Source organism: Octopus bimaculoides, chromosome 6 (genome assembly GCF_046866305.1).
Source record: "Octopus bimaculoides isolate indiv1 chromosome 6, ASM4686630v1, whole genome shotgun sequence".
NCBI lineage: Eukaryota > Metazoa > Mollusca > Cephalopoda > Octopoda > Octopodidae > Octopus > Octopus bimaculoides.
Window position 1 is genome coordinate 11,492,514 of NC_142933.1, and position 114,994 is coordinate 11,607,507.

At 38.7% G+C, this 114,994-nt stretch overlaps 2 protein-coding genes and 1 long non-coding RNA gene across 4 annotated transcripts; 2 read left to right on the forward strand and 1 right to left on the reverse strand.

Moving 5' to 3' along the window:
* The first annotated feature begins 23,219 nt into the window (after positions 1-23,219).
* Positions 23,220-68,421, forward strand: LOC106871983 (translation factor GUF1, mitochondrial). 2 transcript variants are annotated; one of them, XM_089353444.1, is made up of 18 exons: positions 23,220-23,352; positions 43,325-43,379; positions 43,999-44,104; positions 45,509-45,657; positions 47,988-48,068; positions 49,136-49,297; positions 49,601-49,665; positions 51,057-51,169; positions 52,309-52,399; positions 53,894-54,023; positions 55,213-55,322; positions 57,086-57,213; positions 58,410-58,480; positions 60,203-60,304; positions 62,116-62,249; positions 63,980-64,025; positions 65,008-65,220; positions 66,623-68,421. In XM_089353444.1, the coding sequence occupies exons 1-18, from the start codon at positions 23,327-23,329 to the stop codon at positions 66,746-66,748; spliced, it is 1,908 nt and encodes a 635-aa protein (XP_089209570.1). In that variant the 5' UTR covers positions 23,220-23,326; the 3' UTR covers positions 66,749-68,421. The 2 variants fall into 2 exon arrangements, with proteins under 2 accessions (XP_089209570.1, XP_014774261.1); XM_014918775.3 differs by lacking the exon at positions 23,220-23,352 and adding an exon at positions 25,211-25,311.
* A 2,176-nt stretch (positions 68,422-70,597) lies between these two features.
* On the reverse strand, positions 70,598-73,200 carry LOC149134944 (uncharacterized). The gene is made up of 2 exons (XR_016242167.1): positions 71,730-73,200; positions 70,598-71,546 (listed from the first exon to the last, which is right to left on the reverse strand). It is a non-coding gene; the product is annotated as an uncharacterized LOC149134944 (long non-coding RNA).
* LOC106871987 (putative arginine--tRNA ligase, mitochondrial) lies at positions 71,172-106,462 on the forward strand. Its single transcript, XM_052969021.2, has 19 exons — positions 71,172-71,305; positions 75,509-75,618; positions 77,332-77,443; positions 78,838-78,918; positions 81,551-81,657; positions 82,290-82,429; positions 83,901-83,977; positions 88,285-88,396; positions 91,007-91,080; positions 92,787-92,893; positions 94,742-94,840; positions 97,310-97,370; positions 97,704-97,780; positions 98,557-98,690; positions 99,162-99,339; positions 100,588-100,683; positions 102,291-102,365; positions 102,800-102,863; positions 104,833-106,462. The coding sequence occupies exons 1-19, from the start codon at positions 71,270-71,272 to the stop codon at positions 104,917-104,919; spliced, it is 1,827 nt and encodes a 608-aa protein (XP_052824981.1). The 5' UTR covers positions 71,172-71,269; the 3' UTR covers positions 104,920-106,462.
* The last annotated feature ends 8,532 nt before the right edge of the window (positions 106,463-114,994 follow it).

Below are 114,994 nucleotides of genomic sequence, written 5' to 3' on the forward strand. Positions count from 1 at the left end.
ACTAAGGTAACACCTCTTATTTTTTAGCACCTTCCGGAGTATTCGAGTGGTTCCAAGCAATGCTATTTTCTGCAAGTGCTGCACCCTTATTGCAGCCCCTATTTATTCCACGTACTTCTCGAGATTTTTGCTCACTGTTCCCATGCTAAAATAGCTTTCAGATGGACCCCATCGAAGGGGAAAAGAAAGCGAGTTAAATTCAAAATGACGTTGCATAGAACATTCTTAACCGACATGTGAGAGGTCAAGGAGAGGGCACCGTTGCTGAAAGAAATGGTTTCCATGCTTCAAGGAGAGGAAATTCAACCTCACTGACTCTCTGCGTTCTGGCCGACCTGTTCAGTTTAATAACAATCGATTGAATGAGCTCATCTACGAGGTCCGTACCAGTCCAGTTGAGTATTAACCCATCAGATGGAATACCTTCACGATACCGTCGCCTGTCGTCTTCAGTCAATGGTTATGGTCCAAATGACTCGACGGCCGATATGGCGTGCTTCTTCAAACACGACAAATCGCTCGCCCATGTCGCTAACTTGACCAAAATGCTATTCAAGATCTCGGTTGGAAATTCTAATGCATTTTTCCAATATAACACCTTCAGATTATTACATTTTCAATCGTTTTCTCACAGTCTGCAAGGCGTTTCGTTCAACACCAATGTGGAGCTGAAAACTTGGTTCGATAAAGTATTGGTGTTAAGATTCAGCGATTTCTATAGTCAAGGCATTGACAAATTAATGGAATCGTCACTGCCATCAATTAGCAACATTACTGATGTTGCTAGTGGTTGTGATGGTTGGAATGAAGGTGTTCGGTTGTTGGTAGTTGTAACCTTAACTGAAAGCAAAATGGAAAAGGTATATTATTTTTCTACTTGACAATTGATCGTCATATGTTTGAAACGACGTAAAATTTCTGCAAGTTTCAAATCTGATAAACAAAAGTTGTGAGAAGAAGAATAGTGCAAATAAAAGGGATCTTTTTTAAAACGGGGGCCACATTTTTCACTAACGAAACACTTTGAAACTTGGAACACTGGTAGAATGTGTCATATAAAACATCTTTTTCTCTTAGTCTTCTTAAAAAAAAAAGAAATCCATAAATTATTCCATGTTAAAGTTGTCGTATTTCTGTAATTTCAACCAATCACTGACGTCCATTCAGCCGATATACATTAAGTGCCGACTACATAAACAAACGATTCTGAAACAATTAACCCTAACCCTAACCCTAGGGTTAGGGTTAGGGTTAAGGTTAAAGCAAATAAAACGAAGGTATGGAGATTAAATACGCTTTACATCGCTTAATCAGCCAAAGGAGTAAATGTAAACAACTGAATACTTGTCAGTGATTGGTTGAAATTATCGAAATAAGACAATTTTTTACATGAAATAAATTCGAATACAAAAATATTTTTCTGTTCTATAACACAAAATAGATAAGTATACGAAGTTTGAAAGTCTTTCCGTACCAAAAACACTACGTAAAACATTAATGAAAAATGTGACCCCCATTTTAAAATAGATCCAATAAAAGTCCATAAAGCACTGCAATAACATTTTTCGTGTTAATTCAAATAATTCTGGAAAGAAACGAAATAATTTATCTGATGACCTAATATAATATATTGGCTAGCTTGAAGACAAAAACCGGTTTCTTTTTTTTGTTTTGTTTCGTTCACATTCTGTAGATATTTACATTATTTTCTTTTTATATTTTACTAGATATTTTTGTAATCCTACAAAAGTAATAATGTAATGCGTCTGTAATATTCCCTCTCTGCTTTTTTTTCTTTCATTTGTCTATACCGTAATCTGACTAATTCATTTATTCTAAGTATTTATAACTCTTTATTTATGTTCAGTCTAATCCCCTTATCTCTGTTTCTTTATTAAACAGGAGAGAGTAATGACAAGATAGTTGTGACACATTTTTTTTCCTAAGCCGAACTTCGTGTGAATTCCTTTAGTAAATCTCTGAGTTCTAACACTATCTTTTCTTTATCGTTTGCATCGTACATCTTCAGGTCATCCATATACAAAAGATGGCTGATTATACTTTCATAGTATTTAAATCCGAGCCAGAGTGACTGTTGATTGAAGGTGTTAACAGGAAGCAGACTAGCAATGGAGACAAAGAATTCTCTTGGAATATCTATTGAGGGTATGTTTTATGTACCTGTCATTAAGAGAACAACTTTAGTTAAAAGCATATTAATTGGAACTAATGAAAAATAAAGAGGGTAGTACTCTCTAAGATGGCTGATAGGGAAAATCCAGAAAAAGTCAAAGGAAAAATTTCACAAAACCTTTCAGGAAAAAAAGTACCCTTAAAAGTTAGGATGGATGATTGATTTAATGGATATTTTTTTATTCGTTGTTTTATTTAAGATACAACATAAAACGTGCTATTTTTTCTTTTCGTTTTTTGTCACCTGTATTGCCGTTATATAAATTGTTTTATCATTTTGTTACAAGTCATGTTTTATCAGTTACTGACATAAAATATTTGGTTCATTCACACTTTAAACAATTATTTATTGTGTTTAAATGAAATATAAGCATTTTCCCATGATTCTTTTGTTTCGTAAGCAGAACTGTAACTTACTTTGAGATTTTTTTTTTTTTTTTTGGTAACTCTAAGATTCTAAGGCTAGTCACCGACTTTCCATGGCGTATAAGTGACCAAGATAACAACGTTCCCACTGAACGAGACTCCGGTCCGTTGCAGGGTTCGAAACCAACAATTTTGAGGGGAGGAGACAAGACGATTACATCGCCCCCTGTAGCTTGACTGCTGCTTTATTTTATCGACCCTTCAAAGGATGAAATACAAAGTTGACTTCGACACGATTTGAGCTCAGAACGTACAAAACCACAAGAAACGCCGCTAAGTATTTTGTTCGACACCTTATCATCCTGTTTACCGATGATAAAGACCACTCACAGATCCTATTTCAACAAATTAGTAATACAGATACTGTACAACCTTGTATACGAAGCTACTGAATACGCAATACAAATGACTTGAGTAGAAGATATAATCACATATTAATTGTAATTGTAGACAGGTGTTTCACCTCCTTAATGTTTCATTTATTAAAATCTTTCGACAGACTGCTTAAACTTGACTTGTATACAAATAGTCCACTATACAGGATCCGCGTATCTTTCAGCACGCAATCTAGAATTAGAGCCCTTGCCAATCGTGTGCAACGAACAAAAACAATTAATTTCGCATCTTACTATCTGCAACTCTTGATACTTCAAAATCGTCTGGAAACATGACAAAATGAAAGATACGTTTTGTCATAGAATATAAAACAATGACATGAACATCATGTGTATATGTATGTCTATATATATATATATATATATATATATATATATACATGCACATATATATATATATATCATATATTATATATCATACAATATATATAATTTAATATATTATATGTTACATATCTATGTGTGTGTGTGTGTGTGTGTGTGTGTGTGTGTGTGTGTGTGTGTGTGTGTGTGTGTGTGTGTGTGTGCTCGTGCGCGCGCATGTGTGATCAGTCATCATATTCTGTGAATGAATTTTTCATTCTGTTTTTGATCGCGTTTGTTTTTTAATCTTTGGGAAATAAACAAAAACATATCAAAATTAATGAATCCGCATACACTATAGCTTTCCCGGCGATAATTAGCTATTTCTGAGATATATTTTCGTCGTCCTCCATAAACAAAACCAGGAAAACAACATCATAATTATATCTTTCAGATAAAATTTGGATGTTTGTGTTTTGGTTGTTTAAACGTCAACATCTAGTTTGTTAATGAATGTTCGTTAGTCGAAAAAAATGTCTCACAAAGCCTTCTGTATCAGGCTGGGATAATCTTCGAATGTCATTTCGATCCCTGCTCGAAACCATTTCATTTCAATTATATTTGTCAATGTTCTTGAAAAATGTACAATAGGTACAACACCCTGATTTCCTTTCTATAAAGTAGCAAGAAGTATTCTTTCTCTTAGTAAGAAGTCTCCTTTCTATAAAGTAGAGAGACGTTGAAAACAAAACCGATATCGGTGATGAACACGTTAGAATAGAGAAAATCTTTTGGTGTATCAATACTGAAACCAAGGGTTTGACGGCGAGTTGGTACAATCGTTAGCACACCGGGCAAAATACTAGCGGTATTTCGTCTGTCTTTACGTTCTGAGTTCAAATTCCGCCGAAATCGACTTTGCCTTTAAGAATAGATAAAACGGGTATCAGATCTAAGTTGTAGTTTTTTTTTATACCTTTTCCTTGAGGTCTCAGATATGAACAAGTAGTATAAGTTATACAAAATATTTACAAGTGAAGACCATGTTCATTTTCAGTGGAATCCAAGTCATAGTGGCTCAATGTCTACTTGCCGTGGCTTGTCTCATGGTTGTGCATCTCTCCAAGCTGAGATTAAGAGCTGAGGATGTCACGTCTTGCTCGCTGTGAGCCGCGGTGAAAAATAGAGAGAAACAAGTCCCAGAATTAGAAAGTTAGGATGCTGTTCAAAACGGGGGCACCAGTATTTTCTTAACGAAACACTTTGAAACTTGGGACACTGGTAGAATGCGTCATATAAAATATCTTTTTCTCTTAGTCTTCTTAACAAAAAAAAACCTACATCGCAAGTTATTTCATGTTAAAGTTGTCGTATTTCTGTAATTTCAACCAATGACTGACGTCCATTCAGCCGGATATTATTAAGTGCTGACTATGTAAACAAACGATGGCTGAAGCATATTGGCAGTAGAGTTAGGGTTAGGGTTAGGGTTAGGGTTGGGCAGTAGCTAATAAACCTTTCATACAGTTCAGGCAGATGTTAACGAAATAAACACGCGTGAAAGAAAATGAAAAAAGCAAATGTTGTACAGATACAGTTCAGGCAGATGTTAACGAAATTATAAATGGAGATTAAATACGCTTTACACTGCTTAAACTTCCAAAGGAGCAAGTGTAAACAGCTGAATACTTGTCAGTGATTGGTTGAAATTATCGAAATAAGACAATTTTTTACATGAAATAAATTCGAATACAAATTTTTTTTTCTGTTCTATAACACAAAATAGATAAGTATACGAAGTTTTAAAGTCTTTCGGTACCCAAAACACTACATAAAACATTAATGAAAACTGGTGCCCCCGTTTTGAACAAGATCCGAAAGTTACACGCTACTCCGCCTAGCGGCGAGCTATTGAGACAGCTACCGTCAGGGTAGGTTACTGTACCTACAACAGAGACGGTTGCTGGCCGAGATCAGAGCTGTCTCCTTGAAGGTCCGTTGCAGGGTCCAAGGCCAGCAAGTATGAGAAGAAGGAACAAATCCCTCGACTATCGCGGGTGTTCAGTTCCAACGCCTCCACCCTGCGATAGGGACGGGGGTCGAACCCAGTGCTCAGCTGCTACTTTGCTACTTATTTTATCGACTCCGATAAGATAAGGCTGAAAGGTAAAGTCGACCTCAGTGGAATTTGAACTCAGAACATAAAGACGGCCGAAATACCACTAAGCATTTTGCCTGGATTATTAACAATTCTGCTAGCTCGCCATATTAAAAGAAAGATTTAGTCTTGGGATGTGATAGAGATATTTGTTGACCGATTGTGATCGTATGGAATCGTGGTGCCTAATGTTTATAATGTTCATGAGCTGACAATGATTAATGATGTAAAAGTGGTTCTTTGATGTGTGCAATAGTTAAACATGGTTGAAGTTGACGTTAAATCAGCATCCTCCCACATGGTGGTTGCAAATAGGCGTATATATGCAGGTGTTTGTTACATAAGAATGATAAATACAAACGAAAGGCAATCGAAAAGTAAAGGGTGGTTATCTGTATATGAACATGTTTGGTTACATGTAATAGCAAATTGTTGTTTTAGAGTAGATACTCTAATAGACATACTTAAGCACTGAGTTACAACGTGTTAGTGAAATAACAACCCAAGAGCGGTTTATTAGTAAACATCCAGAGTTCGCAGTCTTATTGGTACCAGATTGGTTTATACTCTACGCTTATATTTGCTGTGTCTTCTAGAGAAACAGTGTGTTCTTATTTTCTTGCTTGATTAACAAACTCGCTTTAAAACCCTGTCGTTTCAAGTTCAATTGAGCTGCAACGTGCCATGCGCAAAACCTCTGTATCTGGTATGAAACATTCCCACTTGACTCCTAAGACACGTCTGAGTCACTTTTGACGAAATCTCTCCAGCATTTGTATGTAACGCTTGTAAGTGGTCCATGTCTCACTTGAATAAAGAAGTGCAGACAATACACACGCTTTATAAACGCTGATTTTTGTATGCAGGGAAATACCTCTATCCTCCCATACACGCATTTCGAGCTTTCCAAATGCAACACTTCCCTTCCCTATTCGATAGTAAATCTCTGCATCACGACTACCATCTTTTGACAGTGTCCTTCCTGGGTAAACAAAGGTGTCAATAACTTCTAACCTTGTTCCATTCACAAACAAATATTGTTATGTGTGTATATATATATATATATATATATATATATATATATATATATATATATATATATATATATATATCCTGTCTAATTACCTCTGTCCAGCCAGCCGCCATGACTGACGCTTGCTCCAAAAGTTTTTTTTTTAATTCTCTTGTGTTTCCTTTCTGTTGAAGAGCGTAGGCTCGAAACGTAAAAGACTTTCTCACCTTGCCGAGCGTTAAACCAATACACCTGCTCGTTGTTTATACACCTGTCTTCGTCTTTTGTTTTTCTGTAAATTTCAACTACATATATATATATAGTTGTTGTAAAAGAAACTTCACTTTTGACTGAAATAAAAGTACATTTTAGTGTTAAGTATAAGGCACGTGAATTTCAAATTCTTGAGGTGGGGGAAATGCCAAAACAAGAAAGATAATTATATTTTTGAAAATAATGTAAAGTGATATGTAGGAAAAGAAAAATTTTGCTAATGAAATTTAAATGAATTCCAGTGATATTACTGCTAGTCACCCCTTCCGTTTCCTGTTTCACCTCCTAGGAATCATTATCATCATCAGTTATCCGTAGGGAGCATACCTAGTAGTGTATATATATATATATATATATATATATATATAGCAATTTTTGAAGAATGCGTATTAATCTAATTATGTCAAGGTAAACAATATTTGAATTATTTTATTTACATTGTTTATGTGTGTGCGCGTGCGCAAGCGTTCTGCACGTGTGTGCATGCGTATTCTTTTTCCCTTTTATTTGTTTCAGGCATTTGACTGCGGCCATGCTGGAGCACCGCCTTTAGTTGAACACATCGATCCCGGGATTTATTCTTTGCAAGCCTGGTACTTAGTCTATCGTTCTCTTTTGCCGAACCGCTAAGTTACTGGGGCGTAAACACACCAACATCGGTTACTGGTGGGTCTATTCTTTGACATACCGGTCCTCACACAGCACGAGTTTGTAATTAAGATAATTCTAATTTTCGAACAAGGACAGCAATTTAGAGGAGAGGGAAAGTAAACCGATTACATCGGCCCCAGTACTTGACTTATCGATCCCGAAAGGGCGAAAAGGTAAGCTTGACCTTGGCGGAATTTGCACCCAGAACGGAAAGAAACAGAACGAAGACCAGTAAACATTTAGTCCGAGATATTAATTTTACCAGTTCACCGTCTTCAGTAATTAAGATAATAATTAAGATAACGACTGGTCCTTCTCACTGTATCTGTAACTTTTAATTAAAATGTTTAGATTCACGACATCATCTACGTTAGTTAGCGCCCACGATACTACTTGTAAGATCATTCATTTTCTTATACCATAAGCTTCTTTTAACATATTTTGCTATTCTTCATAGAAGCAAATAAAAATTCTAGATTGTGTTGCAGAATTCGCATTTCTCAACAATCTTATTGATCTTATCTTCGCTTAATCTTGTATTTAGGTGCAGATGAGTTGAAATTTATAAGAATCCGTACGAGTTAATCTTACAGTAATATTACTTAAGATTATGCATCAGCGGATTAGTGTTGGCGGATGCTGGCATTTTTTCAGCGTGCTTAATATAAGGAAAAGTGCACGCTGAAATTACGCGTAGAACATTAAAACAATGTTTGTTAAATGCAATGTGTGTCAATATAGATAATTGTAATAATGTGATTTATCAAAGGGTCGACTTCAGTGCAAATCTATTTTAAATTAACATAATTTATGTTAGATGGTCAACAGCACCTCTCTCTCTCTCTCTCTCTCTCTCTCTCTCTCTCTCTCTCTCTCTCTCTCTCTCTCTCACTCTCTCTTTCTCTCTCTCGCTCTCGCTCCCTCGCTATCTAGCATTAAGAAAAAGCAGTTCTTAACTAGTTTGTTTAATCTGATCTTGCTGTTGAGTTCAGCCTGAGCATAGTTTTACTCAAAAGTGTCCAACCGTGACCGTCCTGTTTTCTCACGCTCATTGTGTATCTAGGGTTACCTTAAACAATATGTTGCTCTGCTTCTGGGACTACAAGGTGGACATTTTTAAAGTCATTTACTTCTTATTTCTAACAAGTCAAGCAGCTGTACGGGCAATTTCATTGGCTCAAAATAAATGCATGCGTATATAAATGCGCATGTACATGTATATATGAGTGTATATATGTATGTATGTACGCATGTATGTATGTCGCTTAATGTCGGACGAATGAGGAGTGCTCAATATATCTTGTACAGGGTGTCTTTTTTTATTAATACTAAAGCTGAAAGTGTTAGTTTCACGATTCATGTTTCACGAAACTACAATCGTCAGGTGAAAATGATAACACTCGGTTATTGGTGGTGTATATATACCCGTTGAAGTAAGTGAGTGGCCAGGTTCTTTATGCCAAAAGAACAAACATAAGTAATGCCAATACCGAGTCTTATCAGATTTGCATGAATCTCGCATCTTCACTTTTAATTAAACATGATACATATATATACATATGTGCAACAATATGTGTGTGTGTGTTATTTCTTTACTACCCACAAGGGGCTATACACAGAGGGGACAAACAAGGACAGACAAACGGATTAAATCGATTATATCGACCCCAGTGCGTAACTGGTACTTGTTTAATCGACCCCGAAAGGATGAAAGGCAAAGTCGACCTCGGCGGAATTTGAACTCAGAACGTAGCGGGCAGACGAAATACCGCTAAGCATTTCGCCCAGTGTGTGTGTGTGTGTGTGTGTGTGTGTGTATTCCTCTTTTCATTTCCTTTTCCATTTTCTGCTTTCAGATCGAGAGCTGCAGGGCCACCGCGGGTTGCTTTGCTACACTTTCAGTAAACCTCCTCTGACGAGTGGCATTTGGTGAACGAGGGAGTTTGATGTTGCTGCCTTCATCTGCGCTTCTTGCCGCGAGGAAGGTTCATCCGGAGCTCTTAACAGGAGGATATCCAGTTTTGACGCCTACATCCAACCTTTGTATATATATATCTCTCAGTCTTTGTCAGAGGTTATTGAAGAGCTGTGGCTCCTTGAATCCCAAGCTGTGAACAGTATATGGTCAGTAGGGTAAAGATAATCTGTGAGTTGTTATGCAGGCCTCGTTGGACCAAAATACTTTAGGTTGCACAATCGCCGGCCGAGCAACCTTCGATACTCAGTCTATTTAAAGAGCGCCGCAGCGTGCATAGAAACCACAGACGCGATACTCGGTGAAGCCCGACCGCGCATGCAATAACCTAATACGCAGGCATTGCAGACATTTTGCATGAGACGTGTGATCACTTATGGTCTTCCTCGGTCATGAGCAGACAGCCACCATGTTCGCATGTTTGTATGTATGTATGTATGTATGTATGTATGTATGTGGTGGAGGCGCAACAGCCCAGTGGTTAGGGCAGCGGATTCGCGGTCATAGGATCGCGGTTTCGATTCCAAGACCGGGCGTTGTGGGTGTTTATTGGGCGAAAGCACCTAAAGCTCCGCGAGGCTCTGGCAGGGGATGGTGGTGAACCCTGCTGTATTCTTTCACCACAACTTTCTCTCACTCTTACTTCCTGTTTCTGTTGTGCCTGTAATTCAAAGAGTCAGCCTTGTCACACTGTGTCACGCTGAATATCCCCGAGAACTACGTCAAGGGTACACGTGTCTGTAGAGTGCTCAACCACTTGCACGTTAATTTCACGAGCAGGCTGTTCCGTTGATCGGATCAACCGGAACCCTCGACGTCGCAAGCGACGGAGTGCCAACAACATGTATGTATGTATGTATGTATGTATGTATAGGGAGAATTCACGAAAAAACAATAGACGAAGACAGGTGGTGTAAACAACAAATGAATGTATTAGTATAACGCTCGGGAATTGAAAAAGTCTTTAACGTTTCGAGCCTACGTTCTTCAACAGAAAGGAACACAGAAATAAACAAGGAGAGAAACAAAGAGAGAGAAAAAATATGTGTAGTGATCAGTGATCTATCATGGCGAATGCCGGACAGAAGGGTCACACAGGAGAGTTAAGAAGAAGGGGAGATAACAAAGTAGTAGTGATCCCAAAACGAAGGTGTGTGAGAGAATGCTGGTGATCTTAACGTATGCATGTGTGTATGTAGGTGTGAAGGCGTGAAAATGTGGGGATGGGAATTGGTCAGTGCTGGTGTGTGCGCGATGGTGTGTTGTGATGTGATGTGTTGTGGGATATGGTGTAGCATGGTGTGATGTGATGGCGTTGGGAGGTGGGGAAAGTATGGGTGGGGTGTGAGTTAGGCTGAGGGTGGGGGTAGAGGTAGGGGTATGTAGGTAGGCAGAGGTTGGGGGTAAGTGGGGTGTGTGGGTAGGTAGAGGGTGGGGTATGTATGTATGTGTAACAGAGTAAGAGGATAGACAAACAACATTTAGGCATCTATCACATTCCTGCTTTTAAAGTTGCGTTTAAAGCAGCTGCATGGGCAGAAATCCGATCGAAGCACTATTTGTGTGTCGCCGTCATCTTACGTCATCAGATATCATATTAATCGCTAGAATTAGAATATTCAGTTATACTGGATAAAGAAAGGATTTGAAAAGCATTTTAATGGTGTTCTGTTCAATTAGAATCGTAATTGAAGCTACGGAAATAACAATTATATTTAATTGGAGTAAATTTATACCTGACCATTAAAATACGTTATTAGAAATCAGTGTTTTTTATAATTAAGTCAATCGTTGTCCGACTCGATCATACGTTCAACAAAATGACATGCGTTATGCTTAATCTCTTTACGGTCCGAGATCAAGAAGTTGGCTCAGCCTTTCATATCTCCGAGGTTGTTGTTGTGTAACACCAGATTAGCTCTGGCTGAACGGATTTAATCCTTCCGACATTGATAAAATACCAATCAAGTATTGTGATCGATGTAATCGATTGGCTCTCTCCCCACGAAATTATATGGCTTTACACCTACGTTATAAATCAACATTATTATCGATATGAAAGCGGTGAGCTGGCAAAATTGTTAATACACCGGGCGAAATGCTTAGCGGCATTTCGTCCGTCTTCACGTTGAGTTCAAATTCCGCTGGGGTCAACTTTGTCTTTTATCCTTTCGGGGTCGATAAAATATGTACTAGTTGTGCTCCGGGTTCGATATAATCGATTAGTACCCTCCATTAAATTACTGGCTTTGTGCCAAAACTTAAAACCAATAATATTATCGATGTTTTTATTTAACACCATATCAGTTCAAATGGAGAAGATCTAAACTAGAAATATTACATTTCTAAGTCTCTCAGAGAGATTTATACAGTAGCAAGCACGATAAAGTGATGGTATATTGTCAACTTAATGTGACAGTCCCATGAAAGGGAAGAATGCTACTGCTATTTAGCCCCAGGAAACACATTTTGTATGTATGTATATATGTAATCATATATATATATATATATATATATATATATATATATATATATATATATAAGTATATATATATGTATATATATATATATAAGTATATATATATGTATATATATATATATATATATATATATATATATATATATGTATATATATATATATATATATATGTATATATATATATATATATATGTATATATATATATATATATATATATATATATATATATATATATATATATATATATATACAGGAAAATAAAAAAAATAATAATAAGGCAGAATGCTAAAATGAAAGCATATTTTAATATAAATGTGTATAAGAGGAATTAAAAAGGTTTTATAACCGGCTTTCATTGCATGGCAAATTTTCAAGAAGAGGGAGAATGAAAATGTTTATTACAAAAATATAAAAAGTAATATATAAAAAAATAAATATCCCAATACATTATATTGTCTTTGAGCTTTTAAAGTTCAATGGTAATCCATTAATCCATGTAGATAATTGTTAGAAAGATTAGGATGCATGGAATTAAGAGTAGTGTTGTGTTTAAAAAAAGGGGCTGAAAGTTTGTGTTAAACAGGAAGTGTGGTGTTAAAACAGGGCATGAGAGGCGTGAAGCGGAGACCCCTACTGAGGAGTAAAAGCTCGCCAGCGGACAGGGGGAGGTGGATGGTATAGTGTCAACAGTGCGTGGGAGCAGACAGACAGACAGACAGACAGACAGACAGATAGATAGATAGATAGATAGATAGATAGATAGATAGATAGATAGATAGATAGATAGATAGATAGATTTTAACAACCGGATGCATAGAACACAAGGCCTCAAAAATTATTTTCGAATTTATACAATTAAGAAATAAATTGTTTTCTCCTTCCCGTGGTTATATCTAAAATTGCCTAACAGCTTTGCCGTGATTTTAAATAATGAATTTTAACAATTACCTTATTACAATACACTTTGTATATATGGCCGAAAAAGAGTAATGAATGAGAAAGTGTGCGTATACATATGCGTGAATGTACGCGTGTGTGAGTAAGTGAGAGCAACAATTAGTGTAACACAGAAAGAGAATGAGACAGAAATGAAAAATAAATGAAATTTAAATAATGAAAGAGAAATTAAAGAAACCCTAAAGAGAGGAAGAGATAGCTTAGCGTCTTAAACTGGCATCGTTTCTGTATCATTCAGTACTAACACCCTCCTCTACTAACACTCGTAATTTGCTATCAACTACCAGCTTTTCTACATCTCTTTTTCCTGAATTTCCCGGTTTTACCTCAAGGAGACCTCAGACTCCGTGACTTTTTCTTCAAGCATCGTTCTACAAAGATGTTGGATAAATGCAAATTTTAGAACGTAATCGTTGGGAAATGTCAATTAGATTTAAGACAAACATCGACACTTATATGTATGTATGTGCGAAGGGTTGCGTGTGTGTGTGTGAGAGCAGGCTAGGTGTGAAGGCGCGTGGTTAGTCTACAACTGTAAGGTTGTGATTTCGATTCCTGGCGGCGCAGTGTGTCCTTGAGCAAGTCACTTTATTTTACGTTACTCCAGTCCAGTCATCTGACGAAAATGAGTTGTACCTGCAATTCAAAGGGTCGGCTTTGTCTCGTTCTTTGTCACGATGAATCTCTCTGAGAACTACGTTAAGAGTATGCGTGTCTGTGGAGTACTCAACCACTTGCACGTTAATTTCACGAGCTGGCTGTTCCATTGATCGGATCATCTGGAACACCAGACGTCATAACCGACGTAGTGCCAATTACAGGAAGATGTGTGTAAATGTCTAAAATGTATTGCAAAGGAGAGACTAATTAAACTTCGATGCAGGGACGAGACGAATGTAAACATGCGCTTTCAAGTCTCTTGAAACGCATCCCGTTCTTCCAATAGAGAGTCAAAATAGCATTGTTGGTGGTATTTTCATCCTTTTTGGAAAGCTGTTTCCCACCATCAATTCTTCTAGTGACGGAAGCTTAATTTCAAGCTTACTCGGTGATAAAATGGATTTTGATTTAAAGAATTTTTTCTGGTGTAAAAAGAAAACACCAGAAGTTATTAATTTCAGTAAATCGCCTAAAAATATCATCATTCACAAAGCCAAGTGATTCAAAAGGTCAGTGATCGATCGAAGATCTGTTCCATCATTTGTCATCTGTCCTGATCTGTCCTGCTGTTTCCATTAAATATCAATATAATACATATTGTAAATTCTTGCAAATCCAACACCAGAGAATATTTTGATTAAATCCATTTCTTTAGTTTTTGCTTTTTTGCTTTTTTAGTTTTTTTTTTTTTTTCTGGCGCAAGCATGGCCAAGTGGTAAGACGTTTGATTCTCAACCATATAGTTTCGGATTCAGTTCTGCTGCGTGATACCTCAGGCAAGTGTCTTCTGTTATGACTTCTAGTCAGCCAAAGCGTTCTGATTGGATTTGGTAGACAGAAACTGAAAGAAGCCTCTCGCTCTTTTATTCTCTTTTACTTGTTTCAGTCATTTGACTGTGGCCATGCTGGAGCACCGCCTTTAATCGAGCAAATCGACCCCCAGGACATATTCTTTGTAAGCCTAGTACTTATTCTATCGGTCCCTTTTGCCGAACCTTGTCTCTGATGACGGAATACCCAGTTTATGGTGATGCTAACCAATCACTTAGAATATCCCAGAAACATCTCTTAGACATCCAATAATTAATTAATTAACTAACTAATTAGTTAGTTAATTGCCTAAAGATCACCTTACTCTAATTAAATACTCTAAATGACTTGAGATACTTGTCTTGCTTTGTTTTGTTGTCCTTTTTCCTCTAATGTATATATATATATATATATACATTAGAGGAAAAAGGACAGTCTGTTAAAGTCTGTCATACCGGCCATGACGAAGGGAAATAGCCCTGAAACTCGAGTCGCCTTTATATATATATATTTATATTTATATATTTATATATTTGATCCTTTATATTGAACACTCAATATTTCATCTACATTCAATACTTTCTTTCATGGTGCCATCCATTTTTATTTTATTTTATTTTATATTGTATATCATATTATATATTGTATATTCCATATTCTATACCCCACATTAGTTCTGCAGGAATATAAATAAAACATAAAAAACAGACAGTGTTGGAACTCTTTTAAGCAAAATAATATATTCCTCTATACACAATCATACAAAAAAATTCACCTTTTTTGTATTTATTTTTACTCGCATATATATATATATATATATATATATATATATATATATATATATATATATATATACAAATTTAAATATAGGCGAATGTACGGATCGGTGCGCTTACGCGAACCTATAGACTCCTCTACTCCCTTACTTTTACCCCCTCCCCTTACTTAGCGGTCTATTATCTCATTTGTCTTAATGACGGTCAACCACACAGTAATTTCTCTTTGTTTAAGGGTCATTTTTCACAGGAACTTTCAATGGCCGGATAACTGAAGAGATGTTGGTGTGGGCTCCCACCCCGGCATCCGAAACTCGGAGTTTTATCATGGCTACCGAATAAGTGTCACATATTTTTACATATATATATATATATATATATATATATATATATATATATATATATATATATATATATATATATATATATATTAAGTATGAGGAAAAGAAAAAATATAAGCGTAGACGATCTTTTTAATACGAAGTTGGTACAAATGCAATAAAGGTTCTACAAGCTGTCTCCAAGTCCAATTAATTCCAAAACAAAACAAAAGGAAAATAAACCTTTTGAAATCAAAATTAAGCTTTTCTTCAGGAATTCTTTATTGGAATGAATGGGTTCGACCAACAAAAATATAAAGACCTTTAATAGCCCAGAAAGGAACAAACAACTAAATTATGAAAGAAGGAAATTACCTGAACGCCAGATCAATCAAAACCAGGTTTAAAAAAACAGAAATGTGTGTGTGCGTGTGTGTGTGTGTGTGTGTGTGTGTGTGTGTGTGTGTGTATGTGTGTGTGTATTCTGCTTTTTTCTGTTTGTTTGTTTTTTTCTACTAAGTCTGGAATACTAAGAAGGATACCACGTTACTCCTATGGAGAGCTTTCGTTCTTAGTCGTCTGGATTACTGCTCCCAGCTATGGTCCCCACAGAGCGTTAAACTGGTCGCGAAACTGGAGGTAGTCCAGCACCACTACACAAAAAAGATTGACTCAGTGAAACAGATGAACGACTGGGAAAGGGTAAAAGAAGTGAAGTTCCACTTCCTAGAGGGAAGAAGTGAAAGATATGCGATGATATACATATGGAAGATCCTGGAAGGTCTAGCTCCCAACTTTGGAATTGATAGCTATACCAACCACTGAACTGGATGGGATTGCATAATACCAAAGATCCCGTCTTCTCCATCTCGAATAAGGACCCAGTACTGCAACAGCTTGAGTTTTAAGGGCCCACAACTACTCAACATTCTGCCAAACAGCTTCAGAGATTTCCGAGTTGTAGATGTGGATGTCTTCAAAGAGCATCTGGATATATTTTTAATTGAGAAAACCAGATGAACCCACATCACGGCAGGAGGCACAAAGAAGAGCAGCTGCATCTAACTCGTTACTTCACCAGAAACAGCACAGAAAAAAAAAAACCCAAACACACTGCAACGCGGTCCTCCAGCTTGGCCTCAGCCCCTGGCTGAAACCAAATCAAAGATACAAGATAAAGCAAGCAGTTGTTCATGAGCGGAGGAGGAGGATTCACTGTACAGCTTCAATACATGTTTACATATATTTACAAACTACCATTAGCCGTAATGTAAGTCCTACATGCCGCCCACGTGACAAGCTTCAAATACATTCACGCGCGTTAACTTCTTTTGAGCCATAGTATTACACTGAAGGCAGCCCCAACCCTGGCTGGTTGGCATTACTACTACAACTATCCATTCATTCATTCATCAAATATTCTCCCATGCATTTTATTCATTTTTCAATTACATTATTGTTTCATTCTTTTATCTATTTATATATCCATTCATCTATTCATTTTATTGGATTGACCATTCATCCGTTTATCCTATTCTATTTCGTCCGTCCTTGCTCATTCGATTGTATATATATATATATGTGTAAACTAATATAGGAACATATGCAGAATATGTGTGGGTGTATACGCGCAAACACACTGGCATATGTCTATGTGTGAGCGTGTGCATGTATGTATATATGTATGTATGTATTATGCATGTATGCGTGAGTGTGCGCGGGCGTGGGAAAGCGAGTCTATGTGAGTACATGCACACATGAAGATACACTTACACGCACAAACCAGGGATTAATATATAAATATATACATATAGATAGATAGATAGATAGATAGGTAGATAGATACATGGGTAGGTAGGTAGGTAGGTAGGTAGGTAGACATAGATAGATAGATAGATAGATAGATAGATAGATAGATAGATAGATAGATAGACAACACACAAAGGAACTCGGAAAGAATGAAACGAACAAATATACAGACTTATTCCCCTCGAATTTACCTCACTTCGAAAATTACTACGTTACTAAAGTCATGTCACTAAATACCTCGGCAAACATACAATGTCTGCCATATTGTCTCTAACCAGAGTAAAAGTTAGTTTCTTTGGAACTTATATACTGGGGGTAAATATACATTCTGGATCGTGCTATGATTATATGAGCACAGCAACGAAATATTGCGTTCAGGAAGGTACCTGGATTGTGTGAAATATTTTGAATGATTCGCCTCTCGATCAATCATAGCTTGCAACGTACCATTCAGGTATGGTCCAAACTGTTCCTGTAATTTCCAATTGGTTTTGTACGGCGTTCCTTCCTACTAATTGCTATACATATATAGCTGGCTAATGTTGTAACTTTGCGCCTCTGTTGGATTCTAAAAGAGGACCTCTGGTTATGTAATCTGGCCTTAAAGGAGCTCCGTGTTACCTCAACATTTTCCCGTGTGCGTGTCCCTCCGCTCTCGTTGCTACTACTGAACAACACTACTTCTCCTTCAGCGAACAAGGCCTCATTGTTGCATTGACCGTTCACTGGGTACTCACTACTACCCCTACATGAACCTTCTGATTTTGCACGGTACTTTGGAGTATTCACACACATTTTTGGGCGCTAAGGTGCACAACTAAAAAAGTCTCTTACTTATGTTTATTGAATAATATCCTACACCTATGGGATTGTGTAAAATACTTATCCATTAATCTAAGGAAAGCCCATCCCGCTGTGGACATATTCCGAAAAAACCTGATTCACCTGATTCACAAAATCTGATAAAAAATACCTGACTGACAAAAAAGAAACGCTTCTTTTATTCACTTTGGTTGCGTAATCTCCGATGATTATAATGTAATCTGTTCATAAGGTGTTTTTTTTTTTAATGTACATTATTATTAATGAATACATACAACTACGTTCTGATTTCAAATTCTGCCAAGGTCGACTTTGCCTTTCATCGTTTAGGCGTCGATAAATTAAGTACCAGTAACACACTTGGGTCGATGTGATCGACTAGTTCCCTCCCCCAAAATTTCAGGCCTTGTGCTTATAGTAGAAAGGATCATTAACGAATACGTGTAGGATGACGTATCTAAATTTATGAGTCGACCCTATAGTTCTTATGACTAACAGACTTACTCACACATAAATGCATGTATATATACATATATGTTTACATACATGTGCATACATATATGTGTGTATGTGTGCGCACACGTGTGTGTATATTGGCTGTGTGGTAAGTCGCTTGCTTACCAACCACATGTTTCCGGGTTCAGTCCCACTGTCTGGTACCTTGAGCAAGTGTCTTCTTTTATAGCCTCAGGCCGACCAAAGCCTTGTGAGTGGATTTGGTAGACGGCAACTGAAAGAAGCCCGTCGTGTATATGTATGTATACGTATGTGTGTATGTTTGTGTATCTGTGTTTGCCCCCCCCCCCAACATCGCTTGACAACCGATGCTGGTGTGTTTACGTCCCCGTAACTTGGCGGTTCGGCTAGGGAGACCGATTGAACAGGTGCTGGGCTTACAAAGAATAAGTCCTGGGGTCGATTTGCTCGACAAAAGGCGGTGCTCCAGCATGGCCACAGTCAAATGACTGAAACAAGTAAAAGAATATAAGAGTATATATTCAGAGAGAGACAGACAGAGAGAGATACAAATAAAATTATTTATTTACGAACGCAGAGACGCCGTTGAAATAGCAAGAACATCGGGTAAACTGCCCTTACAAAGCGCGAAAATTTGTCAATATATACATATATATATATATATAATATACAAGAATAAGGGCAGGGAATCGTCAATTAGTAATAGAATTAATAATTAACAATTTTGCCAAGTAGTTCAGTATGAAAAAACCTTTATCGGTAAAACCATTTATCATCATAAATATACAGGGATTAGCTTGAGTTGCTTCTCCAACATACTGAAAATTTAGAAATAGCAGTCAAAGAACTACTGATTCCAAACTACAAATTTTTTCTCTAAACAGATGGCGGGCTGAAGAGTCGGAATAGAGTAATTTCATACTCTTAACCGTGAAACGTCGTATCCAACTAACTAAAGGCAGGTTTGTTTTTGCTTTTCCCTTCGGTTTTTTGTTCTATGTGTGCCATAGATATCGCCATCCGTTTAGAGAAAAAATTTATAGTTTGGAATCAGTAGTTCTTTGACTGCTATTTCTAAATTTTCAGTATGTTGGAGAAGCAACTCAAGCTAATCCCTGTATATTATATATATATATATATATATATATATATATATATATATATATATATATATATATATATATATATATATATATATATATATTACAGGTTCTCAGTTTCTCGGCATACATTCTACCATTGTCGAATATGTGAACATAAACTCTCCTAACTCCTACCCTCGTTTTGAATTGCTACACTGCACTCTACTTCACTTTTTAGTACTTTTTGGTTATTTCACCCCCATTAAAAATTGCCATAAGAATTGGGTTATCTCCCCTCTAAAGTATTGAGTTTATGTGGCGACAAGAGATTGAATTAAAAGGATTAGATCCTTTTGATTCCATACCTCAACAAATTGTTGACTTTTGGCCTCTTCAATAGGAATAATATTTGTTATAAAAATGTTATTAGATTCAATGTTTAATTGTTTCAGTTTCGTGTTTGTTAATTTTTTCAGTTGTGTATGATTTGTTATAAATATATTATCAGATTCAATAAGATGTTTACTCTTTTCGCTTTTCATATTTATTAATATTTTCATTTTTTTTAATTATTGAGGGTTAAACAATTTTTTCAGTAGGGGAGAGAACCCAATTTTTTAATGGGGTGAGACAACCAAAATGCACCCCTTTTTTCTTCCCAATATATTTTTACTGGGTGGGAGGTGAGCTGGCAAGGTCGTTTAGCGTGTCGGACTAAATGTTTAGCTGCAAATGGTATCCGTAAATAATATTAACATTAGCATGCTTTTCAAACGACAATAACCGAATAACCACAAACGTGTGCGCGCATGCGTGTCTGTATGTGTATTCAACTGGTTCAAAGCCACGGACGTGCTCCAGAAGCCAAAGAAAAGAAAAGTTTCTTTTACTGGCTACATTAATTTAGTAAATTGAACTTTCAGTTGACCGAACAGCTGAATGGTCACCGTCGAAACGGACGAAGAGTCTATCATATAATAATATAAATAATATAAATAATATATTTATATTATCATATGATTGAACGCCACGCAACCTCTTCCAAGGGTTTATCATAACTGTATTTATATATATATATATATGTATGAACCCTTGTAGCTAATAAAAGAAAGCTGTCTTTTCTGATATTATTAATGCTGGCCGAGACCTGTCCTCTGCTTTCATCACAATCTTCATTGTTTATGCCAGGGTACCGAATTCGGCTGGCAAGGCCATTCTCTATATCAGCAAGTAACAGTCTAATATATGAAGGCTGGATTGAAGCACAAACTTGATCGTGCGGCTCGAATAAGGACAATTATTCGTAAAAATCTTATTCGTTTTATAGGCCAAAGTAAATGGATAAAGTGTTTAACATACATTTTGATAACTTTATAAACAATAAAGGAAATAAATTGAGTTATTAGCAAAGTTTGTGTGCAGAGATATTTGGGGGAAAAAACTCATTCAGATCATATGCTCACATACTTATTAAATACTTAAGTGGGAGAAAGAAAATGGAAATTGTCCAAATGAATGCATTCAGTTTGTAACGAACAGCTACCAACTTTCTTGGTTTATGGAAAGTTTATGCGAATAAGCTGACCTCTTGATCTTTCTCTAGACATTCATCGGTCAAAGCTGATTAGAGAGGAGAAATCCAATCCTTTGTTTTCGCTTGACCTAATTCAATTACGAAGAATATAAATTCGTGAAGCCAAATAGCTTTCTTTCTCTTTGGGTCGACCCGTCTCTTCGGTCACTCAGCGTCTAGTCGAAGAACACAACTGTCTCAATATCCTGAGCAACGCGCAAGAGTAGATTTGTTATCCTTTCTCTCTACCTACATTCCTTTTATCTAGAACGAGAGCAATGTGTATGTTGTTGTCACAGATCACGTATGTGTGGTTGTGTGTGTTTTTACGTATCTGTTACGAAAAATAGGTAAAGAATACTGAGAGGAAAGTTTAATCTATGACTTTGTATATATCACTTTCTCTTTCTCTCTCTCTCTCTCTTTCTCCCTCCCTCTTTTACTCTTACTCCCTACATTTTTATGTTGAGCGCGTGTGTAAGAATGGAAGAAATATAAAAGTTGCTTGAAACAACAGCCAAATCTTCCTTAGATCACACAAAGTAAACGGAATTTAAAAACTCTAATCACTGCACTGGAAAGTTCACATCGAGAAAATTCCATTGATGTAAAAAAATTTACGAAAGAGTGGAAAATGTGGATTTCTATAAACTTTTAAAAAGGCTTCACACAGACACACAACTTCAGCTTTATATATTAAGATGGACAGATCTACAAATAACTTTTGTGTACACAAACAATTATAAAAAAAGTTATTTTCTGTATTGTAACGTCATAACAATCCTAATAAATGGCCATTTTGATAAGCAATTAATATTGTTCTTCTTAATTTATTTCTCTGGTGCATTTTGACATTAAACTTAGTCGTTACAACTGGTAACTCCGTCGTTAATAGTTTGTAGCAGGAATAACGACAGAGTTCCAGACACCAGCTCACTGTCTGGGAACTGAACTTGAAATCATCGTATTCAGTTGTGGAGGTGATTACTTATAAACACAAAAAAACAGGATTTTGGCAACGCACAACTGCAGAGATGCACCTTCAGCCGCCACCGACTTTGTTTCTTCAGAACTTTCTGAAAAATAGATATTTAATAATTAAATTTTCTACAAATACCTTTTCGGTGGTGTAAATTGGTATTATATCGGAATTTCACGTGCAAAAATAAATTGGATTAGGGACGGATATTTCATGCATCTTGACTTTGTTTCCTCACAAATAGGCCTATAGTACATCCAACTGTCATACCAACAAATTCAATTCTGATGGGTTTTTTTGTTTCGTTTTTTTTTTTTTTCCTTGATATCGATATCATTGGAAATTTTCATTTTATTAAAAAAATTATTCACTTAACTTCGTTTGGAGATTTAGATTGCAAGATTCTTTATGTGAATTCGTGTGTTGAAGCATATTTTGTTGTGTCTGGGAAGAGATAGTCACTCACCTATAAAATTTCCATTCATTTACTTATTTATTTTTCCTAAAATTTTCACTGGCGTCTTGCAATCTTTTCAGTAGTCGTTGACTCTGTCCGTGATCCGAGCTGCGTTCTTTTTGTTTGTTTGTGCGCATGTGTGGAGGGTCGGTGTGTTCGCGCACACACATGTATGTATGTATGTATGTATGTATGCTTGTAAGTGTGTTTATGCGTGTGTGTGTGTGTGTGTGCACGTATGTATATATGTATGTGTGTACATTTGTATGTATGTATTCTGCATATTCATGTGTTTGTGTGTGTGTGTTTGCTTGTGTATGTGTATATGTGTGTGTCCTTGTGTGAAGTGATGTGTGTATGTATATGGTCACGTGATTCATTTGCGTTTGTATGTGTGCTTGTCTGTTCATATAACTTATATACCTAACCGTCTGTATGTCTTCCTGTTTACATTCATATCCATTAACTTACATACATATGTATATAAATATACGTATGCGTATACATATACACATATATACACATACACACATGCATCTACGTAACAGCCCACTAACTATTCTACCTGTATATGCATATAAAGTGTGGGAATGGGGGTATTATTACCTACTACCTATATTTCCTATTTAGTATTGAGGATGTTTTATTTATGAAGATGCACTCTTGTATTTGTCTGAGTGTTGAGTCCTTCGGGCGCTTGGATAAAGTGCAGATGTCAAGTTGACCCAGATTGCCTCCATGTTGGTCCTTAGCATGTTGGTAGAGTAAGGAGGACTGTTTTCTTTTTTATCATATTGTCTCAAATGTTCATTTAGTCTTTCCACAATTCTCCTAGATGTCTCAACAATGTATGTCATTTTCTTGTCTTTACAAGCACCTTCTATGCACCTTATGTTGTAGACTACGTTTCTAGTTCTACAGTTAATGCCAGGGTTAATCCTACATACCATGCAGTTATCATTGGTGCATTTGGTATTTTAAAAGGGATACGTCCTACATAGTTGTGATCTGATGGAGTTCCTTGGCTTTTCAACGATCTTAATGTTGAGTTTGGTCTCCTTCGGAGCTTTCTTAAATCTACGGGCTAGTTCTCCATGGGCTGTGGCCTCTACAGACATCATTCCTAGATATTTGTCGGTTTTGTCACAAGCTCTTTGTATTTTATTCCAACCTTTCTCAGTGGATTTGGTTGATGGAAACTGAAAGAAGCCCTTCATATTAATGTATGTGTGAGAGTGTATGAGAGAGAGAGAAAGAGAGAGTGTGTGTGTGTCTAACACTATGTGACAACCACTGTTGGTTTATTTACGTCTCAGTGACTTACCGGTTCAGTAAAAAGATACAGACGCAGGAGTGGCTGTGTGGTAAGTAGTTTGCTTACCAACCACATGGTTCCGGGTTCAGTCCCACTGCGTGGCACCTTGAGCAAGTGTCTTCTACTATAGGCTCAGGCCGACCAAAGCTTTGTGAGTGGATTTGGTAGACGAAAACTGAAAGAAGCCCGTCGTATGTATGTATATATATATGCGTGTTTGTGTGTCTGTGTTTGTCCCCCCCCCCAACATCGCTTGACAACCGATGGCGGTGTGTTTACGTCCCCGTAACTTAGCGATTCGGCAAAAGGGCCGATAGAATAAGTACTATTAGGCATACAAAGAATAAGTCCTGGGGTCGATTTGCTCGACTAAAGGCAGTGCTCCAGCATGGCCGCAGTCAAATGACTGAAACAAGTAAAAGAGTATAGAATAACTCCCAGACTTAAAAAAAAATACTGGGGTCGATTTGTACGACTAAACCTTTTAAAGCAGTGCCCCAGCATGGACGCAATCCGATGACTGAAACAAGTAAAAGTGTTAAGATAAAAACAAAAGAAACAAAACTCCAGGTGTGTAGAATATCCACCCCCTAACTGACACCCCGCCGCTTTTTTTTTTTTCCTTTTGTCATACCTATTCCGACATAACTGTAATTTACACCATCTGAAAAATATTTATGGAAGTTTTCATTTTAAAATATCCATTTTTCAGAATATTATTAGAAAACAAAATCAGAGTAGATAACCGCGCCGGACAAAATGTTTAGCGGCATTTCATCCGACTTTACATTCTGAGTTCAAATTTCGCCGGGGTCACCTTTGCCTTTCATCCTTTCGGGGTCGATGTAATCAACCTACCTCTCCTCTGAAATTGTTGACCTTGGTTTTATTGTTTAACTTTCGGTCAGCAAAGCAAATCTATAACAAAAAAAGAATTCCAGGCATTTTGTTTCTCGGGTTATATTACAGATTATGCTGTTTGTTGTTTTAAGATGCTTAAACGTGATATGAAGAATATTTGGCTGCTCTTTCTAGCAAGTAATGCTACTTTATAATGGCTCTCCTTCTGCCGGGACAGGAGAGAAATGCAGAAGCGAATCAATCGAAAAGAAAGATAATCTCAAAAGAACGTACATAAGAAAGAGAACAGATATCATAGAACTAAACTGGAGGAAATATCTATCAACTAGCTTTGTAGTATAATATAATACTATTTCGTAAAATAACATCCTTCCATTTTTCTGTATTCTTCCTTTACGAAACTGACATGGACTTTTACAACTAGGAAACACTTCCCGTGTGTCACCGCTTAAAGCTCCGGTTGATCAAAATACAAAATGAATTTATGTAAACATGTTACGAAAACTCAGAAATTAAATTTTAAGAAATTGCTCAGTTTATTGAACCGGTAAGTTTACATTTTGTAATAAATTTCCGATCACCTCGTTTATAATTGTTTAGCTCCGTGTCAACCTTGACCGGGCTAACCTTGGTTCAAAGTTCTTCGAGTAAGACGAGAAGGTACAACGTGATGGACATGTGGTTATTTTTTCTAGCAGCTCATGTAACCAGGTAGAGGATCGGTCGATGACTTTTTGACTGTATAAACTGAATACACACTCTTACAAGTAGATTGGGGTTGATTATACATGCGACACTCTGGACTGGTCGTTTTTGATTGAATTTGGATATTTTTTTTTTTTATCTTTTACTTGTTTCAATCATTAGACTGCGGCCATGCTGGAGCACCGCCTTGAAGAACTTTTAGTCGAATGAATCGAACCCAGTGCATATTTTTTTAAAGCCTGATACTTATTTCATCGGTCCCTTTTTGCCGAACCGCTACGTTACGGGCACATGAACACACCAAGACCGGTTGTCAAGTGGTGCGAGAGGAGGGGGTGGGGACAAGCACAGGCACAAAGATACACACAGATGTACATACAGGTATACGTACAAACGACCTGCTTCTTTCAGTTTCCGTCTACCAAATCCACTCAAGGCTTTCGTCTGCTCGAGGCTCTGATAGGGCTGAGCCTGGAACCAAATGGTAGTGATGCAAGCTTTTTTACCACACTGCCACACCTGCGCCCATATATATATATATATATATATATATATATATATATATAATCAAATTAAAACATAGGGTCAAAATCAGATATTAATATCGATTTCTCTCTGATTCTTTATATATATATATATATATATATATATATGTGTGTGTGTGTGTGTGTATATATATCATCATCATCGTTTAACGTCCTCTTTCCATGCTAGCATGGGTTGGACGATTTGACTGAGGACTGGTGAAACCGGATGGCAACACCAGGCTCCAATCTAATTTAGCAGAGTTTCTACAGCTGGATGCCCTTCCTAATGCCAACCACTCAGAGAGTGTAGTGGGTGCTTTTACGTGTCACCCGCACGAAAACGGCCACGCTCGAAATGGTGTCTTTTATGTGCCACCCGCACAAGAGCCAGTCCAAGGGCACTGGCAACGATCTCACTTGGCTTGCCGGGTCTTCTCACACACAGCACATTTCCAAAGGTCTCGGTCAGTAGTCATCGCCTCGGTGAGGCCCAATGTTCGAAGGTCTTGCCTCACCACCTCAGCCCAGGTCTTCCTGGGCCTACCTCTTCCACGGGTTCCCTCAACTGTTAGGGAGTGGCACTTTTTCACGCAGCTATCCTCATTCATTCTCACCACATGTCCAAACCAGCGCAATTGTCTCTCTTGCACACCACAACTGATGCTTCTTATGTTCAGCTTTTCTCTCAAGATACTTACACTCTGACGGATATGCACATTGACATTACACATCCAGCGGAGCATACTGGCTTCATTCCTTGCGAGCTTACGCATGTCCTCAGCAGTCACAGCCCATGTTTCACTGCCATCTAGCATGGCTGTTCGTACACATGCGTCATACAGTCTGCCTTTTACCCTGAGTGAGAGTCCCTTTGTCGCCAGCAGAAGAGGTAAGAGCTCTCTAAACTTTGCCCAGGCTATTCTTATTCTAGCAGCTACACTTTCAGCGCACCCACTCACACTACTAACTTGGTCACCCAGATAGCGGAAGCTATCGACTACCTCTAGTTTTTCTCCCTGGAATGAGATAGAAGTTGTTTCCTGTTTGTTTACAGTGTTTATTGCACCTGAACATCTGCCACATACAAAAACTAACTTCGTAGTTAATCTGCCTTTGATATTGCTGCACCTCTTATGTGTCCATAGCTTGCACCGGGTACATCTTATAGAGTTACTACCTACTCCTTTTCTACATACTGAGCAGGGCCATCTACCTGAAGGGGTTTGTGTTTTATCTACCTTCCTACTTATTAGGATTTTGATGTATATATATATATATATATATATATATATATATATACAGAGAGAGAGAGAGAGAGATCCAATGATAGGGGTGTAGGAAGAAAGAGAGCTTCAAGAAATCCGTATATATATGTGTGTGTGAGTGGTTGCGTGGTAAGAAGCTTGCTAATCAACCACATGGTTCTGGGTTCAGTCCTACAGCATGACACCTTGGGCAAATTTCTTCTACTGTAACCCTGAGAGTGGCTTTGCTAGACAGAAACTGAAGGAAGCTTGTTATATATATATATATATATATATATATATATATATATATATATATATATATATATATATATATTTGTGCGTGTGTGTCTGTCTGTCTGTCTCCCCACCATCTGGCGTTAGTTTGTTTACATCCTCATAACTTAACTGTTTGGCCAGAGAATAAGCACCAATCTTTAAAAATTAACACTGGGGGGTCAATTTATTCAACTAGAATTTCTTCAAGGTGGTGGCCCAGGATGGCTGCAATCTAATGACTGTAACAGATAAAAGATAAAAGACATATGTGTGCGTGTGTTTCTAAATATATGTGTGTGTAATATATATATATATATATATATATATATTTGTTTGTATGTGTGTGTATATATATCATCATCATCGTTTAATGTGCGTGGAGCCTGGTGTGAGCCTGCTGGCATGGGTTGGACGGTTTGACTGGGGACTGGCAAGCCAGGAGGCCACACCAGGCACCAATCTGATCTGGCAGTGTTTCTACAGCTGGATGCCCTTCCTAACGCCAACCACTCCGAGAGTGTAGAGGGTGCTTTTACCTGCCACTGGCACGAGGGCCAGTCAGGCGGTACTGGCAACGGCCACGCTCAAAATGGTGTTTTTTATGTGCCACCTGCACAAAAGCCAGTCCAGCAACATTGGCAACGACCTCACTTGAATGGTTTTCTAACATGCCACCGGCACAAGTGCCAGCAAGGTAACGCTGGTCGTATTAGAATTATTGTATCTGATGGGGTTTTAGTTTTGTCTTGCAAGTTACTTGGTGATCTTGCTGGTGTCTTGAAAAATGCACTCTGGACACGGTTGGCGTTAGGAAGTGCATCTAGTCATAGAAACCATGCCAAAAACGACAGAAGAACTTTGCATAGCCCTGTGGCTTGCCAGCTCCAATCAAACAATCCAACCCATGCCAGCATGGAAAAAATGATGATGATGACAGGTTTGAATATAAGATCTTCTTCAATTTCAGGCAAGGAATATTAAAACAAAAAAAAGAAATGTTTGCAGTTGACATTTAGAGTTATTTGAAATTCAAACATACAAGTACTGTCAAAAATTATAGATTGATAGTGGTGTCACAGTGTCACATTCATAATATATTATACGATGTTGTCATCATCAAAATTTTAATGACATACTGTTTGTATGTTTGTTTAATTCTAATTTTTCTTATAGCAATTTTTCCTTTATTAATTCTTGTCCTTCCAAGATGGACAGACAGCAGGTGAAAAAGATGCTAGAGACAAAGAAAGGCAGACAGACAAAGAGTCAGTTATACACACCATGTTTCTTATACTTAGATATTTATTGATTTTCCTTTCTGTAAAAGATAAAATTTTCAATATAACTATTTTTTTTTTTTTAATTTGAGAAATTATTGTTCATCTCTTGGCAATACAAATTTTATTTATAACCTTTTTAAAGTTCTAATTAAAAAATTAACTTTCTTTTCTTGGACAGCAGACTTTTTTATTTGTAATATATTTTTCTAATAGAAAAATTAATTTTCATTTCTGTAAGCATACATTTTTGTAACTGTAATCTCATTTACCTGGGGTTTTTTTTTTCACTTCTGTAAAATACAAAATGTTTCATTATAAACTTTTTTTTATTTTTAATATAAAATAATGATAATTTGTATTTCTGAAAAATACAAATTTCATTATAGAGTTATTTTTTATTTTAACTTTCAATTAGAAAAAAAAAATAAAACAGAAACAATTTCACTTTTTATAAAAAATAAAATTTTCGTTCTCTTTTTAATCTATTAATTTTTTTCCTCAGCCATAGGCATGACTATGTAGTAAGTAGCTTGCTTCCCAACTACATAGTTCCAGGTTCAGTCCCACTGTGTGGCACCTTCGGTAAGTGTCTTCTACTACAGCCTCGGCCACATGAGTGGATTTGGTAGACAGAAACTGGAAGAAGCCTGTCAGATGTGTGTGTGTGTGTGTGTGTGCATGTCTTTGTGTCTGTGAATGTCCCCCAACACTGCTTGTCAACCAGTGTCGGTATATTTACATCCCTGTAACTTAGTGGTTTGGCAAGATCAACAGAATGAGTACCAGGCTTAAAAAGAAACAAAAAGTCCTGGGTTCAATTCTTTCGATTAAAAATTTTTTGAGGCGGTGCCCCAGCATGGCCACAGTCAAATGACTCACACAAGTAAAAGATAAGGATGATTCAGCCTGTCATTTGCATGTTTCCCTTCTCTTCTACTCACCTCATATCTTGAGGTCCACCCACCTACGCATATTGTTCCCTGCCCCACCCCTTCTCTTCTACTCACCTCAAAAATATGTTTTGCTGTACTTTTGTAAGAAATACTCAATATTTGTCTGAAGAAAGGTGGCAGACTGGCAGAATCGTTAACAAGCTGGACAAAATGCTTAGCGGAATTTCATATGTTCTTAAATTCTGAGTTCAAATTCCACTGAGGTCGACTTTGCCTTTCATCCTTTCAGGGTCGATAAAATAAAGGACCATTTGAGTAATGTTGTCGATGCAATCAACTTACCTCTGCCCCAAAATTGCATCTATTTAGCATCAAAGGATGCTAAATATGAAAAGCAACTATTCATATTTAGATGCTTTTATTAAATTCATCCAATTGTTAACACATGAAGTACGACGGGCCACAATTGTGGCTGTCAGGCACAGGTCGACAGGCCATGATCATGGCCCAGATAGATGCATTTACTTTATGGGCGTTTGTTGGGGTCTAATGTTACTCAAATGCTCCAATACCCCCCAGAATGCAAGAGGACTAATAGTTCATCTAATGACTTTTCAGATGATGTAAAACTTACCACCATTATGTACTAAGAAGATGTTTGTTTTTTATGTGTGCATGGTAGTCTCATTTTCAGAAAATGTACTTGGCAGTCTATACTATCTAAGTGCAAATCCCAGTGCTTTATGGATTAAGCATAAATAAATCTTGGAATTAAATGGTTTTAATTTACTGCCAGGTGACTTTTAGCCAACCCTGTATATATATGTATATATATACATATATATATATATATATATATATATATATATATATATATATATATATATATAAAAGATAAAACTTACTTGGAAGAGGATGCGTGGCATTCAATCATATAGTAATATAAATATAATATATATACATATACATATATATGCATATATACATACATATATGTACATACTCACATCTGTACGTATATATATATTATTTAAAAGAATTCCAACTCTGTCTGTTTTTTATGTTTTATTTATATTCTTATAAAATTAATGTGGGATATAGAATATGAAATATATAATATAAATAGTAAAATGAAATGAAGTATCGAATGTCTTATTGAATATATGAAATATTGAGTATTAAATATATATAAGGACTAGTATACTTTCTTGCTTTATAGCAGTCATCAAGGTCCGTCTGACAATATATATATATGCATGTGTGGGCACAGGACATCACGAAACATGTACAAAAAATAAAAATGTACAACCGGTATTTTTCAGTTTTCCTCAACCAAATCCACTCACAAGCCTTTAGTTTGCCTAGTTCTATAGAAAAATAACATATTACCCAAAGTGTCTCACAGTGTGATTGAAGCTGAGACCACATTGTTGAGAAGCAAGGTTCTTAACCAATCACCCATGTACATGTGTGATTAGTTAAAGAGATGTCAACTTGTAAGGGAATAGTGACCAATCATTTTCCTTTCTATAGAATTCCATTTCTCTCTCCTTCAGTTAATGCACTTCTCTTTTGCTGCTCTGAATATCACAAACCCTACAGTACTATTTCATTTGTCTTTTATTCATTCAATGAGTGTGTTTTCCTTCCTGTGTTTACAGTACTTCAACCTGACAGCACAACTGTCTCAGGTGTAAACACCATGTTTTTGACAATGAAGATTGCTCTCAATCAATGGTGTATTGAATTTGCCATGATTTTTATAATGTCTCTTCCTCCTTGGCCTTCTTTCATAGAAATGTGACAAATTCTAAAATACAGTTGACTTAGGCACCGGTGAGGCTATGTGGTAAGGTGCTTGCTTCCCAACCACATGGTTCTGGGTTCAATACCACTGCATGGCACCTTGAGCAAGTGTCTTCTACTATAGCTTCTGGCTGACCAAGGGCCTGTGAGTGGATTTGGTAGACAGAAACTGAAAGAAACCCATCATGTATATACACATATATATATATATATATATATATATATATATATAATACAAATAATATATGAGTATATGCATATATACGTACATGTATGTACATACCTACATCTACATGTATATATAGATGCATATCTGGGTACAGGACGTTGCAAAAAAACGTGGACACAATGATAAACAGAGTACAGAAAACACAGAGGCCACATAGAGAACATTTCCTTCATCAGCTGCCACCATTCTAAAGCAAGTGTCTTCTACTATAGCATCGGGCTGACCAAAGCCTTGTGAGTGGATTTGGTAGATGGAAACTGAAAAGAAGTCCATTGTATGTATATAGGATTCCAATTGATCCAATGAATGGAACACCCTGCTTGTGAAATTAATTTGCAAGTGGCTGAACACTCCACAGGCGTGTATCCTTAACATAGTTCTCAGGGAGACTCTGCGTGACACAGAGTGTGACGAGTTTGGCCCTTTTGAAATACAAGTAGGACTCATTTTTGCTTGTTGAGTAGACTGATGATCATGAAGATGATGATGATAATGGTGATGATGGTAAAAATGATGATGATGATGATGATGATACACACATGCACATACATGCATCATCATAACCATCATCATCATTTAATGTCCATCTTGATACTTTGTTCTACCCTTTTCAAATGCCACCCTGCTTGGGCCAATCTCTGATTCTTAGATACAAAACCACCTCTATTAAGGAATTCATATTTAATTTAAAACCAGCCAACATAATTTTGTGTCAAAACCTTTTCTTAAGTTATGTTTCTGAGTTGCAACCTAAATATACCAATTATTTAAAAACTTTAAAATGATCTTAATTAAAACTGTCCATCACAATTTCATATCAATTTGTGTTCCAAACACCAGCTTTATAATGTCAGAGTTATTTTATTAAATCCTTCATTGTTTCCACTATTAATCGAAACAAAAGCAGTGGAATTTCAATTGAAATACAATAACAAAAGGATTCGATTCGGGAATAAATGCCTTCAGATTCTTCACTAATTTGAAAATTAATTATAATTACTTTAGGTATTCTTTTATTCTTTTACCTGTTTCAGTCATTTGACTGCAGCCATGCTGGAGCACCACCTTTAATCGAACAGATCGATTCCCAGGACTTATTCTTTGTATCAGTCTCGTTTGCCGAACCGCTATGTTACGAGGACATAAACATATCAACATCGGTTGTCAAGCGATGTTGTGGGGACAAACACAAACACACAAACATATATATATATATATATATATATATATATATATATATATATATATATATATACACACGATGAGCTTCTTTCCATTTCCGTCTACCAAATCCACTTAAAAGGCTTTGGTCGGCCCGAGTCTATAGTAGAAGACGCTTGCCCAAAGTGCCACATAGTGGAACTGAACCTGGAACCATGTGGTTGGTAAGCAAGCTACTTACGACACCTGTGCCTATATATATATATATATATATATATATATATATATATATATATATATATATATATATATATATATATATATATATGTATGTATGTATATACACACACACACACACACACAATGGACTTCTTTCAATTTCTGTCTACCAAACCCACTCACGAGGCTTTGGTAGGCCTGAAGATATTGTAGAAGACACTTGCCCAAGGTGTCACACAGTGGGACTATAAGTTTGAATTGTTTCCAAAGGAATTTTTGACCATTCTTCAGCTAAAACACTCTCCACTTCTTGTAGTGATGATGGTGGAGGATATCGACTCTTTACTTGTTTTTCTAAAATGCACCATAAATCATCATCATCCTCGTTTAACGGCCGCTTTCCATGCTAGCATGGGTTGGACGATTTGACTGAGGACTGGTGAAACCAGATGGCTACACCAGGCTCCAATCTGATTTGGCAGAGTTTCTACAGCTGGATGCCCTTCCTAACGCCAACCACTCAGAGAGTGTAGTGGGTGCTTTTACGTGCCACTGGCATGAAGGCCAGTCAGGAGGTACTGGCAATGGCCACGCTTGAAATGGTGTATTTTACGTGCCACCTGCACAAAAGCCAGTCCAGTGGCACTGGCAATGACATCGCTTGAATGTCTTTTCACATGCCACTGGCACAAGTGCCAGGAAGGCGACGTTGGTAACGGTCATGCTCAAATGGTGCTATTTACGTTCCACCGGCACGAAAGCCAGACAGCTGGTGCTCTGGCAACGATCACACTTGGACGGTGCTCTTAGTGATTTACTGGTACTGGTGCCATCACGATTTCACTTTCGCTTGCCCCAACAGGTCTTCGCAAGCCGAGTTTAGTGTTCAATGAAGACGTTGGCATGGGTGCCAGTTCGATAATATTGAGATCTGGGGACTGTGGTGGCCAGATAAGATGTTCAACTTCACTATAATGTTCCACCTGCCATTCAGTAACAACTTGTTTTCATAAGTTCTGATTTAAAATCTTCCACCAAACCTTAGTCACAATTTATGTTCCTAACACTAGCTTAAATGATAACCAAGTTATTTTACTAAATTTTTTGTTATATTTAAAATTAAATGAAAGAAACACAGAGCATCTCAAAAGAAATAACAAAAGAGTTAAGATTTTAATAATGGGATTGTTCATTTTGAGAATGACATTGTAGGGTAGGCACAAGAGGCCAGATCTAGCTGGTTAGAACATAAAACAGGTAGGATATTTTGGCCAGGTATGATTACTTCAAACACTAAAGGGTTAAGCAATAAATTCTAATTTCCATTTTTTTTCTCTTTCTTTCTCTCCTGGGTGGGGCTTAGATTTATAGAGAATTAAACATGAAAGCTGTGACATCCATTCTTTTCCCAAGACATTATTGATACAAGCAAAATTGTTTCAATCTGAAATCTAGCATTCACTCTCGTAGACTTAATTCAGCGAGAAAGAACTAGCCAATGAAATGCAATGCCAGATACCAATTTTCTTTAATAATACCTATAACTAACCAAAAATGACAGCTTGATTTTTCTTTTTCTTTTTTTTTCTTTTATTATTATTATTATTATTATTATTATTATTATTATTATTATTATTATTATTATTATCATTATTATCATTATTATCATTATTATTATTATTATTATTATTATTATCATTATTATTATTATCATTATTATTATTATTATTATTATTGTTATTGTTAGTAGTAGTAGTAGTAGTAGTAGTAGTAGTAGTAGTAGTAGTAGTAGTAGTAGTATCTCTTCTTCTCAATCAAGTTGAAAATTAAGCTGCATGTGATTAATCTCTCTTCAGAATTTAAACAATAAACTAGCTGTGTTCAATCATCATTATGGTATTCCTTTCCTTCCCTCGTTTGTTTTTTGGGGTTTTTTTTGTAATTTATTGTTGATGTCTTTGTTTGTTTTTTGTTACCATTATTTTTATTTATCATTATCTTTGTTTGTGCTTTTTCTTATCATTACTGTTATCGTCATCATCATCATCATTATCATTGTCGTTGTTGTTGTTGTTGTTGTTATTATTGAGCTTCCATCTAACAAAACAAGTGGACTACATTTACAAAAAAAAAAAGAAATAAGAAAAGAAAAAAAAAAAAACCACCAAGAAAGAAATACAGAAACAGTTGATAATCCTTATTGAAAAATCTCTTGTGGCAGATTTGTTTGTAACACCGAGCAGCAACATTGCTCTCATTCTGGGCCAGACCAACAACTTTTCTTTTTTTGTTTATTTTGGTTTTTATTTTGCCTGTTAAAGCTACAACAGAAGGGTCTGTGGAAGCGAAACAAAACTGTTATTGATTCTTCCTCTCAGCTAAATAACTTCAGTCTACACTGGTAGAACGTTTGAGTGTGTATACATACATGTGTATAGATATGTACATAAGCATATATATATATATATATATATGTTGGCACTCCATCGCTTACGACGTCGAGGGTTCCAGTTCATCCGATCAACGGAACAGCCTCAGTGAAATCGTCCAACCCATGCTAGCATGGAAAGCGGACGTTAAACGATGATGATGATGATGATGATGTGTGTGTGGAGGCGCAATGGCCCAGTAGTTAGGGCAGCGGACTCGCGGTCATAGGATCGCAGTTTCGATTCCCAGACCTGGCGTTGTGAGTGTTTATTGAGCGAAAACACCCAAAGCTCCACGAGGCTCCGGCAGGGGATGGTGGCGAACCCTGCTGTACTCTTTCACCACAACTTTCTCTCACTCTTACTTCCTGTTTCTGTTGTGCCTGTATTTCAAAGGGCCAGCCTTGTCACACTGTCACGCTGAATATCCCCGAGAACTACGTTAAGGGTACACGTGTCTGTGGAGTGCTCAGCCACTTGCACGTTAATTTCAGGAGCAGGCTGTTCTGTTGATCGGATGAACTGGAACCCTCGACGTCATAAGCGATGGAGTGCCAACATATATATATATATATATATATATATATACATATCTTCTTCTTTGCTCCCTTTTAAAGCCTATCCAGGATCATGGGCCCGGTTTCCCGGTTTCTATGGTGTATGTGTTCCCCCAGCTGGACGGGACGCCAGTCCATCGCAGCATTACTCAAGAAACAGGAAGAAAGAGTGAGAGAAAGTTGGGGGCGAAAGAGTACAATGGGGGTTGCCACCCTGCCTGCCGGAGCTTAGTGGAGCTTTAGGTGTTTTCAGGGAATCGAAATCACGATCCTCCGACCGCAAGTTGTTTGCCCTAACCAATGGGCCATTGCACCTCCACATATATGCATATACGTATATATATATATATATATATATATATATATATATATATATATATATATATATATATATATATATATATATATATATATATGTGTGTATATATATATATATATATATATATATGGTTGGCGTTAGGAAGGGCATCCAGCTGTAGAAATTCTGCCAAATTTAGATTGGAGCTTGTTGTTGCCATCCGGTTTCACCAGTCCTCAGTCAAGTCGTCCAACCCATGCTAGCATGGAAAGCGGACGTTAAACGATGATGATGATGATATATATATATATATATATATATATATATATATATATATATATATATATATGTATATATATATATGTGTGTGTTCATATATATATGTATGTAAAAGTATTGAGGTCAATTCATTCAACTGAAGAAAACAGATGCTTCAAGGTAGTTCCCCAGGATGGTCACAGTTCAACGATTAATGGCTAAAGGAAGTAAAAGATAAAATGTGCGTGTGTGTATGTATGTATACGAATATAGATATATAGATATAATTATATGTATGTATATATATATGCATGTGTGTGTATACATATATATATGCTGGCTATGTCCAGATTGATGTTTAAAATCTTACTTGTTTGATGGTCGATTATATATTATGCTGTAATCTTTTATGACTGCATTAAATAAATAATATCCTACTGAAACAGCTGTAGTAAATCTTCAATACTCTTTGTGTTTACCTCATATATATATATATATATATATATATATATATATAAGGTTGAGGAGGGTATTGGATTTAACCAAACCCCAGAGGATACAGGTAATACCGAGTAAGTGCTGTATACCGACTAGTTTGCCCCAGTCGTTGTATGAACATGATTGGGTATTATAAGTCGTGTATTAGCGTGTGTATATGTAAATATATAAAAACAAAAGGATAAAGAGAGCAAAGGTAAGGTTGAAGAATTTTTTGGATAGAGTCTTACAGCTGTTTTTATATATTTACATATATATATGTATATGTATATATACACACATGTTTATGAGTTTGTGTTGCAAGATTCCTGATGTGGAGTTGTTTGTTGAAACATTGGTTGTATTTTGGGATGCTGTTTACTCTTTTACTTATTTCAGTCATTTGACTGTGGCCATGCTGGAGCACCTATAGTCGAGCTAATCGACCCTAGGACTTATTCTTTGTAAGCCTATTACTTATTCTATTGGTCTCTTTTGCCGAACTGCTAAGTTACGGAGACCTAAACACACCAGCGTTGGTTGTCAAGCGATGTTGGGGTGACAGACACAGACACAAACATGCACACACATACACATACATACACATATATATATATATATATATATATATATATACATATATACGACGGGCTTCTTTCAGTTCCTGTCTACCAAATCCACTCACAAGGCTTTGGTTGGCCCGAGGCTATAGTAGGTGTCACGCAGTGGGACTGAACCCGGAACCATGTGGTTCGTAAGCAGGCTACTTACCACACAGCCACAGTAATTTCTTGCTGTGAACAGTATATGTAATTATATGCTTCATTTTTTATTTTTGCCAAAAAACACACACACTATATATTCGTTCTTCACTAGAATAAGAACAGTGAAGAACAAATATATATATATATATATATATATATACATATACAAAATATTCTATAATTATATACATAATTATAATCAGCTAAGTGCCTCACCATGTACTGAATTAGAAATAAACACTAATGTCTTTTCAACTACCATAAAAATCTCCAAGACAATAGCACACTTTTTTTATGTTGGTAAAAAGAAAAATGATGAATCCGTACGTACATATTTAATCCTAACACTCGCAAATTTATAACTCGGAGTATCACACAGAGTAGAATAATAGGTAAATATAATTTACTTTAAATTCAAAACGCATCTGTGGTTAACCAAAGTCGTATGGATTCATTATTTTTCTTTTTGCCTATATAAAAAAGTGTGTTATTGTCTCAGATTTTTATGGTAGTTGAAAAGACATTAGCGTCTATTTCTAATTTCGGTACGTGGTGAAGCACTTAGCTGACCCTTGATTATAATTATGCATATATTATAGAATATTTTGAATAATTCACCTAAAAAGGTTTTTTTAACGTACTGACTACTTGGTAAAATTATTGATTATTAGCATTATTTACATTCAATGGATATTTGTCCTCATTTTGTTTGTTGTTAACACAACGTTTCGGCTGATATACCCTCCAGCCTTCTTCAGGTGTCTTGGGGAAATTTAGAACCTGGGTTCTCATTCCTAAGATATTTTTCGATGTTATTATTATTATCGTTATTATTATTATTATTATTGTTCAGGTCACTGCTTGGAACTGAACCCAAGATATCTTGGTTCGGGGTGAGCTTCTTATCTACACACGCACACATACACACACACATTCACACACACGCACACAGATACGTATCTATGTATATAACATGACACATTTCACCATAAAAAATAATCTCTAAGTAATTTCTTATTGTAAACAGTATATCTAATTATACAGTATCCCAATATTGTATTTTTATTATTTTTAATGATATCATCTCTAATGAATATTTTATAACCAGTGTTATATAAACCAGAGTCAGTATTAAAAATATTCTACTGATATACTATTTTTTAAAGATAATAACAAGGTTTTGTTATGTTACTGTAGCAAGAAGGAACTAGGTAGATCAATAATTCTTTTTCACTTATTGATGAATCTATTTTCTCCTCATCCTATTGGTTGTTATTGACCATCCATTCATCTGTTTGTTACTGCCCATTTTCACCATTGAGTGTCCCTGTTTATTGCCCAGCCCTCAGTTAATTACCACCCATTTCTGCTATAGGCTCTGAATTTCTATCCACTTTCACTTGTTAGTTATTGTCCAGTTAATACCCAGCCCTCAGCTACTAACTGCCAACTTCCATTTTTAGCTGATGTCCAGTTACTGCCCACTTCTGTTCTTGGCTGATGTCCAGTTGCTGCCCACATCTCAGTTAGTTCCTGCCCTCCCACTCTGTTAATGAAAGGGAAAAGATATTAAAAGTCTAAAGGATCAAATTATTGAGAGAAAAACCCGTAGCTATCATAAGAAAACAAAGAAAAAGAAAAATTGGTGGGGTGGGGATTGAGTAGCAGAAGACGGTGGGAGGGAGTAACAGGATGTACATCCCAGAACAAATGGAGTACCTCGTGGGCATGACCTCAATGGCATTGGTGCAGGCAATGGCCAGCAACGGCCATCTCACCTCATGGGGCTCATATCTAAGACGAGCTACAGTTATCCTGATTTTGTAGAAGAAATTGGTAGTGTGGTGTCCAAGAACACTTGTTTCAACCAAAGCTATGGAGTCAGAGTCGGAAACAATTAAGGGGTAGCTGGAGTCGGAGTCAGTAAAACCATACCGACTCTGATTCCGACTCACGATAGCTTTATTTTTTAATATAAACCAGTTCTAACATATAGGCCTACTCAAAGTACAAGCGTATGCATATGCTTTATGAGATATGTAGACCACAATCACTTAATTACGCAAAGAGGAGTCGGGAGTCAAAGCTACCAATAGTAAAGGAGTCACAGTCAAAGTTGTTTGTTTCGACTCCACAGCCCTGGTCTCAACGGCAGCCAACACAAGCTAACAGCCGCAGTTAATTATTGTCCAGTTACAGTCCATGTCTATTGTTAGATATTGTCCAATCGTCTCTTAGCTGTCATTCACTTCCTGTTAGCTATTGTCCAAAATACTAATAACGACTGCCCAGTTCTCACTCCTTGCTATTGTCCACAGTACTGTGGAAGAAAAGAAGTTAATGTTTTCGCTTCAGCCCAAGTAACAGCACCTCTTGCTCTCTCTCTTCTTTACTCTTAGATGAAAAGCAATTCCTAGTCTCTTCATGGCTACTGAATCTCTTAACCCCTATTTGTTTTAGGCTGTTCATGTTTAACCCTTTTGATACTAACCTTCCTGAGACTGTCCCTGGTTCTGTGATACAAACTTCATGTTTTAAAGTGATCTAAATTAGAACCTTCAATACTTTCTATCAAAAAATTTAAAGTTTGACAGGTTTTATAGGCACAGACATAGCTGTGTGGTAAGAAGTTTGCTTCTCAATGACATGGCTCCAGGTTCAGTCTTGGACTCACCAAAGCCTTGCGAGTGGATTTCATGGACAGAAACTGACAGAAGCCTATCGTCTGTGTTTATTATTTACATTTGACGGATATTTGTCCTCATCTTGTTTGTTGTTAAAGCAACGTTTCGGCTGATATACCCTCCAGCCTTCATCAGATGTCTTGGGGAAATTTCGAACCTGGGTTCTCATTCCTAAGGTATTTTTAGATGTTGTTGTTATTATTATTATAATTATTATTATTATTATTGTTCAGTAGTTTTATCTTTATAACGTGCTTTCACTTCACTACCAAGCACAGCTCTGTGCGCCTTGGGTATGTGCTGTGGTTTGCTGTGGTGCTCTTATGGTTACTGTATTGAAAGTGTTTTGCATAGGATGTGTGCTGTGCCCAGTAGTGCAATTTTCTGTATGTTATATATATTTGTAAGTCCTGGTGTTTTTGTTATGTATTTGTCTGAATATTTTTTTTATTATACCTAAGGCACCTACTATTATTATTATTATTACTATTAGGCTCAAAATTTCCCCAAGACACCTGGTGAAGTCTAGAGGGTATATTAGCCGAAACGTGTTAACAAAAAACAAGATGAGGACAAATATCCGTGAAATGTAAATAATGTACATAATTCCTCATCTCTTAAATATAGAACTTTAGTGTCTATGTTTGCCCACCAGCACCTGATAACACATGTTGGTGTGTTTATATTCCCATAACTTAGCAGTTCAGCAGAAAAAGATCGATAGAATAAGTACCAAGTATAAAAAAATTAATGCTGGGGTGAATTCATTCACCCAAAAATTCTTCCAGGTGGTGTCTCAGCATGGCCACAGTCTAATGACTGTAAAAAATAAAAGATAGTAATCAGGAAGTTTTTTTTATTAAGTTCTTAATTATTTTCAAAATTAATTAAGAAAAAAAAAGGTTGTATATTTCAGCAGAAATATGGCTAATTGAAAACCTTCCAAAATAATTTTATTTCCCAACACCAGCTTAATGATATTCATTAACAACAAAGTTTAATTACTGAATTCTTCATCATTTTTATCTTTAAGTTGTTTTAGTCATTAGATTGCGACCATGCTGGGGCACCACCATGAAGAATTTTAATCGAATGAATCCATGATCTGACTTTTCGTCCGATGTCACTAAACACAGCCTTCTTTCCTCGCATCTCCAGTACTTTTTTCCTAGTTTTGTATTGCTTAAATGAAAAACATAGATGCAATAACTTTCATCGACTACTTTTCTTTTGCTTTTTGGTCGTTACTATGAACTTTATCATTTCGGGATGGATAAATTAAAAATGTGTACACTAAATTTGCAGCACTCTCTATATATAGCACCATACTTAAAAGAGAGAAGGAAAAAGAGGAAGAAAAACTGTTAACAGAGAAGAAAAAAGAATGATAATAACAATCCTATAATGAGGCTCATTATAGTTCTGTGAATATATCATTAGAGATATTTCACCTTGTTTTCTAAAGAACTTATTTAAAATTGGACAAAAGTTGTTGGACAAAGAAAATCATTACACAAAAAGATGTCGGACAAAAAAACCTGGATGTAAAGACATTTGACGAAGTGATGTCAGACCAAAAGATGTTTGACGAAGTGATGTCGAATGCAAAGACATAACCCCAAATGAATTGACCCTAGTATTTGATTATCTTTTAAGCCTGGTACTTAGTTTCTCAATATTTTTTGTTGAACCGCTAGATTATGTGGGCTTAAACCCACCGCTACCAGCTTGTCAAGTGGTGGCAGAGGACAAACACTGACACATAGACACACACACATATAGGTATTTATATACATGTGTATACCACAGGCTTCTTTCAGTTTCTGTCTTCTAAATCCACTCACAAGGCTTTGGTCAGCCAGTTGGGAAGCAAGCTTCTTACCACAGAGCCATGCCAGCACCTGTAAAAATTTATTATTGAAAATTAATTATTATTCATTTTTAATGATGGAACTTAAAGTAGGACAGCACCGCATGCCTGGCATCTGTGCTAGTGGAGTGCTAAGAGCACCATCCAAGCGAGATTGTTGCCAGTGCTGCTGGACTGGTTCCTGTACAGGTGACACGTTAAAAAACACCATTTGAGTGTGGCTATTGCCAGTACTACCTAACTGGCCCTCGTGCCAGTAGCATGTAAAAGCACCCTCTACACTCTTGGAGTGGTTGGCATTAGAAACTTTGCCAGATCAGTTTGGAGACTGGTGCAGCCTTCTGGCTTGCCAGTCCTCAGTCAAACCGTCCAACCCATGCCAGCATGGAAAACGGATGTTAAACGATGATGATGATGATGATGAATGGCATGCAAATTTTGGGTTGAAAAATACTTTTTGGGAAAGTCTAAGGTTGCTCATAGGATTTGAAGCAACATCTTTTGTAAATACGACAGATGTTCTACCATTGGACCAAAGCAACCCTTTGAATTTCTCTATTTTAGAAATCTTGTTCTTACCAATGAAAATTTACATTGTTCATGTCATAAGAATTTAGTAACTTCAAGAGAACATGAAATAATTCATTTTTATCATTGGAATTCAAAGTAGATAAATCTATAAGTAATTGCATGTATCAACTTTTGGATTCTATATTTCAGCCTGCTGTTGTCTTCGTCAGTCATTGTCCACTTCTAATGTTAATTAATGTCCAGTTCAGTTACTGAAAGTATCTACTTCCCATCTAGTCCAGCACAAACTGTTAGTTGATGTCTGTTTCATTCACTAACAGTAATTTGATCATTTCAATTATATTTTCAGGTCTTCCTTTCAATCCTGTGTTCTACATCAAAATTACAGTTCATCTTCACCCAAGGTAAATCTCCTTAATTTATTGCACACACACACACACACACACACACACACACACACACACACACACACACACTCACTCACGGACATCTGTATTCTGATTGCCAAACTAACATTTAATTATTGTTCAGTGGAGATGATTACATATCATCATCATCATCATCATCATCATCATCATCATCGTTTAATGTCCATTGTCCCTACTGGCATGGGCTGGATAGTTTGACCAAGGCTGGCATGCAGGAAAGCTTTGCCAGACTCCAGTCTGATTTGGCATGGTCTCTACAGCTAGATGCCCTTCCTAACGCCAACCACTCCGAGAGTGTAATGGGTGCTTTTACGCGCCAATGGCACATAAGAGCACCCACTACACTCTCAGAGTGGTTGGCATTAGGAAGGGCATCCAGCCATAGAAAACCATGCCAAATCAGACTAGATTCTGGTGCAACCTTCATGCTTGCCAGCCAGAGTCAAACTGTCCAACCCATGCCAGCATGGACAACGGACATTAAATGATGACGATGATATGTAATCATGTTCCACTGAACAATATGTTTATGTATATCCTCAGCAAATCCTCTGCCTAGACGAATTAACTTTGATGTTTATTTACCATTCTTCAGGTGGACTTATCCAAATTTCCTGTTGAATACATTCGAAATTTTAGCATCATAGCTCATGTCGACCATGGTAAAAGCACTTTATCCGATCGTTTACTGGAATTTACAGGTAAGTGAAATCTTACTGTTTCTAATTGCCATCTTCAAAAATACCTATTAAGATTTTCACAATTCTGACCTTCTCCTCACGACTAGATTAAGACATTGGTTTCAAATCTTGGCACAAGGCCAGAAATTTTGGGGATTGACCCCCAATATTTATCTGGTACTTATTTTATTGAATAAGACCTTGAAAGGATAAAAGATAAAGTCAGCCTTGGCGGAATTTGAACTCAAGAATATAAAGACAAATAAAAAGCCACATTTGGCCCAACAAGCTAACAATCCAGCCTGCTCACCACCTTCGGTTGGATTAAGTTATTAGCCAAATCATCATCATCATCATCATCGTCGTCATCGTCGTCCTCATCATTATTCTCATTTAGTATCCATATTCCATACAGGTGTGGATCAGATGGTTTGACAGGACCATGTTGAGCACCAATGTCTATTTTTGCATGGTTTCTATGGTTTTATGCCCTTCCTTATGCCAACCACTTTACAGAGTGCTCTTGGTGCATTTCTGTGTCACTGATATTAGTCAAGTTGCCAAGATGCTCACAAGACAAGATTCTTCAATTGAGGCGGTGGGGTGGTGGTGGTGGTTATACCTGGTGCTGAGAGGCAAGGGTATCACAGGGGTATAGAAACAGGTGTCTTTGTTGCAGAGGAGGTCCATCACTGCCTGAACTGGGAAAAAAGTAATGAAAATGGTTGTGATGACGTATTGGAACATACCCTCAAAAAGTATATATACACATATATATATATGCGTATATATATATATATATACGTATATATATATATATATTTATATATATCATCATCATCATCATCATCGTCGTTTAACGTCCGCTTTCCATGCTAGCATGGGTTGGACGATTTGACTGAGGACTGGTGGACCAGGAGACGACACCAGGCTCCAATCTGATTTGGCAGAGTTTCTACAGTTGGATGCCCTTCCTAACGCCAACCACTCAGAGTGTGGTGGGTGCTTTTACTTGCCACCGGCATGAGGGCCAGTCAGGCGGTACTGGCAACAGCCACGCTCAAAATGGTGTATTTTACGTGCCACCTGCACAGGAGCCAGTCTATCGGCACTGGCAACGATCTCACACGAATGTCTTTTTATGTGCCAGGAAGGCAACGTTGGTATATATATATATATATATATATATATATATATATATATATATATATATATATATATTTATATATATGTGTGTGTGTATAGTGTGCAGGAGTTCCTTGAGATGTAATTTATTTTAGGAGTTACACAAGGGTAAAAAGATTGCGAAACCGTGAACTCACCAAAGTGCTGTAAGTAAAGTTAGTAGATACAAATGTGTGTGTGTGTATGTGCTATATATTTTGATGGTAGACATTAATAACGATTTTATTCTACCTCTTGCAGGAACGATTCCGACCACAAAGGACAACAAACAAGTGTTGGACAAACTTCAGATAGAACGTGAAAGAGGAATCACAGTTAAAGCGCAGACTGTCTCACTGATACATACATATAAAGGGAAACAATATTTACTGAACCTTATTGACACTCCAGTAAGTTGTAAGGGATTATGTGTCTTTTACAGATTGTATTTCAAATATGCCTACATACAAACATGCCTACATTTCAAATATGCCTACATACAAACATGCCTACATACAAACACACACGTCATGGTTGAAATGCTTTTGATCATAAATTTGTTCAGTCAGGTACAACATACCAGTGACGCTAATTCACTGCTATTACCTACATGTCTATATTACTATTTTAGGGCGGTGAGCTGGCAGAAACGTTAGCACGCCGGGCGAAATGCTTAGCGGTATTTCATCTGCCGCTACGTTCTGAGTTCAAATTCCGCCGAGGTCGACTTTGCCTTTCATCCTTTCGGGGTTGATAAATTAAGTACCAATTGTGTACTGGGGTCGATCTAATCGACTGCCCCCCCCCCCTCTATAAATTTCGGGCCTTGTGCCTAGAGTAGAAAAGAATATTTATGATTGAAAGGTGGCTGACTGGCAGAATAGTTAGCACGTTGGGTGAAATGCTTAGTGGTAATTCGTCTGCCATTAAGTTCGGAGTTCAAATTCCACCGAGGTCAACTTTGCCTTTCATCCTTTCAGGGTCGATTAAATAAGTACCAGTTATGCACTGGGGTCAATGTAATCAACTTAATCCCTTTGTCTGTCCTTGTTTGTCCTCTCTCTGTTTAGCCCCTTGTAGGCAATAAAGAAATAAATATTATAGACATAGGAGTGGTTGTGTGGTAATTAGCTTGCTTACGAACCACATGGTTCCTGGTTCAGTCCCACTGCGTAGCACCTTGGGTAAGTGTCTTCTACTATAGCATTGGGCCAACCAAAGCCTTGTGAGTGCATTTGGTAGACGGAAACTGAAAGAAGCCCGTCGTATATATGTATATATACATATATATATATATATATATGTTTGTGCGTGTGTGTATATGTTTGTGTGTCTGTGTTTGTCCCCCCAACATTGCTTGACAACCGATGGTGGTGTGTTTACATCCCCGTAACCTAGCAGTTTGGCAAAAGAGACCAATAAAATAAATACTAGTCGATTTGCTCAACTAAAGGCAGTGCTCCAGCATGGCCACAGTCAAATGACTGAAACAAAAAAAAAGAGTAAAGGAATATTACCATCATAGAACTGTCCTCTTACATATAGATTAAACCCAGCCACTCTCCAGCTACCTATTTGAAACCGTATGTGGTAATGGTACATCCACGCTTAGAATTTGCCTCACCTGTCTGGAACCCCTATCTTGTTCGGCATATAAATCTCCTGGAAACTGTTCAGGAATGTGCAACAAAACACACACCACAAAACACATACCCTCCATCAGGCATCTACCATATTCTGAGCATGGACACATTGAAGCTCAGACGTCTGGCAACTGATTTGATCAACACCCACAAGATTATCCACCACCTTTACAACAACAACTTTTGTTTTTCAAAGTTGTAGTGCACCTTGAGCACTGTATACATCAATTTCTTTCATATATATATGTTACATGCAAGGGAGCCAGTCCAGCGGTCATTGCCAGTGCTGCTGGACTGGCTTCCATGCAGGTGGCACGTAAGAAACACCTTTTTGAGTGTGGCCGTTGCCAGTACCGTGTGACTGGCCCTCGTGCTGGTGGCATGTAAAAGCACCCAGTACACTCTCGGAGTGGTTGACATTAGGAAGGGCATCCAGCTGTAGAAACTCTGCCAAATCAGATTGGAGCCTGGTGCAGCCATCTGGTTCGCCAGTCCTCAGTCAAATTGTCCAACCCATGCTAGCATGGAAAGCAGACGTTAAACAATGATGATGATGCTATTGTTTGTAAATTGGTACAGTCCCTTATGTAGTATTATGACCACTCTCCTACTACGATCATTGTACCACCATCACTCATATACCTTTAATAACAATTTATCAGTCTGTGCTGTGTGGAGACCAGCGTGTGAAAAGAAAAACCCAACATTTCATTAAAGGTGACTAAAAGAGGTTGAGCTAGGATTTGCACTCTGACCTCGTAAAACCCTCTCCAACAATGACTACCCACACAGACCCATGGGTTGAAGGGTTGTTGCCAGAGTGGTGCAAAGATGCCACCTGCCAGGAGTGAGGAATCGCCAGCAAATGGTGGATACTACTGCTACTACTACTACTACTACCACTACTACTACTACTACTACTCCTACTACTGCTACTTCTGACTACTACTACTACTACTTCTGACTACTACTACTACTACTACTACTACTATCAATCTACTATTTCCTTCTGACCCCTGCATCAGTTTCCTATACAGTGTGCCCCCCCCCCCCCCCATAATTCTATACTATAATGTTGTTATATCTATTTCTTCCAGGGCCATGTTGATTTCCAGTATGAAGTCTCTCGCTCAATGTCAGCCTGTCAGGGGGTTCTTCTCTTAGTGGACGCAAATCACGTAAGCAACTCTCGTTATATATTTTACTTAAGGTAATTATTGCACCGGACAAAATGCTTAGGGGAGTTTTATTTTAGCCCTTCACATTTTGAGTTCATATACTGTCGACTGTACTTTGCCTTTCATTCTTTTTTGGGATCAATAAAATAAGGACAAATGGCACCCGTGTAAAAGTACCCATTACATTCTCAGAGTGGTAGGCATTAGGAAGGGCATCCAGCTGTAGAAAACCATGCCAAATCAGACCGGAGTCTGGTGCAGCCTTCCAGTGTACCAGCCCAGTAAAACCATCCAACCCATGCCAGCATAGACAATGGATGTTAAATGATAATAATGATGGTGATGATGATATTGATGGATACTGGGGTGGATGTAATTGACCTACCCCTTTCTTAAAATTGCTGACCCTGTTCCAAATTTTGAAATTAAATATTTTATTCCATCAAAATATTGGTTATTTTCCATCCATGTGTCCAATATCTTGAGGAAGAAAGAATGATAGGTTGTGGCATTTATGCTGTCCCTAATCTGAACTAGCTATCTTCAGTTTGTTTGTTTGTTTGTTTATATTCTTACCTATGGTTATAAATGTTGGATAATAACTGAAAGGGTACAATTGCAAAGACAAGCAACCGAAATAGAGTCCCTCTGAAGGATCTCTGGAGTATCATAGGCGCAGGAATGGCTGTGTGGTAAGTAGCCTGCTTACCAACCACATGGTTCTGGGTTCAGTCCCACTGCGTGACAGCATATGCTGGTTTGCCCCCGCCGCATCCTGCTGGTTCCATACCCCTTTGAGCAACATCAGAATTCCCTCATCCATCCACAAACACTCTCCAACTTTTCCTAAAATTTATAAACTCCCTTGCCTCTCTCACTCCACCTAACCACCAAAGCTTTCCTCTTTCCATCCATCCACACAAACCAAGGCCTGCCTCTGGATCTGTTGCCTACCACTTCTACCTTCACCACCATCCACTCCTCATCCATTGTCGCCATGTGGCCAAACCACCTCAACATTCGTCTATCCAGTTTGGTTAATAATATCTAATATTTTCTTTTGTCAGGGAGTTCAAGCCCAGACAGTTGCCAACTATTATCTGGCTTTGGAGCTAAAGAAAACCATTATTCCTGTGTTGAATAAGATAGATCTAAAGGTTGCCAGACCTGAAGAAGTTCTGCAACAACTCAAATCTATTTTTGACATAGAACCAAGCACAACATTAAAGGTAAGTGTTTACCATTGTTTGTTTGAGTTTTTTTTTTTGTTTTTTTGTATTTTACAGCTCCAGAAAACAGTGTTACTAAGGACAGCTAAGATGCTTAGGACGATTCTTGCCATCAATGATTACATGTTGTAGCCTTGTTTTAGGACCTTTTCTTTTCCGATAGTCTAATCTGTTGTGTGTATATGAATAATAACAACGACGACGACGACGACGACGGCGACGGCGGCGGCGGCGGCGGCGTTATTATTATCACTATTATTATTATTATTATCATCATCTTTATTATTTATTTATTTATTGCAGGTTTCTGCTAAACTGGGTACCGGTGTCCTTGAATTGCTGGAGACTATAATTGAGCGTATACCTCCGTAAGTTCTTTCATGTGCTCTCCCTTCGATATTGCTTTGGCTCAAATGTATTAACTAAAGTAACAAACCAGCACTAGTTTCTGGGACCATCGTAGAGCTAATGTGCGTCCTGCTGTTATAAAGAATTACTACTTTGGTGAGAATAATGTCCACTTTGATATAATTCAATGAGAGATATATTTTTAATGAGAGATACATTTCTCCCAACTTCTCATGTTCTTGAGTTCAAATTTCATTAAGTTCCTATGAGCACTATCTTTTGAATTTCTGCCATTTTGGGGTTTCCTGGTATCTGAGCTAGGTAGCAATCAGGCCCTTTTGCTATCATTTCTAGGGCACCTACGACAATAGATATTGTTTTAGTCTTCAGGTTCCACATTTTGCAAATTTCTATTTCTAGATCTTTATACCTGCTCAGTTCTTGGTAGGTCTTGACAGATACGTTTATATCGATTGGGACAGTCATATCAATGAGGAGGCATGAATGTTGTCTGAAGTATTTCATTATAATCTCTGGCCTATTCGCATCTCTCTTTCTGTTAGTTTGAATGGTGAAGTTCCAGAGGAGTGAGATGTGATCCTTTTCAAGCACTGAAGGTGGTTTGTGTTCCCACCAGTTTTTATCATGGGGCAAGTTCAGGATTTTGCAAATTACTCAGTGAATATATTGTGCAGTTCTATCATGCCTGTTGTTATTATTATTATAATTTTATGTTTGACTTTTGCTTTATATTTGTACACAGCTCCAAGTCTCACCCAGAGACCTCAAGAGAAAACAAGTTAGAAGTTCATGTTGGTGTTATGCCTAGGGTGCCATATATTTGGTTTTGTACATTGTGTTGTTCTAGAGAATGTTTAAGAAAACATAAGAAAATTATGTTTGTTTTAAAATTTGAGATTACATAGAAAGTATTTTACGTAGGATATGGGCAGTTCCCATGAGCACTATCTTTTGAATTTCTGCCATTTTAGGGTTTCCTGGTATCTGAACTAGGTAGCAATCAGCCCCCTTTTGCTATCATTCTCAGGGCACCTATGACAACAGGTATTGTTTTAGTCTTCAGGTTCTACATTTTATTATCATTATCATTATTATTATTATTATTATTATTATTATTATTGTTACGAGCTGGCAGAATTGTTAGCATGCTGGACAAAATGCTTAGCGGTATTTCATCTGTCTCTACATTCTGAGTATGAATTCCGCCAAGGTTGACTTCGCCTTTCATCCTTTTGGGGGTCAATAAAATAAGTACCTGTTGCATACTGGGGGTCAATCTAATCGACCTCCCCTCCCGCTCCCCCAAAATTTCAGGCCTTGTGCCTATTGTAGAAATGATTATTATTAGTTGTAGTAATAGTAGTAGTAGTATTGTTTTTGTCATTTGCAGGCCACCAAGCGACAGAAATGCTGCATTGAAGGCTCTTACATTTGACTCGTGGTTCAACCACTTCCGCGGAGTGGTTGTCAGCCTCACTTTGCTGGATGGAGTCCTCACTAAACGTAAGTCAATCAATCATATATCTCTTTGAAACTCAAATTAACACAAGGGTTACTGTCATACAAGCTTTGTCATTCAATTCTGATCTTTCATGTAAACATGTCTAGCCATGAAGAACATATTACCTTCCATGAAAAACAGGAGGTAAAGGTTGGCAACAGAATAGGCATCCAACCGTAGAAAATCTGCCTCAAGGAATTCTCTCTGATCTATCCAAAATGGACATTGAAGTAATGATGATAATATGTATCATCATTATCATCGTTTAACGTCCGCTTTCCATGCTAGCATGGGTTGGACGATTTGACTGAGGACTGGTGAACCAGATGACTGCACCAGGCTCCAATCTGATTTGGCAGAGTTTCTACAACTGGATGCCCTTCCTAACGCCAACCACTCCGAGAGTGTAGTGGGTGCTTTTTACGTGCCACTGGCATGAGGGCCAGTCAGCTGCTCTGGCAAGTCAGCTGCTCTGGCATATGAACATACATGCACACACACGTGTATATATATGTATATATATATATCATCATCATCATCATCATCGTCATCGTTTAACATCCATTTTCCATGCTGGCATGGGTTGGACGGTTCAACTGGGGTCTGGGAAGCCAGGACACTGCACCAGCTTCCAGTCTGATCTGGCAGAGTTTCTACAGCTGGATGCCCTTCCTGATGCCAACCACTCAGAGAGTGTAGTGGGTGCTTTTTTACATGCTACTGGCACAGGGACCAAAGGAGCTGTCATCAGCCACGATCAGTTGGTGCTTTTTACATGCCACCAGCACAGAAGCTAGTCAAGGTGGCGTTGGCATCGACCACATTCGGATGGTGATTTTTACATGCCTTTGGCTTAGGGATCACAACTACAATTTCCATTTGATTTTGGTTTTGATGCACTTGACTCAATTGGCCCCCTCAAACACTCATGATATAAATCTGTCTCAGTAAACTCCATCTGATCTATTCAAGTATGGCAAAATGGAAAAGGGGGCAGTAAAACAATGATGAGGGTGATGGAGTTGAAGATGTCGGTGACAACAGTATCAGCAGCTCCACCATTTACAGCTGTCGTCAGATTGTTTTTCAAGATTTTTGTTGTATTTTATTTCTTGTCTCTTTCTTCATCTGCCTTTGTTAGGAGATAAAGTTATGTCTGCAGCAACAGGGAAACTATATGAAGTCCAAGAGATTGGATTTATGTATCCTGAACAAGTACCCTGTGAGAAACTGTAAGTAATTTAAATACCAAATACATTTCAAGACTAAATTTGTTTAGTATTTTTTTAGTTAGATTCTTAAAGAAATCTACTTAAAGCTAAAACCTCCTCCTCCTCCTCCTCCTTCTTCCTTTATTGTTATTATCATTTCATTATTATTAATATTATTATGATTATTATTATTATTATTATTATTGTTGTTGTTGTTGTTGTTGTTGTTGTTGTTGTTGTTGTTGTTGTGGAGGCGCGTGGCTTAGTTGTTAGGGTGTCAGCACCATGATCGTAAGATTGTGGTTTTGATTCCTGGCTGGACCGAGCGACGCGTTGTGTTCTTGAGCAAAACACTTCATTTCATGTTGCTCCAGTCCACTCAGCTGGCAAAAATGGGTAACGCTGCGATGGACTGGCGTCCCGTCCAGCTGAGGAACACATACACCATTGAAACCGGGAAACCGGGCCCATAAGCCTGGCTAGGCTTTAAAAAGGGTGCATTTATTTTTTTTCATTATTATTATTATTAAGGCAGCGAGATGGTAGAATTGTTACTGTGCTGGATGAAATGTTTAGTAGTATTTTCACCCGTTGCTAATTTCTGAGTTCAAATTCAGCCGAAGTCGACTTTGCCTTTTATCCTCTTGGGGGTCGATAAAATAAGGACCAGTTGAACACTGGGGTCGATGTAATCAACTCATCCCCTCCTCCAGAGTTGATGCCCTTGTGGCAAAGCTTGAAACAATTATTGTTGTTGTTGTTATTATTTAGACAGGAAGCTGGCAAAATCGTTAGCGGCATTTCGTCCGTCTTTATGTTCTGGGTTCAGATGCCGCCAGCGTCAACTTTGCGTTTCACCCTTTCGGGATCAATAAAATAAGTACCTGTTAACATCTGGGGTCAATGAAACTGGTAGCTTCATTCCAAAATTTGAAACCGTTATCATTTAGATGACAAGCAGACAAACTGCTTCGTGGTATTTCATCAATCTTTACGTTCTGAGTTCAAATTTCACTGGGGTTTGACTTTGCCTTTCTCCCTTTCGGGATTAATAAAATAAGTGCCAATCTCCCTATTTTGACATAGTGTGGTTGTTATAGATGAGCAGTGTCACTCATTTAGGACATTCTGTGAAAACATACCTTCTGCTGCTGCTGCTGGTGGCAGTGGCAGTACCATGCTTGGAAATAAGTGGGGGTTGGCGACAGGAAAGGTGTCTGGCTGTAGAAAATCTGCCTGAAGGGTACATCAGATAAAGATACTCTAAGATGCACTTTGCTAGAAGGTAGTTTGGTCATGGTTGGAATGTCTTTCTTCATTGGTCTGCTCACTGAGAATTGACCGACTCATCATCACTTTGCCATCCATCATCATCATTATTATCAGAAGAATCACTATTGTTGTTGTAACATAATTGTATAGTCTTAATAAATGAATCTAAGGATGGCAATCCATGATGAAATCAAGCAAGAAATAAAAACAACTTTCAGACGATTCTCACCTTACATGTTTCAGGTACGCTGGTCAGGTGGGCTACATGATTGCAAATATCAGAGACATCAAAGAAGCTCGCATCGGAGATACTATCTTCCATCCCAAGTCACCAGTAAATCCTGTCAAAGGATTTAAACCTGCCAAAGCCATGGTGAGTAAAATTCTTGTCTCCTTTCAACAGAAAAACAAACCCAAAACTGTTAAAAAGATGCTTAATATTTTCTTCTTTCATCTGTGAAAGATTTTTAATTTAACTGAACCAAGTTTGATGACTGGCACTCGTGTCAGTGGAGCGCTAACAGCACCATCCGAGCGGGATCACTGCCAGAGCAGCTGTCTCACTCCCGTGCCGGTGGCACGTAAAGAACACCATTCGAGCGCGATCATTTCCAGCTTTGCCTTACTGGCACTCGTGTCGGTAGCATGTGAACAAAACATTGGACTGATTCCTGTGCAGGTGGCATGTAAAAAAACACCATTTGAGCATGACCGTTGCCAGTACTGCCTGACTGGCCCTCGTGCCGGTGGCACGTAAAACACCCACTACACTCTCAGAGTGGTTGGCATTAGGAAGGGCCTCCAGCTGTAGAAACTCTGCCAGATCAGATTGAAGTCTGGTGTAGCCATCTGGTTCACCAGTCCTCAGTCAAATCGTCCAACCCATGATAGCATGGAAAGCGGACATTAAATGAAAATGATGAGGCGTAGGAGTGGCTGTGTGGTAAGTAGCTTGCTTACGAACCACATGGTTCTGGGTTCAGTCCCACTGCATGGCACCTTGGGCAAGTGTCTTCTACTATAGCCTCGGGCCAACCAAAGCCTTGTGAGTGGATTTGGTAGACAGAAACTGAAAGAAGCCCGTCATATATATGTATGTATATGTATGTATGTGTGTGTATATGTTTGTATGTCTGTGTTTGTCCCCCCAACATCGCTTGACAACCGATGCTGGTGTGTTTACGTCCCCGTGACTTAGCGGTTCGGCAAAAGAGACCGATAGAATAAGTACTAGGCTTCCAAAGAATAAGTCCTGCATGAGTCATCATCATCATTTAACGTCCGTTTACCATGCTGGCATGGGGTTGGACAAGTGTATTTGTGAAAACCAAAATAAGAATTTTGAAAGAAATATCTCTAAAATTAGTTTTTGAATTTCAAATTGTTATAGGGGTCCACCAGAATGAAATACTAATCAAAAGGGTCCATAGATTAAAAAAAGGTTGAGAACCACTACATTGAAGGGTCACAGAAATGTAATGTCGATGCTGATATGAAGTGATGAAGAATACAGGTAGATTCTAATTAATCTTTCTTTTTTATCCTCTTCCTCTCTGTCTCAGGTGTTTGCTGGGGTTTTCCCCGCTGACCAATCTGAATATGATGACTTAAGGAAAGCAATCGACAAACTGACTTTGAATGATGCAAGTGTTTCATTGAACATCGACACAAGGTAAATTCTGAGATAATTCGTTACATTGCCATCATCATCATCATTGTCACCACCACCGTCATCATCATCATCATCATCATCCAAAATATTGTGTTCAGCAAATTTAATTAAGGAACTCTTCTTCGTTATTTACATATTCCCTCCAGAGGAGTCATAGCAGTCCTATATTATCTACAAAAAAAATGAAGTAGACTGACATACCAAATTTCGAACTCGTTGAAGGTACGCGAGATACCGAAATATTGTGTTCAGCAAATTTAATTATGGAACTCTTCTTCTTTATTTACTATTATTATTATTATTATTATTATTAATATTATTATTATTATTACTACTACTACTACTACTGTTACTATTATTATTATTATTATTATTATTTATTATTATTACTACTATTATTATTATTCATCATCATCATCATCATCGTTTAACGTCCGCTTTCCATGCTAGCATGGGTTGGACGATTTGACTGAGGACTGGTGAAACCGGATGGCAACACCAGGCTCCAGTCTGATTTGGCAGAGTTTCTACAGCTGGATGCCCTTCCTAACGCCAACCACTCAGAGAGTGTAGTGGGTGCTTTTACGTGTCACCCGCACGAAAACGGCCACGCTCGAAATGGTGTCTTTTATGTGCTACCCGCACAAGCCAGTCCAGGGGCACTGGCAACGATCTCGCTCGAAAATCCTACAGGAGCCAGTCAGGCGGTACTGGCAACGGCCACGCTCAAAATGGTGCATCTCATGTGCCACCCGCACAAGAACCAGTCCAGGGGCACTGGCAACGATCTTACTTGGCTTGCCGGGTCTTCTCACGCACAGCCCATTTCCAAAGGTCTCGGTCCGTAGTCATCGCCTCGGTGAGGCCCAATGTACGAAGGTCTTGCCTCACCACCTCAGCCCAGGTCTTCCTGGGCCTACCTCTTCCACGGGTTCCCTCAACTGTTAGGGTGTGGCACTTTTTCACGCAGCTATCCTCCTCCATTCTCACCACATGTCCATACCAGCGCAATCGTCTCTCTTGCACGCCACAACTGATGCTTCTAATGTTCAGCTTTTCTCTCAAGATACTTACACTCTGACGGGTATTCACATTGACATTACACATCCAACGGAGCATACTGGCTTCATTCCTTGCGAGCTTACGTATGTCCTCAGCAGTTACAGCCCATGTTTCACTGCCATGTAGCATGGTTGTTCGTACGCATGCGTCATACAGTCTGCCTTTTACTCTGAGTGAGAGTCCCTTTGTCGCCAGCAGGGGTAAGAGCTCTCTAAACTTTGCCCAGGCTATTCTTATTCTAGCAGCTACACTTTCAGCGCACCCACCCCCACTACTAACTTGGTCGCCCAGATAGCGGAAGCTATCGACTACCTCTAGTTTTTCACCCTGGAATGAGATAGAAGTTGTTTCCTGTTTGTTTGCAGTCTTTATTGCACCTGAACATCTGCCACAAACAAAAACTAACTTGCTAGTTAACCTGCCTTTGATGTTGCTGCACCTCTTATGTGTCCATAGCTTGCACCGGGTACATCTTATAGAGTTACTACCTACTCCTTTTCTACATACTGAGCAGGGCCATCTACCTGAAGGGGTTTGTGTTTTATCTACCTTCCTACTTATTAGGATTTTGGTTTTAGCTAGGTTGACTCTAAGGCCCTTCAATTCTAGACCTTGTATTATTATTATTATTATTATTACTATTATTATTATTATTATTATTATTATTATTATTATTATTATTATTATTATTATTTTGCAAGCCCAGTGCTAGGACAAGGATGGAGGCTTGGATTCCTGGGCCTTCTTCATATGGATGTCTTTAGCCAACGCCTTGAACAAGAATACGATATGTCATCTATTACAACAGTCCCCAATGTACTGTATAAAGGTAAGAAGACTTTTCTTCTCGTTATGGCTGCAATTACAGTTGATTAAAGATTCCTTTAGGCATACTGCATTAGTTATGTTAACTTGCACTTAACTATATGTTCTTCGTGCAGAAAGCATCCCTGGAAAAGTTTCTACTGTCGTGATTTTAAATTACCTTATCAGTGAATAATTTTTTGCTCAAAAGCTATATTCTCTCAAAGTCATTTTAAAGTTTGGTAGGTATGTTTACAATTATGTTTCACTGAGGAGGTTTAATAAAGCTGAAACATGTCTGGAGTTGTCACCATACTTAACCAATGATAATATTTATTCCTAACTACACGTGTCCACTTAATTTTTAAGGATTTAAATTTTGGAGTTCTCTCCCTTGCTCTTCATAGCAAGCATTGTCATTAACACCAAAAACATGTAATATTTTGTATGAAACAAAGAAAGCCAAAAAAGGAGCCTGTACTCTGTACTTTATCACTCTACCTGTTAGAAATAGCAGGCAAATACTCCCTCAATAGGTTTATTTCATGAAGTCATCATGATCATCATCATCATCATTTAACATCCATTTTCCATACTGGCATGGGTTGGACACATTTTAGAGATTTCTAATGTAAACAATCTTGATTTGGAAATAATACATTTTTAAATCTCTCAGAGAGATTATGCAGTAGTGATACGATGAAGAAGCTGTATGCTCTCAACTTAATGTGACAGTCCCCTGAAGGGAATAATACTACTGTTGGTTAGACCTAGGAAGCTGTACCGCTTCCTGTCGCCCTTGACACATTTCCTGTGTCCTTATGTTTACAAGGGGGAGACAAGCACCTCCACCTAGCTAAGCCTACATCCAGAGACATGTTTCTGAGTCTTTGCTACTCCAGACTGATGACGAGCAAAGACTCAGAAACCTGTCTCTGGATGCAGGCTTAGCTGGGTGGAGGTGCTTGTCTCCCCCTTGTAAACATAAGGACACAGGAAATGTGTCAAGGCTGACAGGAAGCGGCGCAGCTTCCTAGGTCTAACCAACAATAGTATTATTCCCTTCAGGGGACTGTCACATTAAGCTGACAGCATACAACTACTTCATCTTGATTTGATTCTGATTTAAATTTTCTGTGACTCATCATTAATGAAAAAAATATCCTTCCTTTTTCTCATTGGTGGTTTTTCTGCTTTAATTTTGTATTTATTGAATTTCAGTTAAAATCCATGGCAGCAAGAATATAAAACAGTATCAGAGTGACGTAGTTGATGTACTAAATCCCTGCCAGGTACCAGTTAATCGTATTACAATCTTTTGGGATTTGAAAAGGATCAAATATAAAATGTGTCCCCAGTATTGAGTGCAATCCACAACCGTCACTATCATCATCATTGTTTTAACCTGGGCTGTGGAGTCGGATTTGGAAGCAATTAAAGGGTAGCTGGAGTCGGAGTCGGTAAATTAGACCACAGTCAGTTAATTACATAAAGAGGAGTTGGAGTCAAAGTTTTTTGTTTCGACTCCACAGCCCTGGTTATAACATCCATTTTTCCCATGACTGCATGAGTCGAACGAAGTTTGTTATGGTTCACTTTTTACAGCAGGATGCTCTTCCTGTCGCCAAACCTCCTCTGTTTCCAAACATAGTAATATTTCCCCATGACCAGACATGTTCTCATAGAATATTGGAAATGAATGGCGCTGATAGTATGATGGTGACTCTCTGTTTCTGTCTCTCTGTCTCACGATAACCCTTCATCAACTGACACAAGATCATCTCCTCCAATGCCCCCTCTCCTCTCAAAAGTTTTTGTCTTGCCAGTTACTTGGTAACCTTGTCAGTATAGGTGCCACTTAAAAAGCATCCAGTTCCCACTGTAAAGTGGTTGACATTTGGAAGGGCATCCAGCTGTAAAACCTGGCCAAAACTGACCTCGCCTGTGCTTGTGCCACGTAAAAATCACTAAGTCCACTCTGCTGAGTGCTTAGTACTAGGAAGGGCATTCAGATGTGAAAATCCTGCCAAAACAGTAGCAGAAGTTTGAAGCAGGTTTCTGCCTGGCCGGCTCTTATCAAACCATCCTTCCTGTGCCAGCATGGAGGGCAAATGTTAAATAATGATGATGACATGATGTCAAGACAAGACACTACACTTATACAACCACACATGTATAAATACACACACACACACATATATATATATATATATATATATATATATATATATATACACAGCAGGTTTTCTCAGTTTCCATCTATCAAATCCACTCACAAGGTTTTGGTTGTTATAGTAACTATAATGCATGTTTGTATATACCGTTGTCTTGACGTTATCTGATGGTTGTAAGCATGCCTCAGTCAAACAAAGCAACGTTGTTCATTCTTGGGGAGCTGTCCAGACACCAACTGTCTGTTGTGGCATGGTTTCTACAGCTGGATGCTCTTCCTAGCGCCAACCACTTTACACTGTGTGCTGGGTGCTTTTTATGTGCCACAAGGATGGGTGCGTTTACACAGCACTGGCATGGCTGCTTTTTAAGTGGCACCAGCACCTATAAAGAACAAGCCTGTATGTATGGATGACAGCGGTTTTACTTAGCTGGACAAGACAAGGCTGTATGTAAAGATGACAAGACAAGGCTGTATGTAAAGATGACAAGACAAGCCTCTGTGTATGGATGACAAGACAAGGCTGTGTGTATGGATGGTAGGACAAACCTGTTTGTGTGGATGACAGACTTCTATGAAAATCCTGCCTGGCCACAGGAAAATATTACCATGCCTGGAAAGAAACAAATGAAGGTTGATGACAGGAAGAGCATCTGCCTGTAGAAAACCTGCTTTGACAAATTCCATCTGATCCTGCAAATATGGAAAAGGGAACTTTAAATAATGAATTTTATATATATATCATGTAAGACATTATAAGTATTAATATTGCATGCACACACACACACACACGCACTCGCTAACCTTTATGTTATATATCTGTATTTATATATTTTTGTAGCTCCCTGATCCAAGCATTATTACTGAGTATCTGGAACCTGTGATACTTGGGACTATCATCACACCCCTTGAATACATTGGTGATATCATGAATCTATGCATGGTAAGGCATATCGTGTAATGTAATATCCTTAGTCTACTGTTGTGTGGTTGTTTTTTTTATGATTTTATTGTGTCAGTCATTAGATTGAAGCCATGCTGGGGCACCACATTGAAGGATTCTAATTGACTGAATCTACCCCAGTACTTACATTTTTTTAAGCCTGGTACTTTTCTGTTGATCTCTTTTGCCAAACTGCTAAGTTACAGGGACATAAACACACCAACAGTGGTTGTCAAGCTCTGATGGGGGATAAACGAAGACACACACGGATATATATATATATATATATATATATATAAAGAATGGAGTAAACGCATATTATAACTGCATACTTTTATTCCGACATATGTTTCGAAGAATATATATATATATATATATATATATATATATATATATATATATATATATATATATATATATATATATATATATATATATATATATATATATGTATGTATGCATGTATATATGTGTGTGTGTGTATGCATGAAGGTACTTGGCATAGTAGTTAGAGTATTCGGCTGATGATCGTAAGGTCGTGAGTTCAATTCCTGGTGCTGCATTGTGTCCTTGAGCAAGACACTTTACTTCACGTTGCTCCAGTCCACTCAGCTGGTAAAAATGAGTAGTATCTGTATTTCAAAAGGCCAGCCTTGTCACACTCTGTATCACGCTGAATCTCCCCGTGAACTACGTTAAGGGTACACGTGTCTGTGGAGTGCTCAGCCACTTGCACATTAATTTCACGAGCAGGCTGTTCCGTTGATCGTATCAGCTGGAGCCCTCATCATCGTAACCGGCGCAGTGCTCCCGTATATATATGACAGGCTTTTTTCAGTTTCTATCTACCAGATTCATTCACCAGGCTTTGGTCAACCTGAGGGTATAGTTGAAGACATTTGCTCAAGGTGCCATGCAGTGGGAATGAACTCAGAACCATGTGGTTGGAGAGCAAACTTCTTACCATACAGCCACCCCTGTGCCTCTCTTCTTTTTCTTTCCTTCTTGACCGCAGGGACTCATAAGGTTAGTTCCCTGGTTTCCATGATGTATAATTGACTGAGATCACAGATTCCCCCTTGAAATGGATGCCAGTCTTCTGAAGGGTTCAAGAACAACAATTTCAAGGGGAAGGGCCACAACAATTACGACAAATGGTACTTAATTTTATTGGCGCTGAAGAAATGAAAGGAAAAATTGACCCCAGCAGAATTTGAACTCAGAACATAAAGATCTAAAAGAAATATCACTAAGCATTTTGTTTGACGCGCTAACGATTCTTGCCATCTTTTGTGTATCACCATATATAGTATAATGATGATGTTAGAATATTGTCTATACTATATATAGGTGTAGGCATGGCTGTGTGGTAGGATGAAAAAAAGTCCAGAGAGGAGGAAAAGGAGGAAGGAGCAGACAGTCTGAAGAAAAGCACATCTTCCCGGCCCCTCCCTGGTTATTCACCATCTCCCTCTCTTTTATACTTGTGAGTAACCATGTGACTGCTCCATGGCAACACACCTGTTCTGCTCTGGGCCCCTCACTTTAACCCCTCATCTCCTACCATAAATCTGCTGTTCTCAGATTCCATAGATTTGCAGTCTGCATGGTGACCTCAGCCATGCTGGTGGCATGGAAAAGTAGCCAGTGCATGCTGTGTTTAGGTTGGCATTAGGAAGGGTGTACTGGGTAATGGACATTCTAATCTTTTAACATGTGAAGTGTTCTAATGAAGGTCGAATGCCTGTTTTGCATTTAGTAAGAAACTATTCATACGTGGTTTGTCATGAAGTTCTTTGTTCTTTGTTCAGGATCGGCGTGGTGTCTTGAAGAATCAGTTCAACATAGACGACAATCGTGTCATGATCACAATGGTCTTCCCCCTCAATGAGATTTTGGTAGATTTCTTTGATGACCTCAAATCAATGACTTCTGGATATGCAAGGTCAGTATTCAGCTTGAGAGCTTTTCCCCCAAAGTTGTTTTATACAGGCACACCTGTATACCTGTATGCACATGCATATACATATAATACACACATGTTCGCATACATGTACATGCACAGCCACATTCATGTATCCTTCATACACTCACCACATTTATACATTTTTCATACACACTTTTTTTTTTGTCTTGCAAGGTACTTGGTGATCCTGTCAGGGCAAGTGCCACTTAAAAGCACTCACTCCACACTGTAAAGTGGTTGCTGTTTTAAAAGGCCTCCAGCTGTAAAAATTCTGCCAAAATAGCTACAGAAGTCTGGTGCAGGCTTGTACCTGGCTGGCTCTTGTCGAACTGTCCCTTCCATACCAGCATGGCAGGTGGACATTAAATGATGATGTTGATGACGGCAGCAGTGGTGGTGGTGGTGGTTTATGATGATGATGATTATTATTATTATTATTGTTGTTGTTGTTGTTATTATTATTATTACATTTACTCACACATATTTCCTACACACATTTCTATGCCATATGTCTACATTCATCTTCCTTTTATCATTATCATTTAACATCCTCGTGCCGGTGGCATGTAAAAAGCACCCACTACACTCTCGGAGTGGTTGGCGTTAGGAAGGGCATCCAGTTGTAGAAACTCTGCCAAATCAGATTGGAGCCTGGTGCAGCCATCTGGTTTCACCAGTCCTCAGTCAAATCGTCCAACCCATGCTAGCATGGAAAGCGGACGTTAAACGATGATGATGATGATGTTTGCTTCCCAGCACTGGCATGAGTTGAACATTTCAATAAGGAACCTGCAAGCTACCGGGCTGCGTCAAGCTCCAGTGTCATCTTTGGCACAGGTTCTTACAGCTGGATGCCCTTCCTAAACCCAATCACTTTACAGAGTGTACTGGGTGCTTCCTTCGTGCCACCATCATTAGTAAGGTTTCCAGGTAACTTTCAGAAAAGAACAGAAGAAAAGGAAAAAGACCAAGCTATATGTCTACACCACAATACGATATTCTCTACAGCATAACCACACATCCACACTACATCCCATACAACATAATTTGGCCATCCTACTGTGACTACACTATAACCAATACATGTCCAAGTTTGTCCCCACTGCGTGGCACCTTAGAAAAATGTGCCACCTGATGATGTAAAGCACTCGTGGCGGTGGCACATAAAAGCACCCGCGCAGTGTCACGTAAAAGTGCCAGTGTGGTGTCACATACAAGTGCCATGTAAAAGCACCCAGCACACTCTGTGAAGTGGTTGGCGTTAGGAAAGGTGTCTGACTTCTTTACATTCTGAGTTCAAATCCTGCTGAGGTCAACTTTTTTAAATTATGTCCCAAACACCAGATTAATGATGATAAAGTTGTATAGGCACACGCGTGGCTGTGTGGTTAAGAAGGTTGCTTTCACAATCTCGTGGTTTCAAGTTTAGTCCCACCGTCATCACTGTCATTGCCACCACTATCACCACAATCACTACCACTATTACAAGCACCACCACCACCACCACCACAACAACAATCACTTCTACAAGCATCACTACTACCGCCACCACCACCACCACCACTCCCACCGCAACACCACTACCACCAGCACCACTACCACCAGCATCACCACCACCACCACCATCATTATCACTACTACCTCCACTACCACCGCTACTACATAATACTGAACTACCTTGATTGATATGTTGTTTTTGTTTCTTACAGTTTTGATTATGAAGATTACGGATATCAGTCATCATCCCTTGTCAAGGTGAGTAGTAGTAGTAGTAGTAGTAGTAGTTGTAGTAGTAGTAGTGGTAGTAGTAGTAGTAGTAGTAGTAGTAGTCAAAAATAGTAGTAGTAATAGTATTAGTAATCAGAAGTAGTAGTAGTTGTAGTAGTCAGAAGTAGTAGTAGAGTTGTGTAGCTAAGAAGACCCCTTGTTGCTAGCAAAATGGTATACGCCGGCTGTGTGAGCAACTGGTTGTTTTAATGATAGAACAAACAAGGGAATTCCATTAGGAAAAGTTTTAATCGATTTTCTCAGTAACTATGGGGGCTAGGAAAAAAATACAAACTGCATTCCAATCTATGCACCCGTCTCTACATGTGTGCCATTTTTCACGTAAATCCACCCAGCCATTTGGCTGTGAACCTCAAGACAAGAAAGAATACAACAATCGCCCATGTCCAATTTATATTATAGATATATATGTGTATGTATGTGTTATTTCTTTACTACCCACAAGGGGCTACACACAGAGGGGACAAACAAGGACAGACAAACAGATTAAGTCGATTATACCGACCCCAGTGCGTAACTGGTACTTATTTGATCGACCCCGAAAGGATGAAAGGCAAAGTCGACCTCGGCGGAATTTGAACTCAAGAACGTAGTGGCACACGAAATACCGCTATGCATTTCGCCCGGCGTGCTAACGTTTCTGCCAGTGTATGTATGTGTGTGTATATGTTTATTTGTCTGTGTTTGTCCACCCCAACATCGCTTGACAACTGATGCTGGTGTGTTTACGTCCTCGTAACTTAGCGGTTCAGCAAAAGAGACCGATAGAATAAGTACTAGGCTTACAAAGAATAAGTGCTGGAGTCGATTTGCTCGACTAAAGGCAGTGCTCCAGCATGGCCGCAGTCAAATGACTGAAACAAGTAAAAGAGTAATTTATTATTTAATCCAAATCTTTTTTTGTTTTTTACCCTATTTGTTTCTTTTTATTTTTGTTCCTTCCGTACAGTTGATGTTCTCCCTGAATAGTAAACCTGTGGATGAGCTAACCATGATTTGTCATGTATCGAAAGCCAGACAACTTGCCAAGAGGACATGTGCTAAATTACAGACTGCCATACCACGACAGTTGTATCACGTGATCATCCAAGGAAGCACTGGCAGTAAAATCATCGCTCGAGAGGATATCAAACCTTACAAGAAAGACGTGCTTTCAAAGTGTGTAAGTATTTTTGAAGAGGTTTCTCTTGTTAATCTTTCTTTTCTTTCTATGCCTCATTCCTTCACTCTCTCTCTCCCTCATCATCATCGTTTAACAGCTGCTTTCTATGCTGGCATGGGTTGGACACAGGGGCCAGTCAGCGGCCCTGGCAATGATCACTCTCAGATGGTGCTCTTAGCGCTCCACTAGCAAGGATGCCAGTATTATCATATGAAAGCTCACAGCCTATTTTGCTGGGTATCATAGAAAGTGTTATCCCTCCTCAGGCAGCAGACTAAGGTGGCACTTGTTTTACTGGTCATGCTTCAAGAATCCTGCGAAGAATTCTTGCAGTTCCAAGCAATGCTGATTTTCGTAGGTATTCTATCTTCAGACTTGAACCGATCTTTTCCAGCCATGATGGTACTTGAGTGCTGATACTTCCAAGTACACCAATTACTATTGGTATCACGTCTTCTCTCTTCATTCACCACAATCTTCATATTTCCCACTTTTATTATTCTTAGTGTTATTATTATTCCTTCGTAACACAGTGTAGGTAAAAATGCAACGGAGTCTTTAGTCATCTGTCGAGTCACAACAAGGATCTCAGACAGATAATACTTTCCTTAAGATGTGTGCTATGCCCAATACGACTGCTTTTTGCAAGAGATCAATCTTGCATGGGATTTCCAGTTGCCTTAAGAAGCTTTTAAGTTTCAATGGGATTGAGCCCAGCACTCTCCACTCACCAGTGGTATCACTTTTACATTATTATTATTATTATTATTATTATTGAGAGAGCAGTGCATGCCATCAAAGTGACACTGGGGTAAAATATACGAAACCCTGCATACCCATCGTGACTACCCGTCTGATAAGGGTACACCAGGCACATGCATCACAACCATATGTGCATGACATCATGATCTCATATCAAGATAAACAGCACATGACCTCGCAGGTGGGGCCCAGTTAGAATTTTCTTCAGGTCGAGTAGCCCATCCTGCTCAAAAGGTCCCTGAATAAGGGTTGTTTAAGGTTGTTGAGCAAAACACCCATGTTTCCAAAGGTGAATTATTCAAACCCCAAAGAATTCCTCTCAACACATGACTATGATGCTCCCTCACTACTTCTGCTCATGATCAGAGATGTACATATCGTCAGCCACCAAGGGACATGCTCAACTGGTTAAGGTCAAACAACTGACAAGTAAATCTGTGGTATTGAGCAGAATATTTGCTGTAGCCCATCTTTTAATACCAAGACAAAACAATGTACATGATAACACTTCCAATCAATTAAGATCAGAAGCCATGAGAGCCACTGCCTGGTACTGCATCAGGGCAGTATTATTATTATTATTATTATTATTATTATTATTCCGCTGCTTGAACCCTTTGCCTCTGCTCTGTATTTACAGTATGGTGGTGATATCACACGCAAAATGAAGCTCCTTCGACACCAGGCTGAGGGGAAGAAGAAGTTACGTCGGATCGGAAACGTGGATGTCCCTCGAGATGCATTCATAAAAGTCCTGCAGAAGTGAAGCGTCCAGATTGCCAACCGATGCACAATGACACTCCGTTTCTGTCTGCGTCTAGAGACACAAATGCATAGATGCGAACTCATGTCCATATTTTTAGATGTGAGAGTGTGTGTGTGTGTGTGTTTATGTACAAGTGTGTAGTTTTGTGTGAATGTATACAAATATATATCCATTGAAAATGTATACGCATACTGTATGGGCAGAGAGAAGTTGATTGGCGGTCAAGCACATTGGGGTTACAGAGCTTAAGTTCATGGATATTGTGTATGTGGGGGGGGGGGGGCATGTTTGTGTGCGTGTTAGTGTGGCACATGTTTGTGTGTGTGTGTGTAGCGCATGTTTGTCTGTGTGTGTGTGTGCTGTATGTGAATGTGTTTGTATGTGTGTGCGTGTTTGTGTGTGTGTATGTACAGCACATGTTTGTGTGTGGGTGTGTGGCGCCTGTTTGTGTTTGTGTGCGTGTGCATGTGTGTTTGTATGTGTGTGTATGTGTGCAGCGGTGGTGATGGTTGTGGTGGTGGGGTGTGGATAGACAGGCAGCCACTTAGACATACACACAACAAAAACTGACCTCTGGCCAATATTAGGGAGTGGCGAGGGTGGTGAGCTGGCAGAATCATTCACACCCCGGGCAAAATGCACCACAGCATTTTGTCCATCTTTACATTCTGGGTTCAAATTTCACCAAGGTCAACTTTGCTTTCATCCCATTCAGGATCAATGAAATAAATACCAGTTGTGTACTGGGGTCGATGTAATCGACTTACACCCTCCCCTAAAATTGCTTGCCTTGTGCCAAAATTTGAAACCAGTATTAAGAAGGGAAGGTTTTTGTAAATTTTTTTTTTTTTTTTTTTTGGTATGATTTGTTAATTAATTAAAGTTTGGAATATTTGCATATTACCGGAGCAGTTGTTCTGTACTTGTTTTCATCAACTTATTCCAGCTTCATAATTAAGTTGGAAATTTACAAGAAATAGTGTGTGTGTCTGTGTGTCCCTGTCTGTTCCCCCCAGATATGAAAGTGTGACTTGCTCCAACAAATTAATTGCAAATATATTAATTTACTGAAGAACTATCCAAACCATAATAACAGGCTTCGGATAGTTCAACCAAAGAATACAGCTCTTGTTTTTGTGGTGCTATTGGTGGAAGCATGTGATATCTATTGAAATGACATATGCAGCATGGCTGTGTGGTAAGTAGCTTGCTTACCAACCACATGGTTTTGGGTTCAGTCCCACTGCATGGCACCTTGGGCAAGTGTCTTCTACTATAGCCTCAGGCCAACCAAAGCCTTGTAAGTGGACTTGATAGATGGAAACTGAAAGGAGCCCGCTGTACATATGTGTGTGTGTGTGTGTGCATATTTGTATGTGTGTGTTTGTGTTTGTCTGCCAACCATCGCTTGACAGCCAATGTTGGTTACCCTGTCAACAATGTTCTTTTTTTTTTGTTTTTTGAGTACAAACACACACAAACACATATCACATAAAAACTAGATATATGTCAGAACAATAGCATATCACATGATAGAGTGTGCTGTTTATTAGAATAATGAGATATTCCGTGAATCACTGTGATATTAATACTTTTTTTTTTTAATATCAATAATTTACTGTAAATAAATTCAAAATTGTTTCTGAATAAATAGAAAAATATGTTTATGTTTATTTTTTAATTTGTTTCTATTTATTGTTGATTTTTGTCTATCTTGTGTAAGATGTACGGATTATGATATTTGATGAAGGACCCTTTCTTGTATATAATGAATTGAAAATGTTTAAACTTCAATGAATATCTTATACCGAGTACATTATTCACTTGGCGGTGGATATCCCATGCATGGCAAGGCAGAAGAATACGGGCAATTCAAATGGCCATCAAGCGCTGCATTGTATCTCTTAAACAACACCTACAGAACAGTAAAAGTCAATTAGTACATTGTGTATATAATCATCATCATCATCATCATCGTTTAACGTCCGCTTTCCATGCTAGCATGGGTTGGACGATTTGACTGAGGACTGGCAAACCAGATGGCTGCACCAGGCTCCAATCTGATCTGGCAGAGTTTCTACAGCTGGATGCCCTTCTTCACGCCAACCACTCCGAGAGTGTAGTGGGTGCTTTTATGTGCCACCGGCACGATGGCCAGTCAGGCGGTACTGGCAACGGCAACACTCAAAATGGTGTATTTTACGTGGTGAGAACCACCATCGTTTTAATGGCCACTGTTCCATACCTGCATGGGTCAGATAGAATTTATTGAGGAAGATTATCTATGGCTGGATGCCCTTCTTGTTGCTGCCAATACTCACCTGTCATTTCTAACTCACACCTGTATTTTTCCCCATGGTTGCACATCTTCCCTCAGAAGACTGAAAATTAACAACACCATTATGGTGTTAGGAAGGGCATCCAGCTGTAGAAACTCTGCCAAATCAGATTGGAGCCTGGTGTAGCCACCTGGTCCACCAGTCCTCAGTCGAATCATCCAACCCGTGCTAGCATGGAAAGCGGACGTTAAACGACAACGATGATGATGATGATGATTTGTATGATGCTAAAACTATTTACAATTCTATCTACAAGACAGATTGTCCTAGCATTCATACCAATGGCACCCCAGAATTTGAATGTATCTACAACTTTACAAGTAAAGAATATTGATGAAATATTCCAATGAAAACAGCAATCCAGTCAAACACAATTGACATGGTATTGTATGACACAAGGAACGAAATCATGCCCAGAAAATATGGATATTATGTCTTCAGTTGGGTAGGATGGAAACAAGCATCTACAGGGTAACTTATGCAGCATTTACAAATCTTGTATGTGAGCCACAGATGTTTATCTGTACCTATTACATAGCCACAGAGAGTTATATAACAATAAGTGATAAGTGCAACATAGAGATTTTCCAACAAAGAACACAACAAGCTGATTTCAGCATCATTTTTGCCTATTTTCCATGCTGGCATGTGTTGGACGGTTTGACTGGATCTGACGAGTCACAGGACTGCAACGGGTTCTAATGATTTCTACGGCTGGATGCCATTCCGACTGGCACTACTGATGTCACCAAGTAACTTGCAAGAGAAATGTTTAGGGAAAAGACACCCAACCAATGACCTGAGTCGGGGTGTGTTTGAGAGAGGAGGTGGCTTTATGCTAGCTGTTGAAGGCTAAAGTATGATAGTGGGACAAGCGCTGGTGTCTTGCTATACAGGACTGCCCTGCATTATACATGAGAGCAGGTGAGAATAGGTATGATAAAGAGAAAGATGACAGTGGTGGAATACCAGAACATACTTTCAAGACATGAGAAAGAATACAGGAGGAGAAAAAAGGGTGAGTAATTTCACAAGAATGTGAGATCAGAGTGACAGATGGTTAAAGATGGGTGTGTAGAGGTGGATGTTGAGATTGATGAAGAAGGATGGAGGTGTGATTGGTGGGAAATATCATTATGGAGGGGTACAGATAAGAGTGATACAAGTGGCTTGGAGAAATGACATTTGTTATTCGTCTGTTATTTATTGTTTGTGATGGGACAGGCATGTTTTAAAGGGGAGAGTTTCCTAAAATGACCATATGGGCAGTCATATGTGCACACCCTTTTAGTACAATATTGTGTGTGTGTGTGTGCTTATGTATGTGTTTATGTGCATCTATTATATGAGTGCAAGCATATACCTTCACATGCACCTACACATGTGCACATGCTAATTCACAAATTCCTAATGTATGGATTCAAACACGAAAGCTATTGTTACTCTGGTAGTGACCAGCTTGAATTCCCCAAAGAACTTAAACAAATCTCGAAGAAACACACAATGAATCTGAATTAGAACGATTTTTAATTCATCTACAAATTTCCCTTGAAATTATTTCAGCCTAACCCCAACAAAATACTTGTTGCGCTTTAGCAGCAGCAGCAACAGGTTATAGGATGATGATGATTGCCGGGAGGTAACTTAAAATATTGTTCAACTGGAAGTGTTATAGGCATAGGAGTGGCTGTGTGGTAAGTAGCTTGCTGACCAACCACATGGTCCCGGGTTCAGTCCCACTTCGTGGCATCTTGGGCAAGTGTCTTCTACTATAGCCTCGGGCCAACCAAAGCCTTGTGAGTGGATTTGGTAGACGGAAACTGAAAGAAGCCCGTCGTATATATGTATATATATATATGTATGTGTGTATATGTTTGTGTGTCTGTGTTTGTCCCCGTAACCTAGAGGTTCGGCAAAAGAGACCGATAGAATAAGTACTAGGCTTCTAAAGAATAAGTCCTGGGGTCGATTTGCTCGACTAAAGGCGGTGCTCCAGCATGGCCACAGTCAAAAGACTGAAACAAGTAAAAGTGTAAAGGTCCACCAAAAAGTCTCAAAAAAACTGAAGAATATGTAATTGTGAGTGATCTCCCTTACACTCCAGCCGGTGAGTTTAATTAAAGCACCGCTGTGACATGTGCTTCTTCACACAACATCACTTAATCAGAAGTTTACGTTGAGCATGGCTGGACACTTCCGGCGTATCATCGCATCTAAAGTAAGTGTTCTTATGTTTTCTTAAAAATAAGAGATCAAAATTATGTGCTGATTGGTGGAAATATTATTCAGCGGACCAAATGCTTCGCGGTATTTCTTTCGACTCTTTTATGTTCTTAGTTCAAATGCTGCTTTGGTCGACTCTGTCTTTCATTCTCTCTGGGTCGATAAAATAACATATCACTTGAGCATTGGGTCGATGTGATCGACACCTTCCTCTTCTCAAAAATGCTGGCGTTTTACTGAAATTAAAAAGAGTTATTATTATTATTATTTGTAATATGTTGGTATCCATTACGGAAACACTGACCTGCTTTCGTTCCTCGGTTGTAAACATTGTTTATTGTATATGTTGTTAATGACTTTGAGAAAGCAAGAAAGTGAAGATTATATCGTCTTTATTCCTTTCACAATAAATTTCATACCTTATTTTTCTGCGACTCGTCTTCAGATGAACAGGACGGTGTTTTAAAGTTGTTTAGCCCAAGGTCAACTTTGAAACAGAAAGACTTATGATCAGCCGTAACTATCGCTTCATGTCTCTATGTATCTTGGACTACATTATCCAACGTGTACTCTTTTATTTAAAGACAAGTGAGATCTAAAGGATAATTTGGCTGTCGTTCTATGCAAATTAAGCAACCACATAGAAATTACCATCGATGGCTCGCATCTTTTGTTATTGTTTGGTGTAGGGTTGAGTCCTCAACAAACACAGGCTGCGAACCAGTTTCGATTCCTGTTGGATTCTTTTCAGTTTACTCGCATTATTATTACTCTTGAATAATACACTAAATACACTGCTTCTCGTTTTTCCTTCTATGAATCCCTCAGGCTTATTCCATACTCTATTATCTAATATGATGATGGGCGAACATTTACCTTGACCGCTCTCTGTATCGAATTTCGAATCTCAAATCCCATTTAGTTGGAAGTGACGCTAAAAGTCTTAACATTTCATAATTGATTTCCTTCCATCTTATTATTTTGTGATTTCCTGACAAATGACCTTTTCGTCTGTTACGAATAAAACTTTCGTAGAAGTACCAATAGTACTATTTATAGAAACTGTAATAATTTATTATTGTATAATAGCAATGAAAGTAGTAACCATAGTTAATGGTAGAGAAGTTATATGATTATTAAAGCAACGTTTTTAAAGAAAATAATGACAGTTCACACTTAATGGGAATGTGTGTGTATGTTACCTTGTCTGTCGTTCTGAATAGTTACCGTGGAGTCCTTACAATGACTGGAAAGTAGGTGTCCTTGCAGTAAAACTTCGAGAGTTAATAGATTGGCAAATTCGATAGAGTATCGCACAAAATGCTTTCCCCGCCCTTTAAATTCTTAGTTCGATTCCCACTGAAATCGACTTTATCTTTCTTCGTTCTAACCTCGGTAAAATTAACTACCAGTCAGATTCTGGATTTATTTGCTTTCCTATGATGTAGCCTACATATCAATGGAATGATAAATAAGAGAAAAATATCCGAAAACTATCGCCTGCCTTTTATCAGTTTTTGTTTGGTTTCATATAGTAACTATTTGATTTCTTATAGTTTCTATATACGTTTATGAAAGCGTGGCTTTAGTGGGTCCACGAAATTAACGATGAGGTTGGGTGTCTGACAAGTACAATAATGGTTTCGAATTTTGTCACGGGGTCAACAGTTTTTGAGGGGGAAAAAAGGAAGTCGATTACATCGACGCCAGTACTTGACTGGTCTCGAAAGGACAAAAGGCATAGACGACCTCGGCTGAATTTGTGTTATTTATAACCCTCGTTCTGTTTAATGAGCAGAGTTATCGCACTTTAGAACTTGGACTAAGAAAACAAATGTCTGATACTAATGAAAGGAATAACTGAGGCCAGGGATTTGGGAGCGTATAAAAAGCATAGTTAAGTAATACTGGTTTCGAATTTTGACACAAAGCCAGCAATTTCGAGGTAGGGATTAAGTCGACTACATCGACTCCAGTGTCCAACTGGTACCTATTTCATCGACCCCGAAACGATTGAAAGGCAAAATCAACCTTGGCGGAATTCGAACTCAGAGTGTAGCAGTAGACAAAATACCGCTAAGCATTTTGCCCTGCATGCTAACGATTTTTATTTCTTTATTGCCCACAAGGGGCTAAACATAGAGGGGACAAACAATGACAGACAAAGGGATTAAGTCGATTACATCGACTTCAGTGTCCAACTGGTACCTATTTCATCGACCCCAAAAGGATGAAAGGCAAAATCAACCTTGGCGGAATTCGAACTCAGAGTTTAGCAGTAGACAAAATACCGCTAAGCATTTTTCCCGGCATGCTAACGATTTTTATTTCTTTATTGCCCACAAGGGGCTAAACATAGAGGGGACAAACAAAGACAGACAAAGCGATTAAGTCGATTACATCGATCCCAGTGCGTAACTGGTACTTAATTTATCGACCCCCGAAAGGATGAAAGGCAAAGTCGACCTCGGCGGAATTTGAACTCAGAACGTAACGGCAGACGAAATACCGCTAAGCATTTCGCCCGGCGTGCTAACGTTCCTTATTTCTTTATTGCCCACAAGGGGCTAAACATAGAGGGGACGGGATTAAGTCGATTACATCGACCCCAGTACGCAAGTGCTACTTAATTTATCGAACCCCGAAAGGATGAAAGGCAAAGTCGACCTCGGCGGAATTTGAACTCAGAACGTAACGGCAGACGAAATACCGCTAAGCATTTCGCCCGGCGTGCTAACGTTTCGGCTAGCTCGCCGCCCTCAAGTAATACGTAAAATACTCCATACAGTGGACCAAATTGTTTCTGATTCTTCATGTTTACAGCTGACCTGTTACAAGTGGTAACCAAACGATCGAACAGGGGAAGCTTGTTTTGGCTATCGTTTCTTGCCGATTTGGCTGGCTTGGACAACTACCAGTCAGTGTATATCAAAAATGACCTGCAGACATGGCATCTGAAAGGATGTGTAACATAACTGCTGTTCTGTTTGTACTGTGTATTCTGATGTGTATGTATTTATATATGATGTGTCTGTGTAGGTGTATGTATCTATGTATATGTGGAAATTATTGGTGTCATTCAACGAATGCTAATGTTAGTATGTACGAACGACGTGGTATAAATGGGCTGAAAGAAAAGCTAGTTACACGACGGATCAAACATAATGGGCAACACAGACAACATCATTAGTACAAACAGAATCATCAATGTCACCATTGTTTTAACGTCCACTTTTTCATGCTTGTATGGGTCAGGCGAAATTGCGTGATGATCACTATAAGCTTTAAGCTTATAAAATACTATACATATATATATATATATATATATATATATATATATATATATATATATATATATATATATATATATAGGCGTAGGAGTGGCTATGTGGTAAGTAGCTTACTTACGAACTACATGGTTCTGGGTTCAATCCCACTGCGTGGCACCTTGGGCAAGTGTCTTCTACTATAGCCTCGAGCCGACCAAAGCCTTGTGAGTGGATTTGGTAGACGGAAACTGAAAGAAGCTCGTTGTATATATATATATGTATAAGTATGTTTGTGTGTCTGTGTTTGTCCCCCAACATCGCTTGACAACCGATGCTGGTGTGTTTAGGTCCCCATAACTTAGTGGTTCGGCAAAAGAGACCGATAGAATAAGTATTAGGCTTACAAAGAATAAGTCCTGGGGTCGGTCGATTTGCTCGACTAAGGCGGTGCTCCAGCATGGCCACAGTCAAATGACTGAAACAAGTAAAAGAGTGAAAGATATATATATATATATATATATATATATATATATATATATATATATATATATATACAGTTTCCATCTATCAAATCCACTCACAAAGTTTTGGTTTACCTAGGTGTATATTTGAAGCCCACACATTCAGACTGAACCCATAATTATCTGGTTAGGAAGCAAACATCCTAACCACAGCCACACCTATATGTGTGTGTGTGTGTGTGGATTGATGGAGAGAGAAAGAGAGAGAGAGTTTGAGTAGGAGGTGGAGGAGAGAGTGAGAGAAAAGTGACTGACATCATGAGGGAAAGAAGAGAAAAATGGAGGAAAGAAGAACAGCATAAAAATGTGTGATAAAATGTTATAACTAATTACCAGCCAACTAATTATTTTATTGATTATCATCTATTGAACATGATCCTGTTATTTTGCATTTCTTTATTCCTTCAGTTGTTCCAGTCATTTAGTCAATCAGGATTGCTGCCGAAATCACAAGAAACCAATTCTGTGGAGAAATTAGCTTCATTGGTCAAAGTGAAGAAAATATCAAAACATCATACGTAAGTTTTTGCTGTAAATTAAGTTCTAACAGAAATTAGACAGGCAAAAGCATGGCTGTGAGGTTAAGAAGCTTGCTTTCCAACCATGTAATTTTGGGTTCAGTCCCACTGCATGGCACCTTGGGAAAATGTCTTCTACTATAGCCCTAGGCTGACCAAAGCCTTGTGAGTGCATTTGGTAGGTGCAAATTTTGTTGAAGCCTATCATATATATATATATATATATATATATATATATATATATATATATATATATATGTATGTATGTATGTATGTATGAAAAATGCATTAAATACTACAAAACATACATGTAGGACAGACACAAGGACCCTAACCTTTCCTCAGTTATTGACCAAAAATACTAATACCCAGTTTAACGATAAAACTGGGAGCTTCGTATATTGGCAGCACCTACAAGATTTGCGTAGCGTTAGGGCTCAAGTGAACAAAATAATACAGGGTGGATGTACGAAAGTAAACAAATGTAATTTGAAATGAAAGACGAAGACAATAAATAACACCTTATTGCCACACACAAGATTGATGGATTAATGCCTGGGAGAAATCCTCAAAAGGATATAAAAACAGAATTAGTAAGAGAGGAGAAAAAGTCGACATCATGGACTTTCTGGGATTGTTATCAATGGTTTGTTGAACTTGCTGGATAAATTCAGGTGTTCTGATGATTTCAGAGCATTTAGAATGCTTTTTATGCTTTGATACTGGTGATACGCTTCCATCTTCAGTCTCTAGCTCCTTACAAACTTTGTAGACAAAAGATCTGGCAATTTTTAAAAATCGAGATATTCCTAAATCGCTATGCTCAGCCTTTCATCATCGTCATCGTCATCATCATCATCGTTTAACATCCGTTTCCCATAGCATCCCTTTTCATTTCTTGAGTAAGGTGAGGGTCTGCCATTATTATTTTCTGAAACAAAGATTATACAGAGTTAGCAAAAATGCAGCAATGACCCCAAAAAGGTATATCCTCAAATACCTTATGCACCCTAACTATATATATATATATATATATATATATTTATATGTGAAATCGAAATCGAGTTAAATTCGACGACTGGCACCCATGCCAATGTCGTCTCCTTTGTTGGACACGAAACTCAGCTTGCGAAGACTTATTGCGGCAAGCAAAATCGTGATGGCACCTGTGCCCCCAGCATGTGTAAGGACTTTCGAGCGAGATCGTTGCCAGTGCCCTTGGACTGGCTCTTGTGCGGGTGGCACATAAAATACACCATTTTGAGCGTGGCCGTTGCCAGTACCGCCTAACTGGCCTTCGTGTGGGTGACACATAAAAGCACCCACTACACTCTCTGAGTGGTTGGCATTAGGAAGGGCATCCAGCTGTAGAAACTGCCAAATCAGATTGGAGCCTGGTGCAGCCATCTGGTTTCACCAGTCCTCAGTCAAATCGTCCAACCCATGCTAGCATGGAAAGCGGGCGTTAAACAACGATAGTGATGATGATGATTTATATATATATATATATATACACAGGGTTATTCAAAAAGAATGAGCCAATTTCATTACGCAATATTTTTAATAAAGCAAGGCAATAGAAAACTCCAGCTGAGTCGCAATTATTTACTCACAGTCAACTTTTATTTTTCTTTTGTTTGTTTTATTCTTGTTTACTTTTAACTAAAAGAAAAAAAAAATGACTTTCATTACATTTCATTACTTCCATCTTAGTCTTGAATCTGGTCAGTTCTTGGTTAATTCTCAACACCTGAATAACTTCCTGAAGGACAATTCTGATCCCAACCATAAATTGGCTGAGCAAGTAAAAGACTGCTTATTTCAGGTAATATTTTATGGTTTCTCATAGTTTGTTGTTTTAGGTTTTTTTATGATAACAATGTGTTTTTTGTTTTCTTAATTCTATAATTGTTTTCAAAATTCTCTGTTAAAATTTCTTCGAGATTTTACACCTTAAGTTTGTTAATTTATTCAAAAAGTATATTATTAATTTAGCTATTTACATTAAATGTTTTATATATATATATATATATATATATATATATAGCTCTTCGAAACGCCGGTGTTAAAACGGGGGTAGCTGATGAAGTAGAATGTTCTCTATGTGGCTTGTGTGTTTTCTCGTCTACGTTTTGTTTGCAATGTCCTGTACCCAGATATGCACCTATACATACAGGTGGATGTCGGTATGCACATACCTGTACGTATATATGCATATACTCATTTACTATTTGTTTATATATATAAATATATATATACATATATGTATATATATATATATATAGATATATATGTATATGTATGATGGTGTGTGTGTGTATATATATGTATATATATTTGTAAATAGTAAGGCATTACCCCATGGCTCAGTGGTTAGAGTGTTGAGCTTGCGAATGTGAAGTTATGAGTTTGAATCCCTGACCAGGCTGCGTGTTGTGTTCTTGAGCAAGACACTTTATTTTATGTTGCTCCAGTTCACTCAGTTGTAGAAATAAGTTGTGACGTCACAGGTGCCAAGCTGCATCGGCCCCTTTTGCCTTTCCCTTGGATAACACTGGTGGCGTGGAGAAGGGAGGCTGGTATGCATGGGCAACAATTTTCGCTCACAGCTGTGTGCATATCTGTGAGGTTTTCCTCAGTTCTGTTGTTGCAGTTCTCTAGGTGGGCTAGCAGAGATGTTAGCACGCCGGGCGAAATGCTTAGCAGTATTTCATCTGTCTTTACGTTCTGAGTTCAAATTCCACCAAGGTCGAGTTTGCGTTTCATTCATTTGGGGTCATTAAATTAAGTACCAGTTGCACATTGGGGTCATTCAAATCAACTTCCCCCCTCCCCCAAAATTTCAAACCTTATGCCTAGAATAGAAAAGGACATATCTATGTGTGTGTGTGTGTGTGTGTCTTTGTATTGTGTCTGTTTTCTATCACTGCTTGACAACCTATGTTGGTTTCTTTACATCCCTGTAACTTAGTGCGTCCATTAGAATAAGTGCCCAACTTAATGAATAAGAACTGGGTTCAATTTATTTGGCTGAACCCTTTGAGGTGGTGCCCCAGCATGGGCACAGTCCAGTGTCTGAAACAAGTAAATGATAAAAGACACTGATACTCCCTTGTTAGAAAGCTGCAACTAATGGCGCTATTCTTTATAAATTCCCAACATGAAATAAATATAAATAACATTGTTTCCTCTTTTAGATGTTTTTACTTCTTGTTTTAGGATACGTCTTTTAAAGAACTTGGAATCACTTTCAATGGTAAATTCTTCAATTTCACATTTGAGCCAACCAATATTACAGAGGTTAGTTTGGATTTTTATTGAATTGCATTTTGGGGGTGGGTGGGTTATGCTCTACACTTTTTTGTTTATTTACAATGGCAAAAATATGCAGAGGCACAAACTTGGCCATCATCATTATTTAACGTCTGCTTTCCATGTTGGCACAGGTTGGACAGTTTGACTGAGGGCTGGCAAGCCAGAAGGCTGCACCAGGCTCCAATCCAATTTGGCAATGTTTTTACTACAGCTGGATGCCCTTCCGAATGCCAACCACTCTGAGAGTGTAGTGTGTGCTTTTTACGTGCCACCAGCATGAGGGTCAGTCACCTGGCACTGGCATCAACCACACTTGAATGGTGCTTTTTAAATGCTGCCAGCACAGGAGCCAGTCAGGCAGCACTGGCAACGATCATACCAGTGGTGCTTTTTACGTGCCACCGGCATGGGACCAGTCAGGTGGCACTGGTATCAACCACGCTCGAATGGTGCTTTTTACGTGCCAATCAGGCAGTACTATCATCGGCCACGACAATGACTTCATTTGCCTCAACAGGTCTTTGCAAGCGCAGTTTATTACCCAATGATTGAAGGGTACTCTTAAATGGGCTGGTTATGCTGCACTGGCAGAAGTATCTTCTGCTATTGTTCCAGTCAAACCAAACCCCTGCATGTAGATTTAGTAGATGGAAACTGACAGAAGCCTGTCATATATACATTATACCATTTTTTCCGTGTATCTAAACATGCTAACGCAATAGAAATGATCATCATTAATGTATGGTGTAATTATCAAATTAAGATGTGATTTTCTCCATTCCGGTTCATTCTGTCAATTGCTCCGGATTTCTTGAAGTTCTTCTAAGCTCTATTTGGGTTTACTTGTCATACATGAGGAATTATCATCATCATCATCATCATCGTTTAATGTCCGCTTTCCATGCTAGCATGGGTTGGACGATTTGACTGAGGACTGGTGCAACCGGATGGCTACATCAGGCTCCAATCTAATTTGGCAGAGTTTCTACAGCTGGATGCCCTTCTCGGATATTAATTCTATTTGAATTTATTGGCTTAACACTGGGTGCTTTCTCGATAGATTTCTACCTGGGTTTATTAATCCTGTTTACCTCTTGTTATATATATGTATGTATGTATATATATAAAATTATAATTAAGGGTATCTAAAAGATGTTTGAGATAGCAGTCAAAACTTGACTCTAAACCACATCAAGTATTCATACAGCACTGGGAGAAAAGACAAACACACAAATAAACTAGCATAAAAATTATCCAAAAGATTTGACTGCTATTTCTAGCATGGTGGTATCTTTTAAATACCTTTAATTATAATTTTAATAATAACTATTACCTTTAGGGTTTTTATTCCCATGCTGGCCACTTGATATGATCAGTATTTTAAATAACGATCTTATCCTCATTTAGTGGTTGGCGTTAGGAAGGGCATCCAGCTGTAGAAACTCTGCCAAATTAGATTGGAGCCTGGTGTAGCCATCCGGTTGCACCAGTCCTCAGTCAAATCGTCCAACCCATGCTAGCATGGAAAGCGGACGTTAAACGATGATGATGATATATATATATATATAGAGAGAGAGAGAGAGAGAGACAGACAGAGAGAGAGAAAGAGAGAGATTTCGCCATGATAGATCGCTAACCACTACACACATTTTATTTTTTTCTCTCCTTGTTTCTTTCTGTGTTCCTTTCTGTGGAAGTGCGTAGGCTTGAAACGTTAAAGACTTTTTCAATTGCCGAGTGTTATACTAATACATCTGTCTGTTTTCTACACCACCTGTCTTTTGTTTTTTTTTTTGTGAATTCTCCCCATATATATCGAGACCTTTGGAAATGACTACTGACCTAGACCTTTGGAAATGTGCTGTGCGTGAGAAGACCCGGCAAGCCAAGTAAGATCGTTGCCAGTGCCCCTGGACTGGCACTTGTGCGGGTGGCACATAAGATGCACCATTTTGAGCGTGGCCATTGCCAGTACCGTCGGACTGGCTTCCGTAGGATTTTCGAGCGAGATCGTTGCCAGTGCCCCTGGACTGGCTTGTGTGGGTGGCACATAAAAGACACCATTTTGAGCGTGGCCGTTGCCAGTATCGCCTGACTGGCCTTCGTGCAGGTGACACGTAAAAGCACCTACTACACTCTCTGAGTGGTTGGCGTTAGGAAGGGCATCCAGCTGTAGAAACTCTGCCAAATTTAGATTGGAGCCTGGTGTTGCCATCCGGTTTCACCAGTCCTCAGTCTAGTCGTCCAACCCATGCTAGCATGGAAAGCGGACGTTAAACGATGATGATGATATATATAATCATTGTTATTGTGTTAAACTGTTGTACATCCAAATTTGGTCAAATGCTTTGTTTTTCAATATTTATTTTTGCTTACAATAGCTGGTTCTTTTGGTCAAACTATCATATCTCTAGCTGCTAGTACAAAGATTTTGCTATGGAATGGTGAAACTATTATTTCATTTTCTGAAAACGCAACATTTTGGACTTACGGCACTTTTGCATAACAGTAACGATATATACATCATCATCATCATCGTCAACATTAACATGCGTTTTCCATGTTGGCAATGATCAGTCGACTGGTCACAGATGAGCTGTTTTCTTTCTGCTTTCAGGTGATATTGTCCAGTGTATATAACGAGGGTAGTAAGTATGGCTTTACCAGTCATCTTCATCAGACAGACAACCAAACAGAGAAGCAGACCGTCGTGATAGAATACAGGTAAGTTGTTTATTTGAGGCTTTGAGTAACAGTGTGTCGTAAGTGCCACTCCAGCCATTTACGAGGGTAGTATATCATTTCCTTTGTCTCGACGTCTAGAATCCGAAGAAGTTGGTATTAGTTATTAAAGGCGGCAAACTGGTAGAAACGTTAGCACACTGGGCAACATGCCTAGCGGTGTTTCGTCTGCCATTATGTTCTGAGTTCAAATTCCGCCGAGGTCGACTTTGCCTTTCATCCTTTCGGGGTCAATAAATTAAATACCAGTTACGCATTGGGGTCGATGTAATAGACTTAATCCCTTTATCTGTCCTTGTTTGTCCTCTCTATGTTTAGCCCCTTGTGGGCAATAAAGAAATAAGAAACATTAGCACGCCGAGCGAAATGCTTAGCGATATTTCGTCTGCTGTTACGTTCAGAGTTCAAATTCCGCCGAGGTCAACTTTGCCTTTCATCCTTTCGGGGTCTATAAATTAAGTACCAGTTGCATCCTGGAGTCAATCTAATCAACTGGCCCCTCCCCACAAATTTCAAATTTCAGGCCTTGTGCCTAGAGCAGAAAAGAATATATTAGTTATATATGTTTTTGTTTCTTTGTTGTTTATTGTTGTTTTTTTTTTTTAACCTTACAGCTCTCCAAATATTGCCAAACCGTTCCATGTGGGTCACCTGAGATCAACAATTATTGGAAATTTCTTCAGCAATCTCTATGAACAGCTTGGATACAATGTGATACGTTTGAACTACCTTGGTGACTGGGGTACCCAGTTTGGTGAGTACCCCTTGGAATAAGGGGGACATGAAATTTTGGGGAAATATAATGCTGCTGTTATGTAAATTAGAAATGGATGTGTGAATGTGTTAGAGAATGTATCTATTTCTATGTGTCTATGGGAACGTATGTTTGTGTGTGTATATATATGTGTATAGGGGAATGTATGTGTTATTTCTTTACTACTCACAAGAGGCTACACACAGAGGGGACAAACAAGGACAGACAAACACGGATTAAGTCGATTATATCGACCCCAGTGCATAACTGGAACTTATTTAATCGACCCCGAAAGGATGAAAGGCAAAGTCGACTTTGGCGGAATTTGAACTCAGAACATAGCGGCAGACGAAATACCGCTAAACATTTTGCCCGGCGTGCTAACGTTTCTGCCAGCTCACCGCCGTTAATGTATGGGGAATGTATGTGTGTGTGTGTATATATAAGGGAATGTATATTTGTATATGTGAATACATGGCAATGTTTGTATTTGTGTGTGTGTTGTATATGTAAAAACTCAGGTTCTTTCATCATCTATCATCATCATCATCATCACCATCACCATCATCACTAACATTGTTATTCATGACTAACATCGCCGCCATCACAGTCACCATCATCACCACCAACATTATCATCAACATCGTCATCATCATCATCATCATCAGCAGCAGCACCACCTCCCTCGTCATCATCAGCCACACTAGAATGGTGCATTTTATGTTCCACCAGCATGGGTGCCAATCAGGCGAAACTGGCATCGACCATGTTCGAATGATGCTTTTTACATTCTACTGGCATGGGTGCCAGTCAGACACCACTGGCATCAACCATGCTTGAATGGTGCTTTTTATGTGCCACCAGCATTGGAGTCAATCAGGTGGCACTGGCATCGACCACACTCGAACGGTGCTTTTTACATTCCACCGGTCAAGTGTCTTCTATTAAAGCCATGGGCCAACGAAAGCTCTGCCAGTGGATTTGGTAGGCAGAAACTGAAACAAGCCAATCACACACACTCACATAGACATACATACATACATACATCCATACATATATATATATATATATATATATATATATATGTGTGTGTGTGTATGTATCTGTCTGTGTTTCTTCCTCACCACTGCTTGAAAACCAGCATCGGTTTGTTTACATCCCTATAACTTAGTAGTTCAACAAATGGGTCCAATAGAATAAGTACCAGGCTTTAAAATATAGCACTGGGGTTGATTCATTTGACTAAAATTCTTTAAGGCAGTGCTCCAGCTTGACCACAGTCTAATAAGTGAAACAAATAATAGGGATATATATATATATATATATAGAGAGAGAGAGAGAGATTCCTCCAAACCTCACTCACCCACCCATCTACCCACATATCCATACTTAACTTTCGGTCCCCTCCCCCACACATCCTCGAGTCAGATATTAATAACTGAATAAATACCATTTTGTTTTGTAATTACAGGACTTCTGGCTGCTGGCTACCATCAATATGGCTGTGAAACCAAACTGCTTGCTGACCCACTCCATCATTTGTTCCAGGTCAGTGCACTATGTATTGGTTTTAGACCTCGTCTTCTGACCATTGCATCCGAAGCTTTCACTATGCTAAAAGGACATTATACACACACTCACGCACACACACACAAACACACATACAGACCACTCTCTCACACACAGACATGCATGTGTGTATGCATGCATTTACACAAAGTCACATGGACATCATCATCATCATCATCATCGTTTAACGTCCGCTTTCCATGCTAGCATGGGTTGGACGATTTGACTGAGGACTGGTGAAACCGGATGGCAACACCAGGCTCCAGTCTGATTTGGCAGAGTTTCTACAGCTGGATGCCCTTCCTAACGCCAACCACTCAGAGAGTGTAGTGGGTGCTTTTACGTGTCACCCGCACGAAAACGGCCACGCTCGAAATGGTGTCTTTTATGTGCCACCCGCACAAGCCAGTCCAGGGGCACTGGCAACGATCTCGCTCGAAAATCCTACAGGAGCCAGTCAGGCGGTACTGGCAACGGCCACGCTCAAAATGGTGCATCTCATGTGCCACCCGCACAAGAACCAGTCCAGGGGCACTGGCAACGATCTTACTTGGCTTGCCGGGTCTTCTCACGCACAGCCCATTTCCAAAGGTCTCGGTCCGTAGTCATCGCCTCGGTGAGGCCCAATGTACGAAGGTCTTGCCTCACCACCTCAGCCCAGGTCTTCCTGGGCCTACCTCTTCCACGGGTTCCCTCAACTGTTAGGGTGTGGCACTTTTTCACGCAGCTATCCTCCTCCATTCTCACCACATGTCCATACCAGCGCAATCGTCTCTCTTGCACGCCACAACTGATGCTTCTAATGTTCAGCTTTTCTCTCAAGATACTTACACTCTGACGGGTATTCACATTGACATTACACATCCAACGGAGCATACTGGCTTCATTCCTTGCGAGCTTACGTATGTCCTCAGCAGTTACAGCCCATGTTTCACTGCCATGTAGCATGGTTGTTCGTACGCATGCGTCATACAGTCTGCCTTTTACTCTGAGTGAGAGTCCCTTTGTCGCCAGCAGGGGTAAGAGCTCTCTAAACTTTGCCCAGGCTATTCTTATTCTAGCAGCTACACTTTCAGCGCACCCACCCCCACTACTAACTTGGTCGCCCAGATAGCGGAAGCTATCGACTACCTCTAGTTTTTCACCCTGGAATGAGATAGAGGTTGTTTCCTGTTTGTTTGCAGTCTTTATTGCACCTGAACATCTGCCACAAACAAAAACTAACTTGCTAGTTAACCTGCCTTTGATGTTGCTGCACCTCTTATGTGTCCATAGCTTGCACCGGGTACATCTTATAGAGTTACTACCTACTCCTTTTCTACATACTGAGCAGGGCCATCTACCTGAAGGGGTTTGTGTTTTATCTACCTTCCTACTTATTAGGATTTTGGTTTTAGCTAGGTTGACTCTAAGGCCCTTCAATTCTAGACCTTGCTTCCACACCTGAAACTTCTCCTCTAGTTCTGATAGTGACTCCGCAATTAGGGCAAGGTCATCAGCATAGAGGAGCTCCCAGGGGCAACCTGTCTTGAACTCCTCTGTGATTGCCTGGAGGACTATGGTAAATAATAGGGGGCTGAGGACGGAACCTTGGTGGACCCCTACCTCTACCCGGAATTCATTGCTGTACTCATTTCCAACCCTCACCTTACTGGCCGCATCTCTGTACATGGCTCGCACAGCTCTCACTAGCCATTCTTCTATCCCAAGTTTCCTCATTGACCACCAGATAAGGGATCGGGGGACCCTGTCAAAGGCTTTCTCCATGTCAACGAAAGCCAGGTACAGAGGTTTATCCTTGGCTAGGTATTTCTCTTGCAACTGTCTCACTAGAAATAAGGCATCAGTAGTGCTTTTACCTGGCACGAACCCAAACTGCATCTCATCTAAATTGATTCGCTCCCTAATTAGTTGGGCTATGACCCTCTCTGTAACTTTCATAACCTGATCTAACAGCTTGATGCCTCTGTAATTATTTGTATCTAAAGCGTCCCCTTTACCTTTGTAGCAGTTGACTATGATGCTGCTACACCAGTCATAGGGTATGACTCCTTCGTGTATCACCTGGTTCGTAATACGGGTGACTAGGCTATAGCCAACACTGCCAGATATTTTGAGCATCTCTGCAGTGATTCCTGATGGGCCGGGGGCTTTCCCGGTCTTCATACTCTTAATTGCTTTATCTACCCTGGTACTATCAACTCGGATAGCTGGTCCCTCTATTGGGTCGACATAAGGCAGGCTCTCTTTCTCCCATTCATTCTCTTTATTAAGCAATCTATCGTAGTGGCATCTCCAGACCTCTTTCTTTGCATCCTCATTTAATGCAAGCGTACCATCATCCATGCGAACACATTTCTCTCCTACAACATCACTATTCTCTCTCCTACACTGTCTTGCAACCCGAAATACCTCGAGTCTTTGGTCCTCACGGCGCAGAACATTGGCAAATCTTTCCTTATCTGCTTCCCCTCTGGCTAAATAAACCTGTCGCCTAGCCTCCCTTCTGGCACATTGGTACAATTCCCTGCTACCACCGTTCTTCCAGTCCTTCCAAGCTTGTTTCTTTTGTCTAATAGCCCTGTCTACCTCCTTGTTCCACCACCACGTTACTCTGGGTTGGGAGGGGACCTTACACCACCCACAAATCTGGTCGGTGGCTTTCAACAGGTTGTCCCGCAGAAATCTCCAATTGTCTTCCACGTTGTATGATGCTATATCCCCTTCTATTTCGTTAAATGCTTCAAGTAACTTGTCTCTAAGTCTCTGTCCGTTTGCAGGGTCTTTAAGCTTCCACACCCTTCTTCTCCAAGCCTGTCTAATTCTGGGCACCCATTTTGCCTTGATCCCAAAGTCGCTAACTACTAATCTATGTTGTGGGGTACATTCTTCGCCAGGGTAGGTTTTGGCATTTATAAGCCGCCCTCTTTCCCTATTTCTGGCGAGGATGTAGTCGATTTGGCTAGAGTGTCTGCCGGAGCGGTAGGTGACTAGGTGACTGGCAGGTTTCCTGAAGTTGGTATTGCAGACCATAAGATTGGTTGCATCACAGAACTCCAGCAGTCTGGTTCCCTCCTCGTTGCGGGAACCGAAGCCATAGCCTCCATGTATGCCATGGAAGCCCCCAGCACGACGTCCGACATGACCGTTGAAGTCTCCAGCCACAAAGAGAAGGTCCCTGTCACTCGTCGACGAGGTAGTTTGCAAGAGGGTGTCATAGAATTGGTCTTTCAGACCATCTGGTAGCCCAGGTTGAGGTGCATAGGCTGAGATGACAGTAGCTAATCTATGATGAAGCACTAGTCTGATCTTAAGTACTCTGTCACTTACTCTAACGACCTCGATTACCTTATCCACCCATTTCTCCGCTAGAAGTATTCCTACGCCCCCGACCCCGTCAGTGTTCCCTGCCCAGAAAATCTTGTACCTGTGTTCTTTGCCTGTGAGGAACCTTGCAGAACCTCCTCTCCATCTTACTTCCTGGATGCAGCACATATCTACGCATCTCCGTTCAAGCATCTCAACAATTTCACCAGATCTACCTTTCAGCGTGCCGACGTTGAGAGTGCCAATCCTAACAGTATGGGTGTTGGGGGTGTGGGCCTGTAGCCTGGGAAGAGGAAAAGCAGTGTCGTGTACCTGAAAAGAAAACTTGCAATTGGAAGAATATGTGCCAACAAATGAAGAGGCTCTATGTGGTTGCTCTGCTTGCAAGAAATAACAGCAGAATCTCCTTTTGAATCACATCCCGCTGCTTTAAAACAAGGAAGAATGCATTGGTTAGTGTAGTTCCTGATATACACAAAGGTGTGATGGGCATGGTCAGAATGTTTTTTGTGTCATAGTTCTGCTAGACTAGACCTGACTTGGAATCCAAACAGCACCACACAGCTATACATATGCACACACACCCACACACCCACACACCCACACACACCACACATCATCATCATTATGTATCCTACCAGCTGGCCCCGTGCTGCCAAAAATGACGGTTAATTGTAGTATTTTGTGTACAAATATGGATCATCATCATCATCATCATCGTTTAACGTCCGCTTTCCATGCTAGCATGGGTTGGACGATTTGACTGAGGACTGGCAAGCCAGAAGGCTGCACCAGGCTCCAATCTGATCTGGCAGAGTTTCTACAGCTGGATGCCCTTCCTAACACCAACCACTCATTCATATGTTTTCTTTTCTTTTAATGCAAACTGTTGAATTTAGCCTAAACACCCTGTGTATATAACTCCTAAAATATATTGTGTCCATTGTATACATTAATAGGTGTATGTGAAAGTAAACAAAGATGCAACCCAAGAAACTGATACGAAATGTGTTGAAGACTCACAGAGTCTGTATAATCGGAGTCGAGAAATCTTCCAAAAGATGGAGAAAGGTAAAAATCCTGTGTTTGTTTTGAACTTCAAATTACTCTTTTAATATTGGACAATTCTTTACTTTTGATTTCTTAGACTCAAAGAATTGGTGCTTGTATTTAAGGAGTGGATGTAAATGCCTATATGCGATAAGTTAGTTTACCGCGAACAAGAGGGACAAAACTTTAAGCCGCTACCAATATCACAGAATTTTGGTTAGACGGGGAGGGTTAGCTGGTGAGAGGGCACCACCTGTCCATAAATAAATCTGCCTCATTGAATTCTGTGGGGCCTATAAGGCGGCGAGCTGGCAGAAACGTTAGCACGCCGGGCGAAATGCTTAGCAGTATTTCGTCTCTCTTTACGTTCTGAGTTCAAATTCTGCCGAGGTTGACTTTGCCTTTCATCCTTTCAGGGTTGATAAATTAAGTACCAGTAGTGTAGTAGGGTTGATAAATTAAGTACCAGTTGCGTAGTGGGGTCAATGTAATCGACTGGCTCCCTCCCCACCAAATTTCGGGCCTTGTGCCTAGAGTAGAAAAGAATTCTGTGTGGCCTATACATGCATGAAAAACGTAGATGTTAACGCAATGATCTGGTGATATCAATATACCATCATCACCATCATTTTAATGCCCGCTTTCCCCATGCTTGCATGGGCCGGACAAAAACTGTTGAGGAAGATTTTGCTCTTATTGTTACCAGCCTTCACTTGAATCCAAGCAAAGTAATATTTCCCTGAGGACAGACATGTGTTTTTAAGGAAGACAGGAATTGAGCAATATTGTTTGTATGACACTGAATTTTGTTTAGAACTACCATATAGTGATAAGACAAAGGGATGCACACACACACAGGTATCTTTTATATATTTATGTGTACATATATTATACATATATGGCACATAAAAAAGCACCCACTACACTCACGGAGTGGTTGGTGGTAGGAAGAGCATCCAGCTTTAGAAACACTGCCAGATCAGACTGGAGCCTGCTGCAGCCTCCTGGCTTCCCAGACCCCAGTCGAACTGTCCAACCCATGCCAGCATGGAAAACGGACGTTAAACAATGATGATGATGATATATGGACAAGGACAGCTGTATAATGAAGTGCCGATCTCTAACTGTGGAGGGAACCTGTGGTAGAGGTAGACCCAAGATGAGATGATGTGATGAAGCATAATTTTCAAACACTGGGTCTCACAGAGGCAATGACGAGTCACCAAGACCTTTGGCAAAATGCCATGCTTGAGAAAACCCGTCAAGCCAAGTAAAATCGTAGTTGTTATCAATGCTGGTGTCACATAACTGGCACCCATGACGGTGGCACATAAAAAGCATCATTTGAGCACTAGGCCTCACGGAGGCAATGTGACCAATGCCAGAGTCACGTAACTTGTGTGTAAAAGCACCCATTACACTCTCAGACTGCTTGGTGTTAGGAAGGGCATCCAGCCATAGAAACCATACCAAAGCAGACAGTGGAGCTTGGCACTGTCTTCTGACTTGCCCTTCCTGTCAAACTGTCCTACCCACACCAGCATGGAAAATGGATGTGGAATGATGTTAATGATATATATAAATATATATGCATGACAGTCTTTGTTTGGTTTCCATCTACTAAATCCGTTCTCAAGGTTTTGGCTGGCCCAGGGGTCTTAGTAGAAGATACTTAAGACACAGCAGGACCAAATCTGAAACTGTTCAGTTGGCAATCATCATCATCGTCATCGTCATTGTTTAACGTCCGCTTTCCATGCTAGCATGGGTTGGACGATTTGACTGGGAACTGGCGAACCAGATGGCTGCACCAGACTCCAACCTGATCTGGCATAGTTTCTACAGCTGGATGCCCTTCCTAACGCTAACCACTCCGAGAGTGTAGTGGGTGCTTTTTACATTTCACCAGCATGAGGGCCAGTCCAGCGATACTGGCAACGGCCACGCTCAAATGGTGTTTTTTACGTGCCACCTGAACAGGAATCAGTCCAATGTTTTGTTGACATACCACCGGCACAAGTGCCAGTAAGGCAAAGCTGGAAACGATCATGCTCAAATGGTGCTTTTTACATGCACTTGAAGTACTTAATCACACAGCAATGCCCATACCTTGTATGGTGAGCTTCAACACTGATTCTGTCTACCAGATGTTATTTGCAAGGCATTGGTCAACCTGAAACTATGGCAGAAAGTTGCCAAAATACTGTGTACCAAACTTTTTTTTATATTCAGCCCACCAGGCTTTCCACAATATCAGTGAATGCATTATCCACTGTTTCTTATATATCAGAAGGGGCAGGTTTTGTCTAGGTATCTAACTAGTAAATACATATTATTGACAAGGCCCAAGAATGCTGAAATGTATCTAGTGTGCTTGTAAGCCACTGCTGAGACAATATTCATCTTGCTGTTTGATTTTAGCGTGTGTTTTGGAAGAAATTTTCTCTCAGGCAAAAACCACAGCATCATGCCTTTCAACGGTGTATATACTTTCAGTACAAATATCCCCAAGATGCAAAACAAAGTCTTAGCCACATGGACTTGAGATGCCTGTCTAAATAAATACTCCAGGTGAGCCCTTTTGTTTTCATTTTTCATTTATTTATTTGTTTATTTATTTTCCTCTCCTAGGAGAAGGAAAAAGCTTGGATCTTTGGAAACGATTTCGAGACTTGAGCATCAAAGAATATCAGAAAATATACAAGGTAGGTCTTGACTGGAACTAAGACAATTTGTTATTTTCTCTCTCTCTCTATCTATATATATATATATATATATACTCTGCCAAATCAGATTGGAGCCTGGTGTAGCCATCTGGTTTCACCAGTCCTCAGTCAAATCGTCCAACCCATGCTAGCATGGAAAGCGGACGTTAAACGACGACAACGATATATAACTTAGATAAAACTTAGATATGGTTCGACCAAAGATTGGTCCAGGCCATGTCTAACTTAATAGCATATATATATGTATATGACCCGTCCTTGTTTTCTTTGTATCGTTTATCTGGATGTTTTCTCATCCTACTTTTGTATCACCTTGTCCGGATGTTTTGCGTTCTTGTCCCATTCTGTATTATTTATATATATATATATACATGTTTGCCTGATACATACATGTATTCATTTTTATGTATTCTGATTCTGTTAGCACTGATGAATAGAAAGTGTATTGTGTACACTACCTACGAAACCATGTGATTTGCAGCTAAATCTGTTTTTAAGAGGCGACTTCCAAGTTACATTCCCCACTTTTGGTACCGTGTCATCATCATCATTTAACATCTACTTTCCATGCTAGCATGGGTTGGACGGTTTGACTGGAGACTGGTAAGCCAGGAGGCTGCACCAGACTCCAAATCTGATCTGGCAAGGTTTCTACAGCAGGATGCCCTTCCTAACGCCAACCACTCCGAGATTGTAGTCGGTGCTTTTTACATGCCACCGGCAAGGGAGCCAGACAGGAAGCACTGGCATCGGCCATGTTACAATGGTGCTTTTTACATGCTACCAGCACGGGAGCCAGTCAGAGCAGGGAGGGCTGGCATCAACCACATTCAGATGGTGCTTTTTACATTCCACTGGCACAGGGTGCCAGTCAAGTGGCACTGGCAACAACCCACACATGAATGGTGCTTATTGCATGCCACCAGCATGGGAGCCAGTCAGGCTGCATTGGCATCGGCCACAACTACAATTTCCATTTTGATTTCGATTTGATTGAGATTCTGATTGGAATTTTGATTTTTGATACTTAATTAAGCAGAGTCCCTTATAGCGTGAAGCATTTAGATTTAGCAATAGCCTTCAATATAATGAATGTATTTATATTCAAAAGAAATAATTATATATTTTGTATAAATTTTTCCCTTAACTGGTTTTTCATGCTGACTGCTTGATAAATTCTTATAAAAATTTTATCCTTATATTTAATATATATATATATATATATATATTTATATATATATATATATATATATATATATATATATATATATATATATATATATGTATGTGTATATGTATATATCTTGAGAAACAGGTGATAGTTAGAGGCAGGAAAAGTAGCTGTTAACCATAAAATCCTGCTTCAGATGCAAATCCATCTAATCTATGCTAACATGGAAAAATGGCAAGTATTTATTGACCTTTTTGTTTCCTTTAAAAATCGGCATGAACTTTCCGGACAACCCAATACAAGGGTAATATGTGAATGTTTGTATCTGTGATTATGTGCCTGATTTTGTACCTTATTTATACATAAAATACTAGTTACCTGCCATTTTTGATGGCACAGGGTCAGCTAATAATATCATGCTAGATTCACGAAAATGTTACTGCATTTCAAAGCTGTCATCGTCATGAGAAGTCGTCTCACCTAACACAGGACTTGTTCTTTTGTCTGATTTCAGAGACTTGGTATCTCCTTCACTGAGATTCACTCTGAGTCAATGTATTCTGAATCAGCCAATCAGTTACTGCAACACCTGAGACACACTGGTTTGTTACAGATCAATGAGTAAGTCTTATTATATTACCCTCTTGTTTTTTAACCCTAGGCAAGACTTCTTTTGACCTATTGAAGCAGTTAAGCTTACAGTTACTTTTAGTACATGTAATTTAACCCTTTAGCATTTAAACCAACCGTATTCAGACTGAATATTCAATTTGTTTTATGTCTGAACAAGTCAGTTCTCACCTCTCACACCTACCCTACTATGTCATTCTAAAAAATACACGATCACATCTCTGAAATTCCGAAGCTGCAAGATGATACAAGATTAATTCAGAATAATCAGAATGCTAAAGGGTTAATATTTCAGTTCTGTATTTAAGTTCTATATTGACTGAGGACTGGTGAACCAGATGGCTACACCAGGCTCCAATCTGATTTGGCAGAGTTTCTCCAGCTGGATGCCCTTCCTAACACCAACCACTCTGAGAGTGTAGTGGGTGCTTTTACGTGCCACCGGCATGAAGGCCAGTCAGGAGGTGCTGGCAACGGCCACGCTCGAAATGGTGTATTTTACATGCCACCTGCACAGGAGCCAGTCCAGTACTGGCAACGAACTCACTCGAATGTCTTTTCACGTGTCACTGGCACAAGTACCAGGAAGGCGACGTTGGTAATGATCAGGCTCAAATGGTGCTAGGCAGCTGGTGCTCTGGCAACGATTACGCTCGGACGGTGCTCTTAGTGCTCCACTGGTACAGGTACCATCACGATTTCGCTTTCGCTTGCTCCAACAGGTCTTCGCAAGCCTGGAATTTACAAAAAAACTAAACAATAGACAAAGACAGGTGTGTAAACAACAAACAGGTGTATTGGTTTAATGCTCGGGAAGGTGAGAAAGTCTTTCACGTTTCGAGCCTACATTCTTCAACAGAAAGGAACATGGAAATAAGCAGAGAGAGAAAATAAAAAAAAGGTTTAGGGGTTAGTAGTCATAGATCTATATCATCATCATCATCATCATCATCGTTTAACGTCCGCTTTCCATGCTAGCATGGGTTGGAGGGTTTGACTGAGGACTGGCAAGCCAGAAGGCTGCACCATTCTCCAATCTGATCTGGCAGAGTTTCTACAGCTGGATGCCCTTCCTAACGCCAACCACTCCGTGAGTGTAGTGGGTGCTTTTACGTGCTACCGGCTCGAGAGCCATTCACACGGTACTGGCAACGGCTGCGCTCAAAATGGTGTTTTTTAGGTGTCACCGGGGGCATACAGCCTATGTAAGTCAAAAATGCTAGTAAAAAAAAAAAAAAAAAAAAAAAAAATCTATCTGTATATATATATGACTACTAACCCCTAAACCTTTTTTTATTTTGGTTGGCGTTAGGAAGGGCATCCAGCTGTAGAAACTCTGCCAAATTTAGATTGGAGCCTGGTGTTGCCATCCGGTTTCACCAGTCCTCAGTCAAACCGTCCAACCCTTGCTAGCATGGAAGGCGGATGTTAAACGATGATGATGATGATCTTCAAGCATTCATATACACATACACGTTCACACATATACACATATAATTATTAATTTTTACATGCACACTCACACACACACACTTTTATTGATGTACCCGAAGAGACCCAGAACTATGGGTCGAAACATGTGGTGTACTCAATAAAGTCTAATACACATTCCATCTCCTATTTTATTAATGCTATTATATATATATATATAGATAGAGATGGATGGATGGATGGACAGACGGACGGATGGATAGACAGACAGACAGACATTGATCCTCAAGCATTCATATAAATGTACTCATCCACACACATAGACACATATATATATACTTATACACATACACATATACACTCATTATGAATACATCTATTATAAACTTTGTGTTTATACAATTTTAGGGAAGAAGGAAGAACCGAGTTCATTGAGATTCCTGACCGAAACCGAAATTCCAAAGTTACAATGTGCAAAAGTGATGGAACTACTCTCTACCTGACACGGCGAGTAGCAGAGTTCTTCATTCTGTTCTTTTTTGCCCTTTAAAAGATCCCTCTTTCTCTTTCTCTCTCTCTCTCACTCACTCTACTTATCTATCTGTCTATCTGAGAGTAGAAAGGGAAGTCTTTTCTAGTGAATGCTTCAAAAAAAAGATGGGTGAATGTAGCAAGGATGGCACGAGTGAACGACGGAGCCATCTTGAGCATAACCCTATGAACTAGAAAAAAATCCAGAAAAAAAAATAAAACAAAAAGGTAAAAGAGAGTCACTTACTGTTATAGTTTCTTCGATGACAATATTGACCAAGGTTACCGTGGTCTTTTCCGTAGGCTTTTCTTTCCACGGCTAAACCTAAACTGTCCTCCCCTCTTTTTACACGAGAACATTACTGTGATACACGATCCCTATTGATCGTTTTTTTTTTGTTTTTTTTTCTCGATCCCTTTTGATCGAACTCCCCCCTTTTTCCCTTCCTACGATCTCTTTTGATCGACACACCCCCTTTTTTTTCCCTTCCCCCTCCCCAAAAGAAAAGCTCTACATTGTATTTGTCCCATCTTTGTTGAGCCCTGTGTGGCTAATAAAAGAAATGTATCTATCTCTCTGTCTCTCTCTGTCTCCCTCTATCTGTTTATCCCACTTTGTCTCACTTTCTCTATCCCTCTCTCTGTCTCCCTCTCTTTCTCTCTCTCTCTCTCTCTCTATCCCTGTCTGCCTCTATCCCTCTCTGTCTCTCTCTATCCCTTTCTCACTATCTATCTCACTCCCTTCTCTCTCTCTGTCTCCTCTCCCTGTTTCTCTCTCTCTCTTTGTCTCTCTATCTCTCTGTCTCCCTCTCTCTCTCCCTCTCCCCTCTCTCTCTCTGGTTAAGAATTTTGCTTTGCAACCAAATGGCTTCAGGTTCAGTTCCACTGTGAGACGCCATGAGCAAATGTTTTCAGCAACAGTTTATGACCACCCAGAGCCTTGTGAGTGAATGTGGTCAATGGAAACTGAAAGAAGCCTGTTCTATGAGTGTATATGTTTATGTTTATGTCTCCTTATAGTGACACATGATAGATCACTGTCGTACAGGCAGTGTCAATCGCTTCCAATCTTCTGTGGAAACATATCTGTCCTTGGGGTAAATATTCCCTTGCTGGGATTCAGGTATGGGTTGGTGACAGGAAGGGCATCCAGCCATAGAACAATCATCTCTCTTGTTCATTCCATCTGCCCCATGCACACATGGAAAAGTGGACATTGAAACTGATGATGATGATGATGATGACTATGACGACGACGATGGTGGTGATGATGATATAACCTCTCTCTCTCTCTCTCTTCTCTTTGTTTTTCTATCTGTCTTCCTATCTCTCCTTTTCTTTTCCATATATACTTCATCATCATCGTTTAACGTCCGCTTTCCATGCTAGCATGGGTTGGACGATTTGACTGAGGACTGGTGAAACCGGATGGCAACACCAGGCTCCAATCTAATTTGGCAGAGTTTCTACAGCTGGATGCCCTTCCTAACGCCAAACTTATGCGTCTATATTTGCATACTCATTTTTTAATCCTTACTTCGTCTCTCTCTTTCACACAAACACACACATACAAACCTTAGAACAATTGGCACCACCTCACCAAAATTACTCTCCAAGAACACCAGACTGTCAGGAAGAGGTCTTCACTTATCCAGCAAATGCATAGCAACTTAGAAATATGTCTAAGAAAATATTTAAGGTTGGCAATCATAATAACCATTTCTACTCTAGACACAGAGCCTTGAAAATTTTGAGGGGAGGGGGGCTAGTTGGTTACATCGACTCCAGTGCATTACTGGTACTTATTTCTTCAAATCCAAAAGGATGAGAGGCAAAGTTGTCCTCAGCAGAATTTGAACTCAGAATGTAGTGGCAGCCAAAATACTGCTAAGCATTTCGATCAGCCTGTTAACAAATCTACCAGCTCACTGCCTTAATAATAAAAATAATAATAATAATAATAATAATAATAATCCTTTTGACTATAGGCACAAGGCCTGAAATTTGGGAAGGTGACAAATCGATTACATCGACCCTGAAAGGATGAAAGGCAAAGTCTACCTCGGCAAAATTTGAACTCAGAACGTAAAGACAGATGAAATGCCACTAAGCATTTCACTCGACGTGCTAACAATTCTGCCAGCTCACCCCCCGCCTAATAATGATAACAACAACAACAACAATAATTATAATAATGATAATCCTTTCTACTATAGGTACAAGGAGAAGAGTAGAGAATAGCAATTAAAAGAGATGTGGTGTTGGTAATGGTAATCATGAGAGTGTTTAGTGTCATGCTGGTATCCATAAAAAGTACCCAGTACACATTATAAAGTGGTTGTAAATGGCATTCAGTCATAGAAGCCATGCCAAAGCAGACACTGGAAAATAGGTGTTAATGATGACAATAATTAGTTCTAATTATTCTACATTATTCCCCTCTAGTGATGTTGCTGCTGCCCTACACAGGAAGAAGGAATATAATTTTAACAAAATACACTATGTGGTAAGTTTTGTTTTTATTTCATTTTCTTTTCTTTTTTTTTTGTGGTGTTTTCTTGATTTCCAAGGAAATCGTTGAATACACACTGCAACAGCTTGGGAGGGCTAGGTTTATTGGTACAATTGATTCCAGTACTTGATTGGTACTTTATTTTGTTTACTCCAGGAGGAATGGAAAGTAAAGATAAATGAAAAGGGGCTTAAATTTAGAATATAAAGACCTTGGTAAATTGTTCCCACTGTTCTAACAATTCTGACAGTCCACTACCTTATTTAAACATTAATAATAATGCTAAAAATATCAAGAGCTTTACTATTATTATTTTGATTCTGAAAGGTTGACAATCGACAGAAGCAACATTTCCAAAACCTTCAGGCAGTTTTGAAGACAATTGGAGAAGATTGGGTTACCAGGTGAGTTTTTCTTAATTTGATATATTTCCTAACAAGATAACTTCCATTTAAGGCTAAAGGATTGTTTATGCAACCATTTGAGGGTCTTACAAATAATTTCTGCATTAAAGTACCAGGCTGCAAATATTCCAAATTATTTATTAGAAGATTTTCTGAGGAATATTATCCAAATGAAATTCTTTCTATTAAGAATCTCTTTCTAAATCATTGACCGTTATTTTAACCCTTTCATTACCATATTTCTGTTGAAATTCACTGCCTTTGCTGGCCACAAATTTGGAAAGAATGTTAATATTTCCACTCATAAAAACAACAAAAAGACCATAAAGGTGACATTCATTTACTAATACCACACAACGTCAACACAAGGAGACGGTAACATATATGACATGCACAAACACACACACACAATGGGCTTTTTTCAGTTTCCGTCTACCAAATCCACTCACAAGCCTTTTGTAATTCCAGAGTTATAGTAGGAGAAATATGACCAAGGTACCATGCAGTGGGACTGAACCCCAAAACATGTGGCTGGGAAATAAATATCATACCACACAGCCATACCTGTACTCATAGTAACGATAAGAAATGCAGGGTGAGTTGATAGAATGTCTGTGGCCCACAAGTTGCATTGTGTTGGGAAGCACTTTCATACAAATCTATTAATTGGCCATTTTTTTTGCAGATCAAAAATATTAGGGTGAGATTGAAAATAAACATCATGTTTTTCTTATATTTTTTTTTTAATCATAGTCCTATTTTCCTCTTCATTGCAGTCTCGGAAGTGATTTCCATATTGGATTTGGTCGAATTATAGGCATGAATACAAGAATGGGTAAAGTTATTTTCCTAAAAGACCTTCTTGATGAAGCTCAGCACCAAATGTTGTCAAAACGAAAGGAAACTTCCTGTAAGTAACTGTCACTGCTTGTGTCATATTAGGCTTTCTTCTTTCTGTCATATATTCAATATGATACGGATACAATTAATAGAAACACAGGTTACACTTTCAGAGTGGTTGGCGTTAGGAAGGGCATCCAGCTGTAGAAACCATGCCAAATCAGACAGGAGTCTGGTGCAGCCCCTCAGCTCACCAGCTCTGGTCAAACCATCCTGGTGTGGCTGAGTGGTTAGGAAGCATTCTTCCTAACCACATGATTTCAGGTTCAGTCCCAATACATGGCACCTTGGGCAAATGTTTTCTGCTATAAATAACCCCGAGCTGACCAAAACCTTGTAAGTGGATCTTGTAAATGGAAACTAAAAGAATCCTGTTGTAATTCATGTTGATTAGATTATCACTGCCTTCATATATTATTGTTATTATCATTTGGAGTAGATTTCCTTTAAAATGGCAATATTTGTTTTTCTATTTTCATAGCATCAAAAGATGTAGCTGATGAAATGGCTGTAGCAGACACACTTGGCATCAGTTCAATTCTTGTACAAGACCTGAAAGAAAGAAGGAACTTTGATTATACATTCAGCTGGAAGAAATGTCTCAACTTCAAAGCCGATTCTGGAGTTTTCTTACAATATGCTCATGCAAGACTTTGTAGGTTTGTTGCTTGTTCAGTTTTTGGGTGACTTACCGTAACTTAGCGGTTTGGCAAAAGAGATCAATAAAATAAGTACTTGGCTTACAAAGAATAAGCTCTGGGGTCGATTTGCTCGACTAAAGGCAGTGCTCCAGCATGGCTGCAGTCAAATGACTGAAACAAATAAAAGAATATATATATACATATAGCCATCTGGTTCACCAGTCCCCAGTCAAATCGTCCAACCCATGCTAGCATGGAAAGCAGACGTCAAATGATGATGATATATATTTTATATATATATATATATATATGGGAGAATTCACAAAAAAAACAAAAGACGAAGACAGGTGGTGTAGACAGCAAACAGATGTATTAGTATAATGCTCGGAAAGTGAAAAAGTCTTTAATGTTTTGAGCCTATGCTCTTCTACAGAAAGAAACAGGGATAGAAAATAAAGAATGTGTAGTGGCTGCCTGTGTTTACGTCCCCGTAACTTAACAGTTCGGCAAAAGTGACCAATAGAACAAGTACTAGGCTTACAAAGAATAAGCCCTGGGGTTGATTTGTTCGACTGAAGGCGGTGCTCCAGTATGGCCACAGTCAAATGACTGAAACAAGCAAAAGAATATATTCATAGACAGTATAGTGAGTACCCACATCTAAGTGGCAGTTGAATGTTATTACTAGTTTAACCCTGGGTGGATTCTCCACCTGCTGGTTTTCGGTGCAAGCTCTGCACCCTTTATACACAGTACATCACTAACAGGGAGAGCAAACCCTTACTACCCTCCAGCAGCAAACAGGATCGCAGGACTGGCCCAGTTTCAAGCTATTTGGCTCATATAAATATATATGTGTAAATATATACAGTGTTGGCCAAAAGTCACCTTACAGTAAATCAAAACCCATTTCATTCCAAGATTAAAACAAAGAATTTTATATGAGATTCCACTAATAAATAGACAAATGTTAAAAAAGAAAACGGTGATTCTAACTCACAGCATTCAATTATTAAACATTCATTATTGTAATGAATAAAATTGAATATTGAATATTTATGGAATTTTGATTTACTGTCGGGTGAATTTTGGCCAACCTTGTATATTGGAAAACGGTATGGTAATCATATAGAAAAGTTAAGACCTACCTGTCTGAGTTGACTCATGATTCTTGATTTCCATTATGAGGTATGAGTCACATAACAGTCTAAAACATAACTGTGTTGTGTTTGGTAACTATTCATTTACAATCCTTCCTTTTAATAGCTTGAAGCAAAACTGTGCCATACCTTTGACCCATTCTGTTGATGCAGCCTTACTAAAGGACCCAGCTGCCTTGCGACTGGTTCTCCACATTTCAAGGTAAGATTTGTTTACTCTATGTTTTTATTTATTTATTTATTTTGGGCGTCATGGAGCTGAGGGATGAGGTGGTGAAGCATGATCTTTGAATGCTGGGCCTCACCGAGGCGATGACAAATGACCAAGATCTCGGCGATATGCTGTGCTTGAGAAGACTTGTCAAGCCAAGTGAAACCATAGCTGTGACCATTGCCAGTGTCATGCAAATAGCACCTGTGAAATCATAGTGGTGGCTTGACAAGTCTTCTCAAGCACAGCATATCGCCATGGTTTCGGTCATTTGTCATTGCCTCGGTTAAAAATAAGCATTTTATGAAATGAAAGAATGCCCTGCTGAAAAATACTTATTTATAAAGTTTACAAAACTGACAACTCCCTTAAGTTTAAATCAGTGTTTCTCAACCGTTTTTTGCCTATGGATCCCTTTGGTTTCCATTTTACTCGTGTGGGCCCTCATAAACATTTGCTGTCTAAAAAGTCCCATTATATTTCTATAATTAGACATTATTAGGGACTGTATAAAAATATCGTTGAAATATTTTATGTGTTGTACAAATATAAACAATTTAATGCTCGTAAATTTTAACTACAAAATCTTACACAGACCCTGGTTGACAACCACTTGTTTCATATATATATTCATTTCAAACCATGGCTACACTACTATACATGCACATACACATGCCCTTCCTCCTTTCTTAACCCCTACCCCTTAAAACTGCATTGCTACTGAGCTCCTAGTCCCTTGGTCAATGTTTTTCTTCACTTCTCAACCAGATTTCTTCTTTCTTGCTCCTCCTAAGCCTTTTTTCTGATGAAGGACTAATGTCCAAAATGTTAAAACTCATTCTCTTCCTTCTGTTGAATGGTAAAGTAATCCAACAGTTATTAAAACTTGTCCCTCCTGTATTGTTTTTTTTTTTTGGGGGGGGGGTCCATTACATTTCCAATGTGTGTGTGTGTCTATATAAGAGAGAATAATATCGGAACGAAGATGTTTGGTGCATTGCTGTACTCAAGAAGACCTGTACTCTGTTAAGATTGCTCCCCCTGGTGGTGCGGATTCACCTGCAAGAGTGTTGTGCCACATAAAAGCAGCCATGCAGCTCCACATAAAAGTGCCCATGTGGTTCTACGTAAACAGGTACTTTTATGTGGCATCACATGGGCGCTTTTATGTGGTACCACATGAATGCTTTTAAGTGGCACCACATAGGTTCTTTTATGTGGCACCACATGGGCACTTTTATGTGGCACCTCATGGGTGCTTTTATGTGGCACTGCATGAGCACTTTTTACATGGCACTAGTGCAACTGTCTTACAGGTGAATCCGCACCACCAGGGGTGGGGGCACATAAAAACATTCATGTGGTTCCATGTAAAGCTGTCCATGCAGTGTCACGTAAAAGCATCCGGCACACTCTGCAAAGTGGTTGGCATTAGGAAGGGCATCCAGCTGTAGAAAATCATGCCATATCAGACTGGAGTCTGGTGCTGCCATCTAGCTTACCAGCCCCGGTCAAACTGTTCAACCCATGCCAGCATGGACAACAGATGTTAAATGATGATGATGTCTTCCATTCATGTATTTCATTATTTATTTTAGATATGATGAAGTCATATTAAACTCGTTTCTTTCCTTCGAGCCATTCCATGTCGTACAATACCTCTTCCAGTTGGCGTGAGTATAAATAAACTATTTATTTACTCTCTTCTTTATACACTTCTATATTTAAGAGATGAGGAATTATTTATGTTATTTACATTTGATTGACAGATATTTGTTCTCATCTTGTTTGTTGTTAACATGTTTCAGCTGATATACTCTCCAGCCTTCATCAGGTATCTTCAATAAATTTCGAACCTGGGTTCTCATTCCTAAGGTATTTTTTGATAATAAGGTTATTATTATTATTATCATCATTATTATTATTATTATTATTATTATTGCCTTTGCACAGCTTCTAACGCTGGAGATGTACTGCTTTCTATTTTATTTCTAGTTAATGTTATAATGCTCTGTGTCTTAGATATAACACTGACTCGTTTATGCTTAATTTCGTTTATTTTTTGGTATTTTTTTACATCATTAAACATTTGTTTTGTTTTTTTCAGTCACCTAAGTAATCAATCACTTCATTCATTAGTCGTCAAAGGTCAAGTACAAGATATTGCCCAGGTCAGTATTTTAAAGGACTTATTACATTTTCTCGTGATAGGTGCAGGAGTGGCTGTGTGGTAAGTAGCTTGCTTACCAACCACATGGTTCTGGGTTCAGTCCCACTGCATGGCACCTTGGGCAAGTGTCTTCTTCTATAGCCTCAGTCCAACCAAAGCTTTGTGAGTGGATTGGTAGATGGAAACTGAGAGAAGCCCATCATATATATGTATGTGTGTGTGTGTTTGTGTATCTGTGTTTGTCCCCCCACCATCGCTTGACAACTGATGCTGGTGTGTTTACATCCCCGTAACTTCGCGGTTCGGCAAAAGAGACCAATAGAATAAGTACTAGGCTTGCAAAGAGTAAGCCCTAGGGTTGATTTGCTCGACTAAAGGCAGTGTTCCAGCATGGCCACAGTCAAATGATTGAAAGAAATAAAAGAATTAACCGTTTAACATCAACTCTCCTGAGACAGTTCCTTGGTTCCAAGATAGAAAATTCCTGTTTTAAAGGGATCCAAATTAAAAACTTCCATCAAAATTTCACATTGATTTATATTTCAAATATCACTTCAGCCATTTTGGTATCATATCTTTGTTGAAATGCACTACATTTATTCCAGTTAATTTTGTAAATAATGAAGAATTTTAAACAAAAATGGAATAAGTGGAGCAAGAGCACACATGAAAACGAAAAGTGTTGCTGAAGAGGTCACAGATGTGTGACAAAAGATTTCCGGACAATGGATACTCTTTTTCTCTTTTACTTGTTTCAGTCATTTGACTGCGGTCATGCTGGAGTACCGCCTTTAGTCGAGCAAATCGACCCCAGGACTTATTTTTTGTAAGCCTAGTACTCATTCTATCAGTCTCTTTTGCTGAACCGCTAAGTTATGGGGACATAAACACACCACCATCGGTTGTCAAGCGATGCTGGGGGGACAAACACAGACACACAAACATATACACACACATTCAGATATACATATATATATATACGACAGGCTTCTTTCAGTTTCCGTCTACTAAATCCACTCACAAGGCTTTGGTCGGCCCGAGGCTATAGTAGAAGGCACTTGCCCAAAGTGCCACGCAGTGGGAATGAACCTGGAACCATGTGATTGGGAAGCAAGCTACTTACCACACAGCCACTCCTGCGCCCATAGGCACAGGATATGAATTTTTAAAAAATAATAAGAACAGTTATAAATGAGTGAAGAACAAATATATAGTGCATGTGTTTATTTGGCAAAAAGAAAAAAAATGACCATCCTGAAATACAACAATATGTTTCAATACACGGTTTCATATAAGGAATCTTGCAACACAAATTGATAAACGTTTTTAAAAATAATTTCTCATTATTAAGCTGGTATTTGGAAAATAATATGAAATTTTGATGGAAGGCTTAAATTTAGATCAGGAAGCTTGTTTTATAGAACCAAGGATGATTTCTGGTGAGCTGGTATCAAAAGAGTTAATCATTTTTTACTAAATTCTTCATTATTTTTGAAATTTATTGAAACAAAGTTAGAATATTTCAACAGAAATATAACAACAAAAGAGCTCTAAGTTCTCCAGTTGTGTGCTGCTTTCTTCGGTTACCTCCAAACACCAGCTTAATTATTTTAGCTACTTCCAAACACTAGCAAATTATTTTAGTTACCTCCTAGGCACCAGCTTAATTATTTTAGTTACCTCCAAATACCAACTTAATTATTCTAGTTACCTCCAAACACCAGCTTAATTATTCTAGTTACCTCCAAACACTAGCAAATTATTTTAGTTACCTCCAAATAATAACTTAATTATTTTAGTTACCTCCAGACACCAGCTTAATTATTTTAGCTACCTCCAAACACTAGCAAATTATTTTAGTTACCTCTAGACACCAGCTTAATTATTTTAGTTACCTCCAAATACCAACTTAATTATTCTAGTTACCTCCAAACACCAGCTTAATAATTTTTTTTTTCCTTTTCTTTCAGGCACGTCTTCTGCTGTTTCATTCAGCCCAACAGATCCTTTCAAGTGGGCTCAGACTGATTGGTGTCCAACCTCTGCAGTGCATGTAAGCAACATTAGCATTGCTGTCTTCAGCTGCTTGACTGATGAGAAAAATCTGAGATCTGTCAATGTTTTGATATTTGTGGAAGGTTTTGTCCACTCAGTGAAGCTGAGTTTATTTAAACCAGGAGACCAAGCACAGAGCAATAAACAAAAAAAAAAGAATGGAAATCAACAAGGGGAACTTCTTAAAAATCTCTAGATATCTACAAGGGACTGCTGAAAAGTTCCTGGCTTTAAGGGTATTATGAAAGGCCTGGTTGGAGGCCCAACCATCAGAGTTCTTTTACAGGGCTCAGAAAAACTGAAGGACTTCTGCAATAAGTGTATGAATCCGCCTATATTTTTTTACCCAAAGCCAGGAACTTTTCACCACCCACTCATATATATATATATATATATTTAAATGAAATATTCAAACACTGAGATTTGAAGTTAGATGTCTCTACTGTTCATATCATCTGTGGATAAATTCAAAATTTGATGATATCACCAGTAGTAGCATTGGTGGAACGCAGTTATGATAGCTTTAAGGAGTTATGAAATATCGTAATGATGCTTAATGAGCATCTACCTGCTAGAAATAAGAGCCAAGTCTTAAGTAATCCACCGTAGCGCACCAATATAACAGAGAAAAACAGTATATTTTATAAATACTAGCAGCTAAGCCCAGTTTCACACAGTCGGTTTAGGTGATGTGGCTGCAAAACCTGCTCTGGGCACACTCTGACTTTTTTTTTTTCTGTCAAAGCATTAAAAATAACTGACCAACAAAAAAGAAATACCAACCAAGATTCAACCAAATCAAAAAAATAAAACCCAAATACTAAGCGAACGAAGATGAACAAGAATCCCAAGACAAGAAAGAATCGCCCATCTCAAATTTATATATATATATATATATATATATATGTAGAATATACTGGTTTCTTACTTTGTAACTTGAGTTTCTTATTTCTTTACTGCCCACAAGGAGCTACACACAGAGGGGACAAAGGGATTAAGTCGATTATATCGACCCCAGTGCGTAACTGATACTTAATTTATTAACCCCGAAAGAATGAAAAGCAAAATCAGCTTCGGCAGAATTTGAACTCAGAATGTAGCAGCAGACGAAATATTGCCAAGCATTTTGCCCAGTGTGCTAATGATTTTACCAGCTCACCGCCCTCATAGTTTCTTATTTCTTTACTGCCCACAAGGGGCTACACACAGAGGGGACAAACAAGGACAGGCAAAGGGATTAAGTCGATTATATCAACTCCAGTGCGTAACTGGTACTTATTTAATCGACCCCCAAAAGGATGAAAGGCAAAGTCGACCTTGGCGGAATTTGAACTCAGAACGTAAAGACAGACGAAATACTGCTAAGCATTTCGCCCGGCGTGCTAATGATTCTGCCAGCTCGCCGCCTTCCACCTAACACCAATATTATCTCTTGACTTGTTTTGTTCGTTAGAGATTTACGAATTTCACATTTCACATTTCCAGAGCCATCTGAATGCTGAAAGTCACAAATAAAAAACATTAAAATGCATGATTTTAACGAAAGATCGTTTTCATTTTTGACAAAAAGTTCTTACTGTTATAATTAATTCCTTGCAGAGTTTTGAAAATACATTTGTCTACTACATCTTCATCAATATAGATAGGTATTGTTTTTTTTGTCTCTTCATTTTCTAAATGAATTTTCATTATTAGACTATTCATATACATAAATTCTTTATCTCTTTCAGAATTTTGTGAGAAAATAACAAAGATGATATCTATGTCTTTTATTACCTCATCTAATTCGAATTTGCTGCCAATACAGTCAAAATCTCGGTCACAAATATAGCCTTTCAACTTTCTATGCGGATATTCTTGTTCTAAAATGTGTAGTACTTCCTCTGCTGTTTCATAATCTTCCTTTGAAAAATGTAGGAAAAAGTCATATTCATTTGAAGTCATTTTCTAAAGTGCTTTTGTAAACAATAATGGTAAAATCTCGTTGAAAAATGAAAGATTATCTCCAGATTATGTTGGTATCTCTGATATATTAATTACATTATATTCAGATGTTGAACATGGGATAATCTGTAAAAAAAAAAAAAGAAAGTTAGTTTCGATGCAAGCATGGCTGTGTGGCTAAGAAGCTTGCCTTGCAACCACATGTTTTCAAGTTCAGTCTTACTGTTCTGCACCTTGAGCAAGTATTTCCTTCTGTGGGTGAATATGGTAAACAGAAACTATATGGAAGCCTATCATATAATGTGTGTGTTTGTGTCTGTATCGTTGTTGTGGCACTCAGTCAGTTATGACGACGGGGGTTCCAGTTGATTCAATCGATGGAACAGCCTGCTCATGAAATTAACATGTAAGTGGCTGAGTACTCCACAGACACGTGTACCCTTAATATAGTTCTTGGGGAGATTCAGCATGACACATTGTGTGACAAGCCTGGTTCTTTTTTGAAATGCAGGTACAACAGAAACAGGAAGTAAGAGTGAGAGAAAGTTGTGGTGAAAGAGTACAGCAGAGTTCGCCACCATCCCTTGCCAATCATAATAATGGCCGATAATGGTCAATCATAACATGATTGACCGTTGACTGAACACTATTCAATTTTTTTTCTCCGTGTTTTTCTCCTTGTCTCCGTATTCTTTCTGTTGAAGAGCGTAGCTCGAAACGTCAAAGACTTTCCGTATTCCCGAGCGTCATACTAATATATACTTTTGTTATTCACACCACCTGTCCTCATCATCATCATCATCGTTTAACGTCCGCTTTCCATGCTAGCATGGGTTGGACGATTTGACTGAGGACTGGTGAAACCGGATGGCAACACCAGGCTCCAGTCTGATTTGGCAGAGTTTCTACAGCTGGATGCCCTTCCTAACGCCAACCACTCAGAGAGTGTAGTGGGTGCTTTTACGTGTCACCCGCACGAAAACGGCCACGCTCGAAATGGTGTCTTTTATGTGCCACCCGCACAAGCCAGTCCAGGGGCACTGGCAACGATCTCGCTCGAAAATCCTACAGGAGCCAGTCAGGCGGTACTGGCAACGGCCACGCTCAAAATGGTGCATCTCATGTGCCACCCGCACAAGAACCAGTCCAGGGGCACTGGCAACGATCTTACTTGGCTTGCCGGGTCTTCTCACGCACAGCCCATTTCCAAAGGTCTCGGTCCGTAGTCATCGCCTCGGTGAGGCCCAATGTACGAAGGTCTTGCCTCACCACCTCAGCCCAGGTCTTCCTGGGCCTACCTCTTCCACGGGTTCCCTCAACTGTTAGGGTGTGGCACTTTTTCACGCAGCTATCCTCCTCCATTCTCACCACATGTCCATACCAGCGCAATCGTCTCTCTTGCACGCCACAACTGATGCTTCTAATGTTCAGCTTTTCTCTCTCGTCTGTTGTTATTATTTGTATATTCTCCCATATATATACATATATATATACAAGGATCATCTGAAGCAAAGCCTAAAACTGGCTGGAATTGATCCCAAAGCCTAGGACATTGAAGATCAGGACAGGCCAAGCTGGCATCATTCCAACCCCATTGTGATAAATCATTTTGAAGCTGAATGACAGAGGAAGAGAAACGACAAGAAAGAAAATGGAGGCTGCAACAACCAAAGCCTCCACCACGGATCCCCTGTGAACTTTGCAAGAGATGCTTCCATGCAACAATCGGCCTCATTAGTCATCAGAGGCATAAATAAGGACAGAGGGGAAGAAGTGGTCAAGAAGAAACCAAATAAATTATCGGGCACACGATTAAACGCTGCTGCCGATATATGTATATATATATATATATGCGAGTAAAAATAAATACAAAAAAAGGGGTTTTGTATGATTGTGTATAGAGGAATATATTATTTTGTTTAAAAGAGTTCCAACACTGTCTGTTTTTTTATGTTTTATTTATATTCCTGCAAAACCAATGTGGGATATAGAATATGGAATATACAATATATAATATAATATACAATATAAAATAAAAATGGATGGTACAATGAAATAAAGTATTGAATGTCTTATTGAATAGATGAAATATTGAGTGTTCAATATAAAGGCGAATACGTATTTTCTATACCTTGTGGTATTTCATCATGGCCGGTATGACAGACTTTAACAGACTGTCAGACTAATATACATATTGGGTTGGTGCATAATTATTGCGGCTTTTTTCAACAAATTTTATTCAACAAAAACTATAATATGTATCAAAAACATCTTTAAATGATTATTCTGGAGCATATTCACCATCTACTTCAATTACTGCTTCCCATTTACTTGGCAGACGGTCAGACCGTCATTTAAAGATGTTTTTTTAAAGAAAATTTGTTGTAAAAAGTTATAAGACTGCAGTCACCATGGTGGGCCACAGTCATGAAGAGTTTAGTCGATCAAAACTTACTCTTTCCCTCTCTACTGGCAGACAGCAACCTTTTTGTCACTGCCAAAAAAAGCTTTCACTATCACAAGTACCACTGTTTCTAACTACCTGTCAGGCAAACAAATAAATATATGTAAGCTGCTGAGGACATGCGTAAGCTCGCAGGGAATGAAGCCAGTATGCTCTGATGGATGTGTAATATCAGTGTGCATACTCGACAGAGTGTAAGTATCTTGAGAGAAAAGTTAGACCTAAGAAGCATCAGATGTGGTATGCAAGAGAGACGACTGCACTGGTATGATCATGTGGCAAGAATGGATGAGGATAGCTGTGTGAAAAAGTGCCACATCCTAGCGGTTGAGAGAACCTGTGGAAGAAGTAGACCCAGGAAGACCTGGGATGAGGTGGTGAAGGATGACCTTCAAACATTAGGCCTCATCGAGGCAATGACTAGCGACTGAGACCTTTGGAAATATGTTGTGTGTGAGAAGACCCGGCAAGCCAAGTGAGACCATAATACGTGGCCTATGCCAGGGGTGTAACCAGCCCACATATGCGTACCTTTCTTTCATTGGACACTAAACTCTGCTTGCGAAAACTTGTTGAGGCAAGTGAAATCAAAGTCAAATCAAATTCGCAAATTCGATGACTGGCACCCGTGCCAGTGGAGTGCAAACAGCACCATCTGAGTGTGATCGCTGCCAGAGCAGCTGACTGGTTTCTGTGCCGGCAGCACACAAAAAGTACCATTCGAACGTGCTCGTTACCAGCATTGTCTTACTGGCACGTGAAAAAAACATTCGAGCGAGGTTGTTGTCAGTGCCGCTGGACTGGCTCCTGTGCAGGTGGCACATAAAAAACACTACAGTACCACCTGACTGGCCCTCATGACGGTGGCACGTAAAAGCACCCACTACACTCTCGGAGTGTCCAACCCATGTAAAGCAGGCATTAAACGATGATGATATGTAAATATTTCTTCCTTCGATGTTCACAGGTTACTCTGACGTTGACGCAATAATACACTTGCCTAAACCGCACTGCTGGAGTTATTTCATTTTTTCCAGAAAAATGTTTTTAAAAAGTCAGAGGTTTAAAGTTTGACCATTTTCACCCTGTCAGGCAATAAGATAAGGTCACTTGGTAAAGGAATGACCATGCTTCTTTTCTCTTTTAATAATGTTTGTTCTTCTTGTTTCAACCATGGCTGCCTCTGCGTGGCTATTTGTGTTTATTTTGTAAAACAGTAAGGGGAGAGGGTTGCTAGTACATCACCCTCTACCCACATTTTTCCCCTCCACATCTTTACCATATGGGGCCCTAACAAAATCCGATTATAGGTATAGATGCAAATCTATCTAATTACTTGTCTCCTTCTAAAATCAGGCATAACTTGGCGATCGGTCGACTTGCAAGACCGTCCTTCGTCTTGAGTTTATTTGGTAGAGTGTGTTTGTTAACTTGACAACAAGGCCAAGGTGAGGTCTGATTGGTTGGCTGTATGCAAATGAGTTCATTACTGGGGTCCGGAACTCCCGTGGGGAAAAAAATTTCGCACCCGGCTCGCGCTAGATACCCGACTAAATATTTCACGCAACTATGCCTGCGCGTATATGTGTGTGTGTGTTATATATCAAACGGGTTTCATATTCCGTTTATGATATTCCTACATATGTGCCCCACCCTGACTTTGTCTTCTCGTAACTTCCAGAAAAATGGTTATTTTTTAATGAAATTTTCTACAAATACACAGTTGAGTCTGATTATACGGAAATATATGTGATAATAAAATTTTTCCGAGAGTGGGGTGAGGAGTTTCGGAAACTTCACAAGAGTCGGTTTTGTTTCCTCATAACTTTCAGGAAAAGTGGCTCATTTTTCATGAAATTTTTTCATGTCTTTCAGAGTGTTTAAATTACGATTATATCGGAATTTAATATGAAAGAACAAATATGGCGTTTTCTTACACATACAGACATACGTCACATATATCTAGAAAATGAAACATATTTCGAAAAGAAACTTGTAATGTGTGTCAGTATGTATGTGTGTGTGTGTGCTCACTATTTTACTTTTCACATCAAGTTCCGATACAATCCTAATTTATAAACCCTGAAAAGTTTTTGTAGAAAATTTCATTAGAAATTACAGATTTTTCTGAAAGTTACGAGGGAATACGAGCTAACCACAGAAAAAAAAATTTCCACAACGAATATATATACATATCTATATAACTTTACTATGTGTATGCACAGACAAAAGTTTTTTTCTGAAAAGGGGTCACTATAGAAACGACACGCTAAATTCTCAAATGACTACAGGAATTTTAAAACAGGTGCTTTATTGTTTATAAAATAATTATAAAACGATAAATCAGTTTAATAACAAACACATGAAATATTTACACAACGTTTTAATTCTCCCTAATATCTACAAAAATCCTAAGGTGTTCTGTTTCACGACAATAAAATATACCATAAAACCGTAATTAACACCATTCAATTAATGCAAAAATGATGGTTTATTTGTAAATAGAATCAATGTAATTATATCTTTTCTAGTGTGGTCCCTTCCGTTTTGTACTGAGGAATGCCGTTGCCTACTATATATATATTATATAACTATACCTGCTTTATTAATTTTAGATTCAGCTTATCGCAAAAACATTACTTTCCTTTCTTTCTTTCCCAATATAGAAAAACTTCTCCTGTTTCTCGTAAACTTAAATCTCTTCGGAGACCGAATTAAAAATGTTCAAAAGTTTGATTACTTTATAAAACTTATATAAATTTCCCATTCCTTCTCAACTTTATAGTTAACTTTCGTTTTTTCTTTTATATAAAACAAGAATAGATCAAGTGTAAAAAAATAAATTAAATTAAATTAAACACGACTTACTTTTATTTCTGTCCAAATAAGCCGCTTCTAATTAGAAACACTAGGAAGTGGCTTCTATGAATACCTCAAGTAACAGTTACCTCCTCTTCGCTTATCTATAGTTTAATGACGTTATTCAAGCGATGACCTGGGATGATAAATACGAAATAGAATCTATGTATATAATGAAGAAGGGAGGTCTAAAACAGATCCCTTCGTCGTAGGACTGAATGAGGGAACTTTGTATTCGGTCGACCTACAATCCAAAATCGCTTTAACTGTACACTATAAAAAAAAAATAATAATAATTAAGGAGGAAGGGCACTTGTATTTACGCAGTAGTCCATAGCAGGGATGGGGGCATTTGTGCTGTAGCGCAAGGGTTTTCAAACTTTTTGACTTGCCCTTTATATTTCAGGCTTTACCTTATAGACGCTTATGAAATTTATACATAAATATTTGCTTAAAATAACATATATTTTTACATTCATTTATTAACAAATAGGTTTATTGTCAATTAAAAGATTTCGGCACTATCATGCTATTAGCTGTCAGAAATGAAAGTGCTCACTGCCTGCTAGTGAAGTATCTGTCTGTCTGCCTGTCTGCCTGCATGCCTGTTGCTGGCCTGTCGATTCTTTGGCCACTGACAGCTAATACCATGACTGGCCGGAGCGAGCTATATGTCTGTCTGTCTCTCTCTCTATCTATCTATCTATCTATTACTCGAAAGTTCGCGCGTCCGCGCTAGCTAGTCGTGAGTAGAAACACAAATTTAATATAAAAACATATTTCCTGAAATTGCAAATTATTTAAAATATAAAAATATAATTTTCACAGAGAGAATTTATCAAAATAGAAAACAAAGGAAGTTTGAAGTTTAAAAAATAATAGGATCGACCACTCACGACTAGCGTAGCGCGAACGCGCGAACTTTCGAGTAATAGATAGATAGATAGATAGATAGAGACAGACAGACATATAGCTCGCTCCGGCCAGTCATGGTATTAGCTGTCAGTAGCCAAAGAATCGACAGGCCAGCAACAGGCATGCAGGCAGCACTTCACTAGCAGGGAGTGAGCACTTTCACTTCTGACAACTAATAGCATGATAGTACCAAGATTTCGATTAAAAAACATAAAAAATCAAATTGCCCATAAAAAGTATTTGTTGTCCATGGACCCCCTGTGGTCCGGGGACCACAGTTTGAAAACCCCTGCTGTAGAGAACGATGGTCTGTCGAGAACCGTGTTTCGCAAGCGCTTTTTCCGGTGTCCAACTTTAAAAAAAAAAAAATTCCGGTGCCCCACTTTTTAACAACAAAAGAATCTGGTGCCCATCAACATTTTTTTTTTTTTTTATATATATCTCTTTGCTAGAGTAGGCTGTAGTGCCCTATATATGACTGAAAGACTTCACCAGGTGGCGCTACTACTGAATTAGACATGGCCTGGGCCTGTACTGGCCAAAACATATCAAAGTTATCTGAGACTGAACCAGGAACCATGTGGTTGGTAATCAAGTACTTACCACACAGCCACTCCTGCGCCTATTTATATTTCTTCCAATATTTCTTATTGAAAAGTGGTAAAGACACAAAAGAACGAAGGAATTATTGTTATTTAAAGCAAAGAATTTTTTTTTTTTATTATTGTACTTTTTAATTGTTTCGTAAATTTATATGATGTGAGCTGGGTGGGGAGGGTCGGTAAGTTATGAACGATCTATGGAGAGGTAATTTGCTGGGCCCCTTGTCTAAACACTGCTTTGTAACAAGTGTGCTATGTTAGGAACTATCATTGCACACTAATGATTCTTCCAATATTGGGGGAGGCGACAGTTCGGCACAATCCAACAATTTTGAAGTGAGTACTTAACTGGTACTTTATTTTGTCGACCTTGGAGGACTCAGAATGTGGTAAACCAGGATAAATTCTGAAGCTATACTAATAATCCTTTCAACTGGAAGCACAAGGCCTGAAATCTTGGGGGGCAGGACGAGTCAATGACATCAACCTCAGTGTTCACTGGTACTTAATTTATCGACCCTGAAAGGATGAATTTGAACTCAAAATGTAACAACAGGCAAAATACCACCAAGCATTTCATCCAGCAAAAATATATACACGCGCATGGGTGTGTGTGCAGAGAGAGAGAGAGAGAGTGTGTGTTTCTACATAAATATATATATATAGGCACAGGAGTGGCTGTGTGCTAAGTAGCTTGCTTACCAACCAAATGGTTCCGGGTTCACTCCCACTGCATGGTACCTTAGGCAAGTGTCTTCTATAGCCTCGGGCCAACCAAAGCCTTGAGTGGATTTGGTAGATGGAAACTGAAAGATGCCCGTCGTTTGTATATATATGTATATATATATTAATATATATATATATATATATATATATATATATATATATATATATATATTATATGTATATATATATATATATATATATATAATATATATATTATATATATATATATATATATATATATATATATATATATATTTATATATATATATATATATATATATATATATATATATATATAATATATATATATATATTATATATATAAATATCTATATATATATATATACATATATATATCTATATAAATATAATCATATATATATAAATATATATATATATAATATATATATATATATATATATATATCTATAAATATATATATATTATATATATATATATATTTAATATATATATCATATTTATATATATATATATTATATATTTATCTATATATATTATATTATATATATCTATTTATATATATCTATCTCTCTCCTCTATCTTATA

Excerpts from the sequence above, each read along its gene's own strand:
- LOC106871987 (XM_052969021.2), top strand. The coding sequence starts at position 71,270 with ATGGCTGGACACTTCCGGCGTATCATCGCATCTAAA. Across the intron at positions 82,430-83,900 it reads TGACTGGGGTACCCAGTTTG|GACTTCTGGCTGCTGGCTAC; the intron begins GTGAGTACCCCT and ends TTGTAATTACAG. Across the intron at positions 91,081-92,786 it reads AATATCAGAAAATATACAAG|AGACTTGGTATCTCCTTCAC; the intron begins GTAGGTCTTGAC and ends GTCTGATTTCAG.
- LOC106871983 (XM_014918775.3), top strand. The coding sequence starts at position 25,241 with ATGAATTTATGTAAACATGTTACGAAAACTCAGAAATTAAATTTTAAG. Across the intron at positions 48,069-49,135 it reads TCTTAGTGGACGCAAATCAC|GGAGTTCAAGCCCAGACAGT; the intron begins GTAAGCAACTCT and ends TTCTTTTGTCAG. Across the intron at positions 55,323-57,085 it reads TCATTGAACATCGACACAAG|CCCAGTGCTAGGACAAGGAT; the intron begins GTAAATTCTGAG and ends TTATTTTGCAAG.